At 38.9% G+C, this 140,942-nt stretch overlaps 6 protein-coding genes across 9 annotated transcripts; 4 read left to right on the top strand and 2 right to left on the bottom strand.

The window, feature by feature from the left end:
* Positions 1–73,348: 73,348 nt before the first annotated feature.
* tmed8 (transmembrane p24 trafficking protein 8) lies at positions 73,349–80,115 on the top strand. 2 transcript variants are annotated; one of them, XM_063007418.1, is made up of 6 exons: positions 73,349–73,477; positions 73,853–73,964; positions 75,597–75,693; positions 75,787–75,859; positions 77,660–77,947; positions 78,348–80,115. In XM_063007418.1, exons 2-6 carry the CDS (start codon positions 73,855–73,857, stop codon positions 78,563–78,565), a joined length of 786 nt encoding a protein of 261 aa, XP_062863488.1. In that variant the 5' UTR covers positions 73,349–73,477; positions 73,853–73,854; the 3' UTR covers positions 78,566–80,115. The 2 variants fall into 2 exon arrangements, with proteins under 2 accessions (XP_062863488.1, XP_062863487.1); XM_063007417.1 differs by having other exon boundaries at positions 78,345–80,115.
* A 1,147-nt stretch (positions 80,116–81,262) lies between these two features.
* zgc:163014 (uncharacterized protein LOC100038766 homolog) lies at positions 81,263–87,535 on the top strand. Its single transcript, XM_063007889.1, has 13 exons — positions 81,263–81,341; positions 81,435–81,611; positions 82,673–82,778; positions 83,348–83,458; positions 83,812–83,910; positions 84,121–84,298; positions 85,075–85,197; positions 85,490–85,677; positions 85,834–86,030; positions 86,138–86,229; positions 86,315–86,369; positions 86,821–86,918; positions 87,066–87,535. Exons 1-13 carry the CDS (start codon positions 81,280–81,282, stop codon positions 87,350–87,352), a joined length of 1,773 nt encoding a protein of 590 aa, XP_062863959.1. The 5' UTR covers positions 81,263–81,279; the 3' UTR covers positions 87,353–87,535.
* A 245-nt stretch (positions 87,536–87,780) lies between these two features.
* gstz1 (glutathione S-transferase zeta 1) lies at positions 87,781–94,188 on the bottom strand. Its single transcript, XM_063007750.1, has 9 exons — positions 94,092–94,188; positions 93,942–93,993; positions 91,664–91,731; positions 91,482–91,562; positions 90,942–91,067; positions 89,135–89,210; positions 88,977–89,029; positions 88,118–88,167; positions 87,781–88,030 (listed from the first exon to the last, which is right to left on the bottom strand). Exons 1-9 carry the CDS (start codon positions 94,107–94,109, stop codon positions 87,904–87,906), a joined length of 651 nt encoding a protein of 216 aa, XP_062863820.1. The 5' UTR covers positions 94,110–94,188; the 3' UTR covers positions 87,781–87,903.
* Positions 94,189–94,949: 761 nt separating this feature from the next.
* Positions 94,950–109,934, top strand: aldh6a1 (aldehyde dehydrogenase 6 family, member A1). 3 transcript variants are annotated; one of them, XM_063007466.1, is made up of 12 exons: positions 94,950–95,086; positions 96,888–96,929; positions 97,291–97,365; positions 98,828–98,989; positions 99,205–99,283; positions 100,550–100,852; positions 101,509–101,630; positions 103,858–104,047; positions 105,821–106,002; positions 106,443–106,622; positions 108,402–108,500; positions 109,193–109,934. In XM_063007466.1, exons 1-12 carry the CDS (start codon positions 95,048–95,050, stop codon positions 109,295–109,297), a joined length of 1,578 nt encoding a protein of 525 aa, XP_062863536.1. In that variant the 5' UTR covers positions 94,950–95,047; the 3' UTR covers positions 109,298–109,934. The 3 variants fall into 3 exon arrangements, with proteins under 3 accessions (XP_062863536.1, XP_062863537.1, XP_062863535.1); XM_063007467.1 differs by lacking the exon at positions 94,950–95,086 and adding an exon at positions 95,612–95,659; XM_063007465.1 differs by lacking the exon at positions 94,950–95,086 and adding an exon at positions 96,400–96,456.
* A 1,216-nt stretch (positions 109,935–111,150) lies between these two features.
* si:ch211-163l21.10 (basal body-orientation factor 1) lies at positions 111,151–123,079 on the bottom strand. The gene is made up of 12 exons (XM_063007216.1): positions 122,978–123,079; positions 121,742–121,994; positions 121,245–121,310; positions 118,851–118,994; positions 118,268–118,348; positions 118,058–118,128; positions 116,191–116,335; positions 114,861–115,213; positions 113,931–114,071; positions 113,489–113,593; positions 111,464–111,520; positions 111,151–111,342 (listed from the first exon to the last, which is right to left on the bottom strand). The coding sequence occupies exons 1-12, from the start codon at positions 123,019–123,021 to the stop codon at positions 111,243–111,245; spliced, it is 1,560 nt and encodes a 519-aa protein (XP_062863286.1). The 5' UTR covers positions 123,022–123,079; the 3' UTR covers positions 111,151–111,242.
* A 6,217-nt stretch (positions 123,080–129,296) lies between these two features.
* Positions 129,297–138,572, top strand: entpd5a (ectonucleoside triphosphate diphosphohydrolase 5a). Its single transcript, XM_063007531.1, has 13 exons — positions 129,297–129,603; positions 130,291–130,370; positions 130,885–131,028; positions 131,483–131,558; positions 133,851–133,886; positions 134,233–134,321; positions 134,417–134,496; positions 134,586–134,647; positions 134,754–134,855; positions 136,155–136,298; positions 136,512–136,568; positions 138,234–138,349; positions 138,453–138,572. Exons 1-13 carry the CDS (start codon positions 129,297–129,299, stop codon positions 138,534–138,536), a joined length of 1,377 nt encoding a protein of 458 aa, XP_062863601.1. The 3' UTR covers positions 138,537–138,572.
* The last annotated feature ends 2,370 nt before the right edge of the window (positions 138,573–140,942 follow it).

The raw sequence follows: 140,942 nt of genomic DNA, 5'->3' as shown, positions 1-140,942 counted from the left end.
CAGTAAAATCTACCAAGGTCCAGTAAAGTCTACCAAGGTCCAGTAAAGTCTGCCAAGGTCCAGTAAAGTCTGCCAAGGTCCAGTAAAGTCTACCAAGGTCCAGTAAAGTCTTCCAAGGTCCAGTAAAGTCTACCAAGGTACAGAAAAGTCTGGTAAGGTCCAGTTAAGTCTACCAAGGTACAGTAAAGTCTACCAAGGTACAGTAAAGTCTGGTAAGGTCCAGTTATGTCTGGTGTAACCCATATGAAATATGGAGCTTCTAAAACCTCAAGTCATTTAAGAGGTGTAATTACTTGTCGTCCCCAAAAGGGGGCGCAGTAGTTGAAAAAGACCTTTTGTTAGTTTTCTTTTTGGCTTGAGAGATTTTGCAACGTGCTGCAGACCAGCTGAGCAATATTCGGTACAAAATACTACATAATGGTTCTAAATATTGCATTTTAGCATATATTGGAGCTAATAAACTGTTTTTATAACCAGAATTCCAGCTGTGAACGTGAGGGAGGCAGTTTTCTGTCAAGTAATAAGTGTTTGAAACTCCGGTGAGTGGAAACAAGTTTTCTGTTTTGATAGCCTAGCTATTCACTGTAAAGGGAGAGTACATCTTACTTTTGAGTTCATACACTTTATATTAGAAATGAAAGGAATAAAAAAACCAATCGGAGTTATAAGAATGTTCTTTAATGCTTGTAGAAATGCTGTAAAAGTATAGCTAGCACTAATCGCTAGTTAACGCTAATTGCTAGTTAGTGGCTGGTTAGTGAGTAGAATTTCTAATAGCGTGGTGGAGCCTTAAAGGCACAGTGCACATGTTTGTTTAAATCATTTAGTTGGTTAGATTGATACATCTTAATAATTTACAGCATAGCTGTGCTATGAATAAATATATTTTGGTTATCAGAATGTACATATTAAAAGTTAATTAATTAATATTAGAGTTAGTGATGTCTCAATTCAAATTCATGTTAAAAGGGATAATTGGACATGTTACAGCTAAAAAGTGGGAAAAGAATAGTAATTCATTAGTCAGTGCTAAAATATCAATACTGGAGTGATGTATGATGGATCCTTACATGTTAAACGTCAATGTTGTTGTAATGTATTGATGTTAATTAATCATTTGTAGTCAAGGTTTGTCATTAGTTTTGTACGTGTTATAAGAAGTTTTGAAATTAAGAAAATAACCTAAAGTCTCATTTTAGGGAACGTAAAATAATATGAGCATTCATTGTTCTGCACTATCTGCGTAGATTGTTTTTTCTTAGAGACACAGAAAGACATGGAGGATTGTGATGGCGAGCCCAGCCCTGTGAACTGCTGATGGTCAAAGAAGCGGTGTGGCCTACTGTTAAGACCGTTTACAGGAGACAGCGGATTTATCAGAGTTTTGCCCAGCATCAGATAAGAACTTATTTACACAAATTACTCTACACGGGTAGAATAGCCATAGGAATTGAATTTACATTCAAGGACTAGAACTGAACTTTGGAATCCATACCTCTTTAAATATAAGGAGTGGCATTGAATTGAAGATCTCTTGCACTTAACATAATTTTTATTTTTAGGAGCTCTATTTTATTTCTTTATTTCTAAGTTTTATGCAGCGCTGTATGTGTTAATTCATTGCTTGTGTAGCAATAAATGTGTTAACTGTTCAACTTCACCTCCTCTTCATTTCAAGGTGTACCGATTTTCGAACCTAGTTAAGAGTTAGTGCCCTTTTGTTATTAGTAAGCTTAGGTGCTACAAAAACTTGGCGAGCCAGCCAGGAGCGGTTTTGGGCTCCTTGTTGTGTGATAGTTGAACAGTTGGCACTTTGTTGCGATTTTCACTGTGAACACTGTTACTGCTTACTTAAAATTTACTTCTGGGTAATAGAGAAAATGGATGTAATTCAGTCTGAAAATGTTAAAGTACCTAACTCTGTTTTAGTGGGAGGGTTAACTGGTGATAAGGTGGACGAAGAGGTTATGGAGTATTTGGGGCAGTGTGGTTCCATAGAAAGAATAGTTAAGTTAACTAGTGGAGAAGGTCAGTTTAAACACACAGCTGTAGTGGAATTTGCCACAGGTGAACCTATTCAGTTCCTTCGGGACATCTTGCCCTGTAAAAGACCCAGTCATAACCCAAATGTCACCCATCACATCCGGCTTCTGTCTGCGCTGTATGCTGCTGACAAAGGTTCAAGCTTAACTAGCTCGTACTTAACTGAACTGAAGGGTATTGCTAAACTAAGTGGGACAGACTTTGAGAAGCTCCTGCTAGACGAGCTGACTAGGATTCAGGAGTCAACTAAAAGTCAGCATACAGCTGAACCAGATGCATCAGAAATTACCCATGAACCCCAGCCTGCTAGCGACACAACCCAAGCTAGCCTAACAGATAACGAGAATCAAATTCCTCTAGGAAGGGGCTCTGATGTGACCCCCTTCCATGAAACTAATCCACACCCATTCACAGTAGGTGCAGAGGCATCACCCTCACATCGAAGACAGGCTTTCTCCATACCTTCTGATCAGCTCATCACTCCGGAGGTTCAGAAGGTAGTAGTTGAGCATGTCATTAAGAGCAGTGACGTTTCCTCCCAGTATCATGGCCATGTTAAACTTAGGCCTTTTTCAGGGAAGATCCCTTGCCCATATTCTGAGTCTGATTATGACACATGGCGCAACCATGTTGAATTCCACCTCACAGATGCCACTGTGTCTAATAAACAAGCTGTCAGAAAAATAGTTGAGAGTCTTCTTCCCCCTGCCGCCAACATTGTAAAGCAACTTGGGCCTAACTCTTCTCCCCATAACTACCTTAGTTTACTTGACTCGGCATATGGCACGGTTGATGATGGAGATGAGCTTTTTGCTAAATTTCTAACTACCAATCAGGACTCTGGTGAAAAGCCTTCAGATTATTTACAACGCTTGCAGACAAAGTTTAATGAGTAAAGTCATTAAACGAGGTGGCATTGCTGCTAGTGATTCAGAACGTCAATTGCTTAAGCAATTCTGTAGAGGTTGCTGGAATAATGGCTTGATAGCAAGTCTGCAGCTTGAGCAAAAGAAAAATGATCCACCCTCATTTCCTGAGCTACTTCTTTTGTTACGTACTGAGGAAGATCGACAAGCTGCCAAGTCCAGCCGAATGAAACAGCACTTGGGGGCTTCCAGAACCAAAGCACAAGCTAACTTGCTCACAGTGGAAGAGTATGCCATTGATGAGATGAGTATAGCGGCCCCTGCTGACGAGGCACCACCCAACAAAGAACATAAGTTGGAAAAGCAACTGGCAAAGCTACAAGCCCAAATGGCTTCCCTGGAAGCATCTCTGAAAAGTGGATCAAGTCCAACACATGCCAAGTCAAGTAAGAAATCTAAGTCTAAATCCAAGGTCACCAGTGAGAAAAGCCCTTCATGCTTAGACGAAGTGAAACTTACAAAGGTACTGTTTTAAGTGTGGTGAGGATGGCCATATTGCACCCACATGTAGTAATGAACCAAACCCTGAACTAGTTGAGGAGAAGCACAAAGAATTCAAGCAGAAACAAAAAGCATGGGAAGAACAAAATGAGCCTAATTTAAACTAAATTCAGTTTCTGTGGAGGGACTACCAGGAACTGAAATTAATCATGAATGTCCCAAAACAAAACTCCTGACCAAAATGTCCATTCACTCTCACAAGGTTGAAAACCAAAATATTCTTCCCAAGGGACTTGTAGGACAGAAATGTATAGCTAATGTCGTTGTGTCAGGAGTTAATAGTAATTGCCTCTGGGTCTCAAGTGACCACCATATCCGCTTCTTTCTACAACAGAAATCTGTCAGAGCACCCCATTCAACCCATCGATTGCTTGACTGTCGAAAGTGCTAATGGCCAGGATGTTCCATACTTGGGTTATGTGCCTCTCAGCATTAAGTTTCCAAAAGACTTTGTCGAAACTGAGCCTGAAGTTTCTACTTTAGCGTTAGTGGTCCCAGACTTGCGAGCTAATTGTGACTTACCTGTTCTGATAGGAACGAATGCCCTTGATGTCTTGTATGATGAGCACTGTCATGGAAAGAACCCGAATGACTTGTCCTCTATCTATGCCTATAGGCAGATACTTTGTACGCTTAGGCTCAGAAAAGAGGTGAGCTCTACAGGGAGGATAGGCTTAATGACTCTAACAGGCAAAGTGCGGCAAGTGATACCTGCAGAAGAGAGAGTTCTTCTTGAGGGCTTTGTCAAGGCTAACACAACTGGTGAATGTGCAGTCATTGAGCAGCCTACGACATCTGTCTTGCCTGGTGGTATTTTTGTAGAGTGCTGTCTTGTCACTTTACCCAAGCAGCGTCTTCACAAATTACCTGTGTGGGTTAGGAACGAAACTGAGCATGATATCACCCTTCCTTCAAATTGTGTTCTTGCCGAGCTTCATACTCCCGATAAGATATATGACAGTTTACTCACTTCAAACCAAAGTGCTAACACTGTGAAATGTTGTACAGCTACTGCTCAGCCAGTTACTGAACCTAAAAAGCCAGATCTGACATTTGATTTCGGTGATTCCCTTCTCCCAAAAGAATGGAAGGATAGGATAACACAGAGTCTAAATGCTTATGCTGATGTTTTCGCTCAACATGACTTGGATTTCGGGCATGCTTCGAAGGTGAAGCATCATATCAACCTAAAAGACGAAACACCCTTCAAGCAAAAATCCAGACCAATTCACCCAAATGATTTTGAAGCTGTGAGAAAACACTTGCAAACACTACTAGATGCAGCAGTGATTCGTGAGTCACAGTCCCCGTACTCTTCACCCATTGTGGTGGTTCGGGAAAAAAATGGAGAGATCCGTCTTTGCATCGATTATCGCAAGCTAAATATGCTGACAGTACGAGATGCATATGCACTTCCCAACTTGGAAGAGGCTTTTTCAGCTTTTGCAGGATCCAAATGGTTTTCAGTAATGGATCTTAAGTCTGGTTATTACCAGATTGAAATGGAGGAACTTGATAAACCTAAGACTGCTTTTGTGTGCCCTTTGGGGTTCTATGAATTCAATCGTATGCCTCAGGGTGTTACTAACGCTCCAAGTACTTTCCAACGATTGATGGAGAAATGTATGGGCAGTCTTAATCTGAAGGAAGTACTGGTATTTTTGGATGACATTATTGTATTTTCAAGTACTCTAGAGGAACATGAGACTAGGCTTTTGCATGTCCTCCAGCAGTTGAGAGAAAATGGCTTAAAACTTTCCACAACAAAATGTCGTTTCTTCCAAAGCTCAGTGCGTTATTTAGGGCACATTGTTTCCAGCAAAGGAGTAGAGACTGACCCAGAGAAAGTTAGTGCTCTCCGCAATTGGCAAAGACCTCAAACTTTCACTGAGCTCAAGTCCTTCCTAGGCTTCGCAGGATATTATCGCCGCTTCGTACAGGACTTTTCTAAAATAGTCAAGCCCCTGAATGACCTTACCAAGGGTTACCCACCGCAAAGAAAAGGAAGAAAAACAACAACTTGCCCTGGGGGGTACTTCAGCCCCAAAACACCCTTTGATGACAGGTGGACATCTGCTTGCCAGGGAGCATTCGAGGCAATCATAGACAAACTTACTACCTCACCGGTACTTGGATTTGCTAATCCAAAATTACCTTATATTCTCCACACAGACGCAAGCACCTCTAGCTTAGGGGCAGCATTATATCAGGAACAGGACGGCGAGATGCGAATCATTGCCTATGCTAGTAGAGGTCTCTCGCCCAGTGAAAAACGGTATCCAGCCCATAAGCTGGAATTTCTAGCTCTGAAGTGGTCCATTTCAGAGAAATACCGAGACTATCTTTACGGAAACCCATTCACAGTTGTAACGGACAATAACCCACTGACATACGTCCTGAAATCAGCCAAACTTGATGCTGCCAGTTATCGCTGGCTGGCTGCTCTTTCCACCTTTGATTTTAACATCAAGTATCGTGCTGGAAGAAGCAACCAAGATGCCGATGGCCTCTCTAGGCGGCCCCATGACACTTTGACTGACGACCCTGTTTCTCTGAAGGAAATAGAGCAAATTAAACAATTCGCTTCTCACCACCTGGCTTCATCTAGTGATCAATCAGACCTATCAGTTGACACAATAAATGCCTTATGTCACCGCCATCTTTTGAGTGAAGCTGAAAACGCCCTGCCTTCTATCACACTGGTGGAATCTCTTGCTCTTCATGCCGATGCAGTACCAGACATATACGAAGAAGGGGAAGCACTAGGCTGTTCCACCATACCTACCTTTAGTGAGACAGAGCTCCAACAACATCAGAGGTCTGACCCAGATATTGGCCATATTGTCAACCGGTTAGAAAATGGGGAAGAAGCAACTTCCAGTTGCAGTCCTGACTCCTTGGAACTTAAGTTAATGTCCAAAGAATTAAAACGGTTGCAATTGAGAAATGGTCTACTCTATAGAACTCGCCAATATGAAGATGACATCACTTACCAATTTGTGGTCCCAAAGTCCTTAAGATCTACCATTCTCATGTCCCTTCATGACGATATGGGGCATATGGGTCTGGAAAGAACTGTTGACTTGGTCAGATCCAGATTTTATTGGCCTAAGATGGTTTCCGATGTAGAGAGGAAAATCAAGACATGTGGGCGTTGTGTCCGGAGAAAAACACCACCCGAAAAATCAGCACCTCTTGTGAATATCCAAACAGCTCGTCCCATGGAACTGGTATGCATGGATTATTTATCCTTGGAGCCAGATAGTCATAATACCAAAGACATCTTGGTTATAACAGATCATTTTACCTAGTATGCTGTTGCCATACCAACAAAAGATCAGAAGGCTACAACAGTTGCAAAATGTCTTTGGGAGCAGTATTTGGTTCATTATGGGCACTGGATTCAGCCCGTATGAGTTAATGTTTGGCCGCCAGCCTAGGCTACCAGTGGACATTGCATTCTGCTTGCCTGTTAAGGATGGTACCCGTAAGTCTCACTCCCAGTATGTGAGAAATCTGAAAGCACGTCTTGGGGAGAGTTCTCAAATTGCCACCAAGGATTCCCAAAAGATTGCTGAACGAAACAAACGCCGATTTGACAAGGCAGTAAGGGAGTCAACTTTAGAGAAAGGTGATCAAGTGTTGGTGAGAAATGTGCGGTTACGGAACAAACACAAGCTTGCGGATAAGTGGGAACCCACTGTGTACAAAGTTCTGAACAGGAAGGGAGACCTACCAGTGTACACAGTGCAGCCCATTAATGGGGATGGTCCCATCCGAACCCTACATAGGGATCTCTTACTTCCTTGTGGTGACCTGTCCGAGGTAGAGGAAGATGAACCATCCGAACCAAAGGTCCATCGGCAAAGAACTAGGCGTAGTCAACCTCAACTTCTTGAGGAGCATTCAGAATCTAAAGATGATTCATCTTTCTGTCCTTCCCAGTTGTCTGTCATTCCAGAGGGAAGGTTCGTTCAAGTTTATGAAATTCCAAAAAGACAGCAAACCGCTGTAACATCAGTAACGGATGGTGAAGGCTTACCAACCATGACAATGACTTATTCATCTTTCCAGCCCCAGGATGAGTCTCATATGGACAATTCTACTATACTGACATCAGAACATCCCGTTGAAACACCTCTTGAGATGGTTGAAGGAGGAAAGCCAAAACGTATAAATGAGCGACCCCTAAACGAGAATGACATAACCTCACCGGATACAACAAAGTTAATTCCAGCTGCTGCTGAAGGAGACGATGATGTGTTATCTATTAATTTTGAGGACCCTAGAGATGGGGAAACTGTTGATGAAGTTGAACGAAATTCTGAGCTGAACGGTACACCCACCCAAGGGATGGCTGAGGAGGAGAAGGAAGGTGAAATAAGTGGTCTCACACGTAAATCTGAGAGATTAAAGCGACCACCAGATCGCCTCCACTACCTTCAGTTTGGGAAACCATTAATCTCCTTTGCACAGAGCCTTTTGGAGAACTTTAATCAAGCGCTTAGTACCATTGGTGACTATGATGTCCCTCCTATTAGGTCCTTTAAATTGGACCATGGGGTCAGCGCATGAAGGGGCTCATGCAGAGTCAAGGGGGGAGGGTGTAACCCATATGAAATATGGAGCTACTAAAACCTCAAGTCATTTAAGAGGTGTAATTACTTGTCGTCCCCAAAAGGGGGCGCAGTAGTAGAAAAAGATGTTACTTTTGTTAGTTTTCTTTTTGGCTTGAGAGATTTTGCAACGTGCTGCAGACCAGCTGAGCAATATTCGGTACAAAATACTACATAATGGTTCTAAATATTGCATTTTAGCATATATTGGAGCTAATAAACTGTTTTTATAACCAGAATTCCAGCTGTGAACGTGAGGGAGGCAGTTTTCTGTCAAGTAATAAGTGTTTGAAACTCCGGTGAGTGGAAACAAGTTTTCTGTTTTGATAGCCTAGCTATTCACTGTAAAGGGAGAGTACATCTTACTTTTGAGTTCATACACTTTATATTAGAAATGAAAGGAATAAAAAAACCAATCGGAGTTATAAGAATGTTCTTTAATGCTTGTAGAAATGCTGTAAAAGTATAGCTAGCACTAATCGCTAGTTAACGCTAATTGCTAGTTAGTGGCTGGTTAGTGAGTAGAATTTCTAATAGCGTGGTGGAGCCTTAAAGGCACAGTGCACATGTTTGTTTAAATCATTTAGTTGGTTAGATTGATACATCTTAATAATTTACAGCATAACTGTGCTATGAATAAATATATTTTGGTTATCAGAATGTACATATTAATAGTTAATTAATTAATATTAGAGTTAGTGATGTCTCAATTCAAATTCATGTTAAAAGGGATAATTGGACATGTTACAGCTAAAAAGTGGGAAAAGAATAGTAATTCATTAGTCAGTGCTAAAATATCAATACTGGAGTGATGTATGATGGATCCTTACATGTTAAACGTCAATGTTGTTGTAATGTATTGATGTTAATTAATCATTTGTAGTCAAGGTTTGTCATTAGTTTTGTACGTGTTATAAGAAGTTTTGAAATTAAGAAAAGAACCTAAAGTCTCATTTTAGGGAACGTAAAATAATATGAGCATTCATTGTTCTGCACTATCTGTGTAGATTGTTTTTTCTTAGAGACACAGAAAGACATGGAGGATTGTGATGGCGAGCCCAGCCCTGTGAACTGCTGATGGTCAAAGAAGCGGTGTGGCCTACTGTTAAGACCGTTTACAGGAGACAGCGGATTTATCAGAGTTTTGCCCAGCATCAGATAAGAACTTATTTATTTTATTTCTTTATTTCTAAGTTTTATGCAGCGCTGTATGTGTTAATTCATTGCTTGTGTAGCAATAAATGTGTTAACTGTTCAACTTCACCTCCTCTCTTCATTTTAAGGTGTACCGCTTTTCGAACCTAGTTAAGAGTTAGTGCCCTTTTGTTATTAGTAAGCTTAGGTGCTACACTACCAAGGTCCAGTAAAGTCTACCAAGGTCCAGTAAAGTCTACCAAGGTACAGTAAAGTCTGCCAAGGTCCATTAAAGTCTACCAAGGTCCAGTAAAGTCTACCAAGGTCCAGTAAAGTCTACCAAGGTCCAGTAAAGTCTACCAAGATCCAGTAAAGTCTGGTAAGGTCCAGTTAAGTCTACCAAGGTACAGTAAAGTCTACCAAGGTCCAGTAAAGTCTACCAAGATCCAGTAAAGTCTGGTAAGGTCCAGTTAAGTCTACCAAGGTACAGTAAAGTCTGGTAAGGTACAGTAAAGTCTACCAACGTCCAGTAAAGTCTACCAAGGTCCAGTAAAGTCTACCAAGGTCCAGTAAAGTCTACCAAGGTACAGTAAAGTCTACAAAGGTACAGTAAAGTCTACAAAGGTACAGTAAAGTCTTCAAAGGTACAGTAAAGTCTACCAAGGTCCAGTAAAGTCTACCAATGTCTAGTAAAGTCTACCAAGGTCCAGTAAAGTCTACCAAGGTCCAGTAAAGTCTTCCAAGGTCCAGTAAAGTCTACCAAGGTCCAGTAAAGTCTACCAAGGTCCAGTAAAGTCTACCAAGGTCCAGTAAAGTCTACCAAGGTACAGTAAAGTCTACCAAGGTCCAGTAAAGTGTACCAAGGTCCAGTAAAGTCTACCAAGGTACAGTAAAGTCTGGTAAGGTCCAGTAAAGTCTACCAAGGTACAGTAAAGTCTACCAAGGTCCAGTAAAATCTACCAAGCTACAGTAAAGTCTACCAAGGTACAGAAAAGTCTGGTAAGGTCCAGTTAAGTCTACCAAGGTCCAGTAAAGTCTACCAAGGTACAGTAATGTCTACCAAGGTACAGTAAAGTCTGGTAAGGTCCAGTTAAGTCTACCAAGGTCCAGTAAAGTCTACCAAGGTCCAGTGAAGTCTACCAAGGTCCAATAAAGTCTACCAAGGTACAGTAAAGTTTACCAAGGTCCAGTAAAGTCTACCAAGCTACAGTAAAGTCTACCAAGGTACAGTAAAGTCTACCAAGGTCCAGTAAAGTCTACTAAGGTCCAGTAAAGTCTACCAAGGTCCAGTAAAGTCTTCCAAAGTCCAGTTAAGTCTACCAAGGTACAGTAAAGTCTACCAAGGTCCAGTAAAGTCTACCAAGGTACAGTAAAGTCTGGTAAGGTCCAGTTAAGTCTACCAAGGTCCAGTAAAGTCTACCAAGGTACAGTAAAGTCTTCCAAGGTCCAGTAAAGTCTACCAAGGTACAGTAAAGTCTACCATGGTACAGTGAAGTCTTGTGAGGTCCAGTTAAGTCTACCAATGTCCAGTAAAATTTACCAAAGTACAGTAAAGTCAAGCAAGGTACAGTAAAGTCTACCAAGGTCCAGTAAAGTCTTTTAAGGTCCAGTAAAGTCTACCAAGTTCCAGTAACGTCTTCCAAGGTCCAGTAAAGTCTACCAAGGTACAGTAAAGTCTACCAAGGTCCTGTAAAGTCTACCAAGGTCCAGTTAAGTCTACCAAGGTACAGTAAAGTCTACCAAGGTACAGTAAAGTCTTCCAAGGTCCAGTAAAGTCTACCAAGGTACAGTAAAGTCTACCAAGGTCCAGTAAAGTGTACCAAGGTCCAGTTAAGTCTACCAAGGTACAGTAAAGTCTGGTAAGGTCCAGTTAAGTCTACCAAGGTCCAGTAAAGTCTGCCAAGGTACAGTAAAGTCTACCAAGCTCCAGTAAAGTCTACCAATGTACAGTAAAGTCTACCAAGGTCCAGTAAAGTCTACCAAGGTACAGTAAAGTCTGGTAAGGTCCAGTTAAGTCTACCAAGGTCCAGTAAAGTCTACCAAGGTACAGTAAAGTCTTCCAAGGTCCAGTAAAGTCTACCAAGGTCCAGTAAAGTCTACCATGGTACAGTGAAGTCTGGTAAGGTCCAGTTAAGTCTACCAAGGTCCAGTAAAGTCTACCAAAGTACAGTAAAGTCAACCAAGGTACAGTAAAGTCTACCAAGGTACAGTAAAGTCTTCCAAGGTCCAGTAAAGTCTTCCAAGGTCCAGTAAAGTCTTCCAAGGTCCAGTAAAGTTTACTAAGGTACAGTAAAGTCTACTAAGGTACAGTAAAGTCTACCAAGGTACAGTAAAGTCTTCCAAGGTCCAGTAAAGTCTACCAAGGTACAGTAAAGTCTACCAAGGTCCAGTAAAGTCTACCATGGTACAGTGAAGTCTGGTAAGGTCCAGTTAAGTCTACCAAGGTCCAGTAAAGTCTACCAAAGTACAGTAAAGTCTACCAAGGTCCAGTAAAGTCTACCAAGGTCCAGTAAAGTCTACCAAGGTCCAGTAAAGTCTATTAAGGTCCAGTAAAGTCTTCCAAGGTCCAGTAAAGTCTTCCAAGGTCCAGTAAAGTTTACTAAGGTACAGTAAAGTCTACTAAGGTACAGTAAAGTCTACCAAGGTACAGTAAAGTCTTCCAAGGTACAGTAAAGTCTACCAAGGTCCAGTTAAGTCTACCAAGGTAAGTCTACCAAGGTACAGTAAAGTCTTGTAAGGTCCAGTTAAGTCTACCAAGGTCCAGTAAAGTCTACCATGGTTTAGTAAAGTCTACCAAGGTAAAGTAAAGTATGGTAAGGTCCAGTAAAGTCTACCAAGGTCCAGTTAAGTCTACCAATGTCCAGTAAAGTCTACCAATGTCCAGTTAAGTCTACCAAGGTACAGTAAAGTCTACCAAGGTACAGTAAAGTCTGGTAAGGTCCAGTAAAGTCTACCAACGTACAGTAAAGGCTACCAAGGTACAGTAAAGTCTGGTAAGGTCCAGTTAAGTCTACCAAGGTCCAGTTAAGTCTACCAAGGTCCAGTAAAATCTACCAAGGTACAGTAAAGTCTACCAAGGTCCAGTTAAGTCTACCAAGGTCCAGTAAAGTCTACCAAGGTACAGTAAAGTCTACCAAGGTACAGTAAAGTCTGGTAAGGTCCAGTTAAGTCTGGTGTAACCCATATGAAATATGGAGCTACTAAAACCTCGTCATTTAAGAGGTGTAATTACTTGTCGTCCCCAAAAGGGGGCGCAGTAGTTGAAAAAGACGTTACTTTTGTTAGTTTTCTTTTTGGCTTGAGAGATTTTGCAACGTGCTGCAGACCAGCTGAGCAATATTCGGTACAAAATACTACATAATGGTTCTAAATATTGCATTTTAGCATATATTGGAGCTAATAAAAACTGTTTTTATAACCAGAATTCCAGCTGTGAACGTGAGGGAGGCAGTTTTCTGTCAAGTAATAAGTGTTTGAAACTCCGGTGAGTGGAAACAAGTTTTCTGTTTTGATAGCCTAGCTATTCACTGTAAAGGGAGAGTACATCTTACTTTTGAGTTCATACACTTTATATTAGAAATGAAAGGAATAAAAAAAAACAATCGGAGTTATAAGAATGTTCTTTAATGCTTGTAGAAATGCTGTAAAAGTATAGCTAGCGCTAATCGCTAGTTAACGCTAATTGCTAGTTAGTGGCTGGTTAGTGAGTAGAATTTCTAATAGCGTGGTGGAGCCTTAAAGGCACAGTGCACATGTTTGTTTAAATCATTTAGTTGGTTAGATTGATACATCTTAATAATTTACAGCATAACTGTGCTATGAATAAATATATTTTGGTTATCAGAATGTACATATTAATAGTTAATTAATTAATATTAGAGTTAGTGATGTCTCAATTCAAATTCATGTTAAAAGGGATAATTGGACATGTTACAGCTAAAAAGTGGGAAAAGAATAGTAATTCATTAGTCAGTGCTAAAATATCAATACTGGAGTGATGTATGATGGATCCTTACATGTTAAACGTCAATGTTGTTGTAATGTATTGATGTTAATAATAATAATAATACATTTTATTTATATAGCGCTTTTCAAGATACTCAAAGACGCTTTACATAAGACAAATAATCAAAACAAATACGTACATACACCATACAAATCATAGTACAAAATCAAAATAGTACATCAACATCAAGAATAATTAAGATAAAAACAAAGAGAGCAGCATAAGACAGTTCATTAAAAATTAGCTAAATTATGAGAGAGAACAACAAATATAGAACAATTTCTTAAAATTAGACAGAAACAGGACAGATTTACATGCAATCAGGAAACTGAAAACTTTACAAGTTTTAGGATCTAGGACTTCACATTTCTGTCGTGATCTAAGTATAAAAACTATTAAAAAGAATAGCAAAAATAAAAGCATTTATTTTGTGTTGTTACAAGTTAAATGCCACTCTGAATAGATGAGTTTTGAGAAGTGACTTGAATTTGGACAGGTCAGGACAATCTCGTAGGTGTTTGGGGAGAGCATTCCATAAAGATGGAGCAGCTATGGAAAAGGCCCTGTCACCCCAGGTCCGGTGCTTGGTCCTAGAGGGTATGGACAGTAGGTTAGCCTCAGAAGAGCGAAGGCTACGGGAGGGAATGTGCTGATGGAGCAGGTCGGTGAGGTAGGATGGGGCCTGATTATGGAGAGCTTTGTGAGTGAATAGAAGAATTTTGAATTGAATGCGTTGAGCAACGGGAAGCCAATGAAGTTTTTGTAGAACAGGTGTAATATGATCACGGGAGCGAGTATGAGTAAGGAGGCGAGCAGCTGAATTCTGGATATACTGAAGTTTTTTTAGGATTTTGTTAGATGTACCATAAAGGATGCTATTGCAATAATCAATTCTGGATGTAATAAAAGCATGAATCAAGGTTTCGGCAGCAGAAAAGGAGAGTGATGGACGTAGACGTGCTATGTTTTTTAGATGAAAGAAAGCAGTTTTGGTGATGTGATTTACATGGCGGTCAAAAGAGAGGTTGCTATCAAAAATTACACCAAGATTTCGGATGTTAGAAGACGGAGACAAAGTGTCATTATCAATGGTAATTTGAAAATTTTTTGTGGTTTTTGCCAGGGTTGTAGGACCTACGATGATCATATCTGATTTTTCACAGTTTAATTTGAGGAAATTAGCTTTCATCCACAATTTCATTTCAGTGATGCAATTTGTCAGAGTGGAGTGAAGTTCAGTATTAATGGATTTGGAGGAGATGTAAAGCTGAATATCATCAGCATAGCAGTGGAAATGTAAACCATGCCGACGTATGATGTCACCAAGGGGGAGCATATAAAGAATAAACAAAAGGGGACCTAACACTGAGCCTTGGGGAACGCCTTGGGACAGTGGAGCAATGGCAGAACTACAATTGTTGATATTAACAAACTGTTGTCTGTTTATGAGATATGACCTTAACCACAAAAGGGCAGTACCAGTGATGTTGACAGAGGATTCAAGGCGGGACAGAAGAATGGAGTGATTAATGGTGTCAAAAGCTGCAGTAAGATCAAGGAGGACGAGAATATTAATTTGTCCAGAGTCTGAGGAAAGAAGAAGGTCATTTGTGACTTTGAGGAGGGCTGACTCAGTGCTGTGCTGGGGGCGGAAACCAGACTGAAATGATTCAAATAGATTATTGGAATTTAGGTGATCTTTGAGCTGTGAGGCAACAACACGTTCCAGTATTTTCGACAGAAATGGAAGATTGGAAATGGGCCGAAAGTTACTCATAATGTTAGAGTCAAGTCCAGGTTTTTAATTTAGTATTAGTCCATGTTAATTAATCATTTGTAGTCAAGGTTTGTCATTAGTTTTGTACGTGTTATAAGAAGTTTTGAAATTAAGAAAAGAACCTAAAGTCTCATTTTAGGGAACGTAAAATAATATGAGCATTCATTGTTCTGCACTATCTGTGTAGATTGTTTTTTCTTAGAGACACAGAAAGACTCGGAGGATTGTGATGGCGAGCCCAGCCCTGTGAACTGCTGATGGTCAAAGAAGCGGTGTGGCCTACCGTTAAGACCGTTTACAGGAGACAGCGGATTTATCAGAGTTTTGCCCAGCATCAGATAAGAACTTATTTACACAAATTACTCTACCCGGGTAGAATAGCCATAGGAAACACCTTTAATTTACATTCAAGGACTAGAACTGAACTTTGGAATCCATACCTCTTTAAATATAAGGAGTGGCATTGAATTTTTTTTATTTTTAAGAGCTCTATTTTATTTCTTTATTTCTAAGTTTTATGTAGCGCTGTATGTGTTAATTCATTGCTTGTGTAGCAATAAATGTGTTAACTGTTCAACTTCACCTCCTCTCTTCATTTCAAGGTGTACCGCTTTTCGAACCTAGTTAAGAGTTAGTGCCCTTTTGTTATTAGTAAGCTTAGGTGCTACACTACCAAGGTCCAGTAAAGTCTACCAAGGTACAGTAAAGTCTACCAAGGTACAGTAAAGTCTACCAAGGTCCAGTAAAGTCTGCCAAGGTCCAGTAAAGTCTGCCAAGGTCCAGTAAAGTCTACCAAGGTCCAGTAAATTCTACCAACGTCCAGTAAAGTCTACCAAGGTCCAGTAAAGTCTGGTAAGGTCCAGTTAAGTCTACCAAGGTACAGTAAAGTCTACCAAGGTACAGTAAAGTCTACCAAGGTAAAGAAAAGTCTGGTAAGGTCCAGTTGGGTTTACCAAGGTTCAGTAAAGTCTACCAAGGTCCAGTTAAGTCTACCAAGGTACAGTAAAGTCTACCAAGGTACAGTAAAGTCTACCAAGGTACAGTAAAGTCTACCAAGGTAAAGAAAAGTCTGGTAAGGTCCAGTTGGGTTTACCAAGGTTCAGTAAAGTCTACCAAGGTACAGTAAAGTCCACCAAGGTACAGCAAAGTCTACCAAGGTCCAGTAAAGTCTACCAAGGTACAGTAAAGTCTACCAAGGTCCACTAAAGTCTACCAAGGTCCAGTAAAGTCTACCAAGTTCCAGTAAAGTCTACCAAGGTCCAGTAAAGTCTACCAAGGTCCAGTAAAGTCTTGTAAGGTCCAGTAAAGTCTACCAAGGTCCAGTAAAGTCTACCAAGGTACAGTAAAGTCTAACAAGGTCCAGTGAAGTCTACCAAGGTACAGTAAAGTCTGCCAAGGTCTAGCAAAGTCTACCAAGGTACAGTAAAGTCTACCAAGGTCCAGTAAAGTGTACCAAGGTCCACTAAAGTCTACCAAGGTCCACTAAAGTCTACCAAGGTCCAGTAAAGTCTACCAAGTTCCAGTAAAGTCTACCAAGGTCCAGTAAAGTCTACCAAGGTCCAGTAAAGTCTTGTAAGGTCCAGTTAAGTCTACCAAGGTCCAGTAAAGTCTACCAAGGTACAGTAAAGTCTACCAAGGTACAGTAAAGTCTACCAAGGTCCAGTAAAATCTACCAAGGTACAGTAAAGTCTACCAAGGTCCAATAAAGTCTACCAAGGTCCAGTAAAGTCTACCAAGTTCCAGTAAAGTCTACCAAGGTCCAGTAAAGTCTACCAAGGTCCAGTAAAGTCTTGTAAGGTCCAGTTAAGTCTACCAAGGTCCAGTAAAGTCTACCAAGGTACAGTAAAGTCTAACAAGGTCCAGTGAAGTCTACCAAGGTACAGTAAAGTCTGCCAAGGTCTAGCAAAGTCTACCAAGGTACAGTAAAGTCTACCAAGGTCCAGTAAAGTCTACCAAGGTACAGTAAAGTCTGCCATGGTCCAGTAAAGTCTACCAAGGTCCAGTAAAGTCTACCAAGGTCCAGTAAAGTCTGCCAAGGTCCAGTAAAGTCTACCAAGGTACAGTAAAGTCTACCAAGGTACAGTAAAGTTCACCAAGGTACAGTAAAGTCTACCAAGGTCCAGGAAAGTCTACCAAGGTACAGTAAAGTCTACCAAGGTCCAGGAAAGTCTACCAAGGTCCAGGAAAGTCTACCAAGGTCCAGGAAAGTCTACCAAGGTCCAGTAAAGTCTACCAAGGTCCAGTAAAGTCTACCAAGGTACGGTAAAGTCTGGTAAGGTCCGGTTAAGTCTACCAAGGTCCAGTAAAGTCTACCAAGGTCCAGTAAAATCTACCAAGGTCCAGTAAAGTTTACCAAGGTACAGTAAAGTCTACCCAGGTACAGTAAAGTCTACCAAGGTACAGTAAAGTCTACCAAGGTCCAGTAAAGTCTACCAAGGTACAGTAAAGTCTACCAAGGTCCAGTAAAGTCTACCAAGGTACAGTAAAGTTTACCAAGGTCCAGTAAAGTCTACCAAGATACAGTAAAGTCTACCAAGGTACAGTAAAGTCTACCAAGGTCCAGTAAATTCTACCAAGGTACAGTAAAGCCTGGTAAGGTCCAGTAAAGTCTACCAAGGTCCAGTAAAGTCTACTAAGGTACAGTAAAGTCTAACAAGGTCCAGTAAAGTCTACCAAGGTCCAGTAAAGTCTTCCACAATCCAGTAAAGTCTGCCAAGGTACAGTAAAGTCTACCAAGGTCCAGTAAATTCTACCAAGGTACAGTAAAGCCTGGTAAGGTCCAGTAAAGTCTACCAAGGTCCAGTAAAGTCTACCAAGGTCCAGTAAAGTCTACCAAGGTACAGTAAAGTCTACCAAGGTCCAGTAAAGTCTTCCAAAATCCAGTAAAGTCTGCCAAGGTACAGTAAAGTCTACCAAGGTCCAGTAAATTCTACCAAGGTACAGTAAAGCCTGGTAAGGTCCAGTAAAGTCTACCAAGGTCCAGTAAAGTCTACCAAGGTCCAGTAAATTCTACCAAGGTACAGTAAAGTCTACCAAGGTACAGTAAAGTCTACCAAGGTCCAGTAAAGTCTACCAAGGTCCAGTAAAGTCTACCAAGGTCCAGTAAAGTCTACCAAGGTACAGTAAAGTCTACCAAGGTCCAGTAAATTCTACCAAGGTACAGTAAAGCCTGGTAAGGTCCAGTAAAGTCTACCAAGGTCCAGTAAAGTCTACTAAGGTACAGTAAAGTCTACTAAGGTACAGTAAAGTCTACCAAGGTCCAGTAAAGTCTACCAAGGTCCAGTAAAGTCTACCAAGGTCCAGTAAAGTCTACCAAGGTACAGTAAAGTCTACCAAGGTCCAGTAAAGTCTTCCAAAATCCAGTAAAGTCTGCCAAGGTACAGTAAAGTCTACCAAGGTACAGTACAGTCTGGTAAGGTCCAGTTAGATCTACCAAGGTCCAGTAAAGTCTACCAAGGTACAGTTAAGTGTACGAAGATACAGTAAAGTCTGGTAAGGTCCAGTAAAGTCTACCAAGGTACAGTAAAGTCTGCCAAGGTCCAGTAAAGTCTACCAAGGTCCAGTAAAGTCTACCAAGGTACAGTAAAGTTTACCAAGGTCCAGTAAAGTCTACCAAGATACAGTAAAGTCTACCAAGGTACAGTAAAGTCTACCAAGGTACAGTAAAGTCTACCAAGGTCCAGTAAATTCTACCAAGGTACAGTAAAGCCTGGTAAGGTCCAGTAAAGTCTACCAAGGTCCAGTAAAGTCTATTAAGGTACAGTAAAGTCTACCAAGGTCTAGTAAAGTCTACCAAGGTCCAGTAAAGTCTACCAAGGTACAGTAAAGTCTACCAAGGTCCAGCCCTGTGAACTGCTGATGGTCAAAGAAGCGGTGTGGCCTACTGTTAAGACCGTTTACAGGAGACAGCGGATTTATCAGAGTTTTGCCCAGCATCAGATAAGAACTTATTTACACAAATTACTCTACCCGGGTAGAATAGCCATAGGAAACACCTTTAATTTACATTCAAGGACTAGAACTGAACTTTGGAATCCATACCTCTTTAAATATAAGGAGTGGCATTGAATTGAAGATCTCTTGCACTTAACATAATTTTTATTTTTAAGAGCTCTATTTTATTTCTTTATTTCTAAGTTTTATGCAGCGCTGTATGTGTTAGTTCATTGCTTGTGTAGCAATAAATGTGTTAACTGTTCAACTTCACCTCCTCTCTTCATTTTAAGGTGTACCCCTTTTCGAACCTAGTTAAGAGTTAGTGCCCTGTTGTTATTAGTAAGCTTAGGTGCTACACTACCAAGGTCCAGTAAAGTCTACCAAGGTCCAGTAAAGTCTACCAAGGTACAGTAAAGTCTGCCAAGGTCCATTAAAGTCTACCAAGGTCCAGTAAAGTCTACCAAGGTCCAGTAAAGTCTACCAAGGTCCAGTAAAGTCTACCAAGATCCAGTAAAGTCTGGTAAGGTCCAGTTAAGTCTACCAAGGTACAGTAAAGTCTACCAAGGTCCAGTAAAGTCTACCAAGGTCCAGTAAAGTCTGGTAAGGTACAGTAAAGTCTACCAACGTCCAGTAAAGTCTACCAAGGTCCAGTAAAGTCTACCAAGGTACAGTAAAGTCTACAAAGGTACAGTAAAGTCTACAAAGGTACAGTAAAGTCTACAAAGGTACAGTAAAGTCTACCAAGGTCCAGTAAAGTCTACCAATGTCTAGAAAAGTCTACCAAGGTACAGTAAAGTCTACCAAGGTCCAGTAAAGTCTACCAAGGTCCAGTAAAGTCTACCAAGGTCCAGTAAAGTCTACCAAGGTCCAGTAAAGTCTACCAAGGTACAGTAAAGTCTACCAAGGTACAGTAAAGTCTTCCAAGGTCCAGTAAAGTCTACCAAGGTCCAGTAAAGTGTACCAAGGTCCAGTAAAGTCTACCAAGGTCCAGTAAAGTCTGGTAAGGTCCAGTAAAGTCTACCAAGGTCCAGTAAAGTCTACCAAGGTACAGTAAAGTCTACCAAGGTCCAGTAAAATCTACCAAGCTACAGTGAAGTCTACCAAGGTACAGAAAAGTCTGGTAAGGTCCAGTTAAGTCTACCAAGGTCCAGTAAAGTCTACCAAGGTACAGTAAAGTCTACCAAGGTACAGTAAAGTCTACCAAGGTACAGTAAAGTCTGGTAAGGTCCAGTTAAGTCTACCAAGGTCCAGTAAAGTCTACCAAGGTCCAGTAAAGTCTACCAAGGTCCAATAAAGTCTACCAAGGTACAGTAAAGTCTGCCAAGGTACAGTAAAGTTTACCAAGGTCCAGTAAAGTCTACCAAGCTACAGTAAAGTCTAAAAAGGTACAGTAAAGTCTTTAAAGGTACAGTAAAGTCTACCAAGGTCCAGAAAAGTCTACCAAGGTACAGTAAAGTCTGCCAAGGTCCAGTAAAGTCTACCAAGGTCCAGTAAAGTCTACCAAGGTCCAGTAAAGTCTGGTAAGGTCCAGTAAAGTCTGCCAAGGTACAGTAAAGCCTACCAAGGTCCAGTAAAGTCTGGTAAGGTCCAGTTAAGTCTACCAAGGTCAAGTAAAGTCTACCAAGGTCCAGTAAAGTCTGGTAAGGTCCAGTTAAGTCTACCAAGGTCAAGTAAAGTCTACCAAGGTCCAGTAAAGTCTGGTAAGGTCCAGTTAAGTCTACCAAGGTCAAGTAAAGTCTACCAAGGTCCAGTAAAGTCTGGTAAGGTCCAGTTAAGTCTACCAAGGTACAGTAAAGTCTACCAAGGTACAGTAAAGTCTACCAAGGTCCAGTAAAGTCTACCATGGTACAGTGAAGTCTTGTAAGTTCCAGTGAAGTCTACCAATGTCCAGTAAAATGTACCAAAGTACAGTAAAGTCAACCAAGGTACAGTAAAGTCTACCAAGGTACAGTAAAGTCTACCAAGGTCCAGTAAAGTCTACCAAGGTCCAGTAAAGTCTACCAAGGTCCAGTAAAGTCTTCCAAAGTCCAGTTAAGTCTACCAAAGTACAGTAAAGTCTACCAAGGTACAGTAAAGTCTGGTAAGGTCCAGTTAAGTCTACCAAGGTCAAGTAAAGTCTACCAAGGTACAGTAAAGTCTGGTAAGGTCCAGTTAAGTCTACCAAGGTCCAGTAAAGTCTACCAAGGTACAGTAAAGTCTTCCAAGGTCCAGTAAAGTCTACCAATGTACAGTAAAGTCTACCATGGTACAGTGAAGTCTTGTAAGGTCCAGTTAAGTCTACCAAGGTACGGTAAAGTCTACCAAGGTACAGTAAAGTCTGGTAAGGTCCAGTTAAGTCTACCAAGGTACAGTAAAGTCTACCAAGATACAGTAAAGTCTTCCAAGGTCCAGTAAAGTCTACCAAGGTCCATTAAAGTCTACCAAGGTCCAGTAAAGTGTACCAAGGTCCAGTAAAGTCTACCAAGGTCCAGTAAAGTCTGGTAAGGTCCAGTTAAGTCTTCCAAGGTCCAGTGAAGTCTACCAAGGTCCAGTAAAGTCTACCAAGGTCCAGTAAAATCTACCAAGGTCCAGTAAAGTCTACCAAGGTCCAGTTAAGTCTACCAAGGTACAGTAAAGTCTGGTAAGGTCCAGTTAAGTCTTCCAAGGTCCAGTGAAGTCTACCAAGGTCCAGTAAAGTCTACCAAGGTCCAGTAAAATCTACCAAGGTCCAGTAAAGTCTACCAAGGTCCAGTAAAGTCTACCAAGGTACAGTAAAGTCTGGTAAGGTCCAGTTAAGTCTAACAAGGTCCAGTAAAGTCTACCAAGGTACAGTAAAGTCTACCAAGGTCCAATAAAGTCTACGAAGGTACAGTAAAGTCTGCCAAGGTACAGTAAAGTCTACCAAGGTCAAGTAAAGTCTACCAAGGTACAGTAAAGTTTACCAAGGTCCAGTAAAGTCTACCAAGCTACAGTAAAGTCTACCAAGGTACAGTAAAGTCTACCAAGGTCCAGTAAAGTCTTCAAAGGTACAGTAAAGTCTACCAAGGTCCAGTAAAGTCTACCAAGGTCCAGTAAAGTCTGCCAAGGTACATTAAAGTCTACCAAGGTCCAGTAAAGTCTACCAAGGTCCAGTAAATTCTACCAAGGTACAGTAAAGTCTGGTAAGGTCCAGTTAAGTCTACCAAGGTCCAGTAAAGTCTACCAAGGTCCAGTAAAGTCTACCATGGTCCAGTAAAGTCTACCAAGGTCCATGAAAGTCTACCAAGGTACAGTAAAGTCTGGTAAGGTCCAGTTAAGTCTACCAAGGTACAGTAAAGTCTACCAAGGTACAGTAAAGTCTTCCAAGGTCCAGTAAAGTCTTCCAAGGTCCAGTAAAGTGTACCAAGGTCCAGTAAAGTCTACCAAGGTCCAGTAAAGTCTGCTAAGGTCCAGTAAAGTGTACCAAGGTCCAGTAAAGTCTACCAAGGTCCAGTAAAGTCTACCAAAGTACAGTAAAGTCAACCAAGGTACAGTAAAGTCTGGTAAGGTCCAGTTAAGTCTACCAAGGTCCAGTTAAGTCTACCAAGGTCCGGAAAAGTCTACCAAGGTACAGTAAAGTCTTCCAAGGTCCAGTAAAGTCTACCATAGTACAGTGAAGTCTTGTAAGGTCCAGTTAAGTCTACCAATGTCCAGTAAAATTTACCAAAGTACAGTAACGTCAACCAAGGTACAGTAAAGTCTACCAAGGTCCAGTAAAGTCTACCAAGGTCCAGTAAAGTTTACTAAGGTCTAGTAAAGTCTACCAAGGTCCAGTAAAGTCTTCCAAGGTCCAGTAAAGTCTACTAAGGTACAGTAAAGTCTACCAAGGTACAGTAAAGTCTACCAAGGTCCAGTAAAGTCTACCAAGGTACAGTAAAGTCTGGTAAGGTCCAGTAAAGTTTTCCAAGGTCCATTAAAGTCTACCAAGGTTCAGTAAAGTCTTCCAAGGTCCAGTAAAGTCTACCAAGGTCCATTAAAGTCTACCAAGGTCCAGTAAAGTGTACCAAGGTCCAGTAAAGTCTATCAAGGTACAGTAAAGTCTGGTAAGGTCCAGTAAAGTCTACCAAGGTCCAGTAAAGTCTACCAAGGTACAGTAAAGTCTACCAAGCTCCAGTAAAGTCTACCAATGTACAGTAAAGTCTACCAAGGTACAGTAAAGTCTTCGAAGGTCCAGTAAAGTCTACCAAGGTACAGTAAAGTCTACCAAGGTCCAGTAAAGTCTACCATGGTACAGGGAAGTCTGGTAAGGTCCAGTTAAGTCTACCAAGGTCCAGTAAAGTCTACCAAAGTACAGTAAAGTCAACCAAGGTACAGTAAAGTCTACCAAGGTCCAGTAAAGTCTACCAAGGTCCAGTAAAGTCTACCAAGGTCCAGTAAAGTCTTCCAAGGTCCAGTAAAGTCTACTAAGGTACAGTTAAGTCTACCAAGGTACAGTAAAGTCTTCCAAGGTACAGTAAAGTCTACCAAGGTCCAGTTAAGTCTACCAAGGTAAGTCTATCAAGGTACAGTAAAGTCTTGTAAGGTCCAATTAAGTCTACCAAGGTCCAGTAAAGTCTACCATGGTCCAGTAAAGTCTACCAAGGTAAAGTAAAGTATGGTAAGGTCCAGTTAAGTCTACCAAGGTACAGTAAAGTCTACCAAGGACCAGTTAAGTCTACCAAGGTACAGTAAAGTTTACCAAGGTCTAGTTAAGTCTACCAAGGTACAGAAAAGTCTACCAAGGACCAGTTAAGTCTACCAAGGTACAGTAAAGTCTACCAAGGTCTAGTTAAGTCTACCAAGGTACAGTAAAGTCTACCAAGGTACAGTAAAGTCTGGTAAGGTCCAGTTAAGTCTACCAAGGTCCAGTAAAATCTACCAAGGTACAGTAAAGTCTACCAAGGTCCAGTAAAGTCTACCAAGGTCCAGTAAAGTCTGCCAAGGTCCAGTAAAGTCTGCCAAGGTCCAGTAAAGTCTGCCAAGGTCCAGGAAAGTCTACCAAGGTCCAGTAAAGTTTTCCAAGGTCCAGTAAAGTCTACCAAGGTACAGAAAAGTCTGGTAAGGTCCAGTTAAGTCTACCAAGGTCCAGTAAAGTCTACCAAGGTACAGTAAAGTCTACCAAGCTCCAGTAAAGTCTACCAATGTACAGTAAAGTCTACCAAGGTCCAGTAAAGTCTACCAAGGTACAGTAAAGTCTGGTAAGGTCCAGTAAAGTCTACCAAGGTCCAGTAAAGTCTACCAAGGTACAGTAAAGTCTACCAAGCTCCAGTAAAGTCTACCAATGTACAGTAAAGTCTACCAAGGTCCAGTAAAGTCTACCAAGGTACAGTAAAGTCTGGTAAGGTCCAGTTAAGTCTACCAAGGTCCAGTAAAGTCTACCAAGGTACAGTAAAGTCTTCCAAGGTCCAGTAAAGTCTACCAAGGTACAGTAAAGTCTACCAAGGTCCAGTAAAGTCTACCCTGGTACAGGGAAGTCTGGTAAGGTCCAGTTAAGTCTACCAAGGTCCAGTAAAGTCTACCAAAGTACAGTAAAGTCAACCAAGGTACAATAAAGTCTACCAAGGTCCAGTAAAGTCTACCAAGGTCCAGTAAAGTCTACCAAGGTCCAGTAAAGTCTTCCAAGGTCCAGTAAAGTCTACTAAGGTACAGTAAAGTCTACCAAGGTACAGTAAAGTCTTCCAAGGTACAGTAAAGTCTACCAAGGTCCAGTTAAGTCTACCAAGGTAAGTCTATCAAGGTACAGTAAAGTCTTGTAAGGTCCAATTAAGTCTACCAAGGTCCAGTAAAGTCTACCATGGTCCAGTAAAGTCTACCAAGGTAAAGTAAAGTATGGTAAGGTCCAGTTAAGTCTACCAAGGTCCAGTAAAGTCTACCAAGGTACAGTAAAGTCTACCAAGGACCAGTTAAGTCTACCAAGGTACAGTAAAGTTTACCAAGGTCTAGTTAAGTCTACCAAGGTACAGTAAAGTCTACCAAGGACCAGTTATGTCTACCAAGGTACAGTAAAATCTACCAAGGTACAGTAAAGTCTGGTAAGGTCCAGTTAAGTCTACCAAGGTACAGTAAAGTCTACCAAGGTTCAGTAAAGTCTACCAACGTACAGTAAAGGCTACCAAGGTACAGTAAAGTCTGGTGAGGTCCAGTTAAGTCTACCAAGGTCCAGTAAAGTCTGGTAAGGTCCAGTTAAGTCTACCAAGGTCCAGTAAAGTCTACCAAGGTACAGTAAAGTCTACCAAGCTCCAGTAAAGTCTACCAATGTACAGTAAAGTCTACCAAGGTACAGTAAAGTCTGGTAAGGTCCAGTTAAGTCTACCAAGGTCCAGTAAAGTCTACCAAAGTACAGTAAAGTCTTCGAAGGTCCAGTAAAGTCTACCAAGGTACAGTAAAGTCTACCAAGGTCCAGTAAAGTCTACCATGGTACAGGGAAGTCTGGTAAGGTCCAGTTAAGTCTACCAAGGTCCAGTAAAGTCTACCAAAGTACAGTAAAGTCAACCAAGGTACAGTAAAGTCTACCAAGGTCCAGTAAAGTCTACCAAGGTCCAGTAAAGTCTACCAAGGTCCAGTAAAGTCTTCCAAGGTCCAGTAAAGTCTTCTAAGGTACAGTAAAGTCTACCAAGGTACAGTAAAGTCTTCCAAGGTACAGTAAAGTCTACCAAGGTCCAGTTAAGTCTACCAAGGTAAGTCTATCAAGGTACAGTAAAGTCTTGTAAGGTCCAATTAAGTCTACCAAGGTCCAGTAAAGTCTACCATGGTCCAGTAAAGTCTACCAAGGTAAAGTAAAGTATGGTAAGGTCCAGTTAAGTCTACCAAGGTACAGTAAACTCTACCAAGGACCAGTTAAGTCTACCAAGGTACAGTAAAGTTTACCAAGGTCTAGTTAAGTCTACCAAGGTACAGTAAAGTCTACCAAGGACCAGTTAAGTCTACCAAGGTACAGTGAAGTCTACCAAGGTCTAGTTAAGTCTACCAAGGTACAGTAAAGTCTACCAAGGTACAGTAAAGTCTGGTAAGGTCCAGTTAAGTCTACCAAGGTCCAGTAAAATCTACCAAGGTACAGTAAAGTCTACCAAGGTCCAGTAAAGTCTACCAAGGTCCAGTAAAGTCTGCCAAGGTCCAGTAAAGTCTGCCAAGGTCCAGTAAAGTCTGCCAAGGTCCAGGAAAGTCTACCAAGGTCCAGTAAAGTCTTCCAAGGTCCAGTAAAGTCTACCAAGGTACAGAAAAGTCTGGTAAGGTCCAGTTAAGTCTACCAAGGTCCAGTAAAGTCTACCAAGGTACAGTAAAGTCTACCAAGCTCCAGTAAAGTCTACCAATGTACAGTAAAGTCTACCAAGGTCCAGTAAAGTCTACCAAGGTACAGTAAAGTCTGGTAAGGTCCAGTTAAGTCTACCAAGGTCCAGTAAAGTCTACCAAGGTACAGTAAAGTCTACCAAGCTCCAGTAAAGTCTACCAATGTACAGTAAAGTCTACCAAGGTCCAGTAAAGTCTACCAAGGTACAGTAAAGTCTGGTAAGGTCCAGTTAAGTCTACCAAGGTCCAGTAAAGTCTACCAAGGTACAGTAAAGTCTTCCAAGGTCCAGTAAAGTCTACCAAGGTACAGTAAAGTCTACCAAGGTCCAGTAAAGTTTACCCTGGTACAGGGAAGTCTGGTAAGGTCCAGTTAAGTCTACCAAGGTCCAGTAAAGTCTACCAAAGTACAGTAAAGTCAACCAAGGTACAATAAAGTCTACCAAGGTCCAGTAAAGTCTAACAAGGTCCAGTAAAGTCTACCAAGGTCCAGTAAAGTCTTCCAAGGTCCAGTAAAGTCTACTAAGGTACAGTAAAGTCTACCAAGGTACAGTAAAGTCTTCCAAGGTACAGTAAAGTCTACCAAGGTCCAGTTAAGTCTACCAAGGTAAGTCTATCAAGGTACAGTAAAGTCTTGTAAGATCCAATTAAGTCTACCAAGGTCCAGTAAAGTCTACCATGGTCCAGTAAAGTCTACCAAGGTAAAGTAAAGTATGGTAAGGTCCAGTTAAGTCTACCAAGGTCCAGTAAAGTCTACCAAGGTACAGTAAAGTCTACCAAGGACCAGTTAAGTCTACCAAGGTACAGTAAAGTTTACCAAGGTCTAGTTAAGTCTACCAAGGTACAGTAAAGTCTACCAAGGACCAGTTATGTCTACCAAGGTACAGTAAAATCTACCAAGGTACAGTAAAGTCTGGTAAGGTCCAGTTAAGTCTACCAAGGTACAGTAAAGTCTACCAAGGTTCAGTAAAGTCTACCAACGTACAGTAAAGGCTACCAAGGTACAGTAAAGTCTGGTAAGGTCCAGTAAAGTCTACCAAGGTCCAGTAAAATCTACCAAGGTACAGTAAAGTCTACCAAGGTCCAGTAAAGTCTACCAAGGTCCAGTAAAGTCTGCCAAGGTCCAGTAAAGTCTGCCAAGGTCCAGTAAAGTCTACCAAGGTCCAGTAAAGTCTTCCAAGGTCCAGTAAAGTCTACCAAGGTACAGAAAAGTCTGGTAAGGTCCAGTTAAGTCTACCAAGGTACAGTAAAGTCTACCAAGGTACAGTAAAGTCTGGTAAGGTCCAGTTATGTCTGGTGTAACCCATATGAAATATGGAGCTTCTAAAACCTCAAGTCATTTAAGAGGTGTAATTACTTGTCGTCCCCAAAAGGGGGCGCAGTAGTTGAAAAAGACCTTTTGTTAGTTTTCTTTTTGGCTTGAGAGATTTTGCAACGTGCTGCAGACCAGCTGAGCAATATTCGGTACAAAATACTACATAATGGTTCTAAATATTGCATTTTAGCATATATTGGAGCTAATAAACTGTTTTTATAACCAGAATTCCAGCTGTGAACGTGAGGGAGGCAGTTTTCTGTCAAGTAATAAGTGTTTGAAACTCCGGTGAGTGGAAACAAGTTTTCTGTTTTGATAGCCTAGCTATTCACTGTAAAGGGAGAGTACATCTTACTTTTGAGTTCATACACTTTATATTAGAAATGAAAGGAATAAAAAAACCAATCGGAGTTATAAGAATGTTCTTTAATGCTTGTAGAAATGCTGTAAAAGTATAGCTAGCACTAATCGCTAGTTAACGCTAATTGCTAGTTAGTGGCTGGTTAGTGAGTAGAATTTCTAATAGCGTGGTGGAGCCTTAAAGGCACAGTGCACATGTTTGTTTAAATCATTTAGTTGGTTAGATTGATACATCTTAATAATTTACAGCATAGCTGTGCTATGAATAAATATATTTTGGTTATCAGAATGTACATATTAATAGTTAATTAATTAATATTAGAGTTAGTGATGTCTCAATTCAAATTCATGTTAAAAGGGATAATTGGACATGTTACAGCTAAAAAGTGGGAAAAGAATAGTAATTCATTAGTCAGTGCTAAAATATCAATACTGGAGTGATGTATGATGGATCCTTACATGTTAAACGTCAATGTTGTTGTAATGTATTGATGTTAATTAATCATTTGTAGTCAAGGTTTGTCATTAGTTTTGTACGTGTTATAAGAAGTTTTGAAATTAAGAAAAGAACCTAAAGTCTCATTTTAGGGAACGTAAAATAATATGAGCATTCATTGTTCTGCACTATCTGCGTAGATTGTTTTTTCTTAGAGACACAGAAAGACATGGAGGATTGTGATGGCGAGCCCAGCCCTGTGAACTGCTGATGGTCAAAGAAGCGGTGTGGCCTACTGTTAAGACCGTTTACAGGAGACAGCGGATTTATCAGAGTTTTGCCCAGCATCAGATAAGAACTTATTTACACAAATTACTCTACACGGGTAGAATAGCCATAGGAATTGAATTTACATTCAAGGACTAGAACTGAACTTTGGAATCCATACCTCTTTAAATATAAGGAGTGGCATTGAATTGAAGATCTCTTGCACTTAACATAATTTTTATTTTTAGGAGCTCTATTTTATTTCTTTATTTCTAAGTTTTATGCAGCGCTGTATGTGTTAATTCATTGCTTGTGTAGCAATAAATGTGTTAACTGTTCAACTTCACCTCCTCTTCATTTCAAGGTGTACCGATTTTCGAACCTAGTTAAGAGTTAGTGCCCTTTTGTTATTAGTAAGCTTAGGTGCTACAAAAACTTGGCGAGCCAGCCAGGAGCGGTTTTGGGCTCCTTGTTGTGTGATAGTTGAACAGTTGGCACTTTGTTGCGATTTTCACTGTGAACACTGTTACTGCTTACTTAAAATTTACTTCTGGGTAATAGAGAAAATGGATGTAATTCAGTCTGAAAATGTTAAAGTACCTAACTCTGTTTTAGTGGGAGGGTTAACTGGTGATAAGGTGGACGAAGAGGTTATGGAGTATTTGGGGCAGTGTGGTTCCATAGAAAGAATAGTTAAGTTAACTAGTGGAGAAGGTCAGTTTAAACACACAGCTGTAGTGGAATTTGCCACAGGTGAACCTATTCAGTTCCTTCGGGACATCTTGCCCTGTAAAAGACCCAGTCATAACCCAAATGTCACCCATCACATCCGGCTTCTGTCTGCGCTGTATGCTGCTGACAAAGGTTCAAGCTTAACTAGCTCGTACTTAACTGAACTGAAGGGTATTGCTAAACTAAGTGGGACAGACTTTGAGAAGCTCCTGCTAGACGAGCTGACTAGGATTCAGGAGTCAACTAAAAGTCAGCATACAGCTGAACCAGATGCATCAGAAATTACCCATGAACCCCAGCCTGCTAGCGACACAACCCAAGCTAGCCTAACAGATAACGAGAATCAAATTCCTCTAGGAAGGGGCTCTGATGTGACCCCCTTCCATGAAACTAATCCACACCCATTCACAGTAGGTGCAGAGGCATCACCCTCACATCGAAGACAGGCTTTCTCCATACCTTCTGATCAGCTCATCACTCCGGAGGTTCAGAAGGTAGTAGTTGAGCATGTCATTAAGAGCAGTGACGTTTCCTCCCAGTATCATGGCCATGTTAAACTTAGGCCTTTTTCAGGGAAGATCCCTTGCCCATATTCTGAGTCTGATTATGACACATGGCGCAACCATGTTGAATTCCACCTCACAGATGCCACTGTGTCTAATAAACAAGCTGTCAGAAAAATAGTTGAGAGTCTTCTTCCCCCTGCCGCCAACATTGTAAAGCAACTTGGGCCTAACTCTTCTCCCCATAACTACCTTAGTTTACTTGACTCGGCATATGGCACGGTTGATGATGGAGATGAGCTTTTTGCTAAATTTCTAACTACCAATCAGGACTCTGGTGAAAAGCCTTCAGATTATTTACAACGCTTGCAGACAAAGTTTAATGAGTAAAGTCATTAAACGAGGTGGCATTGCTGCTAGTGATTCAGAACGTCAATTGCTTAAGCAATTCTGTAGAGGTTGCTGGAATAATGGCTTGATAGCAAGTCTGCAGCTTGAGCAAAAGAAAAATGATCCACCCTCATTTCCTGAGCTACTTCTTTTGTTACGTACTGAGGAAGATCGACAAGCTGCCAAGTCCAGCCGAATGAAACAGCACTTGGGGGCTTCCAGAACCAAAGCACAAGCTAACTTGCTCACAGTGGAAGAGTATGCCATTGATGAGATGAGTATAGCGGCCCCTGCTGACGAGGCACCACCCAACAAAGAACATAAGTTGGAAAAGCAACTGGCAAAGCTACAAGCCCAAATGGCTTCCCTGGAAGCATCTCTGAAAAGTGGATCAAGTCCAACACATGCCAAGTCAAGTAAGAAATCTAAGTCTAAATCCAAGGTCACCAGTGAGAAAAGCCCTTCATGCTTAGACGAAGTGAAACTTACAAAGGTACTGTTTTAAGTGTGGTGAGGATGGCCATATTGCACCCACATGTAGTAATGAACCAAACCCTGAACTAGTTGAGGAGAAGCACAAAGAATTCAAGCAGAAACAAAAAGCATGGGAAGAACAAAATGAGCCTAATTTAAACTAAATTCAGTTTCTGTGGAGGGACTACCAGGAACTGAAATTAATCATGAATGTCCCAAAACAAAACTCCTGACCAAAATGTCCATTCACTCTCACAAGGTTGAAAACCAAAATATTCTTCCCAAGGGACTTGTAGGACAGAAATGTATAGCTAATGTCGTTGTGTCAGGAGTTAATAGTAATTGCCTCTGGGTCTCAAGTGACCACCATATCCGCTTCTTTCTACAACAGAAATCTGTCAGAGCACCCCATTCAACCCATCGATTGCTTGACTGTCGAAAGTGCTAATGGCCAGGATGTTCCATACTTGGGTTATGTGCCTCTCAGCATTAAGTTTCCAAAAGACTTTGTCGAAACTGAGCCTGAAGTTTCTACTTTAGCGTTAGTGGTCCCAGACTTGCGAGCTAATTGTGACTTACCTGTTCTGATAGGAACGAATGCCCTTGATGTCTTGTATGATGAGCACTGTCATGGAAAGAACCCGAATGACTTGTCCTCTATCTATGCCTATAGGCAGATACTTTGTACGCTTAGGCTCAGAAAAGAGGTGAGCTCTACAGGGAGGATAGGCTTAATGACTCTAACAGGCAAAGTGCGGCAAGTGATACCTGCAGAAGAGAGAGTTCTTCTTGAGGGCTTTGTCAAGGCTAACACAACTGGTGAATGTGCAGTCATTGAGCAGCCTACGACATCTGTCTTGCCTGGTGGTATTTTTGTAGAGTGCTGTCTTGTCACTTTACCCAAGCAGCGTCTTCACAAATTACCTGTGTGGGTTAGGAACGAAACTGAGCATGATATCACCCTTCCTTCAAATTGTGTTCTTGCCGAGCTTCATACTCCCGATAAGATATATGACAGTTTACTCACTTCAAACCAAAGTGCTAACACTGTGAAATGTTGTACAGCTACTGCTCAGCCAGTTACTGAACCTAAAAAGCCAGATCTGACATTTGATTTCGGTGATTCCCTTCTCCCAAAAGAATGGAAGGATAGGATAACACAGAGTCTAAATGCTTATGCTGATGTTTTCGCTCAACATGACTTGGATTTCGGGCATGCTTCGAAGGTGAAGCATCATATCAACCTAAAAGACGAAACACCCTTCAAGCAAAAATCCAGACCAATTCACCCAAATGATTTTGAAGCTGTGAGAAAACACTTGCAAACACTACTAGATGCAGCAGTGATTCGTGAGTCACAGTCCCCGTACTCTTCACCCATTGTGGTGGTTCGGAAAAAAAATGGAGAGATCCGTCTTTGCATCGATTATCGCAAGCTAAATATGCTGACAGTACGAGATGCATATGCACTTCCCAACTTGGAAGAGGCTTTTTCAGCTTTTGCAGGATCCAAATGGTTTTCAGTAATGGATCTTAAGTCTGGTTATTACCAGATTGAAATGGAGGAACTTGATAAACCTAAGACTGCTTTTGTGTGCCCTTTGGGGTTCTATGAATTCAATCGTATGCCTCAGGGTGTTACTAACGCTCCAAGTACTTTCCAACGATTGATGGAGAAATGTATGGGCAGTCTTAATCTGAAGGAAGTACTGGTATTTTTGGATGACATTATTGTATTTTCAAGTACTCTAGAGGAACATGAGACTAGGCTTTTGCATGTCCTCCAGCAGTTGAGAGAAAATGGCTTAAAACTTTCCACAACAAAATGTCGTTTCTTCCAAAGCTCAGTGCGTTATTTAGGGCACATTGTTTCCAGCAAAGGAGTAGAGACTGACCCAGAGAAAGTTAGTGCTCTCCGCAATTGGCAAAGACCTCAAACTTTCACTGAGCTCAAGTCCTTCCTAGGCTTCGCAGGATATTATCGCCGCTTCGTACAGGACTTTTCTAAAATAGTCAAGCCCCTGAATGACCTTACCAAGGGTTACCCACCGCAAAGAAAAGGAAGAAAAACAACAACTTGCCCTGGGGGGTACTTCAGCCCCAAAACACCCTTTGATGACAGGTGGACATCTGCTTGCCAGGGAGCATTCGAGGCAATCATAGACAAACTTACTACCTCACCGGTACTTGGATTTGCTAATCCAAAATTACCTTATATTCTCCACACAGACGCAAGCACCTCTAGCTTAGGGGCAGCATTATATCAGGAACAGGACGGCGAGATGCGAATCATTGCCTATGCTAGTAGAGGTCTCTCGCCCAGTGAAAAACGGTATCCAGCCCATAAGCTGGAATTTCTAGCTCTGAAGTGGTCCATTTCAGAGAAATACCGAGACTATCTTTACGGAAACCCATTCACAGTTGTAACGGACAATAACCCACTGACATACGTCCTGAAATCAGCCAAACTTGATGCTGCCAGTTATCGCTGGCTGGCTGCTCTTTCCACCTTTGATTTTAACATCAAGTATCGTGCTGGAAGAAGCAACCAAGATGCCGATGGCCTCTCTAGGCGGCCCCATGACACTTTGACTGACGACCCTGTTTCTCTGAAGGAAATAGAGCAAATTAAACAATTCGCTTCTCACCACCTGGCTTCATCTAGTGATCAATCAGACCTATCAGTTGACACAATAAATGCCTTATGTCACCGCCATCTTTTGAGTGAAGCTGAAAACGCCCTGCCTTCTATCACACTGGTGGAATCTCTTGCTCTTCATGCCGATGCAGTACCAGACATATACGAAGAAGGGGAAGCACTAGGCTGTTCCACCATACCTACCTTTAGTGAGACAGAGCTCCAACAACATCAGAGGTCTGACCCAGATATTGGCCATATTGTCAACCGGTTAGAAAATGGGGAAGAAGCAACTTCCAGTTGCAGTCCTGACTCCTTGGAACTTAAGTTAATGTCCAAAGAATTAAAACGGTTGCAATTGAGAAATGGTCTACTCTATAGAACTCGCCAATATGAAGATGACATCACTTACCAATTTGTGGTCCCAAAGTCCTTAAGATCTACCATTCTCATGTCCCTTCATGACGATATGGGGCATATGGGTCTGGAAAGAACTGTTGACTTGGTCAGATCCAGATTTTATTGGCCTAAGATGGTTTCCGATGTAGAGAGGAAAATCAAGACATGTGGGCGTTGTGTCCGGAGAAAAACACCACCCGAAAAATCAGCACCTCTTGTGAATATCCAAACAGCTCGTCCCATGGAACTGGTATGCATGGATTATTTATCCTTGGAGCCAGATAGTCATAATACCAAAGACATCTTGGTTATAACAGATCATTTTACCTAGTATGCTGTTGCCATACCAACAAAAGATCAGAAGGCTACAACAGTTGCAAAATGTCTTTGGGAGCAGTATTTGGTTCATTATGGGCACTGGATTCAGCCCGTATGAGTTAATGTTTGGCCGCCAGCCTAGGCTACCAGTGGACATTGCATTCTGCTTGCCTGTTAAGGATGGTACCCGTAAGTCTCACTCCCAGTATGTGAGAAATCTGAAAGCACGTCTTGGGGAGAGTTCTCAAATTGCCACCAAGGATTCCCAAAAGATTGCTGAACGAAACAAACGCCGATTTGACAAGGCAGTAAGGGAGTCAACTTTAGAGAAAGGTGATCAAGTGTTGGTGAGAAATGTGCGGTTACGGAACAAACACAAGCTTGCGGATAAGTGGGAACCCACTGTGTACAAAGTTCTGAACAGGAAGGGAGACCTACCAGTGTACACAGTGCAGCCCATTAATGGGGATGGTCCCATCCGAACCCTACATAGGGATCTCTTACTTCCTTGTGGTGACCTGTCCGAGGTAGAGGAAGATGAACCATCCGAACCAAAGGTCCATCGGCAAAGAACTAGGCGTAGTCAACCTCAACTTCTTGAGGAGCATTCAGAATCTAAAGATGATTCATCTTTCTGTCCTTCCCAGTTGTCTGTCATTCCAGAGGGAAGGTTCGTTCAAGTTTATGAAATTCCAAAAAGACAGCAAACCGCTGTAACATCAGTAACGGATGGTGAAGGCTTACCAACCATGACAATGACTTATTCATCTTTCCAGCCCCAGGATGAGTCTCATATGGACAATTCTACTATACTGACATCAGAACATCCCGTTGAAACACCTCTTGAGATGGTTGAAGGAGGAAAGCCAAAACGTATAAATGAGCGACCCCTAAACGAGAATGACATAACCTCACCGGATACAACAAAGTTAATTCCAGCTGCTGCTGAAGGAGACGATGATGTGTTATCTATTAATTTTGAGGACCCTAGAGATGGGGAAACTGTTGATGAAGTTGAACGAAATTCTGAGCTGAACGGTACACCCACCCAAGGGATGGCTGAGGAGGAGAAGGAAGGTGAAATAAGTGGTCTCACACGTAAATCTGAGAGATTAAAGCGACCACCAGATCGCCTCCACTACCTTCAGTTTGGGAAACCATTAATCTCCTTTGCACAGAGCCTTTTGGAGAACTTTAATCAAGCGCTTAGTACCATTGGTGACTATGATGTCCCTCCTATTAGGTCCTTTAAATTGGACCATGGGGTCAGCGCATGAAGGGGCTCATGCAGAGTCAAGGGGGGAGGGTGTAACCCATATGAAATATGGAGCTACTAAAACCTCAAGTCATTTAAGAGGTGTAATTACTTGTCGTCCCCAAAAGGGGGCGCAGTAGTAGAAAAAGATGTTACTTTTGTTAGTTTTCTTTTTGGCTTGAGAGATTTTGCAACGTGCTGCAGACCAGCTGAGCAATATTCGGTACAAAATACTACATAATGGTTCTAAATATTGCATTTTAGCATATATTGGAGCTAATAAACTGTTTTTATAACCAGAATTCCAGCTGTGAACGTGAGGGAGGCAGTTTTCTGTCAAGTAATAAGTGTTTGAAACTCCGGTGAGTGGAAACAAGTTTTCTGTTTTGATAGCCTAGCTATTCACTGTAAAGGGAGAGTACATCTTACTTTTGAGTTCATACACTTTATATTAGAAATGAAAGGAATAAAAAAACCAATCGGAGTTATAAGAATGTTCTTTAATGCTTGTAGAAATGCTGTAAAAGTATAGCTAGCACTAATCGCTAGTTAACGCTAATTGCTAGTTAGTGGCTGGTTAGTGAGTAGAATTTCTAATAGCGTGGTGGAGCCTTAAAGGCACAGTGCACATGTTTGTTTAAATCATTTAGTTGGTTAGATTGATACATCTTAATAATTTACAGCATAACTGTGCTATGAATAAATATATTTTGGTTATCAGAATGTACATATTAATAGTTAATTAATTAATATTAGAGTTAGTGATGTCTCAATTCAAATTCATGTTAAAAGGGATAATTGGACATGTTACAGCTAAAAAGTGGGAAAAGAATAGTAATTCATTAGTCAGTGCTAAAATATCAATACTGGAGTGATGTATGATGGATCCTTACATGTTAAACGTCAATGTTGTTGTAATGTATTGATGTTAATTAATCATTTGTAGTCAAGGTTTGTCATTAGTTTTGTACGTGTTATAAGAAGTTTTGAAATTAAGAAAAGAACCTAAAGTCTCATTTTAGGGAACGTAAAATAATATGAGCATTCATTGTTCTGCACTATCTGTGTAGATTGTTTTTTCTTAGAGACACAGAAAGACATGGAGGATTGTGATGGCGAGCCCAGCCCTGTGAACTGCTGATGGTCAAAGAAGCGGTGTGGCCTACTGTTAAGACCGTTTACAGGAGACAGCGGATTTATCAGAGTTTTGCCCAGCATCAGATAAGAACTTATTTATTTTATTTCTTTATTTCTAAGTTTTATGCAGCGCTGTATGTGTTAATTCATTGCTTGTGTAGCAATAAATGTGTTAACTGTTCAACTTCACCTCCTCTCTTCATTTTAAGGTGTACCGCTTTTCGAACCTAGTTAAGAGTTAGTGCCCTTTTGTTATTAGTAAGCTTAGGTGCTACACTACCAAGGTCCAGTAAAGTCTACCAAGGTCCAGTAAAGTCTACCAAGGTACAGTAAAGTCTGCCAAGGTCCATTAAAGTCTACCAAGGTCCAGTAAAGTCTACCAAGGTCCAGTAAAGTCTACCAAGGTCCAGTAAAGTCTACCAAGATCCAGTAAAGTCTGGTAAGGTCCAGTTAAGTCTACCAAGGTACAGTAAAGTCTACCAAGGTCCAGTAAAGTCTACCAAGATCCAGTAAAGTCTGGTAAGGTCCAGTTAAGTCTACCAAGGTACAGTAAAGTCTGGTAAGGTACAGTAAAGTCTACCAACGTCCAGTAAAGTCTACCAAGGTCCAGTAAAGTCTACCAAGGTCCAGTAAAGTCTACCAAGGTACAGTAAAGTCTACAAAGGTACAGTAAAGTCTACAAAGGTACAGTAAAGTCTTCAAAGGTACAGTAAAGTCTACCAAGGTCCAGTAAAGTCTACCAATGTCTAGTAAAGTCTACCAAGGTCCAGTAAAGTCTACCAAGGTCCAGTAAAGTCTTCCAAGGTCCAGTAAAGTCTACCAAGGTCCAGTAAAGTCTACCAAGGTCCAGTAAAGTCTACCAAGGTCCAGTAAAGTCTACCAAGGTACAGTAAAGTCTACCAAGGTCCAGTAAAGTGTACCAAGGTCCAGTAAAGTCTACCAAGGTACAGTAAAGTCTGGTAAGGTCCAGTAAAGTCTACCAAGGTACAGTAAAGTCTACCAAGGTCCAGTAAAATCTACCAAGCTACAGTAAAGTCTACCAAGGTACAGAAAAGTCTGGTAAGGTCCAGTTAAGTCTACCAAGGTCCAGTAAAGTCTACCAAGGTACAGTAATGTCTACCAAGGTACAGTAAAGTCTGGTAAGGTCCAGTTAAGTCTACCAAGGTCCAGTAAAGTCTACCAAGGTCCAGTGAAGTCTACCAAGGTCCAATAAAGTCTACCAAGGTACAGTAAAGTTTACCAAGGTCCAGTAAAGTCTACCAAGCTACAGTAAAGTCTACCAAGGTACAGTAAAGTCTACCAAGGTCCAGTAAAGTCTACTAAGGTCCAGTAAAGTCTACCAAGGTCCAGTAAAGTCTTCCAAAGTCCAGTTAAGTCTACCAAGGTACAGTAAAGTCTACCAAGGTCAAGTAAAGTCTACCAAGGTACAGTAAAGTCTGGTAAGGTCCAGTTAAGTCTACCAAGGTCCAGTAAAGTCTACCAAGGTACAGTAAAGTCTTCCAAGGTCCAGTAAAGTCTACCAAGGTACAGTAAAGTCTACCATGGTACAGTGAAGTCTTGTGAGGTCCAGTTAAGTCTACCAATGTCCAGTAAAATTTACCAAAGTACAGTAAAGTCAAGCAAGGTACAGTAAAGTCTACCAAGGTCCAGTAAAGTCTTTTAAGGTCCAGTAAAGTCTACCAAGTTCCAGTAACGTCTTCCAAGGTCCAGTAAAGTCTACCAAGGTACAGTAAAGTCTACCAAGGTCCTGTAAAGTCTACCAAGGTCCAGTTAAGTCTACCAAGGTACAGTAAAGTCTACCAAGGTACAGTAAAGTCTTCCAAGGTCCAGTAAAGTCTACCAAGGTACAGTAAAGTCTACCAAGGTCCAGTAAAGTGTACCAAGGTCCAGTTAAGTCTACCAAGGTACAGTAAAGTCTGGTAAGGTCCAGTTAAGTCTACCAAGGTCCAGTAAAGTCTGCCAAGGTACAGTAAAGTCTACCAAGCTCCAGTAAAGTCTACCAATGTACAGTAAAGTCTACCAAGGTCCAGTAAAGTCTACCAAGGTACAGTAAAGTCTGGTAAGGTCCAGTTAAGTCTACCAAGGTCCAGTAAAGTCTACCAAGGTACAGTAAAGTCTTCCAAGGTCCAGTAAAGTCTACCAAGGTCCAGTAAAGTCTACCATGGTACAGTGAAGTCTGGTAAGGTCCAGTTAAGTCTACCAAGGTCCAGTAAAGTCTACCAAAGTACAGTAAAGTCAACCAAGGTACAGTAAAGTCTACCAAGGTACAGTAAAGTCTTCCAAGGTCCAGTAAAGTCTTCCAAGGTCCAGTAAAGTCTTCCAAGGTCCAGTAAAGTTTACTAAGGTACAGTAAAGTCTACTAAGGTACAGTAAAGTCTACCAAGGTACAGTAAAGTCTACCAAGGTCCAGTAAAGTCTACCAAGGTCCAGTAAAGTCTTCCAAGGTCCAGTAAAGTCTACCAAGGTACAGTAAAGTCTACCAAGGTCCAGTAAAGTCTACCATGGTACAGTGAAGTCTGGTAAGGTCCAGTTAAGTCTACCAAGGTCCAGTAAAGTCTACCAAAGTACAGTAAAGTCTACCAAGGTCCAGTAAAGTCTACCAAGGTCCAGTAAAGTCTACCAAGGTCCAGTAAAGTCTATTAAGGTCCAGTAAAGTCTTCCAAGGTCCAGTAAAGTCTTCCAAGGTCCAGTAAAGTTTACTAAGGTACAGTAAAGTCTACTAAGGTACAGTAAAGTCTACCAAGGTACAGTAAAGTCTTCCAAGGTACAGTAAAGTCTACCAAGGTCCAGTTAAGTCTACCAAGGTAAGTCTACCAAGGTACAGTAAAGTCTTGTAAGGTCCAGTTAAGTCTACCAAGGTCCAGTAAAGTCTACCATGGTTTAGTAAAGTCTACCAAGGTAAAGTAAAGTATGGTAAGGTCCAGTAAAGTCTACCAAGGTCCAGTTAAGTCTACCAATGTCCAGTAAAGTCTACCAATGTCCAGTTAAGTCTACCAAGGTACAGTAAAGTCTACCAAGGTACAGTAAAGTCTGGTAAGGTCCAGTAAAGTCTACCAACGTACAGTAAAGGCTACCAAGGTACAGTAAAGTCTGGTAAGGTCCAGTTAAGTCTACCAAGGTCCAGTTAAGTCTACCAAGGTCCAGTAAAATCTACCAAGGTACAGTAAAGTCTACCAAGGTCCAGTTAAGTCTACCAAGGTCCAGTAAAGTCTACCAAGGTACAGTAAAGTCTACCAAGGTACAGTAAAGTCTGGTAAGGTCCAGTTAAGTCTGGTGTAACCCATATGAAATATGGAGCTACTAAAACCTCGTCATTTAAGAGGTGTAATTACTTGTCGTCCCCAAAAGGGGGCGCAGTAGTTGAAAAAGACGTTACTTTTGTTAGTTTTCTTTTTGGCTTGAGAGATTTTGCAACGTGCTGCAGACCAGCTGAGCAATATTCGGTACAAAATACTACATAATGGTTCTAAATATTGCATTTTAGCATATATTGGAGCTAATAAAAACTGTTTTTATAACCAGAATTCCAGCTGTGAACGTGAGGGAGGCAGTTTTCTGTCAAGTAATAAGTGTTTGAAACTCCGGTGAGTGGAAACAAGTTTTCTGTTTTGATAGCCTAGCTATTCACTGTAAAGGGAGAGTACATCTTACTTTTGAGTTCATACACTTTATATTAGAAATGAAAGGAATAAAAAAAAACAATCGGAGTTATAAGAATGTTCTTTAATGCTTGTAGAAATGCTGTAAAAGTATAGCTAGCGCTAATCGCTAGTTAACGCTAATTGCTAGTTAGTGGCTGGTTAGTGAGTAGAATTTCTAATAGCGTGGTGGAGCCTTAAAGGCACAGTGCACATGTTTGTTTAAATCATTTAGTTGGTTAGATTGATACATCTTAATAATTTACAGCATAACTGTGCTATGAATAAATATATTTTGGTTATCAGAATGTACATATTAATAGTTAATTAATTAATATTAGAGTTAGTGATGTCTCAATTCAAATTCATGTTAAAAGGGATAATTGGACATGTTACAGCTAAAAAGTGGGAAAAGAATAGTAATTCATTAGTCAGTGCTAAAATATCAATACTGGAGTGATGTATGATGGATCCTTACATGTTAAACGTCAATGTTGTTGTAATGTATTGATGTTAATAATAATAATAATACATTTTATTTATATAGCGCTTTTCAAGATACTCAAAGACGCTTTACATAAGACAAATAATCAAAACAAATACGTACATACACCATACAAATCATAGTACAAAATCAAAATAGTACATCAACATCAAGAATAATTAAGATAAAAACAAAGAGAGCAGCATAAGACAGTTCATTAAAAATTAGCTAAATTATGAGAGAGAACAACAAATATAGAACAATTTCTTAAAATTAGACAGAAACAGGACAGATTTACATGCAATCAGGAAACTGAAAACTTTACAAGTTTTAGGATCTAGGACTTCACATTTCTGTCGTGATCTAAGTATAAAAACTATTAAAAAGAATAGCAAAAATAAAAGCATTTATTTTGTGTTGTTACAAGTTAAATGCCACTCTGAATAGATGAGTTTTGAGAAGTGACTTGAATTTGGACAGGTCAGGACAATCTCGTAGGTGTTTGGGGAGAGCATTCCATAAAGATGGAGCAGCTATGGAAAAGGCCCTGTCACCCCAGGTCCGGTGCTTGGTCCTAGAGGGTATGGACAGTAGGTTAGCCTCAGAAGAGCGAAGGCTACGGGAGGGAATGTGCTGATGGAGCAGGTCGGTGAGGTAGGATGGGGCCTGATTATGGAGAGCTTTGTGAGTGAATAGAAGAATTTTGAATTGAATGCGTTGAGCAACGGGAAGCCAATGAAGTTTTTGTAGAACAGGTGTAATATGATCACGGGAGCGAGTATGAGTAAGGAGGCGAGCAGCTGAATTCTGGATATACTGAAGTTTTTTTAGGATTTTGTTAGATGTACCATAAAGGATGCTATTGCAATAATCAATTCTGGATGTAATAAAAGCATGAATCAAGGTTTCGGCAGCAGAAAAGGAGAGTGATGGACGTAGACGTGCTATGTTTTTTAGATGAAAGAAAGCAGTTTTGGTGATGTGATTTACATGGCGGTCAAAAGAGAGGTTGCTATCAAAAATTACACCAAGATTTCGGATGTTAGAAGACGGAGACAAAGTGTCATTATCAATGGTAATTTGAAAATTTTTTGTGGTTTTTGCCAGGGTTGTAGGACCTACGATGATCATATCTGATTTTTCACAGTTTAATTTGAGGAAATTAGCTTTCATCCACAATTTCATTTCAGTGATGCAATTTGTCAGAGTGGAGTGAAGTTCAGTATTAATGGATTTGGAGGAGATGTAAAGCTGAATATCATCAGCATAGCAGTGGAAATGTAAACCATGCCGATGTATGATGTCACCAAGGGGGAGCATATAAAGAATAAACAAAAGGGGACCTAACACTGAGCCTTGGGGAACGCCTTGGGACAGTGGAGCAATGGCAGAACTACAATTGTTGATATTAACAAACTGTTGTCTGTTTATGAGATATGACCTTAACCACAAAAGGGCAGTACCAGTGATGTTGACAGAGGATTCAAGGCGGGACAGAAGAATGGAGTGATTAATGGTGTCAAAAGCTGCAGTAAGATCAAGGAGGACGAGAATATTAATTTGTCCAGAGTCTGAGGAAAGAAGAAGGTCATTTGTGACTTTGAGGAGGGCTGACTCAGTGCTGTGCTGGGGGCGGAAACCAGACTGAAATGATTCAAATAGATTATTGGAATTTAGGTGATCTTTGAGCTGTGAGGCAACAACACGTTCCAGTATTTTCGACAGAAATGGAAGATTGGAAATGGGCCGAAAGTTACTCATAATGTTAGAGTCAAGTCCAGGTTTTTAATTTAGTATTAGTCCATGTTAATTAATCATTTGTAGTCAAGGTTTGTCATTAGTTTTGTACGTGTTATAAGAAGTTTTGAAATTAAGAAAAGAACCTAAAGTCTCATTTTAGGGAACGTAAAATAATATGAGCATTCATTGTTCTGCACTATCTGTGTAGATTGTTTTTTCTTAGAGACACAGAAAGACTCGGAGGATTGTGATGGCGAGCCCAGCCCTGTGAACTGCTGATGGTCAAAGAAGCGGTGTGGCCTACCGTTAAGACCGTTTACAGGAGACAGCGGATTTATCAGAGTTTTGCCCAGCATCAGATAAGAACTTATTTACACAAATTACTCTACCCGGGTAGAATAGCCATAGGAAACACCTTTAATTTACATTCAAGGACTAGAACTGAACTTTGGAATCCATACCTCTTTAAATATAAGGAGTGGCATTGAATTTTTTTTATTTTTAAGAGCTCTATTTTATTTCTTTATTTCTAAGTTTTATGTAGCGCTGTATGTGTTAATTCATTGCTTGTGTAGCAATAAATGTGTTAACTGTTCAACTTCACCTCCTCTCTTCATTTCAAGGTGTACCGCTTTTCGAACCTAGTTAAGAGTTAGTGCCCTTTTGTTATTAGTAAGCTTAGGTGCTACACTACCAAGGTCCAGTAAAGTCTACCAAGGTCCAGTAAAGTCTACCAAGGTACAGTAAAGTCTACCAAGGTCCAGTAAAGTCTGCCAAGGTCCAGTAAAGTCTGCCAAGGTCCAGTAAAGTCTACCAAGGTCCAGTAAATTCTACCAACGTCCAGTAAAGTCTACCAAGGTCCAGTAAAGTCTGGTAAGGTCCAGTTAAGTCTACCAAGGTACAGTAAAGTCTACCAAGGTACAGTAAAGTCTACCAAGGTAAAGAAAAGTCTGGTAAGGTCCAGTTGGGTTTACCAAGGTTCAGTAAAGTCTACCAAGGTCCAGTTAAGTCTACCAAGGTACAGTAAAGTCTACCAAGGTACAGTAAAGTCTACCAAGGTACAGTAAAGTCTACCAAGGTAAAGAAAAGTCTGGTAAGGTCCAGTTGGGTTTACCAAGGTTCAGTAAAGTCTACCAAGGTACAGTAAAGTCCACCAAGGTACAGCAAAGTCTACCAAGGTCCAGTAAAGTCTACCAAGGTACAGTAAAGTCTACCAAGGTCCACTAAAGTCTACCAAGGTCCAGTAAAGTCTACCAAGTTCCAGTAAAGTCTACCAAGGTCCAGTAAAGTCTACCAAGGTCCAGTAAAGTCTTGTAAGGTCCAGTAAAGTCTACCAAGGTCCAGTAAAGTCTACCAAGGTACAGTAAAGTCTAACAAGGTCCAGTGAAGTCTACCAAGGTACAGTAAAGTCTGCCAAGGTCTAGCAAAGTCTACCAAGGTACAGTAAAGTCTACCAAGGTCCAGTAAAGTGTACCAAGGTCCACTAAAGTCTACCAAGGTCCACTAAAGTCTACCAAGGTCCAGTAAAGTCTACCAAGTTCCAGTAAAGTCTACCAAGGTCCAGTAAAGTCTACCAAGGTCCAGTAAAGTCTTGTAAGGTCCAGTTAAGTCTACCAAGGTCCAGTAAAGTCTACCAAGGTACAGTAAAGTCTACCAAGGTACAGTAAAGTCTACCAAGGTCCAGTAAAATCTACCAAGGTACAGTAAAGTCTACCAAGGTCCAATAAAGTCTACCAAGGTCCAGTAAAGTCTACCAAGTTCCAGTAAAGTCTACCAAGGTCCAGTAAAGTCTACCAAGGTCCAGTTAAGTCTTGTAAGGTCCAGTTAAGTCTACCAAGGTCCAGTAAAGTCTACCAAGGTACAGTAAAGTCTAACAAGGTCCAGTGAAGTCTACCAAGGTACAGTAAAGTCTACCATGGTACAGTAAAGTCTGGTAAGGTCCAGTTAAGTCTACCAAGGTCCAGTTAAGTCTACCAATTTCCAGTAAAGTCTACCAAGGTCCAGTAAAGTCTACCAAAGTACAGTAAAGTTTGCCAAGGTACAGTAAAGTCTACCAAGGTCCATTAAAGTCTACCAAGGTCCAGTAAAGTCTACCAAGGTCCAGTAAAGTCTACCAAGGTCCAGTAAAGTCTGCCAAGGTCCAGTAAAGTCTACCAAGGTACAGTAAAGTCTACCAAGGTACAGTAAAGTTCACCAAGGTACAGTAAAGTCTACCAAGGTCCAGGAAAGTCTACCAAGGTACAGTAAAGTCTACCAAGGTCCAGGAAAGTCTACCAAGGTCCAGGAAAGTCTACCAAGGTCCAGGAAAGTCTACCAAGGTCCAGTAAAGTCTACCAAGGTCCAGTAAAGTCTACCAAGGTACGGTAAAGTCTGGTAAGGTCCGGTTAAGTCTACCAAGGTCCAGTAAAGTCTACCAAGGTCCAGTAAAATCTACCAAGGTCCAGTAAAGTTTACCAAGGTACAGTAAAGTCTACCCAGGTACAGTAAAGTCTACCAAGGTACAGTAAAGTCTACCAAGGTCCAGTAAAGTCTACCAAGGTACAGTAAAGTCTACCAAGGTCCAGTAAAGTCTACCAAGGTACAGTAAAGTTTACCAAGGTCCAGTAAAGTCTACCAAGATACAGTAAAGTCTACCAAGGTACAGTAAAGTCTACCAAGGTACAGTAAAGTCTACCAAGGTCCAGTAAATTCTACCAAGGTACAGTAAAGCCTGGTAAGGTCCAGTAAAGTCTACCAAGGTCCAGTAAAGTCTACTAAGGTACAGTAAAGTCTAACAAGGTCCAGTAAAGTCTACCAAGGTCCAGTAAAGTCTTCCACAATCCAGTAAAGTCTGCCAAGGTACAGTAAAGTCTACCAAGGTCCAGTAAATTCTACCAAGGTACAGTAAAGCCTGGTAAGGTCCAGTAAAGTCTACCAAGGTCCAGTAAAGTCTACCAAGGTCCAGTAAAGTCTACCAAGGTACAGTAAAGTCTACCAAGGTCCAGTAAAGTCTTCCAAAATCCAGTAAAGTCTGCCAAGGTACAGTAAAGTCTACCAAGGTCCAGTAAATTCTACCAAGGTACAGTAAAGCCTGGTAAGGTCCAGTAAAGTCTACCAAGGTCCAGTAAAGTCTACCAAGGTCCAGTAAATTCTACCAAGGTACAGTAAAGTCTACCAAGGTCCAGTAAAGTCTACCAAGGTCCAGTAAAGTCTACCAAGGTCCAGTAAAGTCTACCAAGGTACAGTAAAGTCTACCAAGGTCCAGTAAATTCTACCAAGGTACAGTAAAGCCTGGTAAGGTCCAGTAAAGTCTACCAAGGTCCAGTAAAGTCTACTAAGGTACAGTAAAGTCTACTAAGGTACAGTAAAGTCTACCAAGGTCCAGTAAAGTCTACCAAGGTCCAGTAAAGTCTACCAAGGTCCAGTAAAGTCTACCAAGGTACAGTAAAGTCTACCAAGGTCCAGTAAAGTCTTCCAAAATCCAGTAAAGTCTGCCAAGGTACAGTAAAGTCTACCAAGGTACAGTACAGTCTGGTAAGGTCCAGTTAGATCTACCAAGGTCCAGTAAAGTCTACCAAGGTACAGTTAAGTGTACGAAGATACAGTAAAGTCTGGTAAGGTCCAGTAAAGTCTACCAAGGTACAGTAAAGTCTGCCAAGGTCCAGTAAAGTCTACCAAGGTCCAGTAAAGTCTACCAAGGTACAGTAAAGTTTACCAAGGTCCAGTAAAGTCTACCAAGATACAGTAAAGTCTACCAAGGTACAGTAAAGTCTACCAAGGTACAGTAAAGTCTACCAAGGTCCAGTAAATTCTACCAAGGTACAGTAAAGCCTGGTAAGGTCCAGTAAAGTCTACCAAGGTCCAGTAAAGTCTATTAAGGTACAGTAAAGTCTACCAAGGTCTAGTAAAGTCTACCAAGGTCCAGTAAAGTCTACCAAGGTACAGTAAAGTCTACCAAGGTCCAGCCCTGTGAACTGCTGATGGTCAAAGAAGCGGTGTGGCCTACTGTTAAGACCGTTTACAGGAGACAGCGGATTTATCAGAGTTTTGCCCAGCATCAGATAAGAACTTATTTACACAAATTACTCTACCCGGGTAGAATAGCCATAGGAAACACCTTTAATTTACATTCAAGGACTAGAACTGAACTTTGGAATCCATACCTCTTTAAATATAAGGAGTGGCATTGAATTGAAGATCTCTTGCACTTAACATAATTTTTATTTTTAAGAGCTCTATTTTATTTCTTTATTTCTAAGTTTTATGCAGCGCTGTATGTGTTAGTTCATTGCTTGTGTAGCAATAAATGTGTTAACTGTTCAACTTCACCTCCTCTCTTCATTTTAAGGTGTACCCCTTTTCGAACCTAGTTAAGAGTTAGTGCCCTGTTGTTATTAGTAAGCTTAGGTGCTACACTACCAAGGTCCAGTAAAGTCTACCAAGGTCCAGTAAAGTCTACCAAGGTACAGTAAAGTCTGCCAAGGTCCATTAAAGTCTACCAAGGTCCAGTAAAGTCTACCAAGGTCCAGTAAAGTCTACCAAGGTCCAGTAAAGTCTACCAAGATCCAGTAAAGTCTGGTAAGGTCCAGTTAAGTCTACCAAGGTACAGTAAAGTCTACCAAGGTCCAGTAAAGTCTACCAAGGTCCAGTAAAGTCTGGTAAGGTACAGTAAAGTCTACCAACGTCCAGTAAAGTCTACCAAGGTCCAGTAAAGTCTACCAAGGTACAGTAAAGTCTACAAAGGTACAGTAAAGTCTACAAAGGTACAGTAAAGTCTACAAAGGTACAGTAAAGTCTACCAAGGTCCAGTAAAGTCTACCAATGTCTAGAAAAGTCTACCAAGGTACAGTAAAGTCTACCAAGGTCCAGTAAAGTCTACCAAGGTCCAGTAAAGTCTACCAAGGTCCAGTAAAGTCTACCAAGGTCCAGTAAAGTCTACCAAGGTACAGTAAAGTCTACCAAGGTACAGTAAAGTCTTCCAAGGTCCAGTAAAGTCTACCAAGGTCCAGTAAAGTGTACCAAGGTCCAGTAAAGTCTACCAAGGTCCAGTAAAGTCTGGTAAGGTCCAGTAAAGTCTACCAAGGTCCAGTAAAGTCTACCAAGGTACAGTAAAGTCTACCAAGGTCCAGTAAAATCTACCAAGCTACAGTGAAGTCTACCAAGGTACAGAAAAGTCTGGTAAGGTCCAGTTAAGTCTACCAAGGTCCAGTAAAGTCTACCAAGGTACAGTAAAGTCTACCAAGGTACAGTAAAGTCTACCAAGGTACAGTAAAGTCTGGTAAGGTCCAGTTAAGTCTACCAAGGTCCAGTAAAGTCTACCAAGGTCCAGTAAAGTCTACCAAGGTCCAATAAAGTCTACCAAGGTACAGTAAAGTCTGCCAAGGTACAGTAAAGTTTACCAAGGTCCAGTAAAGTCTACCAAGCTACAGTAAAGTCTAAAAAGGTACAGTAAAGTCTTTAAAGGTACAGTAAAGTCTACCAAGGTCCAGAAAAGTCTACCAAGGTACAGTAAAGTCTGCCAAGGTCCAGTAAAGTCTACCAAGGTCCAGTAAAGTCTACCAAGGTCCAGTAAAGTCTGGTAAGGTCCAGTAAAGTCTGCCAAGGTACAGTAAAGCCTACCAAGGTCCAGTAAAGTCTGGTAAGGTCCAGTTAAGTCTACCAAGGTCAAGTAAAGTCTACCAAGGTCCAGTAAAGTCTGGTAAGGTCCAGTTAAGTCTACCAAGGTCAAGTAAAGTCTACCAAGGTCCAGTAAAGTCTGGTAAGGTCCAGTTAAGTCTACCAAGGTCAAGTAAAGTCTACCAAGGTCCAGTAAAGTCTGGTAAGGTCCAGTTAAGTCTACCAAGGTACAGTAAAGTCTACCAAGGTCCAGTAAAGTCTACCATGGTACAGTGAAGTCTTGTAAGTTCCAGTGAAGTCTACCAATGTCCAGTAAAATGTACCAAAGTACAGTAAAGTCAACCAAGGTACAGTAAAGTCTACCAAGGTACAGTAAAGTCTACCAAGGTCCAGTAAAGTCTACCAAGGTCCAGTAAAGTCTACCAAGGTCCAGTAAAGTCTTCCAAAGTCCAGTTAAGTCTACCAAAGTACAGTAAAGTCTACCAAGGTACAGTAAAGTCTGGTAAGGTCCAGTTAAGTCTACCAAGGTCAAGTAAAGTCTACCAAGGTACAGTAAAGTCTGGTAAGGTCCAGTTAAGTCTACCAAGGTCCAGTAAAGTCTACCAAGGTACAGTAAAGTCTTCCAAGGTCCAGTAAAGTCTACCAATGTACAGTAAAGTCTACCATGGTACAGTGAAGTCTTGTAAGGTCCAGTTAAGTCTACCAATGTCCAGTAAAATTTACCAAAGTACAGTAAAGTCTACCAAGGTACAGTAAAGTCTACCAAGGTCCTGTAAAGTCTACCAAGGTCCAGTTAAGTCTACCAAGGTACAGTAAAGTCTACCAAGGTACAGTAAAGTCTTCCAAGGTCCAGTAAAGTCTACCAAGGTACAGTAAAGTCTACCAAGGTCCAGTAAAGTGTACCAAGGTCCAGTTAAGTCTACCAAGGTACAGTAAAGTCTCGTAAGGTCCAGTTAAGTCTACCAAGGTCCAGTAAAGTCTGCCAAGGTACAGTAAAGTCTACCAAGCTCCAGTAAAGTCTACCAATGTACAGTAAAGTCTACCAAGGTCCAGTAAAGTCTACCAAGGTACAGTAAAGTCTGGTAAGGTCCAGTTAAGTCTACCAAGGTCCAGTAAAGTCTACCAAGGTACAGTAAAGTCTTCCAAGGTCCAGTAAAGTCTACCAAGGTACAGTAAAGTCTACCAAGGTCCAGTAAAGTCTACCATGGTACAGTGAAGTCTGGTAAGGTCCAGTTAAGTCTACCAAGGTCCAGTAAAGTCTACCAAAGTACAGTAAAGTCAACCAAGGTACAGTAAAGTCTACCAAGGTCCAGTAAAGTCTACCAAGGTACAGTAAAGTCAACCAAGGTACAGTAAAGTCAACCAAGGTCCAGTAAAGTCTTCCAAGGTCCAGTAAAGTCTTCCAAGGTCCAGTAAAGTCTTTCAAGGTCCAGTAAAGTTTACTAAGGTACAGTAAAGTCTACTAAGGTACAGTAAAGTCTACCAAGGTACAGTAAAGTCTTCCAAGGTCCAGTAAAGTCTACCAAGGTACAGTAAAGTCTACCAAGGTCCAGTAAAGTCTACCATGGTACAGTGAAGTCTGGTAAGGTCCAGTTAAGTCTACCAAGGTCCAGTAAAGTCTACCAAAGTACAGTAAAGTCTACCAAGGTCCAGTAAAGTCTACCAAGGTCCAGTAAAGTCTACCAAGGTCCAGTAAAGTCTATTAAGGTCCAGTAAAGTCTTCCAAGGTCCAGTAAAGTCTTCCAAGGTCCAGTAAAGTCTACTAAGGTACAGTAAAGTCTACCAAGGTACAGTAAAGTCTACCAAGGTACAGTAAAGTCTTCCAAGGTACAGTAAAGTCTACCAAGGTCCAGTTAAGTCTACCAAGGTAAGTCTACCAAGGTACAGTAAAGTCTTGTAAGGTCCAGTTAAGTCTACCAAGGTCCAGTAAAGTCTACCATGGTCCAGTAAAGTCTACCAAGGTAAAGTAAAGTATGGTAAGGTCCAGTAAAGTCTACCAAGGTCCAGTTAAGTCTACCAATGTCCAGTAAAGTCTACCAATGTCCAGTTAAGTCTACCAAGGTACAGTAAAGTCTACCAAGGTACAGTAAAGTCTGGTAAGGTCCAGTAAAGTCTACCAACGTACAGTAAAGGCTACCAAGGTACAGTAAAGTCTGGTAAGGTCCAGTTAAGTCTACCAAGGTCCAGTTAAGTCTACCAAGGTCCAGTAAAATCTACCAAGGTACAGTAAAGTCTACCAAGGTCCAGTTAAGTCTACCAAGGTCCAGTAAAGTCTACCAAGGTACAGTAAAGTCTACCAAGGTACAGTAAAGTCTGGTAAGGTCCAGTTAAGTCTGGTGTAACCCATATGAAATATGGAGCTACTAAAACCTCGTCATTTAAGAGGTGTAATTACTTGTCGTCCCCAAAAGGGGGCGCAGTAGTTAAAAAAGACGTTACTTTTGTTAGTGTTCTTTTTTGCTTGAGAGATTTTGCAACGTGCTGCAGACCAGCTGAGCAATATTCGGTACAAAATACTACATAATGGTTCTAAATATTGCATTTTAGCATATATTGGAGCTAATAAAAACTGTTTTTATAACCAGAATTCCAGCTGTGAACGTGAGGGAGGCAGTTTTCTGTCAAGTAATAAGTGTTTGAAACTCCGGTGAGTGGAAACAAGTTTTCTGTTTTGATAGCCTAGCTATTCACTGTAAAGGGAGAGTACATCTTACTTTTGAGTTCATACACTTTATATTAGAAATGAAAGGAATAAAAAAAAAAAAATCGGAGTTATAAGAATGTTCTTTAATGCTTGTAGAAATGCTGTAAAAGTATAGCTAGCGCTAATCGCTAGTTAACGCTAATTGCTAGTTAGTGGCTGGTTAGTGAGTAGAATTTCTAATAGCGTGGTGGAGCCTTAAAGGCACAGTGCACATGTTTGTTTAAATCATTTAGTTGGTTAGATTGATACATCTTAATAATTTACAGCATAACTGTGCTATGAATAAATATATTTTGGTTATCAGAATGTACATATTAATAGTTAATTAATTAATATTAGAGTTAGTGATGTCTCAATTCAAATTCATGTTAAAAGGGATAATTGGACATGTTACAGCTAAAAAGTGGGAAAAGAATAGTAATTCATTAGTCAGTGCTAAAATATCAATACTGGAGTGATGTATGATGGATCCTTACATGTTAAACGTCAATGTTGTTGTAATGTATTGATGTTAATTAATCATTTGTAGTCAAGGTTTGTCATTAGTTTTGTACGTGTTATAAGAAGTTTTGAAATTAAGAAAAGAACCTAAAGTCTCATTTTAGGGAACGTAAAATAATATGAGCATTCATTGTTCTGCACTATCTGTGTAGATTGTTTTTTCTTAGAGACACAGAAAGACTCGGAGGATTGTGATGGCGAGCCCAGCCCTGTGAACTGCTGATGGTCAAAGAAGCGGTGTGGCCTACCGTTAAGACCGTTTACAGGAGACAGCGGATTTATCAGAGTTTTGCCCAGCATCAGATAAGAACTTATTTACACAAATTACTCTACCCGGGTAGAATAGCCATAGGAAACACCTTTAATTTACATTCAAGGACTAGAACTGAACTTTGGAATCCATACCTCTTTAAATATAAGGAGTGGCATTGAATTGAAGATCTCTTGCACTTAACATAATTTTTATTTTTAAGAGCTCTATTTTATTTCTTTATTTCTAAGTTTTATGCAGCGCTGTATGTGTTAATTCATTGCTTGTGTAGCAATAAATGTGTTAACTGTTCAACTTCACCTCCTCTTCATTTCAAGGTGTACCGCTTTTCGAACCTAGTTAAGAGTTAGTGCCCTTTTGTTATTAGTAAGCTTAGGTGCTACACTACCAAGGTCCAGTAAAGTCTACCAAGGTCCAGTAAAGTCTACCAAGGTACAGTAAAGTCTACCAAGGTACAGTAAAGTCTACCAAGGTCCAGTAAAGTCTACCAAGGTACAGTAAAGTCTGCCAAGGTCCATTAAAGTCTACCAAGGTCCAGTAAAGTCTACCAAGGTCCAGTAAATTCTACCAACGTCCAGTAAAGTCTACCAAGGTCCAGTAAAGTCTGGTAAGGTCCAGTTAAGTCTACCAAGGTACAGTAAAGTCTACCAAGGTACAGTAAAGTCTACCAAGGTACAGTAAAGTCTACGAAGGTAAAGAAAAGTCTGGTAAGGTCCAGTTGGGTTTACCAAGGTTCAGTAAAGTCTACGAAGGTCCAGTTAAGTCTACCAAGGTATAGTAAAGTCTACCAAGGTACAATAAAGTCTATCAAGGTAAAGAAAAGTCTGGTAAGGTCCAGTTGGGTTTGCCAAGGTTCAGTAAAGTCTACCAAGGTACAGTAAAGTCTACCAAGGTACAGTAAAGTCTACCAAGGTCCAGTAAAGTCTACCAAGGTCCACTAAAGTCTACCAAGGTCCAGTAAAGTCTACCAAGTTCCAGTAAAGTCTACCAAGGTCCAGTAAAGTCTACCAAGGTCCAGTAAAGTCTTGTAAGGTCCAGTTAAGTCTACCAAGGTCCAGTAAAGTCTACCAAGGTACAGTAAAGTCTAACAAGGTCCAGTGAAGTCTACCAAGGTACAGTAAAGTCTGCCAAGGTCTAGCAAAGTCTACCAAGGTACAGTAAAGTCTACCAAGGTACAGTAAAGTCTACCAAGGTCCAGTAAAGTCTACCAAGGTCCACTAAAGTCTACCAAGGTCCACTAAAGTCTACCAAGGTCCAGTAAAGTCTACCAAGTTCCAGTAAAGTCTACCAAGGTCCAGTAAAGTCTACCAAGGTCCAGTAAAGTCTTGTAAGGTCCAGTTAAGTCTACCAAGGTCCAGTAAAGTCTACCAAGGTACAGTAAAGTCTACCAAGGTCCAGTAAAGTCTACCAAGGTACAGTAAAGTCTACCAAGGTCCAATAAAGTCTACCAAGGTCCAGTAAAGTCTACCAAGTTCCAGTAAAGTCTACCAAGGTCCAGTAAAGTCTACCAAGGTCCAGTAAAGTCTTGTAAGGTCCAGTTAAGTCTACCAAGGTCCAGTAAAGTCTACCAAGGTACAGTAAAGCCTAACAAGGTCCAGTGAAGTCTACCAAGGTACAGTAAAGTCTGCCAAGGTCTAGCAAAGTCTACCAAGGTACAGTAAAGTCTACCAAGGTCCAGTAAAGTCTACCAAGGTACAGTAAAGTCTGCCATGGTCCAGTAAAGTCTGCCAAGGTCCAATAAAGTCTACCAAGGTACAGTAAAGTCTACCATGGTACAGTAAAGTCTGGTAAGGTCCAGTTAAGTCTACCAAGGTCCAGTTAAGTCTACCAATTTCCAGTAAAGTCTACCAAGGTCCAGTAAAGTCTTCCAAAGTACAGTAAAGTTTGCCAAGGTACAGTAAAGTCTACCAAGGTCTATTAAAGTCTACCAAGGTCCAGTAAAGTCTACCAAGGTCCAGTAAAGTCTACCAAGGTCCAGTAAAGTCTACCAAGGTCCAGTAAAGTCTGCCAAGGTCCAGTAAAGTCTACCAAGGTACAGTAAAGTCTACCAAGGTACAGTAAAGTTCACCAAGGTACAGTAAAGTCTACCAAGGTACAGTAAAGTCTACCAAGGTCCAGGAAAGTCTACCAAGGTCCAGGAAAGTCTACCAAGGTCCAGAAAAGTCTACCAAGGTCCAGTAAAGTCTACCAAGGTCCAGTAAAGTCTACCAAGGTACGGTAAAGTCTGGTAAGGTCCGGTTAAGTCTACCAAGGTCCAGTAAAGTCTACCAAGGTCCAGTAAAATCTACCAAGGTCCAGTAAAGTTTACCAAGGTACAGTAAAGTCTACCCAGGTACAGTAAAGTCTACCAAGGTCCAGTAAAGTCTACCAAGGTACAGTAAAGTCTACCAAGGTCCAGTAAAGTCTACCAAGGTCCAGTAAAGTCTACCAAGGTCCAGTAAAGTCTACCAAGGTACAGTAAAGTTTACCAAGGTCCAGTAAAGTCTACCAAGATACAGTAAAGTCTACCAAGGTACAGTAAAGTCTACCAAGGTCCAGTAAATTCTACCAAGGTACGGTAAAGCCTGGTAAGGTCCAGTAAAGTCTACCAAGGTCCAGTAAAGTCTACTAAGGTACAGTAAAGTCTAACAGGGTCCAGTAAAGTCTACCAAGGTCCAGTAAAGTCTTCCAAAATCCAGTAAAGTCTGCCAAGGTACAGTAAAGTCTACCAAGGTCCAGTAAATTCTACCAAGGTACAGTAAAGCCTGGTAAGGTCCAGTAAAGTCTACCAAGGTCCAGTAAAGTCTACCAAGGTCCAGTAAAGTCTACCAAGGTACAGTAAAGTCTACCAAGGTCCAGTAAAGTCTTCCAAAATCCAGTAAAGTCTGCCAAGGTACAGTAAAGTCTACCAAGGTCCAGTAAATTCTACCAAGGTACAGTAAAGCCTGGTAAGGTCCAGTAAAGTCTACCAAGGTCCAGTAAAGTCTACCAAGGTCCAGTAAATTCTACCAAGGTATAGTAAAGTCTACCAAGGTACAGTAAAGTCTACCAAGGTCCAGTAAAGTCTACCAAGGTCCAGTAAAGTCTTCCAAAATCCAGTAAAGTCTGCCAAGGTACAGTAAAGTCTACCAAGGTACAGTACAGTCTGGTAAGGTCCAGTTACATCTACCAAGGTCCAGTAAAGTCTACCAAGGTACAGTTAAGTGTACGAAGATACAGTAAAGTCTGGTAAGGTCCAGCAAAGTCTACCAAGGTACAGTAAAGTCTGCCAAGGTCCAGTAAAGTCTACCAAGGTCCAGTAAAGTCTACCAAGGTACAGTAAAGTTTACCAAGGTCCAGTAAAGTCTACCAAGATACAGTAAAGTCTACTAAGGTACAGTAAAGTCTACCAAGGTACAGTAAAGTCTACCAAGGTCCAGTAAATTCTACCAAGGTACAGTAAAGCCTGGTAAGGTCCAGTAAAGTCTACCAAGGTCCAGTAAAGTCTATTAAGGTACAGTAAAGTCTACCAAGGTCCAGTAAAGTCTACCAAGGTCCAGTAAAGTCTACCAAGGTACAGTAAAGTCTACCAAGGTCCAGTAAAGTCTTCCAAAATCCAGTAAAGTCTGCCAAGGTACAGTAAAGCCTGGTAAGGTCCAGTAAAGTCTACCAAGGTCCAGTAAAGTCTACCAAGGTCCAGTAAAGTCTTCCAAAATCCAGTAAAGTCTTCCAAGGTACAGTAAAGTCTACCAAGGTCCAGTAAATTCTACCAAGGTACAGTAAAGCCTGGTAAGGTCCAGTAAAGTCTACCAAGGTCCAGTAAATTCTACCAAGGTACAGTAAAGTCTACCAAGGTACAGTAAAGTCTACCAAGGTCCAGTAAAGTCTACCAAGGTCCAGTAAAGTCTACCAAGGTACAGTAAAGTCTACCAAGGTCCAGTAAATTCTACCAAGGTACAGTAAAGCCTGGTAAGGTCCAGTAAAGTCTACCAAGGTCCAGTAAAGTCTACCAAGGTACAGTAAAGTCTACTAAGGTACAGTAAAGTCTACCAAGGTCCAGTAAAGTCTACCAAGGTACAGTAAAGTCTACCAAGGTCCAGTAAAGTCTTCCAAAATCCAGTAAAGTCTGCCAAGGTACAGTAAAGTCTACCAAGGTACAGTTAAGTGTACGAAGATACAGTAAAGTCTGGTAAGGTCCAGTAAAGTCTGGTAAGGTCTGTTAAGGTATTGTAAAGCCTGTTAAGGTGCAGTAAGGCCTGTTAGGGTGCAGTAAGGCCTGTTTAGATTTAGAAAGGTCTGTTAACGTCTAGTAAGGCCTGTTAAGGTCCAGTAAGGCCTGTTAAAGTTCAGTAAGGCCTGTTAAAGTTTAGTAAAGCCTTTTAAGGTCTAGTAACGTCAGTTAAATTCCAGTACGGTCCAGTAAGGCCTGTTAAGCTCTAGTAAGGTCTGTTAAGGTCTAGTAAGGTCTGCTAAGGTCTAGTAAAGCCTGGAAAGGTCTAGAAAGTACTGTTAATGTGCAATAAGGTCTGTTTAGGTTCAGTACGGTCTGTTAAGGTTCTGTAAGGTCTGTTAAGGTCTTGTAAGGTCCAGCAAATCCTGTTAAGATCTAGTGAGGTCTTGTAAGTTTTGTTAAGGTCCAGTAAAGTCTGTTCAGGTCTAGTAAAGTTTAGTAAGGTCTGTTAAAGTCCAGTAAGGTCTAGTAAGGTCTGTTAAGGTATTGTAAAGCCTGTTAAGGTGCAGTAAGGCCTGTTAAGGTGCAGTAAGGCCTGTTAAGGTGCAGTAAGGCCTGTTAAGGTGCAGTAAGGACTGTTAAGGTCCAGTAGGGCCTGTTAAAGTCCAGTAAGGCCTGTTAAGGTCTAGAAAGGTCGGTTCAGGTCCAGTAAGGTTCAGTAAGGCCTGTTAAGGTCCAGTAAGGCCTGTTAAAGTCCAGTAAGGTTTGTTAAGATTCAGTGAGGTCCAGTAAGGCCTGTTAAGGTCTAGTAAAGTCTGTTAAAGTCTAATAAGGTTTAGTAAAGTCTGTTAAAGTCCAGTAAAGTCTGTTAAGGTATTGTAGAGCTTGTTAATTTGCAGTAAGGCCTGTAAAGGTGATGTAAGGCCTTTTAAGCTTTAGTAAAGTTTGTTAAAGTCTAGTAATGCCTTTTAAGGTCCAGTAAGGCCTGTTAAAGTCCAGTAAGGCCTGTTAAGGTCTAGTAAGGCCTGTTAAGGTCCTGTAAGGTCCAGTAAGGTCTGTTAAGGTCCAGTAAAACCTGTTAAAGTCCAGTAAGGCTTGTTAAGCTCTTGTAAGATCTAATAATGTCTAGTAAGGCCTGTTAAGGTCCAGTAAGGTCGGTTAAGGTCCAGTAAGGTCCAGTAATGCCTGTTAAGGTCCAGTGAGGTCTGTTAAAGTCCAGTAAGGTCTGTTAGGTCTGGCAAGGCCTGATAAGGTCTACTAAAGTCTGTTAAGGTCCAGTAAGGTCTGTTAAGGTCCAGTAATGCCTGTTGAGGTCCAGTAAGGTCTGTTAAAGTCCAGTAATGCCTGTTGAGGTCCAGTAAGGTCTGTTAAGGTCCAGTAATGCCTGTTGAGGTCCAGTAAGGTCTGTTAAAGTCCAGTAAGGCCTGAATTGGTCTAGTAAAGTCTCTTAAGGTCTAGTAAGGCCTGATAAGGTCTAGTTAGGCCTGTTAAGGTCCAGTAAGGTCTGTTAAGGTCCAGTAATGCCTGTTGAGGTCCAGTAAGGTCTGTTAAAGTCCAGTAAGGCCTGAATTGGTCTAGTAAAGTCTCTTAAGGTCTAGTAAGGTCTGCTAAGGTCCAGTAAAGCCTGGTAAGGTCTTGTAAGTACTGTTGAGGTGCAAAAAGGTCTTTTTAGGTCCAGTACGGTCTGTTAAGTTCTAGTAAGGTCTGTTAAGGTCTTGTAAGGTCCAGCAAGTCTTGTTACGGTCTAGTAAGGTCTTGTAAGTTCTGTTAAGGTCTAGTAAGGTCTGTTAAGTTATAGTAAGGCCTGTTAAGGTGCAGTAAGGCCTGTTAAGCTCTAGTAAGGTCTGTTAAAGCCCAGTAAAGCCTGTTAAGCTCTAGTAAAGTATGTTAAAGTCCAGTAAAGCATGTTAAGGTCCAGTAAGGCCTTTTAAAGTCCAGTAAGGCCTGTTAATATCTAGTAAGGCCTGTTAAAGTCTAGTAAGGTAAATTAAGGTTCAGTAAGGTCCAGTAAGGCCGGTTAATGTCCATTAAGGCCTGTTAAGATCCATTAAGGCCTTTTAAAGTCCAGTAAAGCCTGTTACGCTCTAGTAAGGTCTAATAAGATCTAGTAAGTCCTGTTAAGGTCCAGTAAGGTCCAGTAAAGCCTGTTAAGGTCCAGTAAGGTCTGTTAAGGTCTAGTAAGGTCCAGTAAAGTATAGTAAGGTCTTTTAAGGTGCAGTAAGACCTGTTAAGCTTGAGAAAAGTCTGTTAAGGTCTAGTAAGGTCTTTTAAGGTACAGTAAGGCCTGTTAAAGTCAGGTAAGGCCTGTTAATGTCTAGTAAGGCCTGTTAAAATCTAGTAAGGTTGGTTGAGGTCCAGTAAGGCCCAGTAAGGCCTGTTAAGGTCCAGTAAAGCCTGTTAGGCTCTAGTAGGGTCTAATAATTTCTAGTAAGGCCTGTTAAGGTTCAGTAAGGCCCAGTAAGGCCTGTTATGGTCCAGTAAGGTCTGTTAAAGTCCAGTAAGGCCTGGTAAGGTCGAGTAAGGTCTGTTAAGGTCCAATAAGATCTTTTAAGGTTTAGTAAGGCATGATAAGGTCTAGTTAGGCCTGTTAAGATCCAGTAAGGTCTGTTAAGGTCCAGTAATGCCTGTTAGGGTCCAGTAAGGTCTGTTAAGGTCCAGTAAGGTCTAGTAAGGTCTGTTAAGGTATTGTAAAGCCTGTTAAGGTGCAGTAAGGCCTGTTAGGGTGCAGTAAGGTCTGTTTAGCTTTAGTAAGGTCTGTTAACGTCTAGTAAGGTCCAGTAAAGCCTGTTAAGGTCCAGTAAGGTCTGTTAAGGTCCAGTAAGGTCTGTTAAGGTCCAGTAATGCCTGTTAGGGTCCAGTAAGGTCTGTTAAGGTCCAGTAAGGTCTAGTAAGGTCTGTTAAGGTATTGTAAAGCCTGTTAAGGTGCAGTAAGGCCTGTTAGGGTGCAGTAAGGCCTGTTTAGCTTTAGTAAGGTCTGTTAACGTCTAGTAAGGTCCAGTAAAGCCTGTTAAGGTCCAGTAAGGTCTGTTAAGGTCCAGTAAGGTCTGTTAAGGTCTAGTAACGTCCAGTAAAGTATAGTAAGGTCTTTTAAGGTGCAGTAAGGCCTGTTATGGTGCAGTAAGGCCTGTTAAGCTTGAGAAAAGTCTGTTAAGGTCTAGTAAGGTCTTTTAAGGTACAGTAAGGCCTGTTAAAGTCAGGTAAGGCCTGTTAATGTCTAGTAAGGCCTGTTAAGATCTAGTAAGGTTGGTTGAGGTCCACTAAGGTCCAGTAAGGCCTGTTAAGGTCCAGTAAAGCCTGTTAGGCTCTAGTAGGGTCTAATAATTTCTAGTAAGGCCTGTTAAGGTCCAGTAAGGTCCAGTAAGGCCTGTTATGGTCCAGTAAGGTCTGTTAAAGTCCAGTAAGGCCTGATAAGGTCGAGTAAGGTCTGTTAAGGTCCAATAAGGTCTGTTAAGGTCCAGTAATGCCTGTTAGGGTCCAGTAAGGTCTGTTAAGGTCCAGTAAGGTCTAGTAAGGTCTGTTAAGGTATTGTAAAGCCTGTTAAGGTGCAGTAAGGCCTGTTAGGGTGCAGTAAGGCCTGTTTAGCTTTAGTAAGGTCTGTTAACGTCTAGTAAGGCCTGTTAAAGTTCAGTAAGGCCTTTTAAAGTTTAGTAAAGCCTTTTAAGGTCTAGTAAGGTCAGTTAAATTCCGGTACGGTCCACTTAGGCCTGTTAAGGTCCAGTAAGGCCTGTTAAAAACCAGTAAGGCCTGTTAAGCTCTAGTAAGGTATTTTAAGGTCTAGTAAGGTCTGCTAAGGTCTAGTAAAGCCTGGAAAGGTCTAGAAAGTACTGTTAATGTGCAATAAGGTCTGTTTAGGTTCAGTACGGTCTGTTAAGGTTTAGTAAGGTCTGTTAAGGTCTTGTAAGGTCCAGCAAATCCTGTTAAGGTCTAGTAAGGTCTAGTAAGGTCTAGTAAGGTCTAATAAGGTCTAGTAAGGCCTGTTAAGGTCCAGTAAAGTCGGTTAAGGTCCAGTAAGGCCTGGTAAAGTCTAGTAAGTATTGTTAAGGAGCAGTTAGGTCTGTTAAGGTCCAGTACGGTCTGTTAAAGTCTAGTAGGGTCTGTTAAGGTCTAGTAAGGTTTGTTAATGTCCAAAAAAGTCTGTTAAAGTCCAGTAAGGACTCTTAAGATCTAGTAAAGCCTGTTAAGGTCTGTTAAGGTCCAGTAAGGTCTGTTAAGGTCTAGTAAGGCCTGAAAAGGTCTAGTTAAGCCTGTTAAGGTCCATTTAGGTCTGTTAAGGTCCAGTAATGCCTTTTAAGGTCCAGTAAGTTCTGTTAAGGTCCAGTAAGGCCTGAGTTTGTCTAGTAAGGTCTGTTAAGATCCAGTCAGGTCTGTTAAGGTCTATTAAAGTCTGTTAAGGTCTAGTAAGGCCTGGTAAAGCCTAGTAAGTACTGTTAAAGAGCAGTTAGGTCTGTTAAGGTCCAGTACGGTCGGTTAAAGTCTAGTAAGGTTTGTTAAGGTCTAGTAAGGTTTGTTAAAGTCCAAAAAAGTATTTTAATGTCCAGTAAAGACTCTTAAGATCTAGTAAAGCCTGTAAAGGTCCAGTAATGTTTCTTAAGGTCCAGTGAGGTTTGTTAAGATCCAGTAAGAACCACTAAGTCTTGTTACGGTCTAGTAAGGTCTTGTAAGGTCTGTTAAGGTCCTGTAAAGTCTTCTAAGTTTAAGTAAGGTTTAGTGAGGTCTGTTAAGGTCCAGTAAGGTCGGTTAAGTTCTAGTAAAATCTAGTAAGGCCTGGTAAGGTTTAGTAAGGTCTGTTAAAGTCCAGTAAGGTCTTTTAAGGTCTAACAAGGCATGTTAAGGTCCTGTAAGGTCTGTTAAGGTCTAGTAAGGTCTTGTAAGTTCTGTTAAGGTCCAGTAAAGTCGGTTAAAGTGTAGTAGGTTTTAGTAAGGTCTGTTAAGGTCCAGTAAGGTCTAGTAAGGTCTGGTAAAGTCAAGTAAGGTCTTTTAAGCTCTAGAAAAGTCTGTTAAAGACCAGTAAAGCCTGTTAAGGTCTAGTAAGGCCTGTTAAAGTCCAGTAAGGCCTGTTAAAGTCCAGTAAAACCTGTTAATCTCTAGTAAGGTCTAATAAAGTCTAGTGAGGCCTGTTAAGATCCAGTAAGGTCCAGTAAGGCCTTTTTAGGTCCATAAAGTCTGTTAAGGTCCAGTAAGGTCTGTTAAGGTCTAGTAAGGAATAATAAGGTCTAGTTAGGCATATTAAGGTCCAGTAAAGTCTGTTAAGGTCCAGTAATGCCTGGTAAGGTCTAGTAAGGTCTGTTAAGGTCCAGTAAAGTCTGTTAAGGTCTAGTAAGGAATGATAAGGTCTAGTTAGGCATGTTAAGGTCCAGTAGAGTCTGTTAAGGTCCAGTAATGCCTGTTAAGGTCCAGTAAGGTCTGTTAAGGTCAGGTAAGGCCTCAGTTGGTCTAATAAGGTCTGTTAAAGTCCAGTAAGGCCTGTTAAGATCCAGTAAGGTCTGTTAAGGTCCAGTAAGGCCTGATAAGTTTTTGTAAGGTCTGTTAAGGTCCAGTAAGGTCTGTTAAGGTCTAGAAAGGTCTGTAAAAATTAAGTAAGGTCTGTTAAAGTCTGATAAGGTCTACTTAGGCCTGTTAAGATCTAGTAAGGTCTTTTAAGGTCCAGTAATGTCTGTTATGGTCCAGAAAGGACTTTTAAGGTCCAGTAAGATCTGTTAAGGTATTGTAAGGCCTTTTAAGGTCTAGTAATATCGGTTAAAGTCCAGTAAAGCCTGTTAAGGTCTAGTTAGGCCTGTTAAGGTCCAGAAAGGTCTGTTAAGGTCCAGTTATGTCTGTTAAGGTCTGTTAAGGTCCAGAAAGGCCTGAGTTGGTCTAGTAAAGTCTGTTAAGGTCTAGGAAGACCTGGTAAGGTCTAGTATATACTGCTAAGGTGCAGTAAGGTCTGGTAGGGTCCTGTACGGTCTGTTAAGGTCTAGTAAGGTCTGTTAAGGTCTAGTAAGGTCCGTTAATGTCCAAAAAAGTCTGTTAATGTCCAGTAAAGACTGGTAAGGTCTAGTAAAACCTGTTAAGGTCCAGTAAGGTTTGTTAAGATCCGGTAAGGTCCACTAAGTCCTGTTAAGGTCTAGTAAGGTCTTGTAAGGTCTGTTAAGGTCCAGTAAAGTCTGTTAAGGCCTAGTAAGGTTTAGTAAGGTCTGTTTAGGTTCAGTAAGATCGGTTAAGGTCCAGGAAGGTCCAGTAAGGCTTGTTAAGGTCCATTAAGGTCTGTTAAGGTCCAGCAAGGCCTGGTTAGTTCTAGTAAGGTCTGTTAAGATCTAGTAAGGCCTGTTAAGATCCAGTAAGGTCTGTTAAGGTCCAGTAAGGCCTGATAAGTTTTTGTAAGGTCTGTTAAGGTCCAGTAAGGTCTGTTAAGGTCTAGAAAGGTCTGTAAAAATTAAGTAAGGTCTGTTAAAGTCTGTTAAGGTCTACTAAGGCCTGTTAAGATCTAGTAAGGTCTTTTAAGGTCCAGTAATGTCTGTTATGGTCCAGAAAGGACTTTTAAGGTCCAGTAAGGTCTGTTAAGGTCCAGTACGGTCTGTTAACGTTTAGTAAGGTCTGTTAAGGTCTGGTAAAGTCCGTTAATGTCCAGTAAGGACTGTTAAAGTCTAGTAAGGTCTTTTAAGGTCCAATAAGACCTGTTAAGGTCCAGAAAGGACTGTTAAGGTTTAGTAAGGTCTGTTAAGGTCCAGTAAGGTCTAGTAAGGTCTGTTAAATTCTTGTATAGTCTTTTAAAGTATTGTAAAGCCTGTTAAGGTGCAGTTAAGCCTGTTAAGCTTTAGTAAGGTATTTTAAGGTCTAGTAAGACATGTTAAAGTCCAGGAAGGCCTGTTAAGGTCTAGTAAGGTCTGCTAAGGTCCTGGTAAAGACTAGTAAGGTAAATTAAGATATAGTAAGTTCCAGTAAGGCCGGTTAATGTCCATTAAGGCCTGATAAGGTCTAGTAAGGTCTGCTAAGGTCCAGTAAAGCCTGAGTTGGTTTAGTAAGGTCTGTTAAGGTAAAGAAAGGTCTGTTAAGGTCTAGTAAAGTCTGTTAAGGTTTAGTAAGGCCTGGTAAGGTCTAGTAAGTACTGTTAAGGTGCAGTAAGGTCTGTTAAGGTCCAGTACGGTCTGTTAAAGTCTAGTACAGTCTGTTAAGGTCAAGTAAGGTCCATTAATGTCCAATACAGTCTGTTAATTTCCAGTAAGGACTGTTAAGGTCTTTTAAGGCGTGTTAAGGTCCAGTAAGGCCTATTAAGGTCCAGTAAAGTTTGTTAAAATCCAGTAAGGTCCAGTAAGTCCTGTTAAGTTCTCGAAAGGTCTTATAAGGTATTTTAAGGTCCAGTAAAGTCTGTTAAGGTCTAGTAAGATTTAGTAAGGTCTGTTAAGGTCCAGTAAGGACTAGTAAGGTCTGTTAAGGTCTAGTAAAAATCTGTTAAGGTATAGTATGGCCTGTTAAAGTGCAGTAAAGCCTGTTAATCTCTAGTAAGGTCTGTTAAAGTCCAGTAAAGCCTGTTAAGCTCTATTAAGGTCTTTTAAAGTCCAGTAAGGTCGATTAACATCCAGTAGGTTCCAGTAAGGCCTGTTAAGGTCCAGTAAGATCTGTTAAAGTCTAGTAAAGCCTGGTAGAGTCTAGTAGGGTCTTTGAAGGTCCAGTAAGGTCTTTTAAGGTCTAGTAAGACCTTATAAGGTCTAATTAAATTTGTTAAGGTCCAGTTAGGTCTAATAAGGTCTAGTAGGGTCTGTTAAGGTCTAGTATGGCCTGATAAAGTGTAGTAAGGTCTGTAAAAGTCTAGTAAGGTCTGTAAAGGTCTAGTAAGATCTTTTCAGGTCCACTAAGGCCTTTTAAGCTCTAGTAAGGTCTGTTAAGGTGCAGTAAGGCATGTTAAAGTCCAGTAAGGTCTGTTAAGGTCCAGTAATTTCTGTTAAGGTCCAGTAAGGTCTGTTAGGGTCCAGTACGGTCTGTTAAACTCTAGTAAGGTCTGTTAAGGTCAAGTAAAATCCGTTATTGTCCAGTAAATTCTGTTAATGTCCAGTACGGTCTGTTAAACTCTAGTAAGGTCTGTTAAGGTCAAGTAAAATCCGTTATTGTCCAGTAAATTCTGTTAATGTCCAGTAAGGACTGTTAAGGTCTAGTAACGTCTGTTAAGGTCCAGTAAGGCTTGTTAAGGTCCAGTAAGGTCGGTTAAAATCCAGTAAGGTCCTGTAAGTCCTGTTAAGGTCCTGTAAGTTTTGGAAAAGTCTATTAAAGTCTGTTAAGGTCCAGTAAAGTCTGTTAAGGTATAGTAAGGGCTGTTAAGTTCTAGTAAGGTCTTATAAGGTCTTGTTAGGCCTGTTAAAGTCCAGTATGGTCTGTTAAGGTCCAGTAAGACCTGTGAAGGTTCAGTAAAATCTGCTAATGTCTAGTAATGTCTGTTATAGGTCTAAGTAGGTTTGTAAAGGTCTAGTAAGGTCTGTTATGGTCCAGTAATGTCTGTTATGGTCTAGTAAGGTCTGTTAATGTCTAGTAACGTCTTTTAAGGTCTTATAAGGTCTGTTAGAGTCTAGTAAGGTCTTTTAGGGTCCAGTAAGATTTGTTAAAGTCTAGTAATGTCTGTTAAGGTCCAGTAAGGTCTAGTAAAGTGCAGTAAATACTGTTAAGGTCCAGTAAGGCCTTGTAAGGTCCATTAGGGTCTGATAAGGTACAGTAATGCCTGATAAGGTACAGTAATGCCTGTTAAGGTCCAGTAAGGTTGGTTAAGGTCCAGTAAAGCCTGTTAAGGTCCAGTAAGGTCTGTTAAAGTCCAGTAAGGCCAGTTAAGGTCCAGTAAAGCCTGTTAAGGTCTAGTAAGGTTTGTTAAGTTGCAGTAAGGCATGTTAAGGTCTAGTAAGGTCTGCTAAGCTCTTGTAATGTCTGTTAAGGTCTAGTAAAGTCTGTTAAGGTCTAATAAGGTTTAGTAAGGTCTGTTAAGGTCCTTTAAGGCTTGTTAAGCTCTAGTAAGGTCTAGTAAGGTCTGTTAAGGTCTAGTAAGGTCTTGTAAAGTTTTTTAGAGTCCAGTAAAGTCTGTTAAGGTCTAGTAACGTCTAGTAACGTCTGTTAAGCTCTAGTAAGGTCTGTTAAGGTCTAGTAAGGTATGTTAAAGTCCAGTAAGGCCTGTTAATGTTTAGTTTGGTCTGTTAAAGTCCAGTATGGCATTTTAAGCTCTAGTAAGGTCTTATAAGATCCAGAAAGGCCTGTTAAGGTCCAGTAAGGTTTGTTAAGATCCAGTAAGGTCCTGTAAGGTTTGTTAAGGTCTAGTAAAGTTGGTTAAGGTCTATTAAGGTTTAGTAAGGTCTGTTAAGGTCTAGTAAGGTCCAGTAAGGCCTGGTAAGTTCTAGTAAGTTCTGTTAAGGTCCGGTAAGGTCTGTTAAGATCTAGTAAAGCCTGATAAGGTCTAGTTAGGCCCGATAAGGTCCAGTAAGGTCTGTTAAGGTCCTGTAAGGCTTGTTAAGGTCCAGTAAGGTCTGTTAAGGTCCAGTAAGGCCTGATAAGGTTTAGTAAGGTCTTTTAAGGTCCACTAAGGTCTGTTAAGGTCTAGTAAGGTCTGTTAAGGTTTACTAAGGCCTGATAAAGTCTAGTAAGTTCTGTTAATGTGAAGTAAGATTTATTAAGGTCCTGTACGGTCTGATAAGGTCTAGTTAGGCCTGTTAAGGTCCAGTAAGGACTGTTAAGGTCCAGTAAGGCCTGTTAAGGTCACGTAAGGCCTGTTAAGATCTAGTAAGGTCTGTTAAGATCTAGTAAGGTCTGTTAAGGTCCAGTAAGGCCTGTTAAGGTCTAGAAAAGTCAGTTAAGGTCCAGTAAGGTCCAGTAAAGCCTGTTAAGGTCCAATAAGTTCTTGTAAGGTCTTTTAAAGTCCAGTAAAGTCTGTTAAGTTCTAGTAAGGTATATTAAGGTCCAGTAAGGTTTAAAAAGGTCTGTTAAGGTCTAGTAATGTCTGTTAGAGTATACTAAGGCCTGTTAAGGTACAGTAAGGCCTGTTAAGCTCTAGAAAGGTCTTTTAAAGTCCAGTAAGGCCTGTTAAAGTCTCGTAAGGCCTATTAAGGTCGGTTAAGCCAGTAAGGCCTAAGTTGGTCTTGTAAGGTCTGTTAAGGTCCAGTAAGGTCTGTTAAGGTCTAGTAAAGTCTGTTAAGGTCTAGTAAGATTTAGTAAAGTCTGTTAAGCTCCAGTAAGGTCTAGTAAGGTCTGTTAAGGTCTAGTAAGGTCTGTTAAGGTATTGTAGGGCATGTAAAGATCTAGTAAGGTCTGTTAAGGTCCAGTATTGCCTGATAATGTCCAGTAAGGTCTCTTATAGTCCTGTACGGTTTGTTAAAGTCCAGTAAAAACTGTTAAGGTCTAGTAGGGCCTGTTAAGGTCCTGTGAGGACTGTTAAGATCTAGTAAGGTCTGTTAAGTTCCAGTAAAGCCTGTTAAAGTCCAGTAAGGTTTGTTAAGATCCAGTAAGGTCCAGTAAAGGCTGTTAAGGTCTAGTAAAGTTTAGTAAAGTCTTTTAAGGTCCAGTAAAGTCTAGTAAGGTCTGTTAAGGTGCAGAAAGGCCTGTTATGGTGCAGTAAGGCCTGTTAAGCTTGAGAAAAGTCTGTTAAGGTCTAGTAAGGCCTGTTAAGGTCCAGTAAGGCCTGTTAATGTTCAGTAAGGCCTGTTAAGTTCTAGTAAGGTTGGTTAAGGTCCAGTAAGGTCCAGTAAGGCCTGTTAAGGTCCAGTAAGGCCTGTTAAGGTCCAGTAAAGCCTGTTAGGCTCTAGTAAGGTCTAATAATTTCTAGTAAGGCCTGTTAAGGTCCAGTAAGGTTTGTTAAGGTCCAGTAAGGTCCAGTAAGGCCTGTTAAGGTCCAGTAAGGTCTGTTAAAGTCCAGTAAGGCCTGGTAAGGTCTAGTAAGGTCTGTTAAGGTCCACTAAGGCCTGTTAAGGTCTAGTAAGGACTGTTAAGGTGCAGTAAGGCATTGTAAAGGTCTAGTAAGGCCTGTTAAGGTCCAGTAATGCCTGTTAGGGTCCAGTAAGGTCTTGTAAGGTCTGTTAAGGTATTTTAAAGCCTTCTAAAGTGCAGTAAGGCCTGTTAAGGTGCAGTAAGGCCTGTTAAGCTTTTGTAAGGTCTGTTAACGTCTAATAAGGCCTGTTAAGGTCCAGTAAGGCCTTTTAAAGTTCAGTAGGGCCTGTTAAAGTTTAGTAGTGTCTGTTAAGGTCTAGTAAGGTCTGCTAAGTTCTCGTACAGCCTGGAAAAGTCTAGAAAGTACTGTTAATGTGCAATTAGGTCTGTTTAGGTTCAGTACGGTCTGTTAAGGTCTTGTAAGGTCCAGCAAGTTCTGTTAAAGTCTAGTAAGGTCTTGTAAGTTCTGTTAAGGTCCAGTAAAGTCTGTTAAAGTCTAGTAGGGTTTAATAAAGTCTGTTAAGGTCCTGTAAGGTCTGGTAAGGTCTGTTAAGGTAAAGTAAAGCCTGTTAAGGTGCAGTAAGGCCTGCTAAGCTCTAGTAAGGTCTAATAAGGTCTAGTAAGGCCTGTTAAGGTCCAGTAAAGTCGGTTAAGGTCCAGTAAGGTTTGGTAAGTTTTAAAAAGGTCTGTTAAGGTTTAGTAAGGTCTGTTAAGGTCCAGTAAGATCTGTTAAGGTCTAGTAAGGCCTGAAAAGGTCTAGTTAAGCCTGTTAAGGTCCAGTTAGGTCTGTTAGGGTCCAGTAATGCCTTTTAACGTCCAGTAATGTCTGTTAAGGTCCAGTAAGGCCTGATAAGGTCTAGTAAGTACTGTTAAGGAGCAATTAGGTCTGTTAAGGTTTGGTAAGTTTTAAAAAGGTCTGTTAAGGTTTAGTAAGGTCTGTTAAGGTCCAGTAAGGTCTGTTAAGGTCTAGTAAGGTTTTTTAATGTCCAAAAAAGTCTGTTAATGTCCAGTAAGGACTGTTAAGATCTAGTAAAGCCTGTTAAGGTCCAGTAAAGTTTGTTAAGGTCCAGTAAAGTTTGTTAAGGTCCAGTAAGGTTTGTTAAGGTCCAGTAAGGTTTGTTAGGATCCAGTAAGGTCCACTAAGTCCTGTTAAGGTCTAGTAAGGTCTTGTAAGGTCTGTTAGGGTCCTGTAAAGTCTGTTGAGGTCTATTAAAGTTTAGTGAGGTCTGTTAAGGTCTAGTAAGGTCGGTTAAGGTCTAGTAAAATCCAGAAAGGCCTGGTAAGGTCTGTTAAGGTCCAGTAAAGTTTGTTAAGGTCTATTAAAATTTTGTAAGTTCTGTTAAGGCCCAGTAAAGTCTGTTAAAGTCTAGTAGGGTTTAGTAAGGTCTGTTAAGGTCCAGTAAGGTCTAGTAAGGTCTGGTAAAGTCTAGTAAGGTCTGTTAAGGTATAGTAAGGCCTGTTAAGCTCTAGAAATGTCTGTTAAAGACCAGTAAAGCCTGTTATGGTCTAGTAAGGTCTAATAGGGTCGAGTAAGGCCTGTTAAGGTCCAGTAAGGTCGGTTAAGGTCCAGTAAGGTCTGTTAAGGTCCAGTAAGGTCTGTTAAGGTCTAGTTAGGAATTATAAGGTCTAGTTAGGCATGTTAAGGTCCAGTAAAGTCTGTTAAGGTCCAGTAATGCCTTTTAAGGTCCAGTAAGGTATGTTAAGGTCCAGTAAAGCATCAGTTGATCTAGTAAGGTCTGTAAAAGTCCAGTAAGGTCTGTTAAGGTCCAGTAAGACCTGTTAAGCTCTAGTAGGGTCTAATAAAGTCTGGTAAGATCTCTTAAGGTATTGTAAGGCGTGTTAAGGTGCAGTTAGGCGTGTTAAGAACTAGTAAGGTCGGTTAAAGTCCAGTAAGGCCTGTTAAAGTACAGTAAGGCTTGTTAAGCTCTAATAAGGCCTGTTAAAGTCCAGTAAGGCCTGTTAAGGTCTAGTAAGTTCGGTTAGGGTCCAGTAAAGCCTGTTAAGGTCCAGTTAGGCCTTTTAAGGTCCAGTTAGGCCTTTTAAGGTCCAGTAAGGCCTGTTAAGCTCTAGTAAAGTCTAATAAGGTTCAGTAAGGCCTGTTAAGGTCCAGTTAGGTCGGTTATTGTCCAGTAAGGTCCAGTAAGGCCTTTTAAGGTCTAGTAAGGTCTGTTAAGGTCCAGTAACGTCTGTTAAGGTCTAGTAAGGCTTGATAAAGTCTAGTTAGGCCTGTTAAGGTCCAATAAAGTCTGTTAAGGTCCAGTTATTTCTGTTAAAGTCCAGAAAGGACTGAGTTGGTCTAGTAAAGTCTGTTAAGGTCCAGTAAGGTCTGTTAAGGTCTAGTAAAGTCTGTTAAAGTCTAGGAAGGACTGTTAAAGTCTAGTAAATACTGTTAAGGTCCAGTAAGGTCTAGTAAGGTCTGTTAAATACTAGTATGGTCTTTTAAGGTATTGTAAAGCCTGTTAAGGTGCAGTTAAGCCTGTTAAGGTGCAGTTAAGCCTGTTAAGCTTTAGTAAGGTCTTTTAAAGTCTAGTAAGGCCTTTTAAGTTCCAGTAAGGCCTGTTAAAGTCCAGTAAGGCCTGTTAAGGTCTAGTAAAGTCTGTTAAGGTCTAGTAAAGCCTGGTAAGGACTAGTAAGTTAAATTAAGGTCTAGTAAGGTCCAGTAAGGCCGGTTAATTTCCATTAAGGCTTGTTAAGGTCTAGTAAGGTCTGCTAAGGTCCAGTAAAGCCTGAGTTGGTCTAGTTAGGTCTGTTAAGGTAAAGTAAGGTCTGTTAAGGTCTAGTAAAGTCTTTTAAGGTTTAGTAAGGCCTGGTAAGGTCTATTAAGTACTGTTAAGGTGCAGTAAGGTCTGTTAAGGTCCAGTAAGGTTTGTTAAAATCCAGTAAGGTCCAGTAAGTCCTTTTAAGTTCTCGTAAGGTCTTGTAAGGTCTTTTAAGGTCCAGTAAAGACTAGTAAGGTCTGTTAAGGTCTAGTAAGGTCTGTTAAGGTATAGTATGGCTTGTTAAGGTGTAGTAAGGCCTGTTAATCTCTAGTAAGGTCTGTTAAAGTCCAGTAAAGCCTGTTAAGCTCTGGTAAGGTCTGTTAAGGTCCAGTAAGGTCGGTTAAAGTCCAGTAGGTTTCAGTAAGGCCTGTTAAGGTCCAGTAAGGTCTGTTAAAGTCAAGTAAAGCCTGGTAGAGTCTAGTAGGGTCTTTGAAGGTCCAGTAAGGTCTTTTAAGGTTTAGTAAGGCCTTATAAGGTCTAATTAGATCTGTTAAAGTCCAGTTAGGTCTAATAAGGTCTAGTAAAAATTGTTAGGGTCCAGTAAGGCCTGATAAGGTCTAGTAAGGTCTGTAAAGGTCTAGTAAGGTCCATTAAGGCCTTTTAAGCTCTAGTAAGGTCTGTTAAGGTCCAGTATGGTCTGTTAAGGTCTAGTAAGGTCTGTTAAGGTCTAGTAAAATCCGTTATCGTCCAGTAAAGTCTGTTAATGTCCAGTAAGATCTGTTAAGGTCTAGTAAAATCTGTTAAGGTCTGTTAGAGTCTAGTAAAGTCTTTTAAGGTCAAGTAAAGTTTTTTAAGGTCTAGTAATGTCTGTTAAGGTCTAGTAAGGTGCAGTAAGACATGTTATGTTCCAGTAAGGCCTGTTAGGGACCAGTAAGGCCTTGTAAGGTCCAGTAAAGTCTTTTAAGATGCTGTAAGGTCTGTTAAAATCTAGGAAGGCCTGTTAAGGTCTAGTAAAGGTTTGTTAAGGTCTGTTAAGGTCCAGTAAGGTATGTAAAGGTCTAGTAAGTTCCAGTAAAGCCTTTTAAGCTCCAGTAAGGTCTAATAAGGTCTAGTAAGGTCTGTTAAGGTCCACTAAGGTCTAGTTAAGGTGCAGTTAGGCATGTTAAGGTCTTTAAAGGTCTAGTAAGGTCTAGTAAGGTCTAGTAAGGTCTAGTAAGGTGCAGTAAGGCCTGTTAAGCTCTAGTAAGGTCTAATAAGTTCTAGTAAGGCCTTTTAAGGTCCAGTAAGGTCTTTTAAGGTCCAGAAAAGTCCAGTAAGGCCTGTTAAGGTCCAGTAAGGCCTGTTAAAGTCTAGTAAAGGCTGTTAAGCTCTAGTAAGGTTCAATAAGGTCTCGTAAGGCCTATTAAGGTCTAGTAAGGTCGGTTAAGGTCAAGTAAGGTCCAGTAAGGCCTGTTAAGGTCCAGTAAGGTCTGTTAAGGTCCAGTAAGGCCTGGTAAGGTCTTGTAAGGTCTGTTAAGATCCAGTAAGGTCTGTTTAGGTCTAGAAAGGCCTGTTACGTTTACATTTACATTTTCTGCATTTAGCAGATGCTCTTACCCAGAAGTGCTTCTATAGTAAACATTTCATTTCTCAAGTTTTAGTAAACAACAGTCAAAGAACACAAATCTGCTGAAACCTGTTAGAACCAGAGTATTATTATTATTATTTTTTTGGAATTGGAATTTTTTTTTTTAGTAAATACTGTAGGTACAAGTCTGTTTAAGTGTTTTGTAAAAAGATGGGATTTTAATCGTTTTTTAAAGACAGCAAGAGACTCAGATGTTCAGACAAGACAGGAAGTTCATTCCACCACTTGGGTGCTAGAACAGAGAAGAGCCTTGATGCTTGTCTTCCTTTAGTCCTGGGTGGAGGCTCAAGTCGAGCGAGACTAGTGGCTCGGAGGTTGCGTGGTACAGAGCGGGGTTTGATTAGGCCTCGAAGGTAGCTTGGGGCTGGTCCATTTTTGGCTTTGTAGGCAAGCATCAGTGTTTTAAACTGAATGCGTGCAGCTACAGGAAGCCAGTGAAGAGAACGCAGCAGTGGGGTGATGTGGCAGTGTTTGGGCTGGTTAAAAACCAGACGGGCAGCTGCATTTTGAATGAGCTGCAAGGGTTTAATAGTGGACATGGGAGCTGCACCATTATAAACTTGGATCTCTGTGGAGGTGTTAAACCACTTGTGGCTTAATTACTGCAGTAATGTTTTTTTATGGTTTTGTTTTTTAAACAAATATAGAAAGAGTTGACATTCTAAAAAAATACCAAATAGATTAATTATATCACAATTATGTATTAAGATTAGGGCTGTCACGTGATTAAATAATTAATCGTGATTAATCTCAATGAATCGCAAACTAATAATTAAGCAAAATTTGAACAGTTATGCACATTTTTATTGAAGGAACATGTTTACCAATAAAAACATTCATAAAATATGATAAAATTATTAAATCTAAATTCATTTTAGAAAGCACATTATCTGACAAAAATGAGGATCTTTTCCTGTTCATAACCCTGACACTAAAAACAGGTTGACCAATAAAATAACCTGAATAAACTGTAGAGACAGGAAGGGAAGGAGGAGGAGATATGCGGTTTTGATGGACAGGTCTAGCAGCCAATGGAAATACTCGTTACAAAGATCGCGTGATTTCATTCATCTTTTCATCAACACGTAAAAAAAGTAAAAACCGCTAAAAGTAGTTTTTCATCGGACAGCGACGATAACTGATTACTTTTTCTGTTTGAACAATTTAAGACAGAACATGCGGGCCGTATAAAACCCGACCTCGCGGACCTGCCTGCTTTATACAGAATATTGTGATCCATTTAACAGCAGTGTTTGTACAGTTCCGTGTACAGTTCATGCACTTTACATCCTAATTCATCTGAAATACAGTTAATTACCACAGAGACACACATGTATGTGGCACAAACAGGCAAATAAAAATAGGTAGATTAAAAATGTTAATCTCGATTAACGACAGCCCTAATTAAGATCATTTAAAATTCCTGTATAATTTTAATTCCTGTGTAAAGTGATTTTCTTAAAAAACAAGAAAGTTAACATACCACAAGGGCACTTAGTGTGCTGAGCTTGTACATATGTATCTGGTGCTGCAGCTTGATTTTTAAATGTACCCTGATATAGTATACCTGTAGAGTATATACAGCTCAACAATACTAATGTGTTTATGAAGGGATCGTTCACTGTGAGTGAGGAAGGGGGGGGGGGGGGGGGTACCGGAGCCTATCCCAGCTTTTCAGTGGGCACAAGGCACACAGTAACACCCTGGATGGGGTGCCAGTCCATCGCAGGGCAGACACACCTACACACACACACACTCATTCTCCTATAGGACAATTCAGTGTCTCCAATTAACCTGACTGCATGTTTTTGGACTGTGGGAGGAAACCGGAGCTCCCAGAAGAAACGGGGAGAACATGCAAACTCTGCACAGAAAGGACCCAGACCGCCCCGCCTGGGGATCGAACCCAAGACCTTCTTGCTGTGAGGCGACAGTGCTACTTATCGAGCCACCGTGCCGCCGGCCCTGTCACAAAACAAAGCTTGTAAATGTAAATCTATCTACAAAAATAAATTTATGTAATTCCTACATGATTGAGACATTTTAATTGTACAGTACTTTAAATAAACACTGATTAAAAATAAAGCATGACAGATCTGTTCTACACACACACACAAACAATAATAATAAAATTATAATATTTTGTACATAATTACTATGTATATACTGTATTTATGTATGTATAGTTAGATTAATAATGAGAGAGAGAAACAAGCAAGTGGTGGCACAGGAGTGCATTTTCTTAGGAGTGCATTTTCTTTGTTCTTGCTAACTTAATGTTTTTTTTAAAAATAAACATCTCTACATGCATAACAGCCATTTCATTCCATTGTTTGTTGCATTCCATCACAGACACACCCCTGATCACCTGAACCATTTATCTAACAATGAAAAGGTATAAAATCCACTACCATCATACATACAAAATATGTAATTCCATTTGTCCAATAAATCAGACCTACCACGACCCTGACCAGGATTAAGCGGTGGTAAAACAGACAATAAAAAATATTAATATTAATAATGATAATAATACAAGTAAGTGTTAATAAGTCTCTTATTATGAAAAGCGATTGAGTTACAGTTTGTTTCGAGTGTACCAGTTCCAGGTTCACAGTCAGTGTCGCTGTTGCTGTTGCTGTTGGTAATGTTGGTAGTTTGTAGTTTGAGCTCGATTGGCTGGTAGAACCTCAGTTATCCAGCAGTTATACAGACAGCATCGCTGCACGGCATTATACCGCATTGATTAACCTCATCCTCACATCCCGCTGCTGCTGGACACTTTTCTTTATTGGCGGTAAGTGCAGTTGATGATTAATGCTTTGACAGGCTTTGTGTAATGTATTTGAATGATTAGTAGCTCAGATTAGCAGTTGATGTTTGTTTAAATACGCAGTTGAACTGAGTGTTTGCATAAGTGAACGCTACACAGCTCTCTGTGCACAGTGTTCCGCACAGCTGCTACTATTTAAGTTATATAGATGGTTTATTTGTACCGGAACTGATGTTCGCGTTGTACATCTAATACTGTGTCTGCGTTAATAAAGCATATTCTGATTGATATGAAAGAAAGGATTGATAGAACACTAGTTGATGGTTTTGTTTAGGTTGTCTATGGCGTTTGTGTTTATGTTTTATTTAATATTACAAACTCGGCTTTTTGTCTGATCAGACATGGAGAAACTAGAGGCCACGTCGGAGCTTCAGTCCAGGTTATCTTCCCTCTCTGTTTCCTCCTTCTCCGGTATAGCGTCCAAAAACTGCGACTCCAACCCACTCGACAGGTACCAGCCTTAATAAACATTTTCTTTTTTAAAGCCGTGACTATTAAATGATGCTTATAAAACGGATAGTTCCGGTCCTGAAATCTGATTGGCTGAGCCGCGTTCGAAGCCGTTGTAAAATCCCCGATAAACGCACACCTAGGACCACCTCACATCATTCCATATTAATACGCTACTGAATACAAAAAGTTAATGTTATTTTCGCCCTCATGTTGCCTAGCAACACTGTTAATCGAACTATTTTGCGTCGCGGAAGAATGCTTTATTGTAAGTTTATACACAATAAATACATTTATGAATTAAACATTGTTGTATTTATCATATTTTATGTTGACCGCCGTTTTATAAAAGCAATAAGCCACTCGAGACCGTGCATTACTGTTATGATTTTAGCACGGGGAAAGAAGTTTTAGACCATACGTTACTGTTACGATTTTAGACCAAGAAGTTTTAGACCATACGTTACTGTTACGATTTTAGCACGGGAAAGAAGTTTTCCCCGTGCTAAAATCACAGTAACGTACGGCCTCTCGTGGCTTATTGCTTTAATAAAACGGCGGTCAACAAAAAATATAATAAATACAACAATGTTTAATTCATAAATGTATTTATCGTGTATAAACTTACAATAAAGCATTCTTCCGCGACGCAAAATAGTTCGATTAACAGTGTTGCTAGGCAACATGAGGGCGAAAATAACAATAACTTTTTCGATTCAGTGGCGTATTAATATGGAATGATGTGAGGTGGTCCTAGGTGTGCGTTTATCGGGGATTTTACAACGGCTTCGAACGCGGCTCAGCCAATCAGATTTTAGGACCGGAACTATCCGTTTTATAACTGACCTTTTTGTATTAGTAGTTGTATATTATTGTTGTTGTAATGGATCTACAAGTGAAATTGGAAGTTAGCACTCACTTGTAAAGGTTGTGCATGTTACATTAGTCTTGGGATTTAATGATTTCTGTCTTAAAAAAAATTTCTGTCATTATCTGAAAAAACATACTTGCTTGCTAAAACAGTTTTTACAAGTTTATTTATTGGTGTGTGTGTTTGTTAAATCTGCTAGATCCAAATTATTGAAACAGTCTAGCCATTGGTAGGTGCACTTGTTTTAGTGCGGGTCCCAAGCCCGGATACAGATTGGAGGGTTGCATCAGGGGTAAACACTGTGCCAAGCTTGGTATGTGGACCAGATCTGCTCTGAAAACTCCTAAATATTGGAGCAGCCAAAATAATAATAATTAAAAAAAACTAGCTTTGGGGTGGAAGATGTAGACAGCAATATGCTTTATTAGCTACAGCCTAGTGAGCTATCATGGTTAAGCGTTTTGCACTAGACTGCACTTCACCAAAGATAACATTACTGCCAGGTATTTTACTTTTTTAAATCTAATCCAACAACAGATACCTTAGCTGTCTGGAAATAAAGCCATCATTCTGTGCATTTATTTAAATAATATAATAAATTTAATAAAACTACCCAATACTGCATACATCTAAAGTATACACAAAACATGTTAGCTGGTGAAAATCACACCCTTTACATAAATGTATCAGTTTAGGTATTGATTATAATGTGCAGAAAATCTAATACTTTTGATTTCAATAAAACTTTTTTCTTTCCTTAAGACTTCAAAGCACAGATCTTTCGCAGCCAGTAACAGAGCCTGACAACCAGCAGCAAAAGAATGATGACAGCAATACAAAAAGATTACAAGCAACCAAGGTATATCCTCTCACCCTAAGCACTTTACATAATTTCTGCTCTTCCTTGTTTTGTCCTGTGCTTTGCGTTCTATTGTTAGTTTTTTCTCAATAGGATAAGCCCGTTGCAGGCGGAGAGCCACAGGATAGCACCACTGAGAAATCCTCCCACCCTGGGGAGAAAAAAGGTTAGCACATCTTCTATTGAACAGCCACAGCTAACATGTGTCGTCATATTTCATCATGCTCTTCTGAGAGAGAACACCTAAAAATGTGTAGAATTCCCTGTTGAGAGAAAAAACCAACACTACAATTCCTGCATTTAAGTCTTTAATAATTATAATAATAATTATTATTATTATTTCCGAGAGCTGTACATAAACCTAATTGAATTATGAATTTTATCCAAGAGTTTGTTATTGCTTTTTCAACACAAAAACCTAATATATTAATATAGATTAATTTTTTAAGTAAGTAAAAATGTAATATAGCTTTAACGAGTCGTTTTGAAGTTTGATTAATCTGTGGTTTGCATGCACATCAAACAGCTTTATCCTAATTAATTTGTTACGTGGCACCAAAATGCACATTAATTTATAACTGAAGATATGTGTTTTACAATGAAGTAAACATCATTTTATGAATTTGCATTGTATAATAACTTTTTATAAAAACTCATTTAAAAGCATTGAAAGCATAAACAGTGCAAAACATTTTGTCCCCAAAAAGAAAAAAACTTTAAATGAACTGTTTTAACGTGAATGTACTGTATATATAAAAAACAGACTGAACTAAAGATTTGTGACAAAAATAAATTTAGTTATAAACACTAAATTTGTTATAGGTTTTACTTGATCAAATCCTATTTTTGGGAGAATTCCTAAAGTGCATGTGTATGTAAATCTTCAGCAGTTTCCTATTACAGATTTAATACATTATACTTTGACCACATTAGAAAAGAAAGATTAGGACACAGCCATTGTATTTGTAATTGTTTTTACATAATCATGCACAGCATGCGTTAATTAACTAGCTGCATGGATCTAATGGGACATGAATTACAGGCTGCATGGTGATCCAACCCTAGCACAGAACTACAAGAGCAGAGTCTGTAGTGAAACTTCAAATCCTTACATAAAATTTTTTTTTTAATTGTCATTCGGCTAAAGTGAGTTAGGTATATCGATTCCATCTGTTCTGCACTGCAATCAAGCCAGTCATTGTTTAAAGTGGTGGACACCTGTATTCAAATGTATTGTACTCATTATAAACTGCTTTAATCTTTTATATTTGCTGATGAGGTTTAATATCACCATTCAAATTTTAATTAAAAAGACATTTTACTATTTGAAAGTAACACCCAGATATTTGTGGACAAGCTTATCATATTATAAAAGGAGGGACCAAGTAGCCCTCACACGATGCAGAATAGGACACTCGGACACCTACTAAAAGGAGAACAGGCCCCAAAGTGCCTTCATTCCTCAATTACCCTAACAATGAAACATATTTTATGTGAATGTGAGGTTTTTACCCAGGACAGAAATCTGTACTTGATGGAATCAGACATAAAATAAATTTTTCTGTCTTTTTAGAAAAACGGCTCCTTTTAAGATTTTAACATTTCTAAAAAGCATAAAGTTAAAACATCTGTTGTAATCTCAACCTCTTCAAACACCTTTCTTGTAATAAGAATGTTCTAAAAACATACAAATGGCACGCCATAGAGATGGCTCTAAATACAGAGCTTATAATGGCGATAAAACACAACAACAACATATTATAAAATGTTACAGCCCTGGTGGGTGTGGGTGTCGGGGGGGGGGGGGGGAGGGAGGGAGTGTGCCAGCCTGCTGGCACATGCATTCCAGTACTATTGCACATAAGGAACACTCCAGGGCAGATTTAATTCCACTTCACTGACCATCTGAAGATGCATTTATAACATTTGAAATCACTGAATGCTAAATAAAAGTTTTCTCTTGCAGAATTACCAGCTTTGCAACCAGCCACTACATGGACCTCGGTGGAAATAAAGGAGCTTAAGGCTAAGCTAAAAGAGGAGAAGGACAGTGTGGTCACTGTGTACCGTGGCGACATCATGACCATCCATGTACCCACCACTCCAGAGGCCAAGCGAGTGTGCTGGGAGTTTGCTACGGATGGCTATGACATTGGGTTTGGTGTGTACTTCGACTGGTCTCCAGTCACTAGCCGAGCTATTACAGTACACATCAGTGAATCCAGCGATGATGAGGATGAAGATGAGCTAGAAGGTAAGTGATTGCTTCTCAGTTTATAATTGGCCATGTTTATCTTTGCTAGTAGAAAACCACCTACAGATTTAATTGTTCATTCATTGTTTTATCATGATGGCGGGTCAGTAGGTCAGGAGCCAACCAGAAAAAAAGTAGAGGGTGTACTGCTTTGAACAAAGCATTACAAACTGCACACATTCACGATCAGTCACACTTTGGGAAATTCAGAGTAGCCTGTTTACATACAGGCATGTTTTTGAGAGGTAGAAGGAAACTGGAGTTTCCAGAGAAAATCCACTTAAATTGTCCTCACAGACAGTGATTAGAGACAAGAATCGAACCCAGGTCTCTGTAGATATGCTCCTCCCACACTACATGTTGCTCCATGTTAAAAACTTTTTTTTTTTTTTTAAAGCAGGACCAGTGATTCCTGGAGATGTGGAGAAAGGATCTAAACCAACGGTCAACTCTAATTTAGGGGAGATCATGCCTGTGTACCGTCAGGACAGTCACCTGGTTGTTCAAGGAGGTAGTCATGAGTTCCCTGGAGAAGGCACGTACCTGATTAAGTTTGACAACTCTTACTCTTTATGGCGGAATAAGACTCTGTACTACAGAGTGTACTATAGTGCCTGAGAAACCATGAGCACACTAGAAAATGATTGTTTCCATAATATATATTTTTAATCAAAATATGTATATTTTCACCAATGTATACATATAATTAATTTTATTCAGATGCAATCACTGTATCTTATACAATCATGTCTTAGTCAATATGTAAGGTTTTTAAAGCTTTGTCTATGTGCAGCTCTGTTAAGTGTATTTTTCAAGTGTTCAAAGGACTTGTGAAGTGCTGATATGTTTTGCACTTGTCTCTATATAAATAAATCATTATATTGGCTGTGGCCTCAGTAATCAGGTAGAACAGATGTTTCAGGAAAAGGTGCTTATTCAGGATAAATAGTAGATTAAGTTGTATAAAGATTAAGGAAGTGGAATAAAAGAGCCGTTGTGTATTTGCCAAAAACTGAATCAGGTGATATGCACTAAAGTTTTTTCACATATTTATATTCAGGTTATAAATAAAACACTATCAAATTTGGACACCCTGGTCACTTCCCTGTTTTTATCATTTTATAAATAAATCTGAAAAAAAGCTACCACATTCTATACAAGAATTAAAAATAACTACTGTTTATTTGCAAAAGAATACATTTTTTAATATTTTAATTTAATCAAATAAGCAGAATTTATGCACTTAAGCATATTTAGGTTTGTTCCCTGTAGAGGATGTTAGTGTATTTTTATTTGGAAACCCAACAAAGTGTAGAATTTAAGCAGGGGTGTTTATTATTATTTCTCAACTCATTTATTTAAGCTTTTCCTTCAATTTGTCACCCGACTTTAAATGGTTGTTCTATCCAAATCTTGGTTGGGTTGCCTTAAAATTAAGGTATCCTTAAAACTGCATGTTTTGAATTAGTTTTGTATTTCTGTTTACCTACTTCAGATACGACAGCTATTTACTCAGTTACCAAGGATACAATGCCAGCAACTGGCCACAGCCTGCCATTTTATGACTTAAGAGCAAACCATTTCCTGTCACAAACAGCAAAGTTGAAATTTAACTGTTTCAATATTTACAAGGTCTTTCATTTCACATTATGTTGGGGTGAGGGGGGAGATTTTTTTTACTCAGCACTTTCTAAAAGGTCAGCTCTTTCTAGAAGTTATCATGTCATTACATTTATTTAGACTTTTTTTTACTGTCTGTGTATTCTGCTTTTCATCTTTGTTAATTGTACAACGTATACACAAAGATTATGAAAATGTTGTTGTGCTGTCATTTCTTTAATGTATTTGTACTGTAGTTTTTTTTAATACCAAATCACACTGTGTGGACGAGATACTTCTGTAAAACAGGCAGTGTGAATTAGCTTGAGAGATAAGCTCTGCTCACACACCTGCACCCACCACATTCCACATCACATTAAAATGTTTCTACCTAATTATTTGCATGTCTGCAAAGAGATCCCTTGATTGTGCTGCTCAAACACCCAAAACTGCCAATGTGCTTTATATGTGTGCCATGTTATAGTCTGTAATTTATAAATATGATCACTTATGTTCTGCTTTGTTTATTTTTGTTGCTTTTTGTCCAATAAATATTGGTAAACAATATACTAATCATGTGTGTTAATTACATTAATGTACCTTGATATGCCGTGATCACTGAAAGCTCACGAATAAAGCCTTACTGGGATCTTTACAGCACTCAGAATTAGTAATAAATATTAAAACTAGCCAATCCACATGCTGTTATATATTACTTTGAGACAAAATGGATTACCCAGAGGACTACATGAGAAAAAAAATGCAAAAATACTCAGACTAACTGGTCTTTCAATATTTTGGAATGGGTTTTTGAGATGTTTCATCTAAAAGACCATCTAGACCAGACCTTATATGGTGGATTTTAAACAACAGTTTTTCAGGGCTTTGTAGGCAAGTGTTATTGGTTTAAATTATATGCTGGCAGCTAAAAATAGCCATTAAAGAGAGCACAGCATTAAGACAGCAGGTGTATAAGGACAAAAGAAGAGGACCAAGTACAGAATCCTGTGGGACTCCAGTTAAATGACACCAGGTAAGAATGCTCTTTCAGGTAAGAAGCCATGCACTACAATGTTATTTTAAGGATTGTGTAAATGGACAGACGAATGCTGGATTTACAAGTATGCAGATAAGAGGATCAGGACTGATGACACTGGCTGCTCTGGCAGCATTAAGCTTGTCAGTGACACCTACTGATCTTGGAGTTTATTCTGGCTGATAATCAGCAGAAGTAATGGTAGCTATAGAAAAAGATCTGCTGATTTTGTCAATCTTTTCCTGAAAGATTATGGGAAAGTTGTTTGCAGTAAAGGATGTGGAGAAAGTGAAGAAAGTGGCTTTGTAGCAGAGTTTATAAGATTTGCTTTGTAGAAGGGTGCCTTTCCTGCAGTCACATACGTTAAGAACTTCGACAGGAGAGAATTACAAATAACACTCTACTCCCTATTCCCTTAAAACTACGACATTTAGGGGACCCTTTATCTTATCATAGTCTACAGTGTTTGGACACCAACCTACAACAGTACAGTATGTCATTTCAGTATCCTGCTAAATATTCTACCCTATGCTTTTAGACATGGTTTATAAATCGGCAAAACTCCCTAACTAGTGCACTACATAGCGATGACGGTGCGGTTTTGGACATGCACCTAAACTTAATTTAAAGGCAAGCAGGGCTCAGCGTAATTGGGCTCAGCAAAGTGAGGGATTGGTTGCTCCATTTTAGCACGACTATGGGGAAAGTACACTTTTATGCTGTGTGGTCTTTACACGAAGCACCTCGTCAGTTCATCAGGTCTGGGTTTTTGTTAAGCCAATATACTTTCGTTAAAAGGTGTAATTCAAAATAGTTTACAAACATTTTGGTGTTTTGTCGGTGTTTCCTCAGTAAAGTGAACCGCACCAGTTACCAGCTCCAGATTCCTCTGCCATTACCCAAACAGCTTGTCGTGTTCAGTCTAGGAGACTGGACCTCATTTTCTTGTGAGACTACTATTTTAATTGAGGTATTCGTGAGTCCAGATGTTCAAACACAGAAAATTGGAGTCCTCTCGCCACATTCAAGGTATGAACACATGAAATACATGCTTGTAAAAGATATGTCAGTAAACTATATTTAACATTTACGTAGCCTATATGTATATGCTCAGGTTGATGAACAGCAAGTGCTGCAACAACATCTATTTTCAGGACTGGGTAAATGCTGAGATGCAAATGCTAGGAGTAAAAAGTCCCAAAAATACAAGCACCCAAATAAAGCAAATTGTTACAATAAATATATAATTAAACAGTTTGGAGGCAACAAAACATTAGGGTATACAGAGGTGACTGGATTTATATCATTATTCACACTACCTTTGATTGTGGTCACATTTGCATCAGATACTGGTGATGCACAAAATAACTAAAAACTATAACATTATATTAACCTACAGGAGCTAAGAAGAAGCATGCCCACTGCTTAAGGGTGGCATAGATGGTATATTCTGTTTATCCACTTTAACTATTTAAAAATGGAACGTGTGATGCTTTTTCAGTCATACTTGGACAAAAATAGTTGACTGAAGACCAGTAGACTATACTTAGAAACTAAAATTAGAAGCAGTTTTCTTCCTAAACATGGGTAAATTACATTTTTGTCTGTTTTCAAAGTAGTATTGTATTAATTAATATAGTTTAGGTAATGCAGTGCAAATATGCCCTAAATTAAAAGTGACACATCAGAAATTAAATTAAGACAAATTAGTTTCTTCCATCTTGGTGATTTCATTATCCCTGTAGTAATATGACAATAAATTTAATTGAAAGTAAATGAAATCATAGTAGTTTTGTAGCTGTGCAGTGTTTACATGTGTCCACAGCAATGACCGTTTTGTCAGTTGGCCTTCTTTACTTAAAGACAACAGTTTAAAAGGGAGCATAAAATAAAAACATGCATAGTTGTAATTTGTCCTCAAGTGTTTGTTACATTTAATTTCAACACACCCGACCAGCTTTGTGCCCTTTTAAATTTCACCTCAAATAACTAATTAAAGTGTTTTGATCTAAAAAAATGTCCTGAATATGATACTTCCTAACTACTGTGTTACACCTGTTAGACAAAATCTTTTTTATTTATCTTGTCAGGTGCTTGGTGTGGGAAGGAGATTGGACACTTGACCTTTTAGCTGCATCTGCAGAGAAAAGAAGGAGAGGTGCACGTGCAAAAGTGTTGCTAACTGTTTGTGGAGAGGTACTAATTATATGTAAATTATTGTGAAAAGATTAATTTATTTATTAGGATTTCAATGTCATGTTTTACACACTTTGGTTACATTCATGACGGGACAGCTAGCTACTCGTTACACAAGATTAATCTGTTCATGTTTTTAATGTCAAACAGTCATGGGCAGTTTTGTATCGCCAGTTGACCACTAATCATTTCAAATTTCTGATGCTTGCACCACCTCAAACCTGCTAGCATGTGCCCCTTTGATATGCGTGCAGTCGCCAGTTTCTTATGTTTCCATCAGCCAGAGATATGGTCTCACAGAAAGGCATAACACAAAGAGTTTGCTTTTCTGTGAATTAACCATTTCTTTTGCAGATGCCAGGTCGATAGCACAGTTGAGATTTTAATTTGATGGCTTGACATCTCAGCAGTGGTGGGCTAGACCATTAAATTGCTTCGTCACCTGAGCACCCCCTCCCCCCCCCTCCTCAACATACTTTTCTAACTGTCTATCGACTTACTTAAACAGAGATGATATATTTATGTTATGATAAACAGGCCACTGATTTTTTCTGTTCTTTAAAATACAGGTGAAAGCCAGCTTTGTTAGTAGTACACCACTGGTGAAAAGAAAACGACTGGTTTGCAACCAATCCATCAGTCTCTCCCATTCCCACCTGAGCAGTGCTAGTAACAACAATGTGAGTAGCCCAAAGGTGAACTTGAAAAGTCAAGGTCAATTTTTCCTGTCATTTCTGTATTTTACTGTAAATATTTGTGAAGTGCAGCTAAAAACATTGCTTACATAATTCAAAATGCTATATGTATAAGTTGGTTAAGTCCACATTAAATAATTCTAAGCAACCTATATTTAATATGGATCAGTATTTAAAAGGAAACTTATTAGTTTTATATGGGTGTTGTCAATCCTTTAGTAAATATGGGTGTGCATTCATACACACTTACATTGTCTAAAATCATTATTGTTTTGACAATGAAATGTCTAGGCAGACCAGTAGCGCTTCTTATTTCTAAGCATCATTTCTTATGAAAGCTCACATCTCAGAAATCGCCTGAAGAGACTGTCAGCTATGCTGAGCTCAAAACAACCAAAGAGGATACGCAGAACACCAGCCTTGGAGTGTGGACTATGGTAAGGTATTTGGGAATCTGGCAACTTACTACAGAACATTCAATAATTGTTAGTAATTGTAATGCTGTAAATTTACATAAGTTACAATTAATTACATGTAAGCAATAAACAGAAGAAACTGACAATTTAAAAGTAACGCTTTATGCATTTTGCATAAACTTAAATTTCACATTTGTTTGTATTGCCGACTCATCATTCATAACTCTGAAGGATAAAACTCCAAGACGGTCAGTGATAGGAAAGAGAGGACGCATTTGGAGCTGTGAGGGACCTGAAACGCCACAGAAGTCAATTCAAGATACCAGCCCTAAGAAGCGCAAACTAAACCAAATGTGTGAATCACAAAATGAGAAGGAAGTTGTCAAAAGGACAAGGAATTACAGGACAGGTGAACACTTTCTCTGGTTATTTTGATGTGTGGTTTTTTTTATTTATAATTTTTATGTAGTTATATAGCCTACCTTAACGTGTGACACTCGTATCTTGTAAGAGGGGAAGCTACCCCAAATACCTATTTCAACCAAACATATACTGAATGCCCCAAAATTTTAAAAGAATGCATATAAAACATAATACTGAAACACTTTAGTATTGTTTTAGTAACGAGGTCTGTAAAATTAAGCACATTTGTTTGTACATTTAGTAGGGCCCTAATACATATATTGCAGTTAATCTTTGACTTGTTTGTATAATAATTCAGTTAACCACAGTTTATAAATAAGTTCATTTAAATTGAGATAAACGTTCTTGATTACTGCTCGTCCTATTGCATCTTGAAAAAAAGTAAAATAGGCCAAAAGCCCTAAAAGTGCTTTTTCCATACAATTCCTTCATGATCTAGGCTGATCTCCTGGTGAACATTTTAATTCTAATAAAAAAAAATATGCAAAGTAAGACTTTGGATGAAAAGCCTGTTTTTTCTTAAAATGATACATGAATGAAATGTAAATAAACTATTTGTTTCTCATCTAGCTGAATGCCTGTGATAAAGAATTATTTTTGAGTAAGCAAAATTAAAATAAATACTTTTGACCCTTTATTGTTCCACCCTAGGTATGAGGAATTTGGCAGAAAATTTGGCATTTGTTTTTTTAAACCCTAATGACAGATTAATTTTTCATTTAAGACATTCCTTAATATGTCTTTTTTTATTATTTCATCCAGAGCACCCATCAAAGCGCTGGCACCATGCCATGTGTATATGTGATCCAGACACAGCTATTCTGATTGGTGGGGACACTGGAGACCAAGCCCACTGTACAGATTCAGTATGGAAACTGGAGATCGGTGGGTTACTTTTAAGCAATTATTGGGTTGAATTTGGTGGCTATGTGAGCATAGCAACTTGATGAAGCTTTTTTAGTTTTAAAGAATGGCTATTTCTGCTAAGTACTAACTATTGACACTCATCAAATTGTGTCCACCCATCATGAACACTTGCTTTTACATGCACCTTGCTTAAAACCAGATATGCTCAGGAGACCATTTTTTCAGTATTGAGGCATTTTTAATCACCACTGTTTTAAGTAGTTAAATTCCTTTTGTGACAGTTTATGCTAACTGTCTACCCTTTCTCTAGAGGGGGATTTTTGGTTCCCCATAGATTCCTCTGCATCTGGGCCTCTCCCACAAAGTGCTCAAGGTCACTCTGCTGCCTTCGACCCTGAGCTTAAAGCTGTGTATGTGTATGGTGGCCTGAGAAAAGGTCAGCGCTTTAGTGATATTTATGTACTGGATACTTTGACATGGAAGTGGAAAGTCATTAAAGTGAGTTTTTAACTGTTTTTAAATTTGTCAACTAAATATTTTCTCATAAGCTCATTAGTAATATTTGTTACATTAGTAAAAACAAGCAAACAAGTACATTTTGAGTGTGCGTATACACATTAAAAGTTATCCCCCATGATTTGCTTTTCTTACCAGGCCAGGGGGAATGTTCCATCACTAGCATACCACAGTGCCAGTATCTATAAGAGTGAGCTCTATGTGTTTGGAGGGTTGCAGCCTAGTCGCGGTTCTGCAGGCAACATTTGCAGTAACGCCTTGTACATCTTTAACCCTGAACATGAGCTGTGGTACCAACCAATTGTGGAGGGTGACCGTCCTCTTCCCAGGTTTGGGTTAGTGTGCTTCATTTCATTTTACTTTTTTTTAAAAATAAATTTTACAGTTATATTACAACATAAAATGAATTGGACATAATCTGTTTGTTTATATTTATAAACAGCCACTCCACCACACTACTGCCTGACAAACTAGTGATATTTGGAGGCAGGAAAACTGCTGCCTACTTCAACGATCTCCACATTCTAGATCTTGGTAAAAAAGTTAACTATTTAAAAGCATCTTCATTTACAGATTTTAATTTTTACTAGATTTTTTTTTATTGTTTCTTATGATTAAGGATTTATGGAATACATATCAGTGAATTATGAGAACATGCCACCGTTGGCCCGTGGGTAAGAATTTTCAAATTCAAATTTCAAATTACTTATTAGTCAATATTTGTATACAAATATTTGTATTATTTCTTTGGGAAGCAGTAATTGTAGCAGTGATAAGAAATCCTTCTGAACTGCGCTTGTGATAGACATTAGCCAATCGTGTCTGTGTAAAGGCACCAGCTGGTAGAGCTGAGATTCAACCTTGCAAGCTTAAGATCCCAGCACAAGTGGGCTAGTGTGTTTAAGCACCTTTTCCCCATCTTCTCCGGGTGGCACAGTGGCTCAGTGGGTATAGCACAGTCGCCTCACAGAAAGAAGGTCCTGGGTTCGATTCCCAGATGGAGCAGTCCAGGTCCTTTCTGTGTGGACTGTGCATGTTCTACTTGTGTCTGTGTGTCCTGAATGTAACCAAAGTGTGTAAAACATGATGTTAAAATCCTAATAAATAAATTTTCCATCTTCTCAGGTTTCATGCTGCTTTGCCTGTGTCTGACAACAAGTTGCTGATCAGTGGAGGCTGCAGTGCTTTGGGAGCACTACAAGATCTCCATCTCTTCAGTCTAGGTTAATCATGTCATTACCACATTGAGTTGAAATAACCTGTGGTAACGGTTTCTTTGCTGTTGTAAATTAAGATTGTGTTGAAAATGCTGGAGATTTCTTTAACTTTAGATAAGTAGTAGTGTTTTTTTTTTTGTTTTTTTTTTACAGATACCAACTGCTGGACGTCGCTGGTGTGCCCATTGCTCACCTCAAAGCCTCGTGCTGGCCACAGTCTGATTATGCTGAGTGACACTGCTGCCTCACACACCGATAAGAGGGGCCAGGGAGATGGCCATTACACCTGCCCCTCCATCCAATATTCCATCTTGGTGTTTGGGGGTTCAGATTGTGCTGGAACATTTTATGAGGATACAGTCAAATGCACAATCGATATTCCTTCTCAAGTGCAGGCAAAGGAAACAAGCAAGATCAGAACGTACAGATGGGAAACCTGACAGCAAAGGTTTCCTTACAAAGAGTAAATTCGAGGGTTTTTTTTTTTTCCCACCACACTATTTATGGGAGAACATGGAACTTCTTCTGATGAATAGCACTTTTTTAAACTTCTTTTTAAGCCGATTAGGTATTTTACATATTTAAACAGCTGTTTTACAGCTAGTGTTTTGTGATTATTGCAAGTGAGGTATTTTTTGCTGTACCATTACCTGTTAAGCAACTTTAGAAATTAAAAACACTGGCTGTTACTTACATGCAATAAATGTTTTTCTAGCTTTTTAAAGGCACTATATTTAAAGGCATTATATTTTTTGTACCATTTTGTTGTTTATGGGTGTTTGTCGTTTTTAAAGGGATGTGCTTCTGTTCTTAAAACTACTCTGAAGGTTGCAAAACATAATGAAAGCAAATTTCTATCACAACAATAAACACAATGAACAAAGTTTAATTGGACTGAATGTTTGACATTTTCATTTTAGTGGAATTTGAATATGTCACTAGCATCAGTCTAGCAGTTACAGAAGTGAAGTAAAGTGTTTAAAATTTGGATTTATGCTCTCAAGTCATCTGGTGTATCAGGCTGACAGGATGGATGACTGACTTTGAACGCCTCAAGCTCCAGTAAGGTCTGGTTTATTCGTTTGATGATGGGAAACTGATTTAAATCCACTTTAAACCTTAAAAAAAAGAAACATAGTAAAAATATTAGCAAAAGGCTGTATGCAATAATTTTTCAGATTGCATTTAATTTAAGAGCATGATACCGTTCAGCATTGTAGACCTGCGGCACAAGACAAATGTCTGCCATGGATATCTAAGACGGAATACAAAAAAAAACTCCATATTAATGCTCATGTTTTTAAAACGGGATGTCCAATGAGCTCATGTGTGTACATATATTTGGCCACATATTGTAATTTAAGTGTATATATTTAACACTTGTTAACAGTCGTAGCCATCCCCACCTCTGAGGGTGGAAGCCCCTCTGACGTGTGCACTACCACTGACTATATCTTTCACAGACCCTTGTATTGTGTGCTTTGCACAGGCACCTTAGCTGTTGCAGAATCCCTATTTGATCATTGTCCCTCCCCCTACAGACACAGTCCTTTGTTAGTTTGGACACCCAGCTGGTCAATAGCACAGCTGAAATTCAAACTTGGATTTCAGCAGTTGTGGGTTAGTGCATTAGAGCCGAAAATGACGTGTTGCATGTGTTGATTGATTAGTGTTACTGCCAATTACAGCACCAGCTCTTATTTACTGAAGTTATTAAAGATTAATTAATAAACAGTTTTTATTTCAGTAGTAAAGCTGCTGAACCTGACTCAGCTGTGCCAGTACTAAACCCACTATGCATACACCCACTAGAAGGGTCACTGCTGTTCTGGAAATGGTCCACCCATAAACAATTGGTAAGTGGTGGTTTCTTGAGACCTTTTTTTCTATGATAAACAGGGTAGAGATGATTGGAACAGTTGTGTATAACTACAAAGTGTACCTTTTAAAGTGCAAGTGTGCATTATTCATGGAACTAATTATAAGGATGTGGTAATTAATGAACCAGTAGCTTTGTTTAGTTGTATAGCACATTAGTTAAAAATGGTGTAATTTAATTGTTACCTCATTTCCAACACAGTATGTCCCAGCCTTCTCCTTCAGTTTAGACTCGAGGGCTGCAATTCAATATATTTCGCAGGTTAATGTGTCGTGTAAAACAAAGCAGAGAGAAATGCATAACTAAAAAAAATAGAGAGGGTCCAATATTTATGAGCACTCACCCTTAAATCCTTTGTTGATGAAATGTTGAGCCCACTGTACCTTTTCTGCACCAATTTTCTGTAGGACATAAAGGTTCTAAGAAAAAAAAATGAAGTCTTAGTGAAGAATTAGTGACTGGCATCAACCTATAAAGGACATTAACACTGATTAAGCAAGACATTAGGACCACATGCCTAATATGCTTTTGGCAGTGCTTAGAAGTTGGCACAGGTATTGGCCTGTGACTACACAGCCCATAGACAGAAGGGTTTGATTCACTGTGTATTTTAACACATTTACCTCATTACCAGCATCAAAATTATCTGCATTCTAAGCCACATTAGCTCCTCTGTTGGTAAGCACCAGATGCTATAGTCTTCAAGTCATCTGGCAATAATAAGTCTTGGCTGCCCAACAACCTGTCGGCTTGTCCCTCCTCAAAACACTGTTGGTCAGTACTCGCCACAGCTTCTTGTGTTTTCCTCTTGCTGTTTTGGAGATACTTCAACCCAGTCATCTGACCATAAAAAATTGGCCTTATCTCATATCTCCTTCATTTAACGCATCAGCCATCAGTCCAAAATGTAGTGGTTGGTTGACTACAAGTCACGAATGTCACCACACAATTTAGTCCCAAGATTATCTATACAAAAACTGTCTGCAAGTACAAAGTACATGGAACATTAGTCCCTAATCTGGGTTCTTATGCTGAAAGTAAACTTTACTGAAAATATGTATAATCAAAGTAGAATAGTAACATGGATTCCTTTTATGGTGGTGTTATTATTAACATATGTTAGCATGAACAATAGGACAAGGTATTTTATTCACCCTTGTTAGGGTCAAAGTGGGTCAAGAGTGTATCCCTGAAACAGTAGGCACTAGGCAGAAACACAGATACAACAGCATATATTGTCTCTTTCATCTACCCTCCAATCACTTACAAACCTTCAACCCCATGCAAATTTATTAAATTATTTATACATTATTTGAGTGGTCATGTTTTTCTGTATAAGCACTTTATCATCTATAATGTTCATACAACTCATACAATAGTTTGCATAACTATTCAGCTACCTGATAACAGGGTAAATAATGTATTTTCCACACAAATGTCTTACATATGTTTGGTTAGGTGACAACACAATTTGCACATGATTTGGGTATCATTGAAACCAATGTCATCCATAGCAGAGGTTGCACAAATACACATTTATTACTTAAAAAGTATGATTTCAAATCATCATGTCCTATTAGGGCTAACTTTTTCACTGATAAATGTGTGTGTACTCACTCAATACCACTTAAATTATATATTTAAAGAAATTAAATAAATCAGTCAAAATAGAATAATGTTAGACAAGAGTCAATATATTAAGATTTTACTTGTTTATAGCCACTATAAATGTAAGTGTACAATATTATAACATATTACTGCTTTTAAGCTTCGTTGTGCTTGCCACACTCACCATTACATTAATAGTATGAATGAGGGCTTATTATCCTGGTAATAGGAACATTAGGAAAATGTGTTGGCATCAGAGTGCACCAGGTCCTGTAAAACTGCCTAAAGTATGTTTGGCTGCAAACATGTGATCTTATGATTTCCACCAGATGGCTGTTCATACCTTTATAGATTTCCACCATATTTTATAGTTGGCAGCAGACATTATGGATTCAAGACATTTGTCATAACCCCAACATAAATATAGCAAAACTTAACTAATTTCAACAGATTGTGCATTGGCTTTTAAAACAACGGTTTAAGAATAGCAGCCCTTCTATATCTATAAAGCTTATTAGGTACAGTGTTTCTTACATACACACCTGTAGAGGCTGTATCCCAGAGGCTATTATGTCACAGATTATGCGCACTTGAGCTCGCTGTTTTGGGTCAGTCGGTAGGAGACGTGGCTCAGGGCGAGTTTCATCAATGTACTGGATGATGGCCAGCTGAAAGCAGAGTAACAGTCATGATTTTTTTAAATAATAATTTAAAAAACTCTGAAAAGAAACATTTGATGTCTGCTTTGTAACCGCATGCCAGAAGTGTGTGGTCTTAATATGATACTTTATAACATTTTTACAATACACAACATTATCAAAATGTTTATTTGTGCAAGGTTTAACAATTGAGTAAAAATGGCATTTATATTGTGGGGAGAAAATCAATGTTCATAAAATATTCAAATCTTCATGAGGAAAGAGTAAGGAATATAAAATTTGGTTTAAAGATAATTTTTATATTAAGGTGTTAAGGTTACATTAACAGTAATAACTGTTATTTGACCATCATATAAATCTTACATGTTCATTTTTATTATTAGCATTATTGGTAGTAGTAACAGAAGTAGTAGTAGAACTTACTGACTGTGACAGGGTAATGCCATCAATAGTGACAGCTGGCACCTGTTGCATTGGGTTTATTGCTTTATACTGATCTGTAAGCTGAAAAGCATAAAAAGTCAGACCCACAGACTACACAGGAGAACATTAGAACCTAAAACTAAGATTAAATAAAAGTATAACACATTAATCTGAGCGTTTACCTGTTTGCCTCCATCCGCGACGAGGTTCACTGGTACCTGGTCATACTCAATCCCCTTTAGTGCAAAAGCTGGTTAAGAACACATGCAAGCTTCAGTCTGAATAAATACAGTTTATTTAGGAAAAACACTTGGTAAAGTGATTGTACCAATATTAATGTTATTTATAATAAGCGCTTATTATAATATAATGTAAATAATGTACAACGTCAGAGTGTTTAACTTCGTACTGACTAGTACTCTAGTGACATCTTTCTTTAAACTAACCATACTGCATTGCTGCCATGAATTTTAGCTTTCAGTGTTATAATGATAAAATATCCTAACGACTGATCGAGCAAATAATTAAATGCCCTGACCAGAGTGTATTTGACCGTGTACCACAGTATCCAGCAATTACTAAGGATGTTTTACTAAAGATGATTTACTAAAGAAAAATAGGTACCGGCCAAAGAGTGGCACAGTCGTACAGGATTTGGGTTCAAAACATGTCTTTATTTATTGCCAACGAGTTAGGCATGCTTAACCCCTATTTATGTGGGATTTATATGAGCACTGAGGTGAGTTAATGGGTGTTTGAAGACCTGCAATGAATTGCCACCCTGTACAAGGTGTTTTGTCTTGTGTCTAGTGTTTAATATTTTTTAAATGCATTTTCTCCCCTTTTTTCTCCCTTTTAGCGCGTCCAATTGCATTATGCTTCCTCTCCATCAATGCCGATCTCTGATCTGATTGTGGAGAACGAAGCTAACCCATGCCCCCTCCGACACGTGGGCAGCATGCCGTATGCATCTTATCACCTAAACTTTGACGAGTGCAGTGCAGCCTAGCGTTGTGTATGGAGAAACACACCCGGAGAGCACTCTTTTCTCACCTCTTTGCAGGCACCACCAATCAGCCAGCAGAGGTCATAATTGCACCAGTCATGAGAGAGAGAGAGAGAGAGAGAGAGAGAGAGAGAGAGAGACCCCATCCAGTTTAGTCCCGCCCCCATCTAAACAACAGGCCAATCATTGTTCATGTGGCCGCTCAGCCTTAGCTGGCTCTGGTTCCAGCGTGTTTTAAAAAGTTAAAAGTTTAAAAACCATTTTTTCAGATCATGTTGCCCTTATGCAGAACAGGTTAAAGTCTAAAATTTCCATTAACTGTTAAGGGACATGTATTTAATATTTTGAAACTATTGATTGTTCTGTGATTAAATTGTTAGAACTACTTCTTAAAACATGTGAGTTCCTTCATGATAGATACTTACTTAGTGGTGTAAAAAGCTTATGGCCACAGTTCTGATATCGCCATAGGTTTAAAGGCTTTTGTGCAAGAAAGAAGCTTCTTTTAGAGGCTTCTCTCCTACACAGCAACCTTTAAAACCATGATTATGAAGAGCTGGCTTGACTGTGACCAGCATCACACATGTTTTAGGAGCCTCCAATTTGTGGTAGACATGTTTTGATTGTTCTAGACCAGGGGTGGGGAACTTTTTACCCATTGAGGGCCAGATTAATAATTACATATCTGGTCACGGGCCACAGACTACAATGACGCAACATACAGCCAAATAATATAGGCTTTATAAATACATGATGCTGATGGTATGTAGTGTTTATATTTGATCTCAGACTTACCTTATCATAATTTCAATGTGACGGTTGTGAATGTTTGGTCTTGACCAGCTGTGGAATATCTGGGGGCAATGACGTCGTGGCAACACGCAACTGGTATGTGGCAACATAACTCATATTTGTTATGTCTGTTGTCTCGTCTAAAGTGTAATTAATTGCATAAAGCCCAGACAATAAAATCTAGGAAACATATGGCGGGCCACATTTGATTGAGCGGGGGGCCGTATACGGCCCACGGGACGGAGGTTCCCCAAGCCTGTTCTAGTCTAAAGAAGATAGTTTGGAATTTCTTTTTGACCATCTAAAAAGTTCCATGTACTTTGTAATTGGTGCAGCCAAACTAGCCTTATTTATATGAGTACAAATAAGTCTCCAGCATCATCAATCATAATCTTAAACAAGAATTAAGGAAGCCATGCCAAACGAAGTAAATGACATAAGGCTACACTAGCAAATTAATAGCTTAAGTTGCTGTATTTTTATTTTTGAGTGATCATATTTTTCCACAATCAACTTATTGAATAAATACATTCACGAAGTGCATTTCACTCATTCAGCCACAAAAAAAAAGCTGTTTCAGAAATCTTTAAAATCCTAAGACTGCATTTTAAATGTCTGTTACTTTCACTCTTTGTAGATGTGTGATTCTGGATGCATCTTACCAATCCGCACTCTCCATGAACATGAACTCCTGAAATATCCATGTAGAACAGGCTGCAAAATAATAATGAAAATGTGGTTAGTACATGCAACCTTTTATATTTAAGCGATTCAACTAAACTGTAAAAAAAAACAATATAGCTAAGATAAACCTTTATTTGAGAAGCCATGATAGTGAACTGTAAATTGCGTTCGAAGTATTCGGGGTTAAAATCCTTAAAGTTAGGAGCCAATGAGAGCGGAGGTAAAGAATCCTCCTCTTCATGACTAAGCATGACTGCAAATTTAAACCAGATGCCCAAAATGTTCAAGGAACCGTAAAGTGGAGCACAAACTGATACTGATGTTCAATATAGTTCTCCATTATTTTACCTTCATGAAACACACCAGAGATGCGCGCATTGCACAGCTGATGGGTTGGATATACACTTTAACACTCGTGTTCACTCAAGTGAACCAGTAACTACAGAGCTTAACCTAATACAGTATGCTTAAGTTCAGTAGCATGCTTGTAATGTAAGATTTTATTTTAAATAGTTATTTATATATATATATATATATAGTTTGCTTATTCGCTCGCTGTTCAAACTTGTTTAATACGGTTTTATGTAATACATGTAATGTAATCCTATTTACTTGAGTATTATTTCTGTTATATTTTTATAGAACTTTTATGTTACAAACGACGATATTTGGGATTGCGTCTCAAACCGCGCACATCTTACTAAATAGTGTGTAAAAACAGAATCGTTTGTTTTATAATTTGGCATTCTAGCAAATTCATTGATAAGCGAATTGAGACACAGCTAATGGCTTGTCGTGACCCGTTTGCTGGACCAATCACTGCCCACCTACTAACTCCGTAGCGAGTCCTCTAACAAGCCATTTTACAATTGGTTTAATCCCCCGTAAAACTCACCAATCCCGGTCTTTAACTGGTAGGTGTATCCGGGTCTTGGCCAATCATATGTCCTGGAGCATGATATCCCGCCTTCTTTCAATGTCGCACTGAGATAGGAGAGAGGTTTACCTGTCCGGGTAACCTGGGGAGCCTTGCATTATTAATTTCTGGGGTAATACAGCCACCACAAAAACTCCAACTTCAGTCATGGCAGCGACATTAACGCGTTCCGTACTCAAGAGGAGGGTAAGAAACATTAAACGTTTAAACATGGGTAAAAAGTTTGCAAGGTTACTACCACGTTAGCTTATTCCTTTCTGCAAAGTGACGTGAGTTTGGTTGCGTCCTAAACCGCTCAGTAAGGTATTAAATAGTGGGCCTAAATTAAGCGCTATTTATAGCACAAGCATGCGCTGTATTGGTGGATTCATGACAGTCTGATAAACTGGATTGTGCGTTTGCGTTTGTGGTAGAATAATGGCATTTTCTCTTCGCTGACGCTTTAAAATCGTGTAGTGTCTAAGTACAGGTGCATTGTTGATGTTAGCGCGGTAACTTAAAAATATTGAAAGTTTCCCAACGTCCTATTTTTTTTGGAAAACAATGTTTCAGTATCTTTTTAAAACACAATTTAAAAAAAAATATGCATTTAAAGCAGTTGTGTAATAATTAATATCGACAGTAAATAACTGCATGTCATTGACAAACGAAACCGTCTTTATCTCCCCTAAAGAGTCAAGCTTAGTACCACGACCGAAACTTTCGTAATTACCACACAGTTAGGTCATGAACTTGATGCTACTATATAACTCACAGCAGGTAAAGCTACTGTATAGTTTAATGCAGAAGTTAAGTCACAAAATCCTCTATAGGAAATAAACAAGGAAATACATTTCTGTCTATTAGCATATATATTAACATATGAATGTAGCATGTGCGAAAGTTATGACATATGTGGAATAATATTTAACTCTGTGCTGGGAAATTTAACCCAAAACAAGAACACTGCCAAGACTTGAACATACTCAATCAAATATTTTATTATTCACTCAGAATACCTCTTTGCACAAGCCCAGGTATTCACTCATACCAACATTATCCCATAGAGTGCTACAGAACTGGACAAACAGCTATGAAATTATAAAAAAACAAATTAAAGATTTAATCATATAATGAAAAACTAAAGATACACCATATGAACGGTTACGGTTTAATATAGCAACTTTTTCTATCCCTTACCAAATTTAGTTTGCATCCAAGTTTTGTTGTTGCAGTATTAACTACTGGCTCTTAGTACTGCTTTAATTCGTATCCTACCATCATGACCTTGGCCACAGGATGCATACTGGACTTACTGGAGTAGAAGTGAAGAGTGAAAACTGGTGTAAACATTGACTCCCCATTTAAGTATCATAAATCAGTTAACTGTTCTTTTCAGGGTACACCAAGAGCTCAAATGCGTTCTCTGGAAACTTGGGCAAATGTTGCTACTATGAGTCTACAACAATGTTCAAACACTTAAAGTGATTAATTGATAGAATATATGTGTGTGAGAATTAAATCAACAAAACTTCATGGAACATCCTTTTGTATTGATTACCTCTAAAGTGATTACAGTAAGTGAAAACAAGCTTCTGACATCTATCTTATGGAACCTTGCCAATTTCCAAAGTTTGATGGCTGTAACTGCTTTCTTTAAATCCCAGCAAAGATTTTCTGTGGAATTTAAATCTGGAGGCTTAAAAGGCCATTCCTGGATAGTCCAGGACCAATTCTTTAACCAAGCTTTGGTTGATGTGGAAGTTTGCTAGGGATCATGGTCTTGCTGGAAAGTCCAGTTATGACCAGGGTTAAGTTTAACCACTGAAGGCATAACATTTCTCCTCTTCATGGCAGGGTCAAACAAAATCTTCCAGGGATAGAGGTCTTCAGTGTCTGTCTGTAATGGATTACTATTCTTGCAACCTTGCAAAAGTCCTGTGTATTGTGCTTTTAAATGAATGTACAGTTTAAGGTAATTAATTAATTAATAAGTATCTTTTTTTAGATTCCTCTTCGGATGGGACGAATGAGTTACTCGTCATCTGTGGTAAATACTTATTTATTATTTATTTTTTGTTTTAAGCTTTAAAGCATTATGCCCTATGGATGTGCCATCCTGGAGGTGCTAAACTACCTGTGCAACCTGAATGGGGTGCAGATACTGCTTCATGCTACCGGTAGTGGCAAAAAAAACAATCGGAATGCGAAACTAGAGAAGAATCAGTCATGAAGGAAAAGTAGTAATTGAAGAGTAATTGATTGTGGTCACCTCCTGCAAAACCATTCCCAAAAATTGCTGTTGTCTCTCCAGTGCACCTGTTGTATGGGGTTTATACATAAAGAGCCGTTTGTGTGTTAATTGATTTTAATATGTGTTCATGATCTGTATTTTCTTCTGTTTTACATAGCCAACCACCAAGCTGTTTATTGATGGAAAGTTTGTAGAGTCCAAGAGTTCAGAATGGTTAGACATTCACAATCCTGTGAGTACCTGTATTATGCACATTAATAGTGTTTATTGTTAGCAGTGCTATCAGTTACAAAGCATTTAACTTTCAGTATATTCAAACTGCATTATATTCTCCTAGTGTAAAATTATAAATGTAATTACTATGACATCTTTTATAGTTTTTCTGCTGTAAGTTTTCTGTTTGTTCTTTGCCCTGCGTAACCAGTTACTTAAAGTTTGTGCCTTATAATCAGACTCCCATTATCAGCTGTGCTAAAACAAGGGCAAATATTATGCAAACACCCTGACTTCATATTGCTATTAACAGACACTTTTTTTTTTTTAATAAAATAATAGACAAATACATTTGTGCTACTATACAGTGGAGGAAAACAAGGGCAAAATCCACACATTTCATATTAATAAATTTGGATTGGGATGTCCATATAAAATGTATATGGGTCATTCCTGGGATTGGGTGCCTTTTGGACCTTAAAACTTTTAATTTGTTTTTCATGTTTTATTATAAAAAGGACATGTTATACTTTTCCAAACTAATATTGGTCAAGCTAAATTACACATGTACACTCATACACACTGTGACGTCCACCCTGTTACGTATTAGGTTGTAACAGGGTGGACCATAACAGGGTGGACATTCTGACATAAAATTAGCCATTAGATAGCGAGTGAGTAAAACCATGCTAGCATAAAAGTGAATTCAGACAAATAATTCTCTGCTTTTTGATTATTTTTAAAATTATCAAATCATGTTGCTTTTCCTCATATATCCCATAACAGGGTGGACATGTTATGGCTAACCATATAAGACTTTTAGGATAAAATGTGGAATAAACAACATTAAAATGAGGAGTTAGCCACTCATCTTCCACAGTTGTTTTCCCTCCAAAAAGATCATGTGAGCGCCAGGAAATGATGTCAGTATGCAAAACAGCTCTTCATTTTATGAGACCGTAGTAAGAAATAACAGGGTGGACAGCAACTTGAGGGACGTGTGAAAAATCCTTATAATCAGCAATAAAATGAAACTCATAAAAAAAAAAAAAATCCAAGGTTTAGAGGGACTTAAGCAAACCTGCCAGTATTGAAAGACTGAGATATTTTCATGATTAAACCTCATGTATCCATCACTAAATCAGAATGTACAGCACTGGGGACATGGGAAAACCTCTGGCATCTAAGAGATAAAAACAGTATGTATACAGTCATTTTATTTTTTGGGGGGGTGGGGGGGGGGGGGTAGAAAACATTGTATTTAGTATTTGAAAGTGTTAATAATTTCAGTAAGATGTTTTGAAATTGTATTGTTTAAAATTTACTTAATAAATACAACAATCAATACTGGGGACACAAAAGGCACCGAATTGTAGGAATGACCCATATAATGTATATAAAATGTCTACATAGTTTTAGCCATGCACTGTTTAACCTGGAAAAGAGGAAGTCATAGATGACTAATTTTTATTTTTGCTCAGGCCACCAATGAGGTAATTGGTCGAGTCCCTAAGGCCACACAGGAGGAGATGCTAGCTGCTGTGAACTCATGCTCGCGTGCCTTTCACTCCTGGTCTGAGACGTCCATTCTGACACGCCAGCAGATTTTCCTCCGCTACCAGCAGCTTATTAAAGACAACATTGTAAGTTTTGTATAATGGTGCCATTTACCTTATTGATAAGGCAGGTTTTCAGTTTTCTCATGTCAGAATTACTTGAGAGTATTTTGTTTTGGGTAATTGAATAGTTTAAACAACTGAGGTAGGCTCAGTCAAATGGTCACAATTTAATTTTATTTATAATTGTATACTATCCTGGCAATGATGCTTAACTTTTCTCACTGTTGTATGTAATATAGAAAGAGCTGGCTAAGCTGATCACTCTGGAACAGGGTAAAACACTGGCAGACGCTGAGGGTGACGTGTTCAGAGGATTGCGTAAGTCTAACAGATCAAAGTTTTAAAGGGCCAGATATTTAAATTAGGACACGGTAGACTTTGTGTTCAGTCTATACAGTATATATTGTGGTTAGTCTGTATTAACTACAGTAATATACAACCTCATAGTTTCACAAACACTCTAATCACCATAAGCACAGGTAAAGAAAAAAAAAAGCAAATCTACCCACCACTTTGACAATTAAAGACAATCTATTAGCTAGCCATGATAATAGCCATATAGGCTGACATGGTGTTAAGAATTAAACAAACTACAGTAATAATGGAACAATATTCCTAAATAAAGTTACTATCTCAATTACAAATTACATTTCTGAAAAAGTTGGGGTGTTTTGAAAAAAGACAATTTGTTAATTGTCTTGAACCTTTATTTAACTGACAAAAGTACAAAACGATTTCCAATGTTTTTGCTGACTAAGTTGGAATATTTTGTAAATATAAACAAATTATTAATTAGATGCCTAGAACACGCTTAAAGTTAGGCCATGGGCATGTTTACCACTGTTTCATTACCTTTCCTAAATAAGTGTAATGGTTTGGATATGAGGATTCTTTTTGTTGCAGTTTTGCAGGTGGAATTTTTTTCTTGTCTTCATTCACTGTTGTCTGATTCTTTCTAATGCTGTGTGTAATAAAAAGCTTTAACATGGGATCATCAGACCTTAGCAAACATTTCTATTGTATATTAGTCCATCTGAGATTAGCTTGACCCATGTGGCTATATTTAACACAGTAGCATGACAGTTTTACATGCAATGCTGTCTGAAGGCTCGAAGGTCACACAAATTTAACTGTGGTTTTCGGCCCTGCTTTACACTGACTGAGATTTCTCCAGATTCCCTGAATCCTTTCACAATTTTGTATGTGCTAGATGGTGTAAGACATCAATTATTTACAATATTCTTGCCTCCCACTTTATTATAAAGAGCATTTATTAAAATTGGACATTCTTAAAGAAAGCAGTGTTTTCCGGGTCATAGTCTGAAGGGTGTAAGAGCTGGGAATTAAAGACCCTGAAGTACAACAAGAATGTTTAAAACTATTTAATGTCCCGAATTGGGTCATGAATATAAATGATAAATTGTTTAAAAAACACAAAGTTTCAGATTTCATAGGCCACTTGTTTTTTTTACCATGAAGAATAACAGTCTGGAAGTATAGCCATTCTCATGTGGGCACCAAAATACATGATGACTGAACATAAATACTTGTGTTAGTAATGCTTCTCCATCTTTCTATTTCCAGAGGTGGTAGAGCATACATGTAGCATCACATCTCTCATGCTGGGAGAGACTCTGCCCTCTATCACTAAAGATATGGACACCTACACATACCGGCTACCCATTGGTGTCTGTGCTGGCATTGCCCCTTTTAACTTTCCTGCCATGATCCCTCTTTGGATGTTCCCTATGGGTATGGTGTGCGGTAACACATACTTGATGAAGCCTTCAGAGCGAGTTCCTGGATGTGCTATGATGCTGGCTAAACTACTGCAGGATGCTGGAGCTCCAGATGGCACCCTCAACATCATTCATGGCCAACATAATGGTATGAGCAGCACACACAGCACAGCAAATGCTGACACAGGCTGGGTGATGTAGCTAAAGATGTTATATTCTGATTTGTGCATTTAGCATTCAAGTTTTATAAACATTTATAAAATAGACTTATAATGGTACCTGTAATATTTTTTTCATAACAGTTGATTATTGATTTGACAGAATCTTTTCCTGTAATTGAGACTGATAATTTAATCAATAATATGGTTCAACAGAATCAACAAAATGAAGAAATTATAAATTCAGACTTTAAAACTTTGACTCTCATTATAGTCAGTACATGGTTTAAAACAATGTGCAGTCATGCATTGCTCCTGCCTTTTTCCCATGCACTGATACTTATGTGGGCACGCTCAGGTTGTGCAGATGTTCTGTAAATAGTGCTAGCCCACTGCTGCAGGCATTCAGGGTTTTAATCTCCAGCGGTGCTATTACCCACTAGGTAGTCTACATAAATATATGATTGGCTGTGTTTGAGGGGAGGGGATGGATTAATGTCCTGTCTGTGGTGTGTTTCTACATTGTGCCCAGTGTTTCAGGATGGAACAGTGATAAAATAAAATGAATAATAAATAATCCTTTCAGAGGCACTAGAAGGCTGAATGATTTGTGAAATTAAGGGCTTTTTTTTTTTTTTGTTTGCAGCTGTGAACTTTATCTGTGATCATCCTGCTATAAAGGCTATCAGCTTTGTGGGTTCCAACCAGGCTGGAGAGTACATCTATGAGAGAGGCTCCAAACATGGCAAGAGAGTTCAATCCAACATGGTTAGTCCACACCACAATTTCCCTTCGGGAAATAATAAAGTACTCAATCAATCAATCAATCCTATAAACCCTCTATATTTTGTTCTGCAGTAATATCTATGACAGTACTGATCTTTTATATAAATTATGTAAAATATTTTTGACAAAATCTTTGAAATTATGTTAAATTTTAAGTGCTCTGGTGGCACAGTGCTAAATTACATTTGTCCACTACCACTGTGATTCAGGATTCAAATCTCCTCTGTTGTTATAGGCTGGTCAGTCTACATGCAGAAGTGATTGGCTTTGTTTGGGAAGGGGGAAGGGGTGGGATATGTCTAGATGTGTCCAGAGTTCCTGCCCAGATGTGTTACTGCATTGCACCCAGTGATTCCAGTAATCTGAGATACATGAGCGCTTGTGTATAGATGGTGAATAAGTTTACTGTAAAATCTGTAATTGGAGCCTGACCTTCAACTTTGCCCCATCAAACACATAATGACTGAATGCCCTAAATACTTACAAGAATGACAGTCTATAGCAGTACCTAAGACTATGAAAAAAAATCTTTAACCAAGCCAAAATGAAAACGATCCTCAATTTCTTATAGATAGATAGATAGATAGATAGATAGATAGATAGATAGATAGATAGATAGATAGATAGATAGATAGATAGATAGATAGATAGATAGATAGATAGATAGATAGATAGATAATGACATATAAGAACAACACTTGACAAGGACTATAGACTGGTGAGAATATAAACACTGCGTAAATTATCTAAATAACTAAGAGTTCTCTTTGCCACATCTACTTACATAATGCATAAGCTGTCAAACCAATGGAGAAGTCCCTAACAAGAGACTGGGTTCTTAAAACGGTTAACTGGTTCCAGCAACTGCACTGTTTAGAGACACAGCATAATATCCAGACCTGGTGAACTTACTGCTGTTAACCAGGACGCTGTGCATGTATATCGTAAATAGTGCATGCAGCCTAAATGATTTACTGACTTACCTCTTAAGTAACTTTGTCACTTTACAGGTTTTAGCCACTGGGTGGCAGCATCAGACATGAAATGAATGCCTGTCTGAGTGCATCCGAGTGCATCCCTGATTCAGTATTTTACAACTCAAAATTATGTATAATTTAAATTAGATGACCCCAACCAACAGAAAGTCAGCATGAAAATAGATTGCATACCCATAGACACACCAGTGACGCTGTAAGAAGTTTGTGATAGTTAGTTTTGTACCCATATACTGTACACTGATAAGCCATAGCATTAGGACCACCCACCTAATATGCTGTCAAAGCATCTTTGCCTTGCCAAGACATGGACCCCAAAAGATAGGATCTGAAAGAGGCTTTTGGTGTCTACGACCAGAACATTACAAGCAGGTCCTTAATTTGTACTGTATTCACACAGAGATCGTTTTACGATGTGTCCTGGTGCCATCTTTTCCAAAGGCAAACAATGTACACATACCCGGCTGTTCACATGATTTGGAAGAAAATGGGGTTTGTCTGGCCACTTATCGTTGTTTATTTTTATTTATTTATTTTATTTATTTATTTTTTTTATTGCTCCAATGTCCAGTTCAGCTACCTGCATTGTAGGTGCATTTGACAGAGGAAATTAGTTAGCATGGCAATTTTGACTAAACATACACAGTGTGTTGTGACACTTTCACCTCATTACTTGTACTACAATTTGACACCGATCATGCCATAATATGACACAGTTATGTGTATTAATTGCACTTTTTTTCCTCCCAATCCTCCTAATTTTCCTCCCAATTTAGTTGTATTCAGTTACCAGATTGCATTACGCTTCCTCTCTACTGATGTTGCCCTCCACTCTGACTGGAGGAGCTGTGACTAACACACTCCCCCTTTCAACATGTGTGGAGTAGCCGACTGCATTTTTTCACCCCCACGAGGCGAGTTCATATGTGGTTCAGCTTTATGTACGGAGAGACACACCCTGATCCCCATTACCCATTGTCTTTGTGTAGGTGCCATCAATCAGCCAGCAGAGATCGTAATTGCATCAGATATGAGGAATCTCCTCAGACACCCCCCTTGAACAACAGCCAATCGTTGTTTGTGTAGGTGCTCAGCCTGCCGGGTGCAACTGCTGCAACTTCTTCCTTAAGCCTTTATATTTCTTGTCTAAAGATAATTTATCCTTAAGTGTAATTACAGAATTGATGTCTTTTTGCCATTTGTGTTTTTACCAGGGTGCAAAGAACCATGGTGTGGTAATGCCAGATGCTAATAAGGAGAACACATTGAACCAGCTGGTGGGCGCTGCATTCGGAGCAGCTGGCCAACGGTGCATGGCACTTTCCACTGCCATCCTGGTAGGAGAGGCCCGCAACTGGCTGCCTGAACTAGTGGAGCGTTCTAAAAACCTACGTGTTAATGCAGGTACTTCAATATCGTTTCAAGTGCTTTCTCAATGTGACTGGATTGTGTGTACTGTTAGAATTTTCTCTTCATTCATAGCGTTTTCACCTACCACTCTGTACGGTGCTAGGAGGTTTTATGAACAGTTTTTTCTACATGAATCATTCATCAAAACCATTAGAATTACTTTTTCCGTTATCCACTTTCAGTCCTTTTTTACTCGCTGTTCACTCTACCCTATGTCATCATTTCTTCATGCCATGTGGTTTATCCGCTCAGTACCTTCCAGTAGACCACCCAAGCCTTTCTGACCACACTGTACTGCTTCCTGACCATCCCAGCTGCGCATTCAGTGCACCCAAGGCGAGAGGCTCAATTTCTTCATGGCACAAACTAGAAATGGTGATTGTGGGATGGGCAGATGAAAGGGCTTCAAGCTGTCTAAATTAAGGATGAAATTGAAAAACTGAAACTTAATATTGTCTAAAGCTTTGTTTTGGAAAGTGGAAGTCCCACATAAAGCCAAGAACAGCTAACATTACTGTAGTGCATATATACATGCGATGGATCATCTATGCTAGGGATGTGTGTTTTTTATTTCTATCAGGAATCAACTTTTAAAATGGAAGTTGACTTGGACTTTAAATGCCTTTATTTAAACATCCAACAAAGGCCACTGACACCACACAAAATACTTTTAAACCTGTGTGTTCGTTAATAAATTTGACATTAGTCTATTTTTAAATTTAATTTAATCAGTCCCTTTTTTTAATCAGTCACTTTTTTTAAATTCTCATACCAATTCTCTGCAAAAATAAATAATTAATAATCTATAACTTCAGACCCACTATTTAATTTTAACCAGTATTTTATTACTCTCTGCCTCCATGACTGATCTTTAGAAGGTTTCTGGTTATTTCGGACATGCACAAAAATCTTCAACCAAATCATTAATTTTCTAATTTCTGTGACCTGTAGGCTAATAAGATCATAATGTACAACAGTGTTAGATTAGCTTCACATTTTGTTACAGAGTTAAGTGTTTTACTCTGTATTTAGGCCAAAGTCTGACTTCAAGTTGCTGATATTCATTCATGTTGGTGTTTTGTGGATGTGTAGCAAGCCATTATTGTTGTTGCTTGTGGTGATCCTTTCCATGGGGCAAGCATTTGCCAGGTCATTGTATCCAGCAGGTATAAAATCCAGTGGGCTCAACTAATTTAAACATAAATAATGTGACTGAAAAATCTGTGGACTCTATGAACATGCATTTCTAAATTCTACTATGCCATTCTAAATGAATAAACCTTACTGCGTGATTCATTCATATTACTGTAAAACTTTGTTGAATGGAAAAGAGAGCAGTTACTGTATTTAAACTTATTTTCAAGCACACGTATTAAATGTGTAGAAACTAAATTGTGGCTCTACAGTATTCTGCACTTGCAAAGAAATGAATGGTCAGCTGTTGCTTGCTAGTAAGAACGCAGGGTTCTTCTGTTTTACCTGTGTGGGTTAAATAAGTATCATTACCATCTAAAGATTTGTTTTTTTCTTTCCTTGTCTTGTCTGTCTCATCAAGTTTGACAAAGAAAGCTGTAATTACAAATGGCCTTACTGTCTTTCATGGTCATTTTTATACATACAGACTTCAATTTTTATAAGTAAAAACAAAGTGTGCTGAAATAATATAAATGGGTTAAAATTGCTACATGTGCTGTTTGTAGTGAATTCTGTCAATTCTACATTAGTCTTATTCTTTATTTATTGTTTATTTATATGTTTTGCTTTCAGGTGACCAGCCAGGTGCAGATGTTGGACCCCTGATCACCCCTCAAGCCAAGGAACGTGTCAACTCATTGATCCAGAGCGGAATTGATGAAGGTGCCTCTCTGCTGCTCGATGGCAGGAATGTAAACGTCAAAGGTTATGAGAAGGGCAACTTTGTGGGACCCACCATCATCAGTAATGTAACAGTGAGTTGTTCTCTAATGTTTTGACTTTGACTATGAAAGCCAACAGAGTTCAGAAATCAACCTACCATCCTCACCATGCACTTTACCCCAGCTTGATGTCATCCTTTGATTGTTGAGTGACATTCTAATGAGTCGGTTGTCAGTGGAGAGTCAGTTTTTGCTCTCTCTATGTTTCTGGCTCTGTTGTCCCCAGTGTCTGATGTTTGGCCTTGTTCTTATGAACCACAACCTCTAAAATTTTAAGAATGGAAACAACCTGACGCTCTGCCAGTAAAAACCTGAATTTAACTCGATTCTTTTATTTTTAATAGGGATTTTGTGATTTCAGTTACTTTTCTAGCACTGTTTATGAACTATATATACAATATAACTTAATCGTGATTATAGTAGTACAAACTATTAAATGTCTGGTGTTGACTCTTATTATTTCTGACCTCCAGACAGACATGCAGTGTTATAAGGAAGAGATCTTTGGGCCTGTACTGGTGGTGTTAGAGGTTGACACCTTGGACGAAGCTATCGATATTGTCAATAAAAACCCATATGGCAACGGAACCGCCATCTTTACCACCAATGGAGCTGTAGCTCGCAAATACACCCATGATGTGGATGTTGGCCAGGTAAGGAACTTTTGTATTGATGCAAATAACTGCTAATGTCTACAGAATTATTTCTTTATGGTTAATCTGGATAATCTGTTATTATGGTTAATATGTCTGTATGAAATATAAGAAAATGAAAATGGCAGGAAAATGTCATGGCTAAAATACCATGGCTGTTGGTTTTACATTAGATTTCAGAGATGTCCATGCTTATTTTCACATAACAGCACCAAGTCATATTATACACATTACAGCAGCATGGATGTGTAATTGGAGGATAGGTACTAGACTGGCCTACCTGCAGCCCAGGCCTGTATCCTAAAAAATTTGTGGTGCATTATGAAGTGCACAGTGGTCAACAGGTCAGGTATGAAATTTAGAATTAGCTTTAAATATTGTTTATTGCATTGTTTTGTTTTCAGTTTAATATAGGAGTAAGCTAATAAAAAAACAGCTGTTTTTGCAATAGAAGTTTGTGTTGTATAAGCACCTTTCACAAGTTTTTTTTTTTTTTTACTTAAAGAAAAACAAATAGTTGAAGCTACAGCCTTTATGCTTCCTGAAAATGCTGTCATATGTGCTAGGCAAACTTGGTCAGGAGTCAATATTATAACTTGACATAAATATAATGTGTAAAATCCCTTTGGCGTCTGTCTGTTTTCCAAAGTTAGTTGCCATATGTGACCCAGCTAGTCAAGACCTCGACCAAACACTCTTGGAAAATCAGATTTCCAAGTGAGGGTTTACCCTGTTTCTGTGAGCTAAGAATCCAACAAGGAAAAATCCTGCTGTTGCCACAAAGCATGCAATCATCAAATAGCCCAAAGCAAATATGTGCTGTTTAATCAAAACACTGTGCTGCTTAAAAATATTTAGCTTGTAGCCGTTCTGAAACTGCATTCAAAAGGGATTCCTTGCAACGTGTTGATCTGCCGGTTGTGGAAAAATGGCACACCTATACCCAGTTTGTTTGTGTGCGGCTTGCAGCTGTGCCCTGTGTTTGCTATTCACATGGCGCAGGTTCATGTGCTGAACCAGTCTCCAAACCCTCATTGCACAAGAAGAACCCTTTGCTGTCGCTCTTGTTTTCACCTTCCCCTCTGTCTCCTCTAAAAAACGAACACCACCCCTACCCACTCCCTTTAGCCTGATGGTCTCACTGCTACAGCAGCATTCTTCAGCATTTCAAGAACCTGTGCTAATTTCCAGTCCTTCCCTGGCTCAAGTAACAAAATGTTTTGTTTAGTGATCCACTGCATATGCTGCTTTTCTCGGTGGCTACACATACAAATGATTGTGGCTTTCAGCTTTGTGGTGTTGTCAGTCAATGAGCGGGTTGTTCAGCACTTTCCATACACAGCATTTAGGCTGAGCAGCAATATATAGTTTTGCCGCAATCGTTAAAACAAAGGTTCCACTTTCAGTAAACTGCGGTTTGAGTGAAGTGACTACTCATATGTTCTCAATCAAATAAGTGGGAAGAGGAAAAAACTACTGAAAATTAGGTAAGTCCTACAATTGGCTACTCTGAAAATGCAGTCGTACAGGTGCAAAGCCATGGCTTTGGCCCAGTGCTGAAGGTTATACATACAGCAGCAATAAGCCATGTATGTTACTGAGCAGGATAGATACAAGCTGTAGAAAAGACATGTTTGCATTTGTCAGTTGTGTTCCTCTCTTATCTGGCATTGGGGTGTTAGCGTCTGGCGAGAGGGAGACAATGACGGTGCAGGGGCAACCTCAGGGCATCTGATGTCTTGTTCTCATGTCTGTTCTTTGCTCTTTTGCCTTTTACAGATTGGAGTGAATGTTCCAATCCCAGTTCCCCTGCCCATGTTCTCCTTCACTGGCTCCAGAGGCTCTTTTAGAGGTGATACCAACTTTTATGGCAAACAAGTAAGTCAATTTCTGCTGGTAGTCTAAAGAGTAAAATGCTGACAGACAGACAAACCACCTGGACATGTACAACTATGCAAGACAACTATAAATATGAATTTGTTATTATATATGTATTAATTATGTGTCATACAGCATAGACAAATGTGTTAACAATACAAAGAACAAAATTAATGGGGAGGGGGTGTTGTCACTGAAAATATATGTATAAGCTAGATCAAGATTTAAAAATTGGTCTGTTGGTTGGTTGGTTTCTTTCTTAAAAGATGATTCGTGGCTGTTGTGGTAAATTTTTCCAACCCATGGCAAACACCTAAAACATCCCCAGACTAGAGAATAGTAAAAGATACTTTATCATTAGAGTTGCAGGATGGACAATTTAAAACAATGGCTGGATAAACCAAAACTAAATATTTCAGCCGGTCATGTTCTGTGAAATGCAGTCTATTATGCTAGCCCATCAGCAGCGTTATCGTAAAGCAGGGCCAGACCATGTCTGTGCCATCAAATGCACAGAGTTATATAATTTGACAGTTGTTTACGTCTGGAATTTGCAAGATGATGATTGATGAAATGGTTTATTGTGCTGCTAAACGCTGGGTTGCTAACCACTGCATTTATGATGTAAGAGGGAAGAATGGTTCATTACCAGTACTGTGTTTGTAAGCATTACGGTCATTTTCTCTTTGCAGGGCATCCAGTTCTACACACAGATCAAAACCGTTACTTCGCAGTGGAAGGCAGAGGATGCTACAGTTAAGTCTCCAGCGGTTACCATGCCAACCATGGGACGTTAAGTTGCAATATACCCATGAAAAGTGTGTGAAAGACCGTATAGGGGGACATTTTCGAATGATGCCTTAATGTTTAGTGAGATTACTTCAAGTGATTTGGCTTTCATAGCTTTAGAAACACTCATTTAGATCCACAGATCAGTGTAAGTGATTAATGGGGCCCTATTGTTTGTTGGTTTTCTGACAACATTAAACCTATTTTGTTTTACTCCAAACTGTTTTCCATGTTATTGCCAACCAGCATTACCAGATATGTCCACTTTATTCTCACTTGCAGTGGTATTCACATTTGTCAGCAGACTGCAGAAATTTGACAGCCTCCAGACTTTTCCATGGAGCTGAATGAAGAATTAATAGTTTTCCATTTATTATTCAGTAGTTTTGCCCTTCCATTACACTTTAGGCTTTAGTGTCTGAATTTTGTAATGCATTTTAATCAGTTCTCAGTACTGATAAAGCACAACAATGCTGAAACAGAAAGCATTTATTTAACACTGGCATGTTATTTTTATTCATGTAAAGGTTTGTCATTACATTTCTCTTCTAACATCAGTTTGCATGAAGGTCACTTGTAATTACAGAAGGTTTTCTGAATGTAAGAGCTAAATAAACTTGACTGTGTGATCATCAACTACTTTAATATATGGGTTTATGACATGCATTATTTTTATTTATTTAGTTTTATCTTTTGGTTTAGATTTTTGCCCCTCCTTTTAGCTTCCGATGTATTGTCTGATGTGCTCGCATGAGCATCCAAATGACAGGACATTAAAAAACTTGACAGTCATGCAGCACAACTAACAGGATTTTTGTACCTTTAGTAGACGGTGAGCAGTGGTCCTGTACCAATCTGTAGCCTGTTTTGCAAATGCTGGTTTATTTTACAGTGTCAGCTTCTAGAATTTTAATCTATTATGCAACATAACCGCTACAAACTGTTATGTAACCTTACATGATTTTAACCACAAATATTTATGTGGTTGCATCCCATGGGGCTTTTTAAGATTTACATTGATAATTCTGTTGAAAAAATGTATTAATGATAAAAGCTAATACTTTTATTAGATTTTTTTTGTTATAATATAATTATTGTACATTTATTGTACTTGTGCAAACAAAAAGCTATTGTAACATTTTATTTAACTTTTCCTGATCTTTCAATCCTTATTTAAAGACTTTGTTTGGAAATACTGGATTGTTTTAAAGGAAAAATACTTTTAGTTGGAAATATGCCCCAGTGAGTATATACTAACAATGTTTCAAATTCATTTAAAATTTGAAAACGCAGACATTCTGAGTAAGCGTAAAAAACAAAGTTTTTAATTATTGTTTCATAATTGAAGGAAAAGTTACCCAACACCTAATGGCTCTGTGTGTGAGGGAAGTAATAATCTCCTGAAATACTGTATAAAATTAACACATTTAAGCTTTGTTACCTTCAAACCTGTTAAATCAAAATGTCACTTAAATAGAACCTTCTGAGCAATGTGATGTAAACAGTGAACAACCACACAAAGTTGCAATTTAAAGAAATTCCATCAGAGAATTATTCCAATATCAGTAAAGGGTTACACAGCCATGCTTAAGGCTCTGTACTGCCCACTAAATCACAATAACCATTACCTTTAAATCCAACAGGCTAAACCATGATTCCAGGCTTTCTCTATTTAGTCAGAGACTCATTCAGGATTTCATGGTAGAGATTTGAAACTGGGTTATACAAAAGCGCAATAGGAATTTCATTTCAGTGGTCAAAAGAAGCTAAGATTTTCAAGTGGCTAAATCAGGGTCTTAAATTAAACTTTTAGCTGTGAAGATCATTAAAAAACTTAATTAACATGACATGCAAAAAGAAATCTGAGTGTTAATATTTTTAAAGCACTGTAGGTGGGTTGGTGGTGATTGCCATTTGGTTGTGTAATAGTTTCCATGGACATGTTACCAAGGTTCAGATGGTCTGTAGGTCTGGGAATCTACAGAGATTGGAGGAAATGTTGGACACATGTTCCTGGGTTATAAAGGTCATCTGGGGTACCTTTTCTGTGGCCCTGTGTGAATGGCAGAGAAACAGGAAATGTAATCATGCATGACACTTATGGATTTATTAAAACAGAACCCAAAATCTCTTTTTTTTTTAATTCTGTAAAACAAGGGAAAAAAGCCTCATACCCTGGACTACTCTCATTCTGACCCCTCTCTGAGGTAAGAGCCAAAGGCTTGACTGTTCTGTAGAAGAGTAAAGAAGAATGTGTGTATTACAGATGTGACATATGAACGTACAGTATATGAACAGTCAGAGTGTCTGCACAAGTTTAGCGTTCACTGGACATCCTACTATAAAATCTTTTAGAAAGAAGTAAGACCTATATTTAAAACCAATACACTCTCTTTACAAAGGATTTACACTGCGTAACAATGCATTGGCCTGCCGCACAGCAACATGGTTCCTGAGGACCTGGGTTTGAGACTTTCTTCCAGTAACTGCAGCATTTCACCTGTTCTGGTGTCTTCAGTTTTTCTTTCCACCTTCCAGTACATGCACAAGGTAAGTTGGCTGCTCTGAATTGTCCATAGGTTTAATTAAGAAAGTAATTGTGTACTTGTGTTTCCCATTCCAGGATGTATTACTGCCCAGTGTTTCCAGTGTATAAAATGTCATATTTCTAGGGGCGGCACGGTGGCTGAGTGGGTAGCACTGCCCCCTCACAGCAAGAAGGTCCTGGATTCGATCCCCAAGTGGAGCGGTCCAGGTCCTTTCTGTGTGGAGTTTGCATGTTCTCCACGTGTGTTTACTCCGGGTGCTCTGGTTTCCTCCCACAGTCCAAAGACATGCAGGTGAGGTGAATTGGAGATGCTAGATTGTCCATGACTGTGTTCGATATAGCCTTGTAAACTGATGAATCTTGTGTAATGAGTAACTACCGTTCCTGTCATGAATGTAACCAAAAGTGTAAAACATGTTAAAATCCTAATAAACAAACAAACTAACCTACTAGAACTACAAAAAGAACAGATGGTATTGTCAAAACTGACTTTTTTTTGTAGCTGATTGATTGCTTCCAAATAGTAAAACATGTAAAAGTCCAGTGAAAAAACTTTCCAAGAATGGTGGAGGCTGCTGTAGCAGCAAACTATAGGTAAAAACTCCAAGTTAATGCATCTGGTTTTGGAATAAGATGTTGAACAAATGTAGGAAAAATCAAAAAGCCAAAATGTAAAGTTTTAGACCATTTTTGTTTTGATATCTGTTACAATAAGAGAAGTCTCAGACTTTTGCCCCCACTGCACATTCTGAATGCTAAAGTAATAATGGTCATGTTATGGTTCTACAATATTGCATGCTATTTTAATAAGTAACTTGGATAAGGAAGGAACATGCAAAACTACTTACATGGGGCAAGGATCAAACCCAATCCTTAGGTTTATTTTGGCTTGCCAATAAACTATTGAACTAATCTGAGCACATGAGCAATACAGAATAAAAACTCCTTTTATATGTAAACTTATATAATTACTTTTTCCAGCCACTTTTCCTTTCATCTATCTATCCATCCATCCATCTATAAATCTGTCCTCCCTCCTTCATATGCATTGCATATCTTCTCTCGAAAAAAGATGTATTCCAGCTGTCACCAGAGAACCGCAAGCGATTGAAATGTGCTTAACAAGTTGCCGGATGAATGTTAAGCCAAGCAGCAGGCTGGAGCTGCTGTGGCCACTGTGCCCCTATTTTTACCCCATGTAAAAACAGACTCTGTTACAGAATAGCATACGTGATCATTCCTTTTTATAAATTCTTATTACAAACCCTGTTTCCAAAGGAGCTGGGACACTTTCTTACATGTAATAAAAACTAACATTTGTAGTGTGCTAAATTGTTTGAACTTTCATTAAACTGATAAAAGTACAAAGAAAACATTTTCAGTGTTTTCACTGACATACAAAATAATACAAAACAGAATGTGACGCCTGCAACACACAAAAAGTGTGGACAGAGGCCAAATGAGTTTACGATTATACAAGAAGGTCCTTCCTATTTCTAGAAGGTTCCACAATTAGCAGTTTAACTGGCATGTGATGTCATCAAGTCTGAGTAAAAATAAAGCATCATAAAGCACTTTGCCATTCAGGCTTATTTTATCCACATTGTGAATATAACTTGTGACAAAATGTTTCAGTTTCAAAATGCTTTACCTGTTTTTTAAGCCATTTATTTTAGCAAAGAGCAGCCTCAGCACTTTTTCCTTCTGCTCCCAGGTCAGTTCAGAGATGTCCACTTTCGAGCTCTGCAGGTTGCTCCTAAAATACAGGTTAATAATTGTTGCTAATTAATAGTAGTTCATTGTTGTGTGTATAACACTATTGCACACCCACCCCTTTTTATTTAGTTTTTGCAATACTTATTACTATAGTAATCTAATGAGCTGGCTCAATTTGAATTTACATGTCCAGGGCAAATGAATATAAATGTAGTATATGTAGCAATATATCTGACTGACTGTGCATTCACTGTTTTTACAGATTAAGGTGGTACAATTACGTATGACATAATTATGAAAAATACAGCACTAAACTACACTGCTGATGAGAAGGGGATTACTGGGGATCAAAGCCACTGAAACCTGTTCCAACTTACCAACTTTCTGCTTCTTCCAGATCAGTGTAAACACTGTTGGTGCTGTGGGGAGCCTTGGTAAAGGTGCGTATGCGGGGGTAGTCCTTCCTTCCTGACCGTGCTTCACTCATCCGTTTGCGATACGCTTGTATTGCCTCCTGTCTTTAGACATGATTTTTGTAAACATATGCCATTTTAAAACGTTTTATAGAGTAACAGGGGAAACACGGATTCAGCAGTGATTGAATGCCTATTACATTTCAGTTACTGTATAATATCAGTATTAATTTGGTAAATATTCTGTTTTTTTAGAAACAGCCTTTATCTAGTCAAACTTAATTATAATAAATGGTCAATACTAAGTCATAGCTAATGGACTGAAAAACTAGTAAGCATAAAATTATGGCTACACCTCAGTATTTAAGGATGATTAACTCTTTTACCAGTAGGCTGAGGTTTTCAGTTAGCTCTTGCTTGAAATCCAGTTCCACTAAGATCACTCGTGTGTGTTAAGTATTTTTGATTATGTTGGAGTGTGTATATTTTATTAGTTACCATTAAAGTCAAACTACTTTACATACACTTGTAAATAACATTTGTGCCAAAATTCTTAGGTTTTCAATATTATCAGCAACTGATCTTTTTCTTTTTATACATTAAAATGATATAAAACAGTAGTCTCTTGCCAAGGCTGATAACCTAAATTTTAACTGTTTGCTAAAAGTATTTGTCTAAATGATCAGAACCCCCAAATTTTATTAAAAAAAATTAAGGCTGCTGGAACATTTGCGTCCTTGCTCACAGTCAAGCAAACTTCATATTGCTCTGGGTTTAGAGGCTGCCACGTCAAGTGAACCTCACTATTCTGCAGTGTGTGTGTGTGTGTGTGTGTTTTAGAGCATACTTGTGTTAAAGGTACATTTGTATTTTTAATCAGTGTGTTAAATATACCTGTATTGGATCTGACTGGTTAGGATCTCCTGCTTAACCTGAGCCAGAGCTTCATGAAGGAACAGCTCAAGCTCGCTGCGCTGTTCCACGATGTTGCGTGCAAGACGCTTCACTCGACTCATCTCTTGCTCCCGCATAACCAGCAATTTCTGCAGCTTCTCCAGCTCCACACTGCCAGCCTGAGTTCTAACTACAGCACGCTCCAGCACAACTGCCTTCTCATGTTCAAACTCAGAGGCCTTGATGACCATGGCTTTCTCCAAAGTTTCCACTTTGGCCTTCAATTCGGAGAGCTCACTCCGCTGGGCCGCCAGCTTGGCCACGTTCTCTTTAATCATCAGCTCGCTCATCTCCTGTGGGGACAATAAGACAGCTGACCTAGACCACCATCAGTGCAAAAGTCGGACCATTTACCAAAATGAATAAATTATTTCTTATAGTGCACCCACACTTGTGTGTACTTATCTAAATTACATATATACATGTCTAGCTGGTGTGTATGTGTGAAAATGGACTAGGTATGGGCATATATGTGCCCTGGAGCTCACAATGGAGGAGTCTGTCAATTGCGTTTGTCAGCAGCAGGCCAGAGGTAACACTGTCAGAGTGTGGTGTGTGTGTTTGAATTGGGGTCATGGAAAGTATGCGAAGCGCCAGGCCACAGCGAGACAGGAGACTGGCTCCTGAGATAGAGGTGAGGAGAAGAAGCCACCACAAGCAAACTCAAACATACAGCTCAGTGAAAATAAATATAGGAGGGGGAAATACCATTCCAAGTGTACCCACCAGAAATCAGGAGTTACCATAATAAGAGATATAAATCGAATTTGGCTGTTTATTATTCATAAAAGTGCTCTGCTTTAATGGGTGGTATTTTAAATAAGGGTTTCCCAATGGTGTTCCCACTTCAGGTGTTTGCCTTTTAGAGCTCTTTAACTCTCAGGAAGCTGCAGCACTATTTGCAGCCCTGCCCGAATTATATTTGAAGGCATTTACTGTATGCTCTGATGACAACAGAAAACCAGTCCACACAAAAAACTGTAAAATAAACCCATTATCTAAAATAAGAAGCTGGCGGTTTGGCATCACAGCTCACTAACAGAGCTGTTATTGAAAGGTTGGGATGGGGAACCCATTCATAGGGGACTGAATGTCTTTCAGTGCACAGTGTGCTACCTGCAGCACTTATTTTTGTTGAAAGTAAGCATACATTTAAGCATTGAATATGTATTATTCAATACTGCATGTTTTTAGAAAAAATAAAAAAGAGTTTACGCAGTGGTTTGTAAATTGATGTAGTGCAGGAAAAAAACTGCAATGGTGATGATACCTTGTGGAGGTTGAGAGAAGTGTTCTCGTCTGTAAGAACCTTGTTGCCCCTTGAAAGCTCCTTCACTTCCTTCAAGTGATACCCAAGTGCCTCCTTTAAATGCACATTCTCCTTGAAAACTGATCGGGATGCCTCATCCAGCTGCCTGTTAAGATAAGCAAAAGTGTGGGTAATTACAACAGTTCAACATAAAGGAATAAATAAATGGAAAATCAGTAATATCTAGTAAAGACTTGTTTTGCGAGGCCAAGCATAATCTTTAACAAGGTTTGACATGTGAGGAGTCTTTGCAAATGTTGTGTATTAACAGCCCTAAAAACAATTTTGACTAGGTGCAGTTTATTTAATGGCATCTCAGGATCTCTTGTAATCGGGAGTCTTTTAAGTCGGTGTGGCTTTCATACTACATGACTGATCGGCGATAGGCGGTTTCACACTACACGATCTATCACCAACTGGAATCACAGGCAAGCTTCTCTGGTCTCCCAGTGGATTTGGCTACGCAAACAGCATGGATTGTTCTATAGGGAGTTGGAGGTTAATAAATATTTTTTGCAATGCAACGCTGGTGTTCTGTTCTGTAGAGAATGATAAGGTCAGAAATACTGTAAAACTTGTGTGTGTGCTGATGTATTCTGATAGAAACTATATTATGCCCTTACACCGTATCTTGTGTTATAATTTGCTGTTCGACATAGCACTCATTGCCAGTTGGGCGACTCGGATCCAGATATTTGACATGCTAGATATCTTTCTTCGCACGGATTGAGTCGTTGAACAGTTCACACATAGCGATTGAGAGTCGAGTTTCGATCGCCGACATCGCCGTCCGTCCGTCCGTCCGTCTATCTATCTGTCTGTCTGTCTGTCTATCCATCGCATTTTTTTGCATCCTCAATCTCATAAAAGCTCCCTCAGACATCAAATCACATGGCCAATTGTGTCAGTTGAGTGCTCAGCCATTTAGATTTAAATTTAAGGTATAGCAGATGTTTTTATCTAAAGGGACTTACAATTATGACTGAATACAATGCAAGCAATTGGGGGTAAGGGTCTCACTCAGGGAACCAACAACCATCTGAACACCAATACCTTGACGACTAGGCTACCACTGCCCAACATTAGACTACTTACAGTATATACTTCATTGTCCCACTTTAGCATCATTTAATTGACTTTAGTTTTTGTATTGTTGGACTCATATAAGAGAATCATAAAATTATAATTCATAGAAATTTAAACAACCTCTATATGTTATAATAAAAGCAAAATCTTCTCTACATCATCAGCCTACTGTGATCCAAAAAGGTGTCAAAAGCTACCAGATTATGCACAGTACAGTACATAAACTCTGTTAAATTGCTCTAAACCACCAAATACATTTTAAGAAATCAGGCTTATTCTCTTTTAATCTAGCTGTGAGTCATCTGTTCTTACTCGGTTGACCTCAAATGCTTGTTTTGGCGAAGCAGGTGCAGGATTGTCCTTGGAAACCATAATAAAAAGGAAACTCCTGAGCAGAAAGACTTGCTGCCACAATGCCACTTCAATAGCAAGATTTTAGAAGGTTTGCTGCCATGTATTTAGTAAACTAATCAAGCAAAACTAACATGTGGCTTTTGCTGTGATTATCAAAATTGCTCTTGTACATAATCACACATGTTCAGACATGAACACATTCTTACACACTGTGTGCAAAACAGATGATTTAATCACAGGCTTAGGTGACTATCTTCAGTGCGATGAAGATAATAACCTGTTTTTTTTTCTACAAAGGTTATTTATTTTTTCTTTATGTGTGATGGTACTATTTGAAGAGTAAACTATCCTGTAATTGGAAAAAGGGAAGAATGGACAGAACACTTACACAATTGCCTCATTGTGGGCTCTTTCTGCTAGCTGGGCAATTCTTTGCTCGGCTTCCTTTTCTAAACGAACCTAGAGGTAAAAGATACACAAGTAACTGTTCCACTTCTTTGTTTTTTACTTAATAGTTCACAGTTCTAAACTGTATATTTCTGCCTCTTTGTGGCTTTATTTTTTTCTTTTTTCATTTCAGCACCTCTTACTTGCTTACCTTCTCACTGAAAAATTTGTGCTCCATTCTTGCAAGGCTCTCCTGGTGTTCACGTTCAGCAATATACATATTTTCTTTAATCTAAAAAATACAGTGGACAACACATCAGCATTATAGCCATTCTCGGGTTTTAGGTGAGTTAAAGCACCTTTTAGTGTAAAAACTGCAAGCTGAAAATGCTTTTATATTTATTTATAACCTTGCCTTGTTCTGTAGGAATCTACGTTATTTTTACATCAGTTAGCTCTTTGGAGGAACCATTGATTTTTTGAACATTAACATAAAATGTAAAATTCTATAAAAATGTGACATTCTTGACCTGCCTATCAAGTCCTAATGAGTTCATTAAGGCCTAATGAGTTGAATAAGTTGCACACGCAACAATTAATTATTTTCTTTTTGGCCACGGTTGTACAAACTTTTGCACACAGATTTTGATAAGCTAATATTGGTGCCAGCACAGGATATTAAAAGTGTCTATTATTTCAATATTAATGTTTCTTTGGAGAATTAAGAACCATGTAAACTATTAATGTAAGCAGTTAAGAAAACAACACTCATACTGGATTGGATAATCATGTACAGTGATTAGCTCTTGTTCCATGTCAGCCTTTTTTTTGCGGAACTCCTTGATGATCTTAAGTTCCCCCTGAATCATACGAAACTCGCTGGTTTTCTTCTTGATCTTCTCTTCCAACTCATTAATCTTCAGCAAATACTCCGCAACCTGCAACAGCCAATCAAAACAAATAAGAGGTTAGCAACCCAGGACTCATGATAACAGGGATGGCTTTTAAAAAAGTTTAAAAATTGGCAGTTGCAAGAGCTAGGAATAGCGGGATGGCAGGTTTTCTGAGAAGTGGCTTGTATGTGCAGCATCACTGCGGGAACACAGGCCTACAACCGCTGGAATAAGAATTAGAACGTTTGCATAGCCTATGGCCTTTCCATGTAAACCAGAACAGAGTATAGCCAACCACCAGAAAAAAAACCCAGCAACTGTAGCTATTCGGGGCCACTGCAGCCATGCCCAACCAACTGTTCTTGACCTTCTGCCTTTAGTCTTGGAAGGGCTTTTTGGGTGGTTACATAATGCTTAGATTTGTAGTTTTGCTTAATAATGCAAACGTCTTCGTTTGGCTGTGCAGTAAAGCATTAACACCATGATAACAATAATAGCGTAGCAAACTTATGATCTGTTGACACACTCATCATATAAGTCTTTGCTCTGGAGTAACAAATTACAGAATTTAATTCACATCACTCTTTATGCTCATGAACACTTAGAAACCATTCCACCATCAACTTGCACAGGGACCCGAATCAGTCGTGACGATCTAAATTTAAGAGCTTACAAAAAACTCTACTCAGGAAAAGACTAGCAACCTCAAGGGTGTGAAGTGAATGCTAGATAATTTAACCTCTACTGTTATGTACTGTGATTCAGTCCGTACAATATTAGTTTGTATGCTTTTGCCATAGACAGCCTAGAGAAGATTAGCTAAATTCCTATGAAATGACCTCACTTACTGAAAAAGTATAAATAAGGTCACTGGTTTTTGTGTAAACTTGCTATACACGTCATTAGCTATGACTATTACGTCCCCACTGGTTGTTCATTCATGAATTCTAAATATCATACTTAGACTTAATAACCTTATTTGCCCCATGATCTCAGACAAGTGTAGCTTACCTTTCATAAACAGCATCATCATTATGTGAATATCTAAACATTTGAATCCCAACTTTAGCACATGTGTGACAAATACCAAACTAAACAAACACGCTGTTTTTAAGATCAGACCTACAACATTACCTCAAATAAGTTAAGCTGCATTACATTATTTGCTTCTTGGTTTATTGCCAAGTGTCATTTTTAATTGCTGTCATGAAGTAGCAGTGGCACATGACTACAGCTGGAAACGCCTTGATGAAATAATCTTACAGACTTTCTCCCTGAGCTCAGTCATGTTAGTCCACTTAATAAAGAAAATTAGTAACAAAAGCAGACGCCTATTTCTTTTTTAAAACTATGACTGATTTAGTGTTTCCATTAGCTAAGTCCATTTCCAAGATTAAGTGTTTTATCAAATTTACCAAATTGTGAGGCCGACATTGGATTCACATGGAACTCCACCACAACAATGTGTTTTCCAGAACAATGCTTTAAGGGTGAATGTGACTTTTGCCGTGTCTAAAAATGGGATGTTTTATGTTTGTCCAGACCAAGTCTTTTTGTTTAACTGGGGCCCATTTTATCCGTAAGAAGCAAAAGAAGGTTGTGACAGCTGGTGACAATGGCAATGCATTTCTTAATTAAATTAAAACAATTAGGAGACTGTGGCGAATGGTCTGGTGATTAGCTACTTTTTGGAATTACATACAAATTCTTGCAATACATTCACAATTAGGCATTGGGCATATAAAATGCTTTGATCAGCATAATAACAGCGTTGAAGTGACGTTTGTAATTTACTACCAACAAACCATGAAACGTGCAGGATAAATGGTTTGGCATGTATAATACTGACTGATGCATTCCAAGACTACATACAATTTAATTACAGACTCTATGATGCCATAGAATGGGATTACATGAGTGCAATTTTTGGGCCTCTGTCGTAAAGTTTTATGTTCGCTGTATTTATTTCACTACAAATGAACTAAGTATGTGTATAATTAGAAATAAATGTTTGTTGAGAGTAACACCTTTTCTCCAATTGTAAATTTACGAAAGTAGAAAGGCAGTCCTCTACAGTCTAACAATAATTAAAAGCTTATGTTATATGACATATTATGATTGGCAGTATACTGCTGACTGAAAATTGCATTGGTACTTCTGGTCATATAAAAATATCTTGCTGTTCAGTCACTCCCTGTTCTTGGAACAAGGTTCTTATGTAAATATATGATGAATAAATACACAACTACTGTTTCAGTTGGGGACAGTTTGGCAGTGTTCAAGCTGGTTACTTACTAAAAGCTCTTTTTCTTGAAAGGCTTTTGATTTATGATCTTTTAGTTGTTCTTCCAATGCAGCAGTCTGTAAAAACAATAACATTAGAAATAAAAGTCAAATATATCTAACACACCATTCATATAAAGTAGTTTAGGCAGCACAACTAGTACTACTATATGGCACTTTGATTGCAGTGTTAGAGACTTACAGTTATGACTATACAATTCAAGCAATTAAGGGTTAAGGGTCTTGCTCAAGGGCCCAAAAGTGACAACCTTCTAATAACTAGTCCAGTACCTTAACCACTAAGCTACAACTGCCCTTGCATTGTATTTTTTAACAGTTTGATGACCAAATAGTGCAGCAACTAGTGACATACTGTTTTATGTATGTTTTGTAGATTTGGATTTCACAGTTGCCAAAAATGGCTCCCGTATTTAAGAAACATTTATTTAACGTATTTATTTGGACTTATTTGCATACACATAAGCAAGGTAACAGGGTTCATAACCAACCTTTGTATCTTTCTCAAGGTCCTTCTTCTTTAGGAAACCAATAATATCAGTTGTGTCCTTCTCGGCTCTGTACTGTTGATTTGTGAGCTCTTCATTTGCCCGGGCTAGTCTCCTAGCGACTTCACGATATTCTACACGAGAGTTCTCTGTTACTTCCAGTCGAGACTCCCACAGAGCAGCATTAGCTTTAGCCCTTTCCAGATCACATTCCTTATCTGATTTGGAGTTTGGCTTGATTTCTTTCTTTCCTTTACTAGATACAAAGAATGGTGTAAACTTTAGAGACCGTTATGCAATAAAATTTCAGGAAATAAGCAATTTATGACATTTCATTTCTTATGTGCTCAAATTACAGTGTTTGAAGAGAACCTTTACAAACTGTACATTTTATTAATAAAAATAAAACTCCACGAGATTTAATTGTGTAATCTGAGTAAATACTGAAGGTCTATTTATATGTAATGTTAAAAGTTTATATACACTTATGGGACATGTAAAATCTCTTAAGTGATCTTAATTACAAACTATGTTCCAAAGTTGGGAATGGAAAATAATGGCTAATTCTTTTTAATCTGCATTCAAATAAATGTAACAAGCACTATATCTTTTTAATGCGAGACATTATTTAAATCTAATTTGAAAGATGGACTCATCAGACCACAGTACACGTTTCCACTTTGCATCAGATGAGCTTGAGGTCAGTCAAGTCGTCGTCTGTGTTTTAGGATCTTGTCGATATTTGGCTTACGCTTGCTAAAAAGAGGTTATCACATTATTTTACATTATTATGCATAATTACTGTTTATCAATGTAAAAGTACCACATTGAAAATAAAGCATACAATGTTTCATGTGCAAAATGTATAGAGAATTTAATGTTTTGTTTCTTTCAAAAATCAATAAAACAAAATTTAATTGGGGTGTCAGAATCAGTAAAAATGAACATAATACCATGACCTGTTACACAGTATCTGATATACAGTACTGGGTTTCCACAAAACCAACAAACAGAATTTACAGGCTACCTGTAGTCTAGAGTTTGTTTCCAGAGTCTTAGCAACGAGTAAAACAAAACACCGGACATTATTTACTAATTTTACCTCATTTTACTCCAAAAAAACCAACAAGAAAAACACTTTTGCAAGTGTTAGCCTAGCAGCTAGCCTGTGAGTGTAATGTAATCTAATGAGTAAGCAATATCTACTGTGTGTAAAAATTCTTTAAAACAGTCGCTCACCCTTTTGTCCGTTTCGCTCCTTTCTTAGTTTTTTTCGTCGGCATATTTCTTAATTGCAACTTATATATAAATAAGGGAAATATATTATCGATATAAACAAATTAACAAGCAGAGAAAAAAGTAAAACTGCGGACACAAACTTTTCTTCTCAACGCTCCTGCCATCTTGTTTACTGATGCCATGGAAACGCGTCTGCATACAGGCGCTGTGGATCCTGCATTCGACATACGATCCGCTTCATTCATAGATTAAACAACGTTGCTTTAATTTCATCTTGGTTAATAAATAAAATACATTTTAATAAAAATTAGGTAACAAATCATCTGCATGGAACAAAATTCTGCACATTTCAATGCATACTTAATGGCAGTAGCGTAAAAATATCAGTTTTAGTTCATATATATCAATATTTGCTATATATTTACTGTTTGGCTTGCCATAATACATGCATAATATGTGCAGCCAATGGGGGGGGGGGGGGGGGGGGGGGGGGGGGGGGACATGAGTTCATGTCGTGGAGGGCCATGGGCCCCAGCGCACCTGCCCCCCTGTAGTTACGCCACTGCTTAATGGTTTATAACATAACTTCATTAAAATGACATAAAATGTGGAAAATGTATCTTTGTACAGCATGGTGCATGTAGCAAATTAACAGATTGTAAATGTAATTTCAGTTTGTTTCCATATGTAAAGTGTTAACTTTTCTCTCAGACACAATATAGCTTGATGTCCAAATGTTCTCCTACCTTTCTCAGGTATTACAATGTAGGTGCTGGTGCTAGGTCACCCATGTTTGAATGTATCTGTGCACTTTTTATTTTGTTTCATAATTATTTATTTATTTATTTATTTTTATCTAGGTGGTCAAACTTTCAAGAAAGGTTAGGAAGGGGAGGAAGATTACAATGTCACATTTCCCATCAGTGTCCTGAAAGTAACTCAGTTGGCTCAGAAGAATGTGCAATCTGAAAATACAAGGATAGATTACATAAACTGCAGACCGGCCACAGAAGTTAAAACAAATTTGCAGTTGACTTTGCATTCTCAAAAAACCAAGCCCTCTGAAACACAATGTATACTTAGAGCAGAAATTTGAATTCGTCCAGCAGCAACACCCTAGCATTACTTGCTAGCGCTCAGGCCAGGTGCTGGCCTCGAATCTACCCCATATCTGCTCTAGTGCTTATTTCTGATGTAACTTGATGATATCCAGAGAACATTACATGAGCAGAAAACCCAAAGGATTAAGGCAAAATGTCAGGTTAGACTGACTGTAAATATGTAGGACCTATAGCTCTAGCACCATCTATGTTATTTAAAACTAAATTTAAAGCTAATTGCTATGACAGATGAAAGCATTCCACTTCCAAGTCTCTTCTCCCTATAGTAAAAATGTGACAGAAAGATTTTTAAGCTCCTATTATCCCCAAAATTGTAATTACAAGGTTTTGGCTTTTTCAGTAAGAGTTGTTGAGCAGATCACCCACTAACTTGGCATTCCTGTGGCTGCCTATGTAGTATATTTATAATGGATATATATACAACAATGTATGTGGTCAAACAAAGTTTTTCTAAGTTGATGTAACCAAAGGTGGCATTCACTATAAAAGCTTTCGTTGTTGTGACAATAGTAATGTGGCCCAGCCATATCCACAATCTGTCATTTGTAGTGGATAGTAAAAAGGGTCTGATTTGCTAACAGCAGTAGCTAGACTATGTGCTTTTTAAGCAACATGAAATCAGTGACAAATCCATTGTTGAGTCAATAAATGTATGACTGGTTTTACACTAATCACAAGATTACTGATTTGCTAAATCAGTATATATATTTCTTTCTGCTGCAATATAATGGTAGCCCATTGTTTTCACTATAAATTGGATTATAGGAAGCTCATGATTAAGCAACAAATTACTTTAAACTATCATACTTTTCTTTTGGCAAATTATTTGGCAGTTTGTAATGCCTAAATTGGTTTTAAACGTGTCAAGCTTTGTCTCCATTTTTCAGGTTGTTTTTTTAATGACATCAGTAAGAAGATAAACTTTAATTCCCTTGCTTCATTCTGTAAACATAATTTCTAATCTGTGGATGTACAGAATGCTTCGTCAGTAAGTTTCTGCAGGTATGTGTACACATAATTACAACTACACAGTATCTTAAGCCTGTGTCAGAAAACTTGGTAAGCATCTACAAACAAATTTAGTCACTGTGTGGTATAATATTATGCACTCTAGGCTTTATGCTTACAAAGTTCTCACACCCATGCTGACTACAAGCAATTCTGTAAAAAAAACACTTTCATAAAAAAAACACCTCAAAAAGGACCACCTCATCTTTCTAAAATACTTCAGTGACAACTTTCTTTGAATAGAAAACACAAAGGTAGGCATAAATCTATGAAAACCAAACCTCTTGATGCATGCCAAATGTTTTAAAAGGAATGATGTTTTTTTTGCCCATGTTAGAGTTGAGTTGAGACTTATAAAAGTAAGCAGTACATTATTTAGTACTTAAGGATTTTGTGATACCAGTATTAGAATTGTGGAAATCCTCTTTAGTAAAGACAGTTTAGCGAAGTACAACTATGTGTAATTCCAGGTCATTTTAACGGGGTCACAAATTAGTCTTTGCATATGTATGAAAGAAAGAAAGCTACTTCAAGTTACTTGTTAGTCAGTCCTTCTTAAATTAGCTCATTGCTGTTGTTACTTTAGCACAACCAAGGGTGTCCACTTGTCAGAAGTCAATGAAAGTTCCTGCACAAGCATGCTTGTTACAGAAGAAAAGACCATAATGGGATACCACAGAATTTGAAAAAAGTAGTGAAAGAGGAAAAAAAGGTCATATTTTTAGATCCAAATTACAACGTTGAAACAGTTGCCCTGCTCAAGCCGAATGGCCCAGAACAGGAATGGCATGATGGTAGCATAGACAGTGCCAAACTCCACATTGGCTCCTCCTCTACTGCCCTTTGTATGGCCCTCCTCCTCCTCCTCAGGGAGCTAAAACCTGAGCCTGGTATCCTCCTCAGTCTATTCCAGCTCTTTCCTCACCTCAGTTAGTGCTTACATCCTAGCAATGATGAGAGATGTTCTGGTTCTAAAGCCGCACCATGCGGTGAACCACCTTCATTTGTTGCATGGAGGAAAAGAGGAAGATCGCGGTGGCCCAGCTTTCCCAGAGATAAATTATGTAGCGTCACCCAAAAAAGATTTTTTCCATTGTATGTGGCTCTTGCTGAGCAGCGAAATGCCATGTTAACAGGGTAGAGAAAACCCAGTAGTTCAGATGAGGTCTCAATCCGTGGTTGATTAAATCTGCATTACCGCACTGTAACACTTGCATGCAAATGCACACTTGTTCTGCAAATGATGATGAGAACTGCAAGGATGGTTTGAATTGTTTTTTCCAGGCATAACAGCCACCTAAAGAAGTAAGCCTTACCGCCAATAGTTCTCATACTTTCCCTTTAAGCAGGCCTGTAGATATTTTCTGCTTTAGCTGAGAATTCTGTGGTCGTTGTAGGGATGAGTGGGAGTTAAATGGATTTTCACATGCTTTTCACTGCTTGTGCCAGTTTAATGGTTAAGCTAAATACATCATTCTTTCTTTGGAGAATACTCTTTATACATTTAAATTTGGTTAAATATTAGCTGAATTATAAATCAATAACAATCAAATAAATAAAATGTAGCATGGCTGATAACTCATGCCATGACTGAACACTATGGCAAGGGATCCTGGGTATATAGTGTTTGTGCAAGTCTACCATCTGTCTGTCTTGTGTTCGTTTTTGTTAAGCCCTGTTTCTGAGCGTGTGTATTAGGTTAGGCTTAGGCTTGGTGTTGGTGTAGTTCAGCTCTTGTTCTTCTCTTGTTTATGCTGCCTATTCTGCCTAATATAGCCCTAATATGAGTGTTCACAACATGACTCCTTCATTCTGATGCTTACCCATGATGCACTGGTGTCAAAGGTGGTATCAGGGGAGAGGAAGAGGATTCATGCTGGTTCCTATGAAAACACTGGAAACATGCTGGCTGACTTTGAGCGGCAGGGGGAGGCGTTTTTTCCCACACACTTAGGTTAGGGGCAGAAATAGATGACCTGCATTGACCATTATGAAAATTTGTCCTTCATGGCATCCTTGCCACCTCCAAGCTGGACATGTGCCCCCATCCAAAGCTTCTGCCGTTACCACGCTGATTATGCCAGCACACTGCTGCCAGTGAGGGAGTACCTGACCCTAGATGCCTTCCTTGCACAGCAGCTGTTGGTGCGCTTCTAGCTGGATGGTAAAAAGACTGTGTTCTGGTCAAATAGGTTCCATCATAAGACTAGTGCAGCTAGGGGTCTTCAAGCCCTATACATTCTTGCTGTCAGCAAATCAAGGTGGAGACACTTACCTGAGAGTCTTTGAAGAGCAAAGATGGATCTCATCTCCAGTTTGTCAACAAATGCTTGAGACAATTATTAAAATGTTTAAAAACAACGAAAGAATGGAAGGGATTTGCAAATATCTCCCTCTACAGTGCATAATATCATTAAATGATTTAGGGAATCTAGAGGAATGTCAGTAAAGGGCAGGGACACAAATTTAAGCTGAACACCTGTGATCTCCTGAGGCACCGTATCAAAAAAGATCATTCATTAGTAGCTGATATAAGCACATGGGCAGGGACTTATATATGTAAATATATATATATTTCTCTTTTTTCTTTATGCATTTTCTCCCCTTTTTCTCCCCTTTTAGCGCGTCCAATTGCCCGATTGCGTCATGCTTCCTCTTCTCCAATGCCGATCCCTGCTCTGATTGAGGAGAACGAAGCCGACACGTGGGCAGCATGCCGTATGCATCTTATCACCTACACTTTGACGAGTGCAGTGCAGTCTAGTGTTGTGTATGGAGGGACACACCCTAAGAGCACTCTTTCCTCATCTCTGTGCAGGCTCCACCAATCAGCCAGCAGAGGTCGTAATTGCACCAGTCATGAGAGAGAGACCCCATCCGGCTTAGTCCCGCCCATCTGAACAACAGGCCAATCGTTGTTTATGTGGCCGCTCAGCCTCAGCCGGCAGGCAGAGCTGGGATTCGGTACGATGTATTCGAGATCCCAGCTCTGGTTCCAGCATGTGTTTTTACCGCTGCACCACCTGAGCGGCCCCATGGGCAGGGACTTTGGCAAATCTTTTTCAAGCTCCATTTACATCTACATTTTTACAAATGTTTATTTACTTATACGTATCATATCAGATTAATCCATAAAGCAAGAGGTGTGTCTCAAACAAATGTTACAAACAAATCTTTTGCAAGTGGCATTGCAGTAATATGTTTTTATACAGATGTCTGTATATCCTTTAAAGTTTATATGGCAGCTTTAAGCACTTTTAACTGTCTAAATATTATATTTTTTCTTCCCTTACATAGTCCCTGATATATTATGCAACATCTGCATTTCTTTGATCTATAAATAAATGACAGTAGAGCAAGCCCATATTTTGAATGTATGAGATAAAAACTCAAATTTTGTTCCCCCTGTAATGTAACATAATACTCAATAAAGAAATCATTTATAATTCAGGAGCTGATTTGTAATATATTTGCCATTCTGAAGAAAGGAAGCTGAAATTGGACATTACCTCCAAAGTTGAAATGGTTGTCAGCAGAGATAGTGGTTAGGTATCAAGACTGCCTGCAAGTAGTAAGTAAGACTGCAAGTCTTAATTAAGTACACCCATAAAGTGTATTTTAAGAGCAATGCTCCTGTTCTCAGTAGTTGAACCTGTTTTGAAGTTTTAACATATACTCTTATTCTCTTCAGGAGTCTCACTAGCTGCTCTTTAGATGAGGATGCTGTGGGTTGGTTGGGCTTGTGCCATTTTGAGCCACTTGCAAATAATTGAGGAGAAAAAAATTGTGCTGTGCAGCAGGGTAGCTTGTAATCCAGATTGCTTTTTTAGGTTAGGGAGGGGAAAAGATGCTGGGGGATGGCTCCTGAAGGACTTGCAATGAAGAGCTTCAGGATTGGTGGATGGCTTTGCTTGGCATGGCCCCCTGCCAAGCCCTTATGTCTTTATATACTGTTAACAAGAATCCATCCAGTCCCGAGAGTCTCTCTGCACTTACCCTCTTCTATTCTCATCCTCCTCTGCCTTGCTCCTCACCTGATCTTCTGACCTATAGCTCCCTCTTTACAGAACTGAGCCTTGTTCTTCACCAGAGCAGGTCATTCCATCCACTTTCCTTTTTCTTCTTTAAAAACATTAAAACACATTTTTAAGAAACACATTTTCAGTTGCTGACTGTGTTGGTAAAAAACCATGCCACAGCAGATGTTGCTCCTGTCGGTGGTGTCCGTGTGGCTTTTGGTTGGGTGCTTCCTAGCCGAAGCTACTTACTACAGTCACCACTTGTACAACCGGCATTTGTACAACTACCGCCACCGCATGTACAACCCCCATGCCAGCATGGACAACCAGCTACCCCCTGAGGTTCCAACAGAGGTTGAGGTAGCAGCAGCAGAAGAAGCAGCACCACCACCACCACGCACTTTTTATGGGATCATGTTTGATGCAGGCAGCACTGGTACTCGCATCCACATCTACAAGTTCATTCAGAAGGATCCAGGTGAGTTCTTTGTCTTTTTGATCTTCTATCTTATTAAAAAGTCCTTTATAAGCATCTTTGTTTGTCCTATCATCAGTTGCACCATCGTCTTTAGTCCCCTTCCTTCTCAGGACGCCGGAACTCAAAATGATCCTGTAAAACCCTGCTGTGTAAATTCAGAGGACTCCTCTTGCTCTCTTATTCTCTTTCTCATTCTCTCGATCTCCCTCGCTCACTTCTTAGCAGACCTATTGCTTGCAGTGTGGTTTTACTGCAGGCTTATTCACTGTGTGGTGCAAAGGCAAACAAAAACCTTAGGTGGGAAGAGAAAGCAAGATCTGGAGATCAGGCAAGGAAAGCAACATAGAAACATAGGAGTTTACTCTTTTTTAATTGGACTGTCTGTTCATTTGAATGGTTTGGATTGATAATGCAGTTCTCTGAAACTTTCTCATTGAGACATAGCATCACCCCGAGTGATGTAAACCTTTTAAATCCAAAGCAACTGGTAATTTGTCTGTCTGGAAAACTCATTGCATTCACCATTTATGATTACAATGGCCATTTACAGAGTAAACAATGGCTAAATGTCTAAGCCTTGAATATATGTATAAAGAGACATGTTGACAACTGTACACAGTTAACTGCTAATGTGCAACTTTTGACATGCCCTACCAATGTTTCATATGTCTTTTGTGTCTGCAACAGCTGGGCTCCCTGTACTTGACAACGAAATGTATAATGCAGTCAAGCCTGGACTTTCAGCATATGGAGATAATCCTGAAGTGGTAAGCCCATATCATTCCAAGTAATTATTAAAGGCAACATGACTGCTATTATATTGTAATAGATCACAGTTTTTCCACCAGTCTTGACCTAAAGTCTAGACAACAGAAGTATGTAATTATTTTTTCCCTTTAATAATAAGATGGTCAGGATTGGAATCTGTAGTGGAATCTGTATTACAGAGTACCCAGCAAATTGCCAAAGTATCACTTCACTCTCTGACCAGTCAGTTATTTTCATAGTGGAATATGTACTTTTCCTATTTGGCATTAACCACAAATAGTACAGGCTAACTTGGCTTAAACCACCAGCGCTGCTTCCTAAGTTCCTAAATAAACATTTCAACTTGTAGAAAATAATCCTTTTCATTTATTTCCTTTATTTGCAGTTATTATAAACTTTTGCCAGTAATTTTTTGTTAGAGGTTTGTGGTTGCTCTTAAACTACATTCTATTCCAAAGTTTTTATACTTCCATATATTTATTTATGGTCATTGGGTTCACTGCCTATACTTAGGGTGGGGACACCGTCAGACAGCTGCTAAAGGTGGCAAAAAAGACAATTCCCAAGGAGGAGTGGTGGCAGACCCCTGTTTTACTGAAAGCCACTGCTGGTCTGCGCCTGATGCCCAAAGAAAAAGCCCAAGGTCTTCTAGAACAGGTAAGGCAAGCTTGCTTTCTTATAAACTTATGTTTTCTTCATCAATGCTCTCTTCAGACAGTTTGGCAGTTTGAAACCACCCATTCTGCCAAAGACAGGAAGATGTTAACCACATTGTGTGAGGTTAAAGGAAAAAAGCTGAAAAAAATAAAAGAAGAAAAGGCTGTTGGTACATAAAACAGCTGTTCTGAGGCTGTCTGGAAAACTTGGGCCAACTTACTTTTGAATTATTGTATTTTTTTTTAACCAACACAGCAACCACATATGTGGTTTCAAACTCTGCCAGTTAGAGACTTTAAGACATTGCCTTAAGACTACTGATAGCAGTGGTGGTTGAGTAAAAGAGTTATGCTTTGATTTTAACATCAAAAGAAGAGGAAATTAAGATTTTGCAGCAGAGTAATAATAGTGCTAACCTTATTATGCTACTATTATGCTTGCTTTGTATTTGCAGGTGAAAGAAGTATTTGATGAATCTCCATTTTATGTGCCACAAAACAGTGTCACCATCATGAATGGAGCAAACGAAGGTAAAAAATTATCCATGTTCTAGAATGTTTCAATTTAGAGCATGACAGTACATACACAGTTAAATGCAAATGTTTGCCCACCCAATGGTTTCTTGTTTAAAAATGCACTTTAAAAACGACTTGCAATTTATTTTCAATCATTTACTATGTTCTGTTTGCCATTTACACTATATGGTACACTGGTACACTATATGGCCAAAAGTATATGAACACCCCTCTCAATAATTGAGTTGAATGGGTGTTTCAACTACACTCATTGCTAACAGGTGTAAACCCAACAAGCTCATGGTCAGGTGCTCACAAATCTTTGGCCAAAAAGTGTATGTTGGAAGGTATAGTTAAAAAAATTACACAACCAAGGCGATCCAAAAACTGAACAGAGCTTATTAAAAAAGCCTGAATAAAAAAGCAAAAGCCATGCATTTAGACTAATATTTTATCACCTCACAGCAAGAAGGGCCTGGGTTTGATTCCCCAGCCGGGCGTCCAGGGTCCTTTCTGTCTGAAGTTTGCATGTTCTCCCAGTGTCTGCATGGATTTCCTTCAGATGCTCTGGTTTCCTCCCACTACAAAACCATGCAGTCAGGCCAATTGGAGTCATAATTTCCATTGGTGTGAGTGAATGTATGTGTGTGTCTGTGTGTATCTGCACTGCCATGGACTGGTGACCAGTCTGGGGTGTTTCCTGCTTCTCTGCCCTACGAATCAGACACACTGTGACCCTGACCAGGATCAGCAGTCATAAAAAAGTGAATGAATTAATAAATAAATACATTTATTTCAAATTGTATTTTTTAAGATGATACAGCAATATTGCAAATCAAACCTACATCAGATATATTAGTGGTTAGAATACTATTTATCTTCTTCATTTTGTCTATAACAGCCTTTACACTCTGTAAATCTGTATAAGTGCCGCCTTATGACTTGTTTAACTGTTACAGAAATCTTAAAAGCCAACTTTGTCTAGTCATCCTCCCACACATACCTCAATACTGTAAAATAATCGAGCACATTTTTAATTTAGGTTTATACACTTTTTTTTCAATGCTAGCTCACAAGTACAAGTAATTACCTGCTTTTATGGGTTGTGAGTAATATCACATCTCAGACATGTCTGATTACCTGGGCTGGTCCCTGATGACCAAAAAATCAGGTCAGAAACACGAAGTGCATGTGCTTAAGCGCCTTATGTCAGAGCTTAAACCACTAATAGCACGTGGCAAAGTTATTGCAATGACTCAGTGGTGGCCTAACATCCCAAAGAAGGGTGTAGGCTGCCAGAACGAAAAAAATAATACATGGCTAACACTGAATTTATGAGATTAACAGCTAGTGTTATCTAAACAGATGCTTGCATGGAATATTGGGCTGTGCTATTTCTGCAGAAATTGGTTTAATTTGGCTGTCAGTAAGTACAGACTCACTGTGTTTTAAGATAAAGGTAAAGTAAAGAAGCACTGCATTCAATCCATGGTTATTAGATTAAAATCTATCTAATGCATTTTTTTCCCTGGTCAAGTAAAGCAGTTAATAACTTCATTGCTGTGTAAAAGTATTTGCCCATCACCAAGTTTTCTCTATTTTTCCTATTTGGTCATATTTGTCTTCAATCTTTTAACTAATTTTAATAAAGGATAAAGATAACACAAGTAAACACAAAACACAGCCTTTAAATGATCATTTCATTCAAAATGTTCATGACATTTATAATATCCTATGTGAAAAGGTACGTGGGAGAAGGTACCCCCCATCCCAAATCCCACCCTTGGCAGTGCCTGGGTGTGGCTAGTGAAATAAAACCCAATTGTCAACTGAGGTTGGTTAACTGGTTTAATTATTAGCTAAGGGGGCATTTTATCAATAAATTAAGTCATCATTTAAAAAATTGTGTTTACATGGGTTATCTTTGCCTAATATTAAAAGTAGTTTGATTATCTGAAACAAATAGTGTGACCAATATGCAAAGGTGGAAATACAAAACTTTTTACAGCACTGTATACAAAAATAAATGAACTGACACAAATAACAAAAAAACAACAATAATAAATATTCATTCACCTTTAGTAATTATATCAAAAAACTTAAATTGTGACCATTAACTATGAAGCTTATGCCACTTGGATGATATGGGAGTCTACTGATTTCTGCAACTAAATAAAAATGAATATAAGAAAAAAAATACTAAAAATACACAATAACACTGCCAACATTATTATTATTATTTCTCTGTATTAAATTCCACATTATTTATCAGTTCAATTATTTTTTTCTTTCTCACTTTCTCTACAGGAGTGCTGGCCTGGGTTACAGTCAATTTCTTGACAGGTGAGGTATTGTTCATGTTTTGTTAAGGTAGTGTTAGGGATGGCTGGTGGTCTGTGGTTGGAGAAGAGTTTTGGTAGGGTTTATGTAGACTGATGTAATAGCACAACATGCTGCTCCACCCCGACTCATTATTTTCCCCATAATTAGTTTACCATTACCTATTTATAATATAAAAAACCTAGGCTTTCTCTGACAGAAAACACACAAACTATTTATACTTAACAGCTTTAACAAATACTACCTGCACAGCAAATGTGTCGTTTTTAATTTCCTGGAGAGAATAAGCTCCTGTGTTTTTACTTGTAACATTTCATTAAACAGATTGTGCTGCACTTTTGTGTTACAGGCCATTTGTATGCAAACACTAGGAAAACTGTGGGTATTTTGGATTTGGGTGGAGGTTCAACCCAGATCACATTTCTTCCAAATTCAAAGGTAGGTCTATTGTCAGTAGATTTTAAATAATACAGAACACACAAAAAAAAATACAAGGTGCACTTTCTCATAATTCTGTTATCTTTTTCTTCCAGAGAACAGTGCAAAATGCTCCTTCAGACTACATTGCACATGTGAACTTGTTCAACACCACTTACGAGGTTTACAGCCACAGGTATCCTTACTGAAACAACATAGCTTATAATGAACAGTTACATTGTAAACAGTATCTGGTTCTAAATATTCTTTCCTTATGTACTGTAGTTACCTTGGAAATGGAGTCATGGAAGCCCGACTGGCAACTCTTGGTGCACGTGGCTCAGAAGGTAAGTCTTACTTAGGTCCTTTTAATTTAAAGATCTTTCTAATAAAATCATCTTTCTGCAAGATTGTAGCAATAGCTAACACATATCACACTGGCGCTTCTTTTAGATACTGACTGGAAGGTTTTTACAAGTTCTTGTCTACCAAAGAAATTCAGAGATGATTGGACTTTTGGTGGGATCACTTACAAAGTCAGCGGAATCCCAGATGGTAAAGACTTAAGCTCTTCATTTGTGCTATACTTCTGACATTTCTTGAATTTCTTAATTCCAGATATAAAATGTATTAACACTGCTGAGATTTGACCCTGGTGAGCTAGAATAATAGATTGATGCAACACCCAAAGGGGCTTTAATTCTCCTGCATAAGGGTTTTAATTGTGCCTCACTTTAAAACGTTTCATTTACCAAAGCTTTACTTATGTTTTTTTTTTAATATAAAACTAGCAAAGCTATAAAGTTGTCAGACATAGGGTTTTATCAAAGAACCCACATTTCTTGTGGTCCCAATTATAACAAGAATTGTTTAAAATAAAAGGCAACCTAAAAAGTCTTAAGAACTGTAAGGATATTAAATAAAATAAAGAAGAAATGAATTACACTGAGATATATATTTACTGGCAAAGATAATGTACAGTAGTAGCTATAAAGCCTTCCCAAACAGGACTTTAATTCTGCCACAATAAAGCATTTTATTTATCAAAGAAACTGTTTTATTTGGGGTTTTTTTTTTTTCAACTAAAAATACGGCAGTTTGGTTCTCTGAGGAGGCATAACTAACAGCATAAAGAAGTAATTTTGACTAAATTTGACAAAAAGATCATATTAATTAGTTAAATATATTTAAGAAACCTAATGTAGTACTGTACTGCACAATGGTTTATCTATGTTTTTCAATCAGTTAAAATAATAGGCCAAGTTTAAAGGAATTATTTGGTTTAAAATTCTCTTGCCATGAGTAACCTCTTACTCAAGGTTAAATAAATTACACTTCAGACATTAATGTAACAGAGGTTTAGTGAGGGTGTTATTGTGTAATTGTTGAGTCAACAGTACATTCAAGGGTTTACCAGTTCTGTGTAATTGTCCACCTCTGAATCGTTTGAACAACAATAATACTGCAAACATTGTATTTAAGTAAAGAGAAAATTGTTGGTTGAGTCCTCAAATGATATTACACTCCCTTACCACAGTCATGTAACCAGGAGATACTAGTTAAGTCACAAGCTTGGTATTTTGCCCATTTCACATAGCTTGCGGCTTAATGGTGACCACTTCTAATTTTGTAATAAGGAATAGCTGACAAGCTTGGATGCCACACTATGAGTAGTTCTGTCAGCACATGGTTTTCTCTCTACTAGACCATTCAGCTTGTTACTGTATGTCAATGAATACAGTGCTTCAGGGAGAGAATATGTATCATGCCTGCTTGGCTAAATACATGTATATGTGCTTACTAATATGACTGCATGCTGATGCCAGACATTATCTTACTGTATCTTATTTATAGGTTATGCAGGATATAAGCTGTGCTACAATGAGGTGATGCGGGTGATGAAAGGAGTCATCCACCAGCCTTATGAGGTCAAAGGAAACAGTGTTTTCTACGCCTTCTCCTACTACTATGACAGAGCTGTAGAGTCCGGCCTAATCGGTAACAGTTTAATTTAAAAAGCACTGACAATGCTGCATATTACCACTGTTAGTAATCAATCAAAAACAAACTTTTATAGTGTTAGGGGTCAAATGTCCCCTCACTGCAACTGCACTTATGTGTACTTATTTAGTTATTAATTGTTTCTTTAATTTTTGTATAACTGTGTGAGAATTGTAAAAACATTATAACAACAATTCCTTTCTTTTTTAGATGGCACCCGAGGCGGTGTTGTGGAGGTCAGAGATTTTAAGAAGAAAGCCAAAGAAGGTAAGGCGCCAGTACTTTGGAAGTTTTCCTCATCACCCGAGCACAGTCAGGTCAAACTTTTACCGAGCACACTGTACAAACATAAACTCTCAGTGCTTATTTGCATTCAAGGCTCCCGACAATCACACAAGCTTCACAAAATAACAGCTTTGCCACCACATAAACACACCCTGTCTTTCTCCCACACAAATACCTGACCCTGTGTGTTCTACTACTTATCCATCTGCCCAAGCCACTACCTTGGCACTATTTAACGCCCACCGAAAATGATTATTTTATTGTCATAATTATTGCACTTCTCAAATATACATGCTTCTATGCTTGCAGGTCAGCATTAGAAAAGAATTCCAAAGCAAGCCTGGCACTGGAGATTGATTTAATTTGGCTTATTTTCAAGCTCCTGTCAGATAATAAATAATCACTAAAGCGCCAAAGTTATCTGGAGGAGGTGTGTCTCTTATGTAAGGCTTTTATTTGTGTAGTGAGAACACTATCGCATAGTCTTGATGAGCCACTTTTGGCATGTGCTGGACGTCCTCCTCCTCCATTTGGCCGTGATACACTTGTTGCCAGATGTCTAACAGGAGGAACTGAGACTTGATGACGCGACCCATAAAAAAAACTCTTGGCAACCTGGCCCAGTTTGCCCTGTGTGGCTTGACACCTCATTATAACATGTGCAACCCAAGCCATGAAACAATTCCTCTTACTCTGCATAGTCAGTCCTAGCAGAAAAGAAATCTCAAAACATTGTACGTGCCTCTGTTCCGCGGCGTATGACAGCATAGGCAACATGACGTCAAGTAAAATTGAAGTGTGTTATGTAATTCTTCCAGGACTCTCACAAATACCATTTATATTAGATTAAAAATGATAAGTAGTTTTCTAAATATAATTAATACACAATTATTTACATGTTGTATGATCATTTATTGTTCAGTATTTGTTTCTATGAGTAATAAATAATTCATTCTCAGGTAAAAGAAAAGTCTAAGCACGGCATAGAAAAGGCTCTACATCTTTTCTTTTATTAAAAGTATCTGAATATAAAAATATTCTGTCACAGAAAGTAGGATTCAACTTAAGTTTCAATTTAGCCCAAGAGTTGGATTTTAGTATCAGTGCTTCAATTGTCAATCTTAAACTCATTAAACTCATCACTAACACATTCTTATAATTTAAGTAATCTTATACAAGCTGGACACAGCAAAACACTAAAATAATAATAAAGGTAAACTGATAGCACGATAGCACAGTAGGTAGTATAGGTGCCACACAGCACCAGGGTCCTAAAGATGTTGGTTTAAACTTACCTCCAGTTACTGTCTGTAAGATATTTGGCATTTTCTCATGTCTCTATTGTTTTCCCATACATAAGAGGGAATGGGTGTTTGTTTGGTGCATAGTGCTTAGGTCAGGATAAAACACTTTACTACCGATGAATAAATGATGAGTTTATATAGGTAGTGTTAACAAATATGAACTAGTAATAAAGTAGGTTGCAAGTTCTAATGGGTATTGGCATCCTCATCACAAAAGTCATGGAATATTTAGCAGTAATTGTGAACTTATAAATAATACAACAATACATATATAATTTAAACCAATTATATAAAGTTATTTTCAGCCTAAAATTAATGATCATTTTGCTTTTTTGTTTTTCAGTTTGCAACAAGATGACCAAATACCGTCCCATTAATCCTTTCTTGTGCATGGACATGACCTATATCACTGTCCTCCTGAAAGAGGGATTCGGCTTCAAGGACAACACGGTTCTGCAGGTGAGCATTTCACTGGCATTGTAAAAGAAGTTAAATCAAATTATATTAGATTACAGATATAAGGATGGGGTTTAACCATGTCATGTTTGTTTATCTCCTACAGCTTGCTAAAAAAGTGAACAATGCTGAAACTAGTTGGGCCTTGGGAGCAACTTTCGATTATTTCCACAACCTTAACATTCACTAAACCCGCAGACTTCTGGGTGCCACTGGGTGAGGAAATGTCAGTTCAGAGTGAGGAAACTTCTCTACACTTTACACTCCTCACCAATTTTCAGCAGCTCTGCACTGCAGCCTCCTATCACCACCCTTACTACCATGTAACATCCAGAGAACTGTCCATAAAGAAACATCTTATTTTTGTAAAGATGGCCAGGCCCACCTGCTATTCCTACTGTATGCTTTACCCAGGGTTAATTTATATTTGTTTACTTTTCTTCCTGCTTCGTCTCACCTGAGGCACTGCCTGTCTATTTTGGCAGTCTTTGCGTTTGTGATGGCTAGTTAGGTTTAATGCAACCATTCATGGATTTGCAAAGACCTGGGCTTGTGAGGTGGTCGAGATTTTTTAAAGCAGTGGGATGGGGGGCAATTGGAACTCCTAGTAAGAAAATATTTTCTGAACTATAGGTAAATTACAAACATTATACAGCATTGATTATCAAAGAATAATCCGAAACTAAGTAACATTTTTAAATATGATAAAAAATCCCCAGGCTACCCCATAACACCTAGTACAGTTTAGTGTAGTTGGAGTATCTACACAGTAATAACTGGTAATAACTATACTAATAATAACAACAATAATAATGATATGTGCTTTATAATAGTAAAATATTATAATGATGTATAATGGAATAAAAAATAGAATGCATGAAAACAGGTAGAGATGGCTATAAGCGTAAATGAGTTTGATACTAAATCTGATTATGTGCATGAAAGCTGTTGTATGTATGTATGTATTTATGTATGTCTGTCTGTATGTTGGGAAGTTTCAACCTCCACATGTTTAACTGGAACACATAAAACAGTAATTTAGCTGATATGTTGGACATATACGTACACTTTGAAGATTACCAAATTGTAAGGAATTACTGTTTTGTCTACTCATAATTACTCAGGTTTTTACCTTTTCTAGTCAGTCATCCAATGACGCTAGCACACTGTTTGCATTAGCCACAATACTGGTAAACACCCCTGCATAGCATGTGGACACCTCTCTATGCACTCTATGCCTTTGTGAATTATTGTATAAAGATTTATAAATGGATATTTTTTACCTAAATGCACAAAAGTACAATTTAACCATTGTTCTTTATTATGTATTCTCTTCATGAGCATTTCTACTAATTTCACTATATCTATGTGTACATTACTTACCACTATATCAACTATAAAATCCAAAGTTACAATTCATAATCAAATGTCACGTGATTAACTGTATAGTTAATTAGCAAAATACTTACTAACAATCACAAAATGCTATAAATATGCTTTGAACCGTCTGTCATTACTGTAAAAGTGATTGTGCTGTACATGTACTGCATCAATAAAAATGTCAACAATCTCTAAACTAAATGTGTCTTCTAAAGTCTTCTAAATTAAAACATAAGCAAGTTTATTGTTAAAATCTTAAACAGTTCAATTATTGTTCAATTATTAATCATAAAAGGCTACCACATCCTCAGATCAACTATAACCTATAAGAGATACCCCAAGGCTATATTCTGGGCCTAAATGTTATGCCTCCAACTGTGTGGCAACCATGCCTTCTGGTCTAACATTGGTGCCTTACTTCACAAATGCTTTTTCAACTCAAGCATTTCCAGAACATCTGGGAAAGGCTGTTATAGGCACAAAGGAGAGCAACTTTATATTAATGCCCATGGTTTTGAAATGGGATGTCCTGGTCAGGCATGTACATACTTTTGGCCATATAGTCTACAGTTAGGTATGATTCTGTTGCATTCCAAGGCACACGGTTTGTAAATAAGATAAAATGACAGGGTTTTGTTTTTATTTATAACTACAAAATAAGTTCACACTATTATCTTTTTTTTTTTTTACTTTTTTACTTTGGAAAAATACACTTACAAACAAGAAAATCAAACAGAGATTAAATGAAGCTAAAAGAGAGGATAAGAATGGAATTTCTTTTTATAACTACTTTTCTTGTGTAGTTTGGCAGAAGTTTTAATGAAAAACAGCAGTATATCTGATTATTTGATTGTATTTGATTGTAGAAGGACATACAGCACAAAAAAAAAAATCAAAATACTGACTTATTTGTATAAACCTGGAGTGAGAGTGTTCCTGTTAACAGTATTTACAGTGGTGTTGACCATGTTGAATCTATTTTGTAAATATATACCAATTGTTGATGCCTGCAACACACAAAAATAGTTGGGACCCAGTATTTTACCATCTACTGTACATAATATTGTAAAAAGGTTTAGGGAACCAGAAAAAATTTCAGTCCAAGTGGGCCAATGGCAGTAAATGAGAAACCATCATGTTAACATGATTAATATAGCCACAGAGAACAATGGATCTAACTGTGGTTCAATGAAATCCTAAAGCCTCAGAATGGCCC

Source organism: Trichomycterus rosablanca, chromosome 13 (assembly GCF_030014385.1).
Source record: "Trichomycterus rosablanca isolate fTriRos1 chromosome 13, fTriRos1.hap1, whole genome shotgun sequence".
Classification (NCBI taxonomy): Eukaryota; Metazoa; Chordata; class Actinopteri; order Siluriformes; family Trichomycteridae; genus Trichomycterus; species Trichomycterus rosablanca.
This window is presented reverse-complemented; position numbering and strand designations above follow the sequence as displayed.

Coding starts and splice junctions, on each gene's coding strand:
- aldh6a1 (XM_063007465.1), top strand. CDS start 96,415: ATGGAACATCCTTTTGTATTGATTACCTCTAAAGTGATTACA. Junction 96,930..97,290: donor TGAGTTACTCGTCATCTGTG/GTAAATACTTAT, acceptor TGTTTTACATAG/CCAACCACCAAGCTGTTTAT. Junction 108,501..109,192: donor CCAACTTTTATGGCAAACAA/GTAAGTCAATTT, acceptor TTCTCTTTGCAG/GGCATCCAGTTCTACACACA.
- gstz1 (XM_063007750.1), bottom strand. Junction 89,211..90,941: donor CTGGGATACAGCCTCTACAG/GTGTGTATGTAA, acceptor TTTTTTTCTTAG/AACCTTTATGTCCTACAGAA. Junction 88,168..88,976: donor CATACTGTGTTGGAAATGAG/GTAACAATTAAA, acceptor ATTCCGTCTTAG/ATATCCATGGCAGACATTTG.
- zgc:163014 (XM_063007889.1), top strand. CDS start 81,280: ATGGGGAAAGTACACTTTTATGCTGTGTGGTCTTTACACGAAGCACCT. Junction 82,779..83,347: donor TGCTAACTGTTTGTGGAGAG/GTACTAATTATA, acceptor TTTAAAATACAG/GTGAAAGCCAGCTTTGTTAG. Junction 83,911..84,120: donor GCCTTGGAGTGTGGACTATG/GTAAGGTATTTG, acceptor ATAACTCTGAAG/GATAAAACTCCAAGACGGTC.
- entpd5a (XM_063007531.1), top strand. CDS start 129,297: ATGCCACAGCAGATGTTGCTCCTGTCGGTGGTGTCCGTGTGGCTTTTG. Junction 134,648..134,753: donor TGGTGCACGTGGCTCAGAAG/GTAAGTCTTACT, acceptor CGCTTCTTTTAG/ATACTGACTGGAAGGTTTTT. Junction 136,299..136,511: donor TGTAGAGTCCGGCCTAATCG/GTAACAGTTTAA, acceptor TTTCTTTTTTAG/ATGGCACCCGAGGCGGTGTT.
- si:ch211-163l21.10 (XM_063007216.1), bottom strand. CDS start 123,021: ATGCCGACGAAAAAAACTAAGAAAGGAGCGAAACGGACAAAAGG. Junction 113,594..113,930: donor CTGGAAGAAGCAGAAAGTTG/GTAAGTTGGAAC, acceptor CCTGTATTTTAG/GAGCAACCTGCAGAGCTCGA. Junction 111,343..111,463: donor CAGAATGAGAGTAGTCCAGG/GTATGAGGCTTT, acceptor CCATTCACACAG/GGCCACAGAAAAGGTACCCC.
- tmed8 (XM_063007417.1), top strand. CDS start 73,855: ATGGAGAAACTAGAGGCCACGTCGGAGCTTCAGTCCAGGTTATCTTCC. Junction 73,965..75,596: donor GACTCCAACCCACTCGACAG/GTACCAGCCTTA, acceptor TCTTTCCTTAAG/ACTTCAAAGCACAGATCTTT. Junction 75,860..77,659: donor CCACCCTGGGGAGAAAAAAG/GTTAGCACATCT, acceptor TTTCTCTTGCAG/AATTACCAGCTTTGCAACCA.